This window comes from Dromiciops gliroides, chromosome 2 (genome assembly GCF_019393635.1).
Source record: "Dromiciops gliroides isolate mDroGli1 chromosome 2, mDroGli1.pri, whole genome shotgun sequence".
NCBI classification, from domain to species: Eukaryota; Metazoa; Chordata; class Mammalia; order Microbiotheria; family Microbiotheriidae; genus Dromiciops; species Dromiciops gliroides.
In genome coordinates, this window is record NC_057862.1 from 689,639,047 (window position 1) to 689,763,061 (window position 124,015).

Consider the following 124,015-nt stretch of genomic DNA (forward strand, 5'->3'; position numbering starts at 1 on the left):
AGCACAACAGAATCTCAAAGAAAACTTTTTTTTGAAAAAAGAAAACTTTTACAAATGTTCCCCTCTTTTTTTTTTAATATGCTTATCAAAAATAATACTTCTAGAATCAATTTACACTTGCCATGGCAACCAATTTGCCAGGGAAATGCTTTAAAGAGTTTGATCAAATAATCAGTTGAGAGAAAATAACAAAAACAAACAACTCAGAATATGGGAGCACAATACTCCTAGAATTAACATTGCATTATGAAATCAAAACCATCTTGCAATGTTTCAAAATTAGATAGACAAATGAATATAAGAAAATACACATGGAACAATAAAAGACAATGAAATTCAAACTAAGGAAGTCTAAATGAATGTGAACTTAATATTAATAAGAGTATTATAAAATATAAACTTGATCACATGACCATAAAAAGTTTCTACAAATGTTCTCCTTGTTTTAAAAACTAAGTATAAAACACAATCTCAAAAGCATGAAAATCTCTATGAAAATAAACCCATACCATTAATTTCAAAATGTAGATGTAATAGCATAGAAATCCTATGTAACCTCTGAACTGACATTAATACTCTGAGTGAATTCAGAACACTTTTGATTCCGATATCTAAAATCCCCAATACTCATATCAATACCTTGCTGCTTACTTCTACATTTCTGTACAATATATACCCTTCCATGGCAAAAGAAGCAGAGTCTTGAACTATGGTGATGATTGTCATTCTTATTCAGCTTAAGTTTTTCTTCTTTAACCCCTCTATATTGTCTGTCAGTCTTTTCACCATACAAATGCTTTATAAGATTACTAATTAAAGACAAAAGCAGGTTAGCAAAATTATGAACAAATCGAGCATATCTGGAATTTAAAGGGTTTTCTAAGGTTGTCTCAGAAGCACAGCCAGGCTGGGGAAGAGCTGAGCCTGAAGCTGCAAATGTAGAGAAAGTTGCACATGAGCATTAGATCTCTGGACTTCCCAGGCAGGGGAAGCAATGGGCTTGGCCATGGGAGGAGTAGAGGGTGGGGTCTGGAGAGGAGGGGAGGGACCAGCACAATTTGAATCAGACTTGATTTTGAACTCAGGCCTGGATTCCTCTTCCCCCACTTTGCCTCCAGGTGCTAGGGGATTAAAAGCTTCTAGAGGGTGGGTCATTGCCTCCAGGCATGCAAAATTAGAGCAACAATTAGTGTTAGAACTGGGAAAAGCTGCAGGAATCTCTTCAGGTTTCTCTGAAAAAGCATGGTTGGGAGAGGGAGAGATATTTCCTTGTGTGAGTAAGTTGCTGGCTCTTTTAACAAAAATAAAAAGAAAAATAGAAAATCCACAAAAACAAAGTATTAACATGATCTTATCTCCCATTTGTCTGGTTTAACAGACTAAAATCAAAAATTGGGTAATTAGGGAGTTTAAAAGGTCCACTTGAAAAAACTTAAAGGGAAAACCCAGCCAGTAAGCCAGTACTTAGCAGTTAAAGGGAGAGGGTAGGGGAAATGTCTTACCCAACCAGAAGATCAGAAGACTGAGGTTTAGCTTTCCTCTTCGTGGTCAGCCATCTGTTAAGGCTAAAATTCTAGCTAGTCTGTCTAAAATATCTAATGAGTGGTCACCAATAAATTATAAGCTTTAGCAAGAGTTAGACTTTTAAGCATTTATTAAGGAGAATAAGAATTTGGTAAAGAGAGAGAGAAAGGCCTAGATTCCTATCTATTAAAGGGAGAGCACATTTCTAGCTCCCTTCTCCACCAAAGTCCAGAGGAAAGAGCCAGACCGAGCGCCATTCTCTTCCTTCCTCCTCCCACTAGCCCATGTCACTTCCTGACACCAAAGAAAAGACTCCTGGTCTTGCCCTCAAAGACCTTTGCTTCATGGGCGGAACTCTTCTACAGTAAGTCTCCAGCAGGTGGCATCATTCCAATCATTACATATACATTATGTATGCATATATATATATTTCATTGGATTGTGAATTTCTGCTGTTTCCAGGTATCTGATCAAGGCCTTTGATACTATCAGTCCTGAAGGCTTATGGAAAATTATGTCAAAATTTGTTGCCCAGAGAAGTACATCAGTATTGTATGTCAATTTCACGATGGCATGTTTGCCTGGATTCTGAATAATGGACAATGCTCTTGCACTTTCCCAGTCACCAGTGAAGTGAAACAAGACTGTGTACTTTGTAACGATTGGAATGACGCCACCTGCTGGATACTTACTGTAGAAGAGTTCTGCCCATGAAGCGAAGGTCTTTGAGGGCAAGACCAGGAGTCTTTTCTTTGGCGGGGAGGAAGTGATGCAGACTAGTGGGAGGAGGAAGGAAGAGAATGGCGCTCGGTCTGGCTCTTTCCTCTGGACTTTGGTGGAGAAGGGAGCTAGAAATGTGCTCTCCCTTTAATAGATAGGAATCTAGGCCTTTCTCTCTCTCTTTACCAAATTCTTCTTTTCCTTAATAAATGCTTAAAAGTCTAACTCTTGCTAAAGCTTATAATTTATTGGCGACCACTCATTAGATATTTTAGACAGACTAGCTAGAATTTTAGCCCTTAACAGATGGCTGACCACGAAGAGGAAAGCTAAACCTCAGTCTTCTTCTGATCTTCTGGTTGGGTAAGAAATTTCCCCTCCCTCTCCCTTTAACTGCTAAGTACTGGTGTACTGGCTGTATTTTCCTTTAAATTTTTTCGAATGGACCTTTTAAACTCCCTAATTATCCTATTTTTTATTTTAGTCTGTTTACCCAGGCAAATGGGAGATAAGATCATGTTAATGCTTTGTTTTTGTGGATTTTCTATTTTTCTTTTTATTTTTGTTAAAAGAGCCAGCAACTTACTCACACAAGGAAATATCTCTCCCTCTCCCAACCATGCTTTTTCAGAGAAACCTGAAGAGATTCCTGCAGCTTTTCCCAGTTCTAACACTAATTGTTGCTCTAATTTTGCATGCCTGGAGGCAATGACCCACCCTCTAGAAGCTTTTAATCCCCTAGCACCTGGAGGCAAAGTGGGGGAAGAGGAATCCAGGCCTGAGTTCAAAATCAAGTCTGATTCAAATTGTGCTGGTCCCTCCCCTCCTCTCCAGACCCCACCCTCTACTCCTCCTATGGCCAAGCCCATAGCTTCCCCTGCCTGGGAAGTCCAGAGATCTGATGCGCATGCTCAACTTTTTCTACCTGCATTTGCAGCTTCAGGCTCAGCTCTTCCCCGGCCTGGCTGTGCTTTTGAGACAATCTTAGAAAACTCTTTAAATTCCAGATATGCTCGTTTTGTTCATAATTTTGCTAACCTGCTTTTGTCTTTAATTAGTAATCTTATAAAGCATTTGTATGGTGAAAAGCCCGACAGACAATATAGAGGGGTTAAAGAAGAAAAACTTAAGCTGAATAAGAATGACAATCAACATAGTTCAAGACTCTGCTTCTTTTGCCATGGAAGGGTATATATTTTACAGAAATGTAGAAGTAAGCAGCAAGGTATTGATATGAGTATTGGGGATTTTAGATATCGGAATCAAGAGTGTTCTGAATTCACTCAGATTATTAATGTCAGTTCAGAGGTTACATAGGATTTCTATGTTATTACATATACATTTTGAAATTAATGGTATGGGTTTATTTTCATAGAGATTTTCATGCTTTTGAGATTGTGTTTTATACTTAGTTTTTAAAACAAGGAGAATATTTGTAAAAGCTTTTTATAGTCATGTGATCAAGTTTATATTTTATAAGACTCTTATTAATATTAAATTCATATTCATTTAGATTTCCTTAGTTTGAATTTCACTGTCTTTTATTGTTCCATGTGTATTTTCTTCTATTCATTTATCTAATTTTAAAAAATTGGTTTTGATTTCATAATACAATGTTAATTCTAGTAGTATTGTGCTCCCATATTCTGAGTTGTTTGTTTTTGTTTTTCTCAACTGATTATTTGATCAAACTCTTTAAAGCATTTCCTTGGCAAATTGGTTGCCATGGCAAGTGTAAATTGATTCTAGAAGTATTATTTTTGATAAGCATATTAAAAAAAAAAAGAGGAACATTTGTAAAAGTTGTCTTTGAGATTGTGTTGTGCTTTAACTTGTATTCAAATATGTTCTGATTTTTCACAAAAGTAATTGTATACTAAGTAAAAAAAAGGGGTATTATTTGAAATTGTTGCATAATTATATATTGTGTTCTGAGTCAAGATGTATTCACATTTTTTGCAATCATTTATTATCCTCAATTTTTAAATCCATATGAGACTTGGATTATGGGAACTTATCATTTAAGACATTAATTGCCTTTATTCTGAGTTATCAGATGCCAGTTGGCCAAGGTGCCATCCAATCACAAGAGGAATACATGCAAGAGCAGACACTGAACTGTCACATGAGGGGAGCCATGCATGAAGTCAAGGTATGACCGAGGGAACGGCTTTTGACAAATGTTGAGGTTGGATTCTCTTGGTTTAATATTTTCTTTTCTTTTTCCTCACAATACTGTACAGATGGCTGGAAGTATTCATCCCACCCATCTCACTTCTACACCTGGCTTCTATGCTCCCTCCTATATGCCTGATGCCATGGACACCTCAATCCCATGCATCTGATTAAGTCTGACTCAGTTTCCTCCAATATGTTCGGTAGCATGGACATGTATTCCATCCACCTATTTTAAGCCTGGCATACTGCATGGACAGAATATATTGCTCAAGTGTGGGAATGCTCATATCCCATCATTTCTCTGTTCTTTTATGGTAACCCCCATAATTATCTCAGGTGTCATGATAAATACAGTGTTGAATTTGGCCTTGACACCTGTTACCAATTATATTAGATTTTTTAATTTCTCATAATGGCATGAGGATAATTAGGCAGATGATGCAAAAAGTGATAAAACAAAGATAAAAATTATTTTTATTAATTAATATTGCAGCAATTGTCTTCTCAATTACCCTCCATAAGGGGGGACTATAGTAATATTATAATTTTAAAGAATGTTTCAATTTTTGTTTTATTATATGTTTCATGTGTAACAACTAAGATTCTGAATTCCCTTAGACATGTTTTTGAGAACTTTCATTGTTTGATTTGATTATTGACAAAGCTATTTTAAAGTTGTGTTAAGCTCAATTTTGTAGGAAATTTTCCTGGCTGATTACCAGCATCCACACATCAACCCCTGAAAAGACTACATTCCACGACTACACCTAGAGGACATCTAAGAAAAGACTTTCAGAGACTTTAAATGAACAGTTTTGATTTGTTGTTTTTGGTTTTTTTTTTCTCTTTCTGTTATAATATACACCATCTGTAATATGTATTCTCTGCAGAGGCCCTCCCTTTGCAAGACTAATGTCAAAGCGTCGGTTCATGAGGACAAAAAAAAAAATCGCCCCTCTGGACAAAACTTTCCTCTCTTCCTTTTCTATATTGTTGTTCACATATTATTAGTTAGCAATAGTTATTATATTGTTTTTACTGTTCCGTCAAGGAAACATTTTGTTTCTTGAGGAACAACAGGGGGGACTGTAACGATTGGAATGATGCCACCTGCTGGATACTTACTGTAGAAGAGTTCTGCCCATGAAGCGAAGGTCTTTGAGGGCAAGACCAGGAGTCTTTTCTTTGGCGGGGAGGAAGTGATGCAGACTAGTGGGAGGAGGAAGGAAGAGACTGGCACTGACTCTGGGTCTCTTTCCTTTGGACTCTGGTGGAGAGCGGAGCTAGAAATGTGCTCTCCCTTTAATAGATAGGAATCTAGGCCTTTCTCTCTCTCTTTACCAAATTCTTCTTTTCCTTAATAAATGCTTAAAAGTCTAACTCTTGCTAAAGCTTATAATTTATTGGCGACCACTCATTAGATATTTTAGACAGACTAGCTAGAATTTTAGCCCTTAACAACTTGCTCCCATGCTTTTTAGCATGATGTTTTCAGCAATGCTGTCAGGCACTTTCAATGAGGACAAACATGGCATCAAGGTGAGCTATTGCACTAACTGTAAATTATTTATCTTGAAAAGGCTACAAGTCAGACTAAAGTGGAGGAAGAGTTGATGCATGATTTTTTTGTTTACAAATGATTGTGCATGCAATTCAGCCTCTGAAGCTGTGATGCGACAAAATATGGATCAATTCTTTGCTGTTTGTGCTCATTTTGGCTTGACAATTAACACCAAGAAAACATAGGTGTTCCATCTGCCAGCACCACACCATCCACAAGTGAACCATCAGTTACCACAAATGGAGAAGTTTTGATTACTGTGGATAAGTTTACTTACCTTGGCAGTATATTTTCCAGGGATGTGCACATTGAAAAGGAAGTTGGCACACCCATTGCCACCCATTGTGTTTGGGAGTCTACAAAGGAAAATGTGGGAGAAGAAAGTTATTAGACTGTCTTACACACTGAAGGTTGACAGAGCTGTTGCACTGACCTCATTGTTTTATGCCTGTGAAACCTAGACAGCACACTAGTGCCATGCCAGGAAACTGAATGACTTCCATTTGAATTGTCTTAGGGAGATTCCTAAGATCACCTAGTAGGATAAAGTACCAGACACTGAGGTCCTTTCTCAAGCTGAACTGCCAAGCATTCAAACTCTACTGCAGAGAGCACAACTCCGATGGACTGGCCATGTTGTTCAAATGCCAATTGTACGCTTGCTTAAAAGACTATTTTATGGGGAACTAACCTAAGGTAAGTACTTGCGTGGCAGCCAGAAGAAGCAATACAAGGACACCGAAGGTCTCTATGAAGAACTTTGGAATTGATTGTGTGACATAGGAATCATGGCACATACCACCCAGCACAGCATGGCTACAGCAAAGACACTGTGTTGTATGAGTAAAGCAGAACTGAAGTAGCTCAAAAGAAACACAGGATGTGCAAATTTAGAGAATACACTTTAAATGTTCACATGGCCTATTTGTGCCCGACCTGTGGTAGAGCATTCCAAGTTCATATTGGTCTGATCAGCCATAGTCAAACACATTGTAACTTGAATATAACATAATGATGTCATTTTGTTCCTCTTTGAGAACAACGGACAACAACCGTGAGTGAGAGTGTGTGTGTGTGTGTGTGTGTGTGTGTGTGTGTTTTTCAGTGGACTGTGAATTTCTGCTGCTTCCACGTAGGCTGTAATTTCATCTAACAGTCTTCCATAAGGTAAGGAAGTGAAGGGTCCTTAGAGTGAACTTCAATATCAGCTAAGATAGCCTTATTGAGATTTTCCTAAGTTTCTTCCAGATGTTTAGAATCAAACCTACAGGAATAATTTCTCTTACGGACAATCTGTTCCCTCAAAACCTGCATCTGTCCAACCTTCATGACAGCCTTAAGATATGGTGTCTGAATCTTCTGAGTTTTGGAAAGGGCCTTGCAAAAAAAAAAAAAAAGCACAAGAAGAGAGAAAGATCTAGGGAAAACATGCTGTCAGAAACTGAAGGAACAAACTGGCTGGGGGCTTTGAGCTAAATGAAAAAAAGAATCTTATTGATTTATATTCTATAACTTTTGGAAATAGGGTAAACATGTGGAACTGGTTTTTCATCCTAAACAAAAGCCTGAGTAACAAGAAAAAAGTTTGATGTGTTAGAAGGAAATTAATGGCAAATTTGCCACCCTTTATTGCTCTCCTCTGCACATGCTCATGGGCCCTGCCCACCTCCCACACACATACCCTACTTCTTGAGTGCTTAGACAGATGATTAGAGAGAAATCATGCCCAGGAGGATAAAAGTAACAGCTGGAGGAAAAAGGCTTTGCTCACACAGGGGTAGGAGCATCCAAGAGCATCTGTCCTCTTTAGCTAAATACTGTTAATACAACCACCATTAGACACAAGAATCCCTAGGTAATTAAAGTAGGAGTCAGAATCCCTTTCATGCTATTCTAGAGTAGGGCTTCTTAAACTCTTTCCACTCATGACTCCTTTTTGCCCAAAAAATTTTTATATGACCCCAAGTATATAGGTATCCAAAATAGGTGTACATAACCTTTTGCTGTTGCCAAATTTTTAGTTAGGCAACCCCATATGGGGTTTCGACTTATAGTTTAAAAAGCTTTGTTCTAGAGTATTAGCATAAGACTAAGTATAAATAAACTCTGAATTGATTCAATTAATCAACAAGCATTCCTTAAGCTGTAACAATTGTAGTGATGCCACCTGCTGGAGTTACTGTAGGAAAGCTCTGCTGTGAGGAGAAGGTGTCTGAGGGCAAGCCATGTGGCTTTTCCTTGGCATCAGGAAGTGACGTTTGCTCGTGGGTGCTATGAAAGCTACCAGCCAATTAGCTTGGAGCTGTGTGTGCATGTGGACGGGATGTTCCCAGTTTCACAGGAGACTTGTGGGATGAAGAAGGGGCGAGGCAGACTCTCTCACTCTCTTTTCGCTAGGACCTCAGAGGGGAGCAGAGCAGGAGACGCGGACTCTCCAAGATAGATAGCTGAATCTAGGTCTCTTTCTCTCTCCCTTCACCAAATTCTTATTCTCCTTAATAAATGCTTAAAAGTCTAAACTCTTGCTAAAGCTTATAATTTATTGGCAACCACTCATTAGATAATTTTAGACAGTATAGCTAGAATTTCAGACACTTTACAAAGCTATTACTTTGTGCCAGGCACTGGGCTAAATTCTGGAAATTGCAAAGAAAAAATATAAATAGTCCTTGTCAGAGATTTTCTCCCTACAAGAAAAGCTCCTGCCACAGAAAGTGAAATTTGAGCTGTCTTAAAGAAAACCCAAGATTCTCTAAGAGGTAGATTTGAGGAGGAAGAAAATTCCAGAAATGGGAGACAGTCAGTGAAAAGACTTAGAAGATAGAAGAAGGAGGAGTAGCAAGGACGTCATTATGTGTAAAAGGTTGAGTACATGAGAATAACATATAAGAAGATAAAAAGTAGGAAGAAGACAAGTTGACAAGATATCTAAATGCCAAACAAGGTTTATATTTCAATGTGAGAAAATTGGTCCACTAATGCATTGTTGGTGGAGTTGTGAACTGATCCAACCATTTTGGAGAACAATTTGGAACTATGCTCAAAGAGTAATCAAACTGTGCATACTCTAATCCAGCAATACCACTACTAGGTCTATATCCCAAAGAGATCATAAAAAAGGGGAAAGGATCTACATGTACACAAGTATTTATAGCAGCTCTTTTTATAGTGGCAAAGAATTCAAAATTGAGGGAATGTCAATCAATTGGAGAAATGGATGAACAAGTTGTGGTATATGAATGTAATGTAAGACTATTGTGCTGTAAGAAATGATGAGCAGGTGGATTTCGAAAAAACCTGGAAAGACTTACATGAACTGATGGTGTTTGAAGTGAGCAAAACCAAGAAAACATTGTACACAGTAACAGCAACATTATGAAATGATCAACTGTGATAGACTTAGCTTTTCAGCAATACAATGATCTAAGACAATTCCAAAAGACTCATGATAGAAAATGCTATCCATATCCAGAGAAAGATCTATGGAATCTGAATGTAGATTGAAGCATATTATTTTCATTTTTGTGGTTCTTTTTTTTTTTTGTGGTTTTTTTCCCCTATTGTACTGTTTCTTCTTTCACAACACAACTAATGTAGAAATATGTTTAACATGATTGTACATGTATAATCTATATCAGATTGTTTGCCATTTTGAGGAGGGAGAAGGGGAGTGAGAGAAAAAAATTTGGAATTAAAAATCTTATAAAAATGATTTTTGAAAACTATCTTTACAGGTAATAGGAAAAAATTAAATACTATTTACCATATAAATAAATAAAATTTAAAAGTTTATATTTTGGGGGCAGCTAGGTGGTGCAGTGGATAGAACACTGGCCCTGGAGTCAGGAGGACCTGAGTTCAAATCTGACCTCAGACACTTGACACTAGCTGTGTGACCCTGGGCAAGTCACTTAAGCCTCATTGCTCGGCAAAAAAAAAAAAAAAAAAAAAATATATATATATATATATATTTTATCCTAGCAGTAATAGGGAACAACTCAAATGTAGCCAGTGAGGTGTATGGAATAAGACATGGTCAGACCAACACTTTAGGAAATTATTTTGGCAAATGTGTGGATTGGGAATAGACTCGAAGCAGAAAACCATTTAGAAGCCCATTGTAATGAAAGTGCCTTAACCAAAATCTGAAGCAGTCACTGGGAGAAGCCATGAGGTCAGTATCAAATAAATACAGAATTTCAGAGAGGTTTTCTTTATCTAGAAGTTCCATACACTAATGACATCCCCATTCCTATGTACGGCCTATAAAAACGTTCCAATAGAGTTCTGCACACCTCCCTTCCAGGATTGCTGTAAGGATAAAATAAGATAATTGTAAAGCACTTTGCTCACTGTAATATACAATAAACGCTAGCTATAAATGAATAGCTTTCTCTCTGTCTGTGTGTCTCTGTCTCCGTCTCTGTCTCTCGGCTTGGTCCCGAATTCTTTCTCTAGCCATAGATGGGACAGGTCATTTCTTCCTTGCTCCTCTGTGGGTCTGACATCTTGGTAATGGATCCCTAGCTTTCTCCTTTTGCTGAGAGCAAGGGCACAGTCCCTGCACAGGCAGCGAGGCTCCACCAGAGAGCGCTGTAGGCTTTTCCGGATTCCCGGCCACCCCGGGCAGGAACGGACGGCGGGGTGGTGACGTCATTCCGTCGGCGGCCACGGGGACAACACGCCAATGACGTCGGCCGCGCAGGCGCGTGCTGGTGGCCGCGCAGGCGCAGTGCGGCAGGGCCGAGGCCGGAGGCGCGGAGGGCTGGGTGGGCGCGGGTCCCGGAGCTGAGGTGGCGGCGTGGGGCGGGCTGCGGGCGGCGGCGCGGGGCGTCATGAGCCGGCGGCAGCAGGCGCGGGGCAGCTGGGGGGCCCCCAGCACCGCGGGGAGGGGCGGAGGCGGCGGCCGGGGAAAGGGTGCGAACCACCTCCCGGACAGGTGAGAGCCAGAGCGGGCCGGGCCCGAAGCCTGGAGGGCTGCCGGGAGGAGGCGCGGCGGGCGGCGGGACCGCGGGGTGGGGGCGGGGAGGGAGCGAGGGAGGGAGCGGCGCCCTCCCGCCCTGCCCAGCCTCAGTTTCCCCGCTCGCCCCGCCCAGCGCCCAGCCTGTGGACCTTTGAGTCTGTGGGCGGGGGACCCGAGGGCAGAAGGGAGCCTGGGGTGCGCCCCTCCAAGTCCGCCCCTTCGCCGCCGTCTGCCTCAGTTTCTCCACCTGTTTAAGGGGGATCCTAACAGCTCCCGCCTCTCAGGGTGGCCGTTGAGCATCGAGTGACGTAATGTGTTTGTGGGATAGCTGTCATTGTCGTTAGATGCCTCCTCTTCCGCGAAGCCTTCCTGGGTTTCTGTCCCTAGCTCCCCCAGACTGCCTTCTCCCTCAGCTAAACACGACCTCTGTACTCGGGCTTTCCTTGGCACCTCGTCCTTCTCTTACCCCCCTGGCACATCGTGTTTTGTTGAAATGATGGGTGTCTGTGTTCCCTTTCTCGCTGTGGTACAACGGAGGGTCTGGGTTCAGATCCTACCACTTGGTAGCTGTGGGATCTGGGCAGGTCACCGAACCATGCCTAGCATCACTTGCTTCCTCAGTGGAGTCGAACCAGATGATCGATAAGATTACTTCTAACGCCATCTGATGAACTTGCGGTGGGAACTGGTTGGTTGGTTGGTTTTTTCAGGGCCGTGGATATAGTAGGTAGGTCCTCAAAGTAAGTGCTTAGTTGGTGTTAATTAATGGATCGGAATGAGGGATTGCAAGGGAGGAATACCCCAGTGTGCCCGATATCATAATAGGACTTGGCTAGTTTGCTTGGAGATGTCCTGCATCTGGGTTTAAATTCCAGACCTCAGCCACTGGGGAGCTTCAATTTTGTCATCTGTACAAGTGTACTAATGGTAGCCCCCTTATTGGGTTATTTTGAAGATCAAATGTGATGGAGGCCACCGAGCTGCTATTAATTCCTCAGTGAGAGTCCCGCCCTGATCCCTGACTGTGGCCTGAGCTGGACCTTGGGCCTCAAAGGGTCCAAGCAAGCCACCATCATCAGTCATTGGAAAGTTAAGAAAATGGCCACAGTGTATTTGATGGTGAGGCTTGGAGCTCTGGGAGAGCAGGGGCTGTTTCTCCAAGCCTGTGTTCGGGTCGTTGGAGCACAAGCAGCAGGAGTCTGAAGGCATCTTTCCAAGGGCTTCTCCTTGGGGAGTGTTCATAGATACATAGTTTTACTCTGAATTTTATCTCAGGGTAATATAGAATCAGAAAAGATAACACTGTATCGGACATATATGGAGCAACAAACACCGAAGTGTTCAGGGCTGGAAGGAGACTTAAAGGGTTATCATCTAATCCGTTTCCCTGTTTTACAGATATTAAATTAAGGCCCAGGAAGTGGTAAGTGACAGCCAGGTTGAAAACCCATGGCCCGTATTCTGAACACTTGAGCATACTGCCTTCCTTATAAGGAATTAGGAGTATTTTGCTTTGGGGAGACTTAGGGGGAATGGGATCATCTACACCTTTTGTAAGGGTTCTGAAGCCCTCAAACTAGATGTGTTCTCCTTGGCTCTGGAGAATGGAGCTCGAAACAGCAGGTGGGAGTTTGTGGTGATCCAGAAAGTCTCTGAGCGTTGGAAACAGGCTGGTGCTATTCCAGATCCTTCCTCTCCTGCCTCTGCAGCTAGGCTTTGATTACTCATGCCCAGCCTTCCCCTCCTTCCCTGCCTATAACATCAGAAATGGGAAACCAACTCAGCCTCTTAGGTGAGAAGCTGGCACCTCTGAAGATCCCTGCACCAAGGCCCAGGGACAGCCCAAGATCTGGTCTTACCCCAAGCCTGGATGTTAAGCCTTGGGCATCTTCATCATGATAATGTCCTGTTGCTTTACTGGTGACTGCTCTCAGAGCTGGAGAATCAATTGCTGGTTATATTGGAGGGGCTCTTCTTGCCTGTATGAAAAAATGACTTTGGGCCAGAAGTAGCCATTACTGTCATGAAGATCTGGACTAACTGACTGCAAAAGTCCCTTCCAAACTCACTGCTGATTCTGGGAGGCACCTATGGTCTCCATCTTTGAATAATTTTAAAGTTTCCTCAAGAAGATGCTAGACTACTCTGTTAAGCCTCAGAGGAGAGAACCAAGAGTGGAAATTAGAGGGAAACATACTTTGGCCCCTGTTGCTTTGCCTTCCAGCTCCAAGTACAATGAGAACCGTCGCGAAGTGGAACAGAATTATTGGTGCAGTAATGAGTTCCCAGTCATGAAAGGTATCCAAGAGAAGGTTGGCTGCTGGTTACCAACCTGAGGTGTTGCTAATAGGATCCATACTTCAAGAAGGGATTGCCCTGGATTACCTGAGAGATCTCTGCCAGCTTTACTCTAGTATGTTTAGATCAGTTGTGGTTGTGCATTGTCTGTGGCCATTCCTGTCTGTCATAGTTCCAACAGCTTTATTTAGCGAGTGGAGGTTGAGTCAGATTTGTGTATGTGGCTGTTAGCTCTGGTGAGCGATATTCCGTCTCATTTCCAGCAAGCTTTTTTTTCCTTTCCAACAAACCTCAGGCACCCAACTAGTAAATGTGATGTTAATGAATGATACAGAAGGCAGGAAGTAAAGCATTGCTCTTTTTTTGACAGTGTCCAAAGCAGAGCAGGGAAGAGTGGTCAGTCTATAAAATGGAGCTTTCCAGAGCTCATTCCAGAAAGCCTCATGTGCAAATATTTATCTTCTAGGTGGAAAGATTACCTCCCAGTTGGACAGCGGATGCCTGGGACACGTTTCATTGCTTTTAAAGTTCCTTTAAAAAAGGTTAGTAAAATATGGAAATGTTTTGTATGACTACACATGGATACCTATATCAAATTGCTTGCTTTCTCAAAGTTTGGGGGGAGGGGGAATGAAGGAAGAGACTTTGGAACTTATGGTTTTTACATATAATTGGGGAAAAAATACCAAATAAAGAAAAAAAAAAAAACAAAAAAAGGTTAGTAAAAAGCCAGTGAGATTTCTTTTCAGTAATAAAAATAGAGAACCTAGCGATAAAAAATATGTTTTGGGTTAGTAAAGCCACATTCTCAACATGGAATCTCTGAAAAATATGTTGTTTTTGTTTGAACTTATTAGGAGGATGGATGGAGAAAGAATGTGAGAAGGAAGATACATGAGATGTAGGAGATGAGAAATAATTTCAATAAATTAAATTTAATGATTTTGTTTTTGGTTTTTTGGTGAAGCAGTTGGGGTTAAGTGACTTGCCCAGTGTCACACAGCTAGTAAGTGTTAAGTGTCTGAGGCCAGATTTAAACTCAAGTCCTCCTGACTCCAGGGCTGGTGCTCTAATTTCCATAATATTCTCTAGGCCTCCCTAGTGGTATGAGGAACACTGGTGTTCCTCATACTGGTATTTAAGTGAGTATGGGACACTTGATAGAAGTTTAAATACAATTGTGCCTCTGTTATTTCTACATCTCATCTCAGGAATTCTCTTCAAGTTAAGACTTTATTTATATTCATGTGAATGATCTTACCTATCCCAAGACTAGATGCGGCACATTTTCTTATAGCCATTGTGGGAAAGAATTCCTCAAATGGAAGATTATTACTAATATTTCAGTGATTGCTACTTTTATCCATGCAAGAGAGTATGATTTTGGTTAAAAACAGAAAATTAGTCTAACAGTGGACAACATATATACAAGTCTGATGTTTTTGTCATTTATTTAACAGTTTGGCATAGGTACTTGAGATTTCTAAACTTGGGTGTCAAGAGGGAGAATGAACCTATGATTTTGTCAGTTTGAGGAACTGCAAGTATGAAAACTGCTTCCCGCAGTGCTGATAGGAAGGTCCCACCTGTACCATAATATTCAGAGAATTCCTTTTTTTATGATATCAGGGGAATGTCTGAAAACCCTGTGAGATATCAATGTAGGAAACATAAGAAATTGCACCTTAAGAAACAGTAAACATAAAGAATTTGGAGAAACATCAGACTTGGATGAAGTGAAGCCGTTCATGTTCTTGGAGACGTTTGGCTGGAGTTACCAGTGACCTCTGAGTTACAGATCTGGTGGCCTTTTCTCCATCCTCATTCTCCTTGGTGTCTCTGCAGCCTTCGAGCCGCTTGGATCACTTCCTGGATGCTTTCTCCTCCCTAGATTTTCATGACGTTTCTCTCACTATCTGATGGACTCATTACTTTTCTATGCTCTTCTGTCCTTCACGTCATGTCCACTAACCATGGATGTTGCCCAAGGCTCTGTCCTAGGCCTTCTTTTCTCCCGCTACCATCTCCCTTAGAGATCTCATCAGCTTCCTTCCATGGCTTTCATTATTATCTTTGTGCAGATAACATTCACCACCATCTTCCTGGTCAGCCAGGCTAACAACTTGACAGTTATCCTGTTCCTCACTTTGACTCCACATAGGCACCTGTATTGCTTTGATCACAGTAGAGAATTAGTGCCCTGCCCCTGGGGCATGGCAGACATGGCAGACACTGGCACCATCCTAACCAGTGGCTTATGGATCTAAGGAGTAGAATGTGGGGAGTTCCCTATGGCTGAGGTCTATGGTTCAGGCTCTACCCCTTGCTCTATTCATTTTGGTCAGGAAATCCTGCCTGCTCCAAGGTAGTTGCCAGGGTCCCTGGACACAGACTTCATGGAATGAAAAGCATTCCCTATCAATGTGGCACAAGAATGAGACCCTCAGTCTTTGCATTCGTCTGGAACCACAGCACCTTGCTCATCAGGATATCAGGATTGCTACCAAGAGTCCTAATCCCATTTAGGAAGAGTGACCCGGCCCATATTCTTTCTGGAGAGCACGTGGGGTAGGAGTAGACAGTGTGTGGCAAAGAGACTTCTGGTCTCACCTTGTCTGAGGAGGTGTGGCTGCCAGGAAACCTAATCTCAGCTTTGGTCACTGGCTCATGAGCTCCAGAGACATAGTCTTGTCCTGGGCTTGGCTTGTGGCCCATCCAGCTAGTTTGGTTGGATTCTCACAGGAAAGGACAACCCCAAGAGTTATGGTGAGAAGCTTTATTAGTGGATCAATGACACTTACCAATACTGGTAGGTAAGTTGTGGTGGCCCAGAGGCAGATAGCACAGCAGCCTTGAAACCTAAATGGAAATGGGGGAAGGGAGAAGACACTGGACAGGAGAGGAGTTGTCTGAGAATGGGAGACAGGCAGGCAGGAACTATCGGTGATTGCCCCACCAACTAGGGATTTGAGTGGGGTTTTTTTCAGGTGGTTCCCATCTGACCATCTTTACTGACATAGGGTGTTCCAGTGGAGCATTTGAGCAGTGCTAAGTCTTGTCTCTACCTGCATCATAGATGAAGGCCCACCCAGTGTTCTGCCAAAGAACAGAGTAAGGGATGGTTGAGTAGCAGAATATGTAGTGAGGGCCAATGCATGGAGGCATCAGCAAGCCAGCAAGTAAGTTTTGCGGCAAATTAAAACTGCATCCCGGGGACAGCTAGGTGGTGCAGTGGATAAATCACTGGCCCTGGATTCAGGAGGACCTGAGTTCAAATCTGGCCTCAGACACTTGACGCTTACTAGCTGTGTGACCCTGGGCAAGTCACTTAACCCCCATAGCCAGCAAAAAAGAAAAAAAATGCATCCCAAGTCAGATTCTGATATGGGCCCTAAATTAAAAAAAAAAAAATTAAGAAGTATCATAAGATAACATAATAAACCTATTTCTAGGGGCAGCTAGATGGTACAGGGGATAGAGCACCAGCCCTGGAGTCAGGAGGACCTGAGTTCAAATCCACCCTCAGACACTTGACACTTACTAGCTCTGTGACCCTGGGCAAGTCACTTAACCCCCATAGCCTGCCAAAAAGAATTACACTCTTGCACACAGTCCAATTAGAATAAAATATTCTTTTAAAATAAAATAAACCTATTTCTGCCATACCAGTCCATTCCCAATTCTTGTCCTGTCTCCACATCTTTCCTATACATACCCTTCTCTCCACTTACCCAGCCACTGTCCTAGCTCAGATCTTCATTAATTCTCCCCTGGATTATTACAGAGCCTTCAATCAGGCCCCTATGCTAGTCCATCCTTCACTCAGCTGTCAGGGGTCTGTCCATGTCACCCTCCCCTCGGTAAATGAGGGGCTCTGTTTTTGTCTCCAGGATCAACTATAAAATTATTTGGTATGTAAAGCTCGTGGGAGCCTTGTTCCTTTCTCCTGTTGCAGGCTTCTTACATTTTACTGCCCTCCGCCCACTTGGGTGCAGCTACACGCGCTCACTTGGGGCTCCACAGACAGTTCTCCTGTCTTTGCTGTGGCTGCGTCCCCTGTTTGCCTTGCTTTCCCTCTTCCTTTCCGTCTCTTAGTGTCCCTGGGTCCCTGGAGGGGAAGCCTTCAAGCTCAAAGGTCTCCAATTCCTGGGAGCCTTGTTTTTGCCTCTCTTCTTTAAAGGCATCATGCCTGACCCATAGAAGATGCTGAGAAGTGCTTGTTGGCTGATTGGCATAGAACAATTTCAGGTGAAAATGATCCAGGTCTGCCAACACCTGTGGAGAGAAATGAAGGGTAAAAAGTAGTCAAAGGGGGCAGCTAGGTGGCGCAGTGGATAAAGCACCGGCCCTGGAGTCAGGAGGACCTGAGTTCAAATCCGGCCTCAGACACTTGACACTTACTAGCTGTGTGACCCTGGGCAAGTCACTTAACCCCAATTGCCTCACCAAAAAAAAAAAAACACAACAACAACAAAAGTAGTCAAAGGCTTTGAGAGGATGGAGGACCTGTGAGGACAGAACAGTAGTTCATGGGGTGGAAGAGAATGGAGTGAGGGCGACAGAATGAGGTGCTAAAGTTATTGAAGAAGGTGTGAAGATCTCCCACTGAAGAGGATTGGAAGGACTAGATAACAGTCACTGTAATTATGTCTGACACTTAGTGTTTTAAGGTTTTTGTTGGAGCAGAGTTAATAGAAATAGAATGGAGGTTCCGAAGAACATAAGAAAGAGCCAGTGGAGGGAGATGCAGATAGAATTGGCCTGGGGAACAGGAGAGCTCAGCTAAGCCAATAGTGATGAGAAGGGTCTTGTGCCTAGGACAGCAGTTCAAGCCACGAAGGATTTAGGGGAGCAGAACATTGAGAGGTGAACTAGAGAGAGAGAGAGACTCAATACATGTTGTTCGGTTGTATCCAATTCTTCATGACCCCATTTGGGGTTTTCTTGGCAAGGATACTGGAGTGGTTCACCATTTCCTTCTCCTGTGAATTTTACAGATGAGGAAACTGAGGCAAACAGGGTGACGTGACTTGCCCAGGGTCACCCAGCTAGTGTTTGAGGCCTGATGTGAACTCGGATCTTCCTGACTGCAGGCCTTACACTTTATCCACTGTGCCACCAAGCTGTCCTAGACAGAATACATAGGATGGGCTAAAAGAAGTAAAAATGTGGGGCAGCTAGGTGGCGCAGTGAATAAAGCACTGGCCCTGGATTCAGGAGTATCTGAGTTCAGGTCCGGCCTCAGACACTTAACACTTACTAGCTGTGTGACCCTGGGCAAGTCACTTAACCCCCATTGTCCCGCAAAAAAAAAAAAGTAGTAAAAACGTCATGAAGACAGACCTTTGGTTTGATGAGAAGTGCTTTTAATGAGGTGATGGGTAAAACAGTCACTTTTGCTCTGTGCAGTGCACTGTCATATAGAAAGAAGGGTAAGCTATGGTTCCTCCCCTCCAGGTACCTACAGTCTTAATGCAAGAGACAAGATTTAACCCTAGATGTGACAGTAAAGAGACTGGATTTTGTGTGTGGCTTGATGGAATTTGGTCTCTATTTCATTGTCACCTTGTAAATATAAAAATAGAATGAACAATATGATGTGTAGGACATGATGAGTGTCAAATGAGTAGTGCAGACAGTGTTGTAGGAATTCAGAAGAAAGAAATCATGCAGGCTCTAGCGGGCAGAGAAGGCAGTAGGGAAGGGCATCATGGCGGGCTGGGAAGAACTGGGAGTATGAAGAGCTGGGTTTAAGTCCTTGCTCTGTCTCTTTCGTGTCCTGGCCTTAGGGAGGAGAGTTCCCCTGGCTGATGCTCTGTCTCATATATCAATGGGGACAGTAATGCCTTCCCTTCTACCTCAAAAGGTTGTTGGTGAAAGTCAGGGAAATTTTAAAATGCTTAAGCAATAGAAGGTTACTTACATTCTTGGTTTTTATTCTTGCTCCCCTCGACAGAGTTTTGAAGAAAAACTTGCTCCAGAAGAACGCTTTTCCCCATTGGATCTTGTTAACAAAATAAGAGAACAGAATGAAGAGCTTGGTTTGATCATCGATTTAACATATACACAGCGCTATTATAAACCAGAAGTGAGTGAGACCTTTGCATTGATGGGCCTGGTCTTCTTGCTGAATAGAGCACAGGAGTCTGACAGTTGGCTGGGTGTTACTCCTGGTAGTTAATCCTGAGCCAACAGAATTCTTACTGTCAGGCCTGACTAGATGATGTCATTATCCTCGAAGCACGGTCATCTTTCGTGACATTCATCCCAGTGGAAACGAGGAGGTGGCCCTTATTCTTCTTCTCCAATCTTGCGGCTTCAGCACTTGGGCAAAGATTAAAACAAAAACTTTTTTGCCCATTTGAGCTCCATTGTTCTGTTGGTGCTTGACTGTCCCAGTTCAGTCTGTTGGGGTCCTTACAGCTTTCTCTCTGTGGATTTAAAAAAAAAGAAAAAAGAAAGAAAAGCTTCTCTTAGCCGAACCACGAAGGCTCAGAGGAAATTGAAGAAACCCTTTTTGTGTGTGCTGGTGCCATTGGGGGCAGTTGGGTAGTGGGGTTTTTGTTCTCTCAGCCTCCTGTTTTCTGACCCTCGCCTGGGCCCTAGAATGACCATGGTAGAGACCAAGACAGGGGAGCGTCATTTGGCTTTAGGGAGGGCAGCCTCTTGTGGTGTGGGTGCTCCTGTTGTGTTCTTTGGTGGAATTAAATGTCCATGGACAGGGAGGGGAGACTGGTGACCCCCAAAACGATGGGGGTAGGTCAGACCATGTTTATTCAGGAGAAATTCAACGAGTACTTAGTAAGCTTCTGTGCCATGCACTGTACTAGGGATCCAAAAACAAAACCGAAGCTGTCACTGCCCTCGAGCTCACATTCTGTCAGTGTGAAACGGGCAAGAAAATGGCTCTGGAGTCCAAGGCTCAGGGCTCCAAGCCCACTTCTGATAACTTCAGTGATCTTGGATGAATCACTTCATCTGCCTCAGCCTCAGTTTTCTCGCTGATAAAATGAGGAAGTTAGAGATGAAAGCTCCCTTCCATCTCTCAGCCCTTTTCATGTGCTGCTTATAGAAGAACTATTGAAAAGTAGCCACTACTCTTCCACTCCATTGTGGCTTAAGCATGTTTCTTTTCTTGATTAAGGTGGGACCGCTTGGGAGGGGGCCATTGCCGACTCCAGTCTGTGCTGGGACATTAGCGGGACAGAATCAAAGCCAGGAGGCCCAGGGCATTGAAATCAGATCATTACATCTGCAGAGCTGTTCACGTGTTCCATTCAGAGGCAGATTAAGGCTTAGTCAGAGCTGTAGAGCCTTCAAAATATTCAGAGAAAGGTAAAACATCAGTGGGTGACCAGTTATCAAAATGACCAAATCAGGGAAGCCTAAGCCTTCAATTGTTCTCCCAGGAGGCAGCAAGGTTTCCTTTGGCTCCCTCCATTGCCTAACTGCTAATCAAACCCTAGACTTCAGAAGAAATGGCACATTTCTCTTGATTGTACAGTATCTGCAAGACGGATACAGAGACATTTAAGATAATTTTTGATGCTGAAGACACTAGCAGCAGAGGGAGATGAGGAAAAGCCTCATGTAGACAAGGTAACACTTAAGCCAAGCTTTGAAGGAAAGAGATTGTAGAGGCAGAGGTAAGGAGGGTGAGAGAGGCTGGTTAGGTGGGACGGGCTTGCCTAGCATATTGTTATAGCCTCTTGATTCCCAACTCTGCTTGTGTCGCTCACTTGTGGAAAGAAATGGAAAGATTAATGTGATTACCCCTTCCCCCTTCCCTTCCTGTCCCAACTTTCATTTGCAGGAGTTGCCAGAGGCTCTTCCTTACTTAAAGATTTTTACTGTTGGACACCAGGTGCCTGATGATGACACAATTTTTAAATTCAAATGTGCCGTGAACAAATTCTTGAAAGAAAACCAAGATAATGGTGAGTTTATCTATTTCCTGGGCTCTGATTTTCCCAGGCTTGCTTTGCATGTTAAATACAAAGATGCTTTAAATGAATTACTACCTGGATTTGTCGTTATTTTAATTATCATTAGAAGAATTCATGGGATCCCCATGAAAGTCAAAGTGCAAAGTGGGTCTAATGGAGAAGAACCCATAGAAATTGTGTGAGTCAACTTTAGGGTGGGTTAGGGATCCTTTTACTGCACTGGGCTGTTTTAACTTAAGAATAGATAATATAAAACAATTTCTTCCATAAAAGTAGGGAGGGTACGATAAAGAAACCAGATGTGGGAGAGAGAAAAAGCACCTTGTCAATCAAAACGAAAATACAAGGAAAACATTTTTTAGAGAACAATGTCCCCCTCTTTTGGCCTTCTCAGCTAATACAAATAAAAGCTTCAGGACCCTGTTGCATTTTCACAACTATAGGTGTGAAAGGATATGCTATAAATGTCCCTGCCCCGAATGTGGGATGAAATTAAGCCGAGGGCTAGCGGCTTCTGTCATGCTTTGGATCTGCATTCCTCCACTGAATACAAAGTAGAGGTTCTCCTACAAATAATTTTTTTAGATTGAAATATGATAAGTATGAAACTTTATTCTGTAAACAAGCACATGTTCAAAACATACGTATGCAAACTTGAATTTCATTTTTTGATAAGCTAGGTAAGCGTGAGGGAGGAGACGAGAGAAAATATCCTTAGGGTAAGGGGGAGCCATAGAGATTGTAGGAAGGAACAGTAGACCTTATCCATGAGCTTGGTAAGTAGAAAGAAAGGAATGGGGGCAGCTAGGTGGCGCAGTAGATAAAGCACCAGCCTTGGATTCAGGAGTACCTGAGTTCAAATCCAGCCTCAGACACTTGACACTTACTAGCTGTGTGACCCTGGGCAAGTCACTTAACCCCCACTGCCCCGCAAAAAAACAAAAAACAGAAAGAAAGGAATGGCTGAGAGAAAGCTTCTTATTTAAAGGATGGGGAAAGCTCCAGAAAGGCTCAGTGGTTCCTGAATTCACTTAAACCTGGAGCTGGCTCGATCAGTGTCCTCTGAAAGCTTTGGTCCCCTCTTTGTACTTCTTGACCCATTCTTACACCTTATACATTCAGGGACTCTGCTCTGAATGGGCTAACTGGGGTATCCCATTGGATAGGTAGATGATGATCTACGTTTCAGCAGCATCAGCCATTTTCCCTTCTAGGGTCAGGTAACAAGACTAACTTTACACAGATCCATGGTTTTGCTTGCATACTTTGTATCTCAACGATGGTACTTTTAGGCAAGTTATATCCAAGGACACACAAAGGTTTCTCCTCAGAAACCAATCCTAATATAGTTATTGGATACCTGTGATTAAAATATGTATTGATTACTTCAGGAAAATTTAAGTTTAAAGCTAAATATGCCAGATAACCTCTATCAAAGGGAACATAGTTGTAATAAGTTCTCAACAGAGAAAAAACAAACACAAAGTAAAGCAAAGATGGGGGCAGCTAGGTGGCGCAGTGGATAAATCACTGGATTCAGGAGGACCTGAGTTCAAATCTGGCCTTAGACACTTGATACTTACTAGCTGTGTGACCCTGGGCAAATCACTTAACCACCATGGCCCCGCCCCCCCCCCCCATTTTTTTTTTTAATTTAAAAAGGAAAGGAAAGACATGGATGGCTCCACGCCTTTTCCAGGTCCCACTTCTGGGGATTTCGGCATTTAGAAATGCTAGATCAGGCGAAAGGAAGCAGGGAAGAGAGCAAAAGGTCTGGAAAGGAACTAACCCCTCTGCTCTCCGTTGTTAGATTTTCTTCATTCCTTCTTCTCAAAATGAGAGGTCCCTGGGAACACTTCTAGACCAGAGACTTCAGCTCTCAGGCCATTAATGGATTGGCTGAAATGACAGTCAGCCCCTTTGTCTTGTAATGACGCCTCAAGAGAACAGGCTCTCACCTCCTTTGGGGGTTAGGGGACTAGTAGACATGAGGTGCTGCTCAGCCCCCATCCTTAGGAGGGAACTAGGAGAGGAGGATTTTTCTAATTTCTCTGCTTGTTGTGCCATTGCATTTCTGTGATGGCCTTTGGCTTTCTTCCTTGTTTCCTGCTGCTTTCCAGTCTCTCCTGGTGGAAGCTGGCCTTATACATCTTTCTTCCAAGCTCAGGGGGCTTCACAGCGAGGCTTAGGCTCAGCCAGGGGAGGCACTTTTAGGGCTCCCTCCTCCAAGCCCCTTCACTGTTCCCGAATTCTCATGTGCATCTTCATTCTGTCTTCAGTCCTTCTCCCATGTGTCCTGTGCGTTAGGAAACAGTACACAGTGGGTCCTGCCAGCCTCCTCTAGGTAGGACTGCTGGTACTGTCCCCAGAAGTCTTATTAATGGCCTCTTTGCTCCTGAAAGCTGCTCTTTAAACTCCCCTTCATCCATTCTAAACCTGCCCTCTGGGACTGCTTTTTTCTGTGCCTTATCACAGGGGTAGATATTCTGACACATGGCACCCCCAGTCTGGAGGAGGTACCTGCTGAGCCAACTTCCTGTGAGGCCCTCAGCTCGTGGAGGCTCCTTCTAGTCTGTGCCCTCTTTTTGTAAAGGTAGCTAGGATCACGTTGTATATGATTTATGGATGGCATGACTTAGTGCTGAGGGCCCGCGTGGCATGGGGAAGGAGAGGAGCACAGGAGGGGCTTTAAGAGGAAGTCCTGCTTCTGACACCTGGCTATGGCCTTTCAGGTCCCTTCTCAAGGCAGCTACGGTTTCAGTACCAGAAAAGTCTCCTTCTGTAGGAATTCCCACTTCCTACTCACGTCCCCATCAGTAACCTAGTCATCCCCTCTTCTTAAGTAGCAGACTGGAATGAGTTGTGTTCACTCGCCCATAGTCATTTGATTTCTAGTTTGTGTTATAGGTCCCCTTCACGTTCACTTTGTCTTCATCTATAACCGATTAATTCTCTACCCCCCCTTAGAGAAGAATTCCTTTTCAAGCTCATGAGAGTCACTAGTGCATGTTGTTCAGAAGTGCAGTATATCAGTTCATCGAGCAAACATTTATATTGAATACCTGCTGTAGTACTATGTTCCAGACCCTGTCCTAGTTGCTGAAAGTACAAAAATGCCCCAGTCTCTACCCTCAAAGGCCTTGCATTCTACTAGGGAGATGTGGTGTGAACACAGATGCATAAATAGGAGATATATAGATATTTTCAAAGTGCTTTGCAGAGGGAAGATGTACCGACAACTGGGAGAGATGGAGGGAGGCTTCTTGGGGGAGGTGGCACCTGAGCTGAGCCTCGGAGGAAGAGAACTGTGCTGTTTGTCTTGTTCCTAGTGTGTAAGCATCATTCCCTTAATTGTAAATTTCCCATTTTATAGACAAACTTATTGGAGTCCACTGTACACATGGTTTAAACAGAACAGGATATCTTGTTTGCCGGTGAGTTCTTAAGCCCAGGGGCAGGCTGGGTGGGCTATGTTATAAATATAAGTCAGCTTTTTAATGCAAGCTTACAAACAACCCAGAAACCACCTGTTTGTCCTACTTAGCCTTCCTTTCTTCCGTCATTAGTCTCTGACTTGAATTATGTTGTTCTGTTCAGGTATTTGATTGATGTTGAAGGCATGAAACCAAATGATGCAATAGAGTGTGAGTATGGAAATTTGCATTTCTGTGTTCTTTGTGATGGATTGCTTGAGTAGTGTGTTCAGAAGCCTGGGTGCATGGGGGGAGCGAGCGAGCGAGCGAGCACATGTGTGTGCGAGCACTTTGGCTAAAGTCTAGAAAGCGGGCCCTTCTGGAGTTCAGGGAGGAAAATTGGCATTCTGAGAGAATCAGCTGCGCGAAAATGGCTTCGTTTTTTCTCAGTTCATTTATGATTTACTAGTATTTCTTCTGCTCCTTAGTGTTCAATAGATGTCGAGGACATGCTATAGAAAGGCAAAATTACATTGATGACCTCCGGCATGGACCAATCAGAAAGTGAGTCCTGTATCTCATTTGTGTAAGACTTGAGGGGTTTTTGTTTGTTTTAACATACCTAAAATTGTTAACAAAAATAACAAAACCTACTTAACTAGTTTGGGCACCAGTAATATGAAATGTGAAATGTTTGTCTTTAAGGAATGATGGTACTTTAAGGTCAGAACATTTTGAAGAATCATTTATTAAGAGGAGAAACTTTTACAACACCCATGAAACTGATTATCACGGACCTAGACGGACCTTCCATTGGTCCCGAGACTTCCGCTCCCAGCCCCAAGACGACTTCCATTACCAGGCTCAGGAGTTCCATTCTCAACCCAGAGACTTTAGATCCCATCGTCGAGAGTTCCACTCACAGCCCCGAGATTTCTACCAGTCATCCAGGTATATGTTCTCCCCTTTTTTGTAGCATAAAGGTGAAACCCAAACTTAGAATAAGCATAATGCTAAAAGGCCAACTTCCACACATTTTGTACAAGCGTACAACTCTCTGGAAATAATGATATAAAATTGTCTTTTATTAATTGCCTGTCATTTTATTTATGATTCACTCTTGGTAAAGAAATGATGTCACTACCTGTAACTATGAAGTACATATCTCTTTCTTTACCAGTTAAGGTTTTGTTTTATTGTGGCCTGAAAGCATTTTGTTCCTGAATCATAAACGTTGAAGCCAACCTTTAAAAGAAAGAAATGATAAGGAATAGTATAGTCTGTCCAGTATTGACATATCTCAGCAATGAACCTTACAGGAGAACAGCAGACGGCTCACCTCAGAGTAGAGAGATACATTTAGTCACCACTATTCATTGGAGGGGGAGGGGTGGAGAATGCAAGGGAGGGAGAGCATTCTGAATCAATTTATCTGAAGAGTGTGTTATCAGGCCTCTTCTTTGTTATACCAGTAAACTTGATAAAGCTCCACCTTAAAAGTGAATTCATTGACATGGAAAAGAAAAGCATTTCAGATTTGCAGAGCACCTCCTCTGGGGCTTAAGTGTTTTACAAATCCTGTTGCCCCTTTCCAGAATAAAGTGTTCAGATGATTATTAAATGAACACACTTAGGATTTCTAATCTTAGCTCTTTAAAATTCTGTAGCAATGGTTTGGTAAAGTTGGGTTTGCTCTTGCTCTGTAAGTACATATTTGGTCTTTTAAGGCCATGAAAGTTTCTTCATGATTGTGGAAGACACTTTACCCATTCATGATTTTCGTTGCTCACTCTAAGCAGAATTCATTCAGCAACCATTCCTCCTGTGCCCTGGTCCCTCCTCTTTCTCTGAGTTTCCTAGGCTGAATGCTTCTTTCATACTGATGTGTCACATGACTTCTTGAAGTCTTCAGTTGAGTCAGGAAACCCATCCAAAGGTGGTTGTCAGCAGCTTCCTCAATTCACATTTCCCCTCACTGTCATCATCGAACTATGTCACTTACACATTTCTTCCTTCAGAACAGATTATTACTCAGAGTTTAAACAGAACTCAAAAGCTAGTTTTGATAGAAAGAGATCTATGACTTGCTGAGGTTGCCTAAAGGTAGCACATACTCTACACCACTTTCCTCATACTCACATTACTAATCTGTGCTGGGACAAAAAACTTTGTTCTGTGAAGATCTTGGAGTAGTGCCTCTCATCGTATTACCCTTGTAAACAAATGAGCTTTTGCTACAATTCCAGGGTAATTTTTCTAGCACATGAAGGGTTTAGAACAGTATGTTATCCCCATTTGAATTTTCAAGCTAAGGGCTACTGCCTAACTTCTTTTATAAGATCTTCCCCTCACTTCCATGTGACATGGTGAAAGTATGTCCAGTGGAGATGGCTGAATGTTGTCTTTCTTGGGTTTCTTTCTCAATCGATGACCTTAGGAAGTCATGTGGCACATTCTTCTGTTAAAGGACCTCTGCAAAGAAAACACTGATTGAATGGAAGGGAAAAAAATATTCAATCAAGAAAATCACTTCACTACCAACATTGAACAATTGGGCACGAGCCCCCTCTTTGTCTGGAACTTGACTAGGCATCTGGAAGAAATAGCTTGTCTTAACTAGATGTTAACAATTCTTGAGTCTCATTGCATTAACTTCTGTGGCATATCTATTAATAGTTTGTCCTTGCCTTTTCTTTCTAGGAAAAACCAATACAGACGGAATTATTCTTGCCAAAATGTGGGAAGCCATCCCCCTTTGCCTCCTCCAGGCCCACCTAGAGAGGACTATTCTCAGAGCAGATATACTTGGAATCTAAAACCCAACTATAACCTCCCTCCTTGGAACAAAAGACAGAAACTTAACAGTTATAATGGACCATATTTTTCAGACCAGTGGGGAACAGATAGACAACCACAGATATGTAGAAATCAAATGGGAGAAAATAGTTGGCATGACGTTTAGTCAGGCCAAATCCAGGGAGGGTTGCCATCTATTTCATTGCTTTCCCAGGCAAGCATAGGGAGAAATTGTATTTTTGACCACTTTGCTGATCGGGTTGAAGTGTGTTTGATGGTGAGTTTTTTAAAATCCCAAGTCATACCTGAAATTTTTAAAACAAGATGGTATTTTAGATTTTGGCCAGTGAGCAAAGAGCCTCCACTGCAGATTACCAAAAATTAACATGCATATCTAGATTTGCCAGTTAAACTGTTTTTGTTGCTTTATTATTTTGTTGACATTTTTAAGTGGCCTTCATTATGTTAGTTATTGGCCTATTGTTGCTAACACCATTTTTCTTATTATGTTTAGAATTAAGATTACAACCTGCCTAGGAGACAGTCTCTTTAGATTTAGGCCTGTGGTGGGTGTTCTTACAGGGCCTTCTAGAGTGGGTGCTCTGAGTTGGTGGTGCCCAAGGGCTAGGGCTAGGGCCTAGGCAGACAACTCCGGGAATGTGATGTGATTTTTTTACCTAAAGAAATTCAGGTTCTCATGCCTGGGTTTGTGCTAACCACACCTGTTAGTAAGAGCAAAATGAACTAAATTGCCAGTTTATAGGAGAAAATAGACCTCCTAACATAACTGACATCTGCCATTGGCATGGGACAGCAGCAGTGTGGTGCACTGGTCTTGTCAAGAAGACCTGAGTTCAAATCCAGGTCAAGTACTTGATGGTTTTTTGACCCTTGACAATCACCTAAGTTCCTTGGGCCTCTGTTTCCTTATCTTTAAAATGAGAGGTTGGGAATCAGTGACTTCCACAGACCCTTCTAGCTCTGAACTTGTGGTCCTAGTGGGTCAACTTACACACGTAACAATTATAAACCATAAGATTCTTTGTCAAAGAGGAAAAAGAAATCAGAAAGGGAAATGAGAGACCCAAAAGGATACTTCTATCACTTAGTCTAATCTAGCCTCATGCTCTTCTCTACTCCAGGAAGCATCCTGGTGGCAACTTCTTTTCTCTGGGGCTCTCTCCTCTTTACCTGTTCTTAGTCAGTCACCCAGCACTGCCAAGCTTGGGGCCAGGCTTTCATTCTGAATTGGTGGCTTCGGGATGACATTTAAGGAGGGCTCCGGCCTCATCAGTAGCTCATCGATTGCTTCTATGGAGTCTGAGGCCCAGTACTGGTCCATCCACTTGAGCTTGTGTGACCTTGGGCGAGTCGTGGGCTGTTAGACGGATAGATGGAAGGGTCCTTGCAAGCCACTTTGGCCAAGGACACATGGAGAGTAATCATCAAAGGGGGTTTTTGAACCCAGGTCCTCGAAGTCTGCAGCCAGTGCTTGCTTATTCCACTGGGCCAAGCTGCCTCCCACTCCTCTAACTTCCAGACCCCTTTGCCCTTTGCAAAACTGAGCTAAGGACACCTGCCCTCCCTCTCCGGTGTGTTGTGAGGCCTGATAGCAATCTCCTGTCCCATTTGCTTTGTAAGTCGTTAAAGGCTCTACAGAATGGCCACTACTGGTGTGTCCTGGCCACCCTCTTGTGGCTTCTGCATCGGGTTTACCCTTGAGAAAGCACTTCCATTGCAACTGCCTGTTGAAGCATTATGCCCACTTTATAAGATAAGCAAACTGATAGTCATTGTAAAAAATGACCTCGGACCTTCCTACCATCACCTCAGCCAAGAAGGAGTTTCTGTTGGGCTGCCAGTCTTGCTAGTGCTGTTGCCTCCAAAAGAAAAGCAAGTTCTGTCTTTCAGTTCCTTGCTCCATGCCCAGTTTATTTCCTTTCTCCCTGGCCTACATCTGGAAGAGCTCAGATCTTTCAGCAATCACCTCTGCTAATGTGCATGGAAGTGAGCATGCGTTCAGTCTCGCACTTGTGCTCAAGAAATCACCTGCATAAGCCCAGGAGAGAGGGCAGAGCCACTGTGTTTTCACATGTGGAGTCAGCTCTTCACTAAGCAGCATCCAACAGGCCTCTGCTCCAGTATGTGTAAGTGAGCCACAGTGCCAGCCAGGCAGCACTGAAGAACCCGGCCTGGTCAAAGCTGGGCTGCTGTGAGCTTTTTGTAGTGATGGCTACAGAAAAGGGACCTTACCCAGAAGTCCTGCTATCCATGCCCCTCCAGCTGTACCAAGAAAACTTGGGAGGCAAATGAGAGCAACAAGAAAAGAGCTGAGACTCTCATGCAGGCTCTTCAGGGAGCCCACCAATGGCAGCCTACAAGAAGAAGAAAAGCAACATTGCTTTTGTTGCTTTGTGATGAGCATACATAAAAGTGAAAGAACTGGAAGGAAGAAACCCCAGAAGGACAAAGTGAATGTTCAGAAAACTGAAAGTAATTGGTGCTTTCATTTGAGTTCTTAAAAGACCCCTGTAGAAGCCTTTTAATTAAAGAATCACATTGCCAAGCTTAACAAGTTGGTCTCTTGGGTCTTCCCACCCCCACATTTACACACACACACACACCATCACACCCTTTCTCACCTTCTCATTGGTTTTCCTAAAACTGAGCTGGAAAAGAGCTGGTTGGCTGTAGGATTGGGATTGATTTGAGTCGGGCTTTGGGTAAGCAGAAGTGTAATTCCACACGTTTTTGCAATGCTCTAGGGTTACAAAGTAGTTCACAACTCTAAAGTCATTGGTAACCGCATTTTCTGAATGAGGAACTGAGAGATTGAGTGATTTGCCCAGGGTCCCACGCTTCTCATTAGTTCTGAATTAAATCCAGATTTCCTGGCGCTCAAGTCCAGGACAGTCTCCACTGTACATGTCACCGTCTCTGGGAAAAAGGGTACTGGAGTCAAGGTCACTCAGCTCTTCTGCAGGGACCTGGGCTGTTTTGTCAATCTGGAGTGTTTGATTGGGGGGGGGGGGTGCTTTTGTAACATCACTTGAGGAATTCCAGGCTCCATTGGAGAGCTCAGCAAACAGTGGTATGGCCCCTTATCCTTGAGTTGTTTCCAACTTTGCCTATACTAGTGCTTGTCGACTTTCAACAATGACTGCTTTTTTAATGTAAAAAAAAAAAAAACCTTTGCAATAGTTATTGTACTGTAAGTATCCTTTGATTAAGAAAACATAAAAAAATTAAAAAGAAAAAATATCATGACCTAAAGGTGCTATGAATTCACTGAAACTTAAATAAATTGGCATTTTATTAATCACAGCAGCCTGTACACACATTTGGAAAATAGCAATTCAGCAAGCATTTATTAAGGGCCTGCTAATGTGCCACCACACCTACACTGGGGATAGGAAGAAGGGCAAAAACAGCTCTCCAGGACCTCACTGTCTGATGGGAGAGATGACAAACAACTGCATGCAGATATGATGTAAATAAAATCAGCAGAGCAAAAGCACTTATTCAAGTGCAATAAGCATTCTTCAGTCGGAATCTATTTATTTAGGATTTTCCCCCACCTTACAAAGAAAAACAAATTGTATCGTCGATTTTTAAAACTTTTGTGTTCCAAATTCTCTTCCTATCTCCCCCTTAAGAACCCCTTAAGCATTTCAATATAAGTTATATATGTGCAGTCATGCAAAAACAGAAAAATTCAGAAAAGGGAAACAACAAAATCTACTTCCATCCGTATTCAGATACCATCAGTTCTTTCTCTGTAGGTGGAATGCATTTTTCATATGTCCTTCAGAGTTGTCTTGGATCACTGCATTGCTGAAAATAAGTCATTCACAGCAGATCATCTTACACTATTGCTGTTACTTTGTATGTAGTCCATTTCACTTTGCATTAGCTCATGTAAGTCCAGGCTTTTCTGATAGCATCCTGCTCATTTTTTTTAATAATAGTAAACTATATTTATATAGTACTTTAAAGGGAGATTTCTTTACAAAACATACAAAACACCCATGAGGTTGATTATTGCAATAATAGCTAACATTTATATAGTACTTTATACCTGACAAAGAATTTCCTTCATAATAGCCCAGCAAAGTCCCATCCTCCTCATCTTACATTGCTCTTGCCTCGTGAAATAAACATTCTTAAGGGAGATCAGGAAAGTCTATTTGTAGAAGGTGGGAATCCAGCCTGAAGCTGCATGGTTTGAGGAAATGGTGTGAAGAGGAGGAAGGTGTAAGCAGGCTGGACATGGGGGGTGGGGAGGGGGCCAGGTTAAGCAGGGCTTTAAAAACAGCAGGGTTTTGATCCTGAAAATGATCCAGAGCCTCTGGAGCTTACTGAAGCAGGGATAGGTGACTTGGCCAGACCCACCCTTGAGGAAGATCACTGACATCTAAATGAAGGACAGACTGAAATGGGAGGTTGAGTGAGACTTGGCAAGGAGTCCCTGTCCCCCACAGCCCTTCTTTTACTTTCCTGATTATTATGGAGGACACCACCCACCATCCTCCCGGGCAGGCAGGCTCTAAACTTGGGGGTCGTCCTTTACTCCTTACTCCCTTCCCTTCCCCCACCTCCAGTCTGCTGCCACATCCTTTCTATTCTACCTGTACAACATGGCCCATACAGGCCCCGACTTTCCTCTTGGCACTGCCCGCACCCTGGTGCAGGTCCTGCTCACCTCATTCCCAGACAAGTGCAATAGCCTGCTGGTGGGGCTCCTTGTTCATGGACCAGGCAAGTTTCTGGCACTGTGTTAAGCACTGGGGGTACAAAGAAAGGCACAAATAAGTCCTGCCCTCCAGGAGCTTCCATTCGAATGAAGGTAGGAGATCATGTGTGAGTCATTGGATGCAGAGTGAGGAGGTGGAAGGTGACGGGAGGGGCAGCCCTCCGTTGGGAGGACCCTCCTTGGCATGCACAATTCTGTATTTGCTTTAAACTTGATCAACAGATAACAAAAAAAAAAAATGGTTTTTAAAGTCTCAGGCTCATGAACTTGGAGTCATTTGGTAAAGATGCTGATCAACTGGACTTTGGTTTTTCCCTTGAAATCAATTCAGAAAGACCATCTCTTTTTATGGATAAGGAAAGTGAGACCCCAAGCTGTGAAATGATCTGGGAAAGGTCCCACAAGTTAGTGGTAGGGCCAGAATACAAACACAAATTGGGGAGCAGCTAGGTGGCGCACTGGATAGAGCATTGGCCCTGGATTCAGGAGGACCTGAGTTCAAATCCAGCCTCAGACACTTGACACTTACTGGCTGTGTGACCCTGGCCAAGTCACTTAACCCTCAAATGCCTGGCAAAGGGGAAAAAAAACACCCAAATCTCCTGATTCTGGGGTTGAAAGGAAACAAGGATTTTAATTAAGTACCTACTGTGTGCCAAGAGCTTTACAGGTATCTCATTTGATCCTCACAAAAACCCTCAGAGCTAAGTGCTATTATTATCCCCGTTTGACAGTTGAGGAAACTGAGGTAGAGGTCATGTGACTTGCCCAGGATCAAATAGCTAGTCAGTATGTGAGGCTGGATTTGAACTCAGGTCTTCCTAAATCTAGGCCCAGTGTTCTGTGCTCTGTGTCATTCTACTAGATCACAAACTCATTTCCTCCTTACATTCTTCTCTTTTCTCATGTCTCATGCTAAACGCCACATATGCTATAATGAGAAAAACACTGGCCTTGGAGTCAGATCTTGGTTCACATCCCTGCTCTGCCATTTACTGCCAAGTCACCCCAGAGCCTCAGTTTTCTCCTCCATAAAGTGAAGATAATAATTGCTCTACCCACATCACCACATTTTGAGAAAAAGTACTTTGAAAACTTAAAGTTTGCATGTAAAGGTGGATGTTATTAAGTGAGCAAAGTTCTGGAACTTCTCCAAAGACTTTCTCTTTTTTAAACAATCTGATCTTTATCTGACCCAGGAAACAGACACAGCCTTTGTTGTCTCTTTTGTTCACTTCCTTAAGTAGCCAAGAGAGGTTGGGGATTGAGTTCAATTAAGGGAGAATTAATTCTTTTGGGAGGGAAAAGGTGGTTCCTTTTGTAAATAAGCTAACACTAGGATCCCATTGCTGCCCCCATTGAATTAAATTTTATTTTTTTTTTTTGTGAGGCAATTGGGGTTAAGTGACTTGCCCAGGGTCACACAGCTAGTAAGTGTCAAGCGTCTGAGGCTGGATTTGAACTCAGGTCCTCCTGAATCCAGGGCCAATGCTCTATCCAGTGTGCCACCTAGCTGCTCCCTTAAATTTTATTTTTACATCACCTTCTTTTCCCAGTATAGAACTCTCATCTCTCCCACATGGAGTTACCCCTTATAACAAAGAATACAAAAGGGAAAAAAAGTTCATCCATGTTAACCAGCGTATTGGTCAAAGCTCTCCAAGAAGGCCAGAAATGTCACCGATTCCATCAAACAAGAGACCCTTGTCAGCTCCTCATTTAGGCCAGTAGGTGGGGCTAAGTTACAACAGTTACCTTACATGTTGACAAGTGCCGTGATCTTCTAAAGATCACAATTCTACAAACCCTTGTGCAGGGCAGAGGCCTTCTTGTGTTTTTAACAGCTCGCCCCAAGGGTAAGCTTCCTGAGGACAAGGATTGGGTGTTTGACTTCATTTTTGGATCCCTGGCCTGTAGCACAGCATCCTCCTCAGTGCTGGATGATGTAGGATGGATACAACCATTCTGGAAATCCATTGAGCTCCATGCTAAGAAAGTAACCAAACAGCCATAGCCTTGGACCCAGAGGATCCCACAGCTATGCCTACATCCCAAGGAGTCCAATGACAAAAAGGCCCCGTTTACACCAAAACATTTACACTAGTCCTTTTTGTGATAGTAAAGATTGAAAACAAAGCTGATGTCCAGCCACAAGGAAACACAAAACCAAGTTAGTTACATGACTGCATGTGGGATATGACCATAAGAAGCAATGAGTCTGAAGGCTTCAAAATGTCTATTATCACTGTTACACATGGGAAGACTCTGCAGCGTTGCAGAGTCTAGGGCCAAGAAAGCAATGCACACAGTGACTGCAAAACTGAATGCCGAGTCATTATTATGACCAAGCCAAAACATGAGAATGCACTTTCTTAGTGATAATAGCGAGCTTGGAGGTTTGCAGAGTGCTTTGCAAAAATTATCTCATTTGATCCTCACAAAACCCCTCAGAGGCAGGTGCTATTATTATCCCCATCTCTTACACATGAGGAAACTGAGGCAGGCAGGTAAAGTGACTTGGCCAGGGTTACACAGTGGGGGGAGGCTGTATTTGAACTAATGTCTTTCTCGTTCTAGGCCTAGTTGCTACCTTTGTACAACTAAGAGCTACAGACAATGAATATTGTTTAATTCTCAGATTTGACCAATATGTTGGTTAACGTGGCTGAACTTTTTTTCCCTTTTGTATTCTTTGTTATAAGGGGTAACTCCATGTGGGAGAGATGAGAGTTCTATACTGGGAAAAGAAGGTGATGTAAAAATAAAATTTAATTCAATAGGGGCAGCTAGGTGGTGCAGTAGATAGAGTACCGGCCCTGGAGTCAGGAGTACCAGAGTTCAAATTCAGCCTCAGACACTTGACACTTACTAGCCGTGTGACCTTGGGCAAGTCACTTAACCCCAACTGCCTCCCCCCCCAAGAAAAAGTTAATTCAATAATAAAACGTTTATCGAATTGAACAAATGGTAAGCACCTACAGTGCTGCCAATACAAAGATACCCACAAGAACTTCCATTTTACTATGTGAGTATGTGGCTGCACCAGCTCCACAAGTATTCTATGAGCAAGAATGTGATACAGGCAAAGGAAAACTCCAAAATCCTAAAGGAACAGAGCAGGGCCTTACCAAGACCCGCTTAAGTGTCACCTTCCGATTCCTTTTGGCCCCACATTGGTGGTGCCCCCCCCCCCAAAGATCTTGTACTCCTTTTGTATACAGGCTGTCTTCCCAACAGAACTTAAGTTCCTTGAGAGCAGGGAATGTCTCACTTTTGTCTTTGTGGTGTCAGCACTTAGGACAGAGCCTTCTGACACAACCTAGCCCAGAGGAGGCACCTGATAAGTCCTTGATGATTGATTGGTTGAACACTTTTATTAGAGAAGGCTCCATGGAGGGGCAGCTGGATAGCCAAGTGGATAGAGTGCCTGACCCAAAGTCAGGCAGACTCATCTTCCTGAGTTCAAATCTGTCCTCAGCCACTCACTAGCTATGTGACCCTGGGCAAGTCACTTCCCCCGTTTGTCTGTTTCCTCATCTGTAAAATGAGCTGGAGAAGGAAATGGCCAACCACTCCAGTGTCTCTGCCAAGAAAACCCCAACTGGGGTCATGAAGAGTCAGACACGACTGAAATGACTGAAGAACAACAGAACAACCATGGAGAATGGGGGGAGGGGGAACCATGGCTGGGCTTTGAAGGAAAATAAGGGTTTCTAATGGCAGAAATGAAACAGGGCAACCCAGGTGTGGCAGACAAGCTATGCTAGCAATGGCATTTCAAATGCAAGGCCGCCTATGGCTAATGTGCCAAATTGGCTGGAACACAAAGTACATGTAAAACAAGACTGAGAAAGTACCCTGCAGAGAGATTGCCGAGAGCTTTAATCACCAGGCTGAGAAGTGTGTATGTTATCCTAGGGGTGCCAGGGAACCACTGAAGATTCTTGACCAGGGGAGCACCATGCCCATGCCTTACAGAACTATTTTGGCAGCTGGGTAGAGAATGTATTAGAGAAAGGAGAGACTGAAAACAGAGACAGAAGTCAATTACAATAGGCCAGGTAGGAGGTGATAAAGGCCTGGAGGAAGGCAAAGACATAGCCTCAAGAGAGAAAAAAGGAGGGAACAGATGTGAGAAATCCTGTAGAGGTAGGAGGGACATATTGATATAAGGGGAACCCCAAAGTTAGGAACCCGCATGACTCATTTACTCCTCACAACAACCCTGGGAGAGAGGCGGTGGTGCTGTTTAATCTTGCTTTACAGATGGGGAGCCTGAGGCTGAGAGAGGTCAAGGGACTTGTCCAGGATCCTGGGGCAGGATTTGAATTCAGGTCTTCTTGCCTCCAGCCCAGCACTCCATCCACTCGCCTAACCAACACTTGAAACAAAGAAAAAGAAGAGGATTCCCTCTCGAGTACACCCAAGGGATCATCCGACTTTTCACAGCATCCCAGGACCAGAATGAGAGGGAGCTCAGGAGCCTTCTAGTCCAGCCTGTACCGGAAGAATTTCCTCTATGTCAAACTCCAAAAATAGTTCACCTGCCTCTGACACAATCAAGGACTGAGAAAACTTGGAGAGAACAAAGATGGCAGAGCCTTGGGAATGGCCACGCCGAGGAGCGGGAAGAAGGATGGTGACTAGTCCAGAAGGCTGATTGAGTAGGCGGATAGGTGGTGAGGGAACCAGGAGACACGAACGGTCTGCATTCCAGGCAGGGGAGAGGATCCAGGAAGGAGGGAGTCCCAAGGTCTTCCTTCTCCAAAGCCTTCTGAGGGGCTCCAGAAGCAGCAGAGGACAAGACACGGTGAATCTCCTGAACTTCGCTGCCCTGCTGTCACTGACGAGCCGCCAGCTGGAGCAGTTTCTGTCAGTCAGTCAGTTGATAAACGCTTAGTAAGGGCAGGTAGATATCCAAGTGGATAAGAGGCTCAGGCCTGGAGTGAGGAAGATTCATGTTCCTTCCAATCTGGCCTCAGGCTCTTCCTAGCCGGGTGACCCTGGTCTGAGCACCAACAGGCACTGAGCATGCAGAAACCAAGAACGGACTGATCGACAGTCTGGCCCACAGAGGGATTGGGGCATCCAACCCCATGTACATCTCATGCACGTTTCAATCTTCATCTCGTTTCTTGTATTTATTTCCTGCTATTCTCCAAGAAATTCTTCCTCATGTTGACATGGAAGGGCAAGAGCTAGGAGAAAAGCCAGGCCCCAAGAGGGTCGTGTCACAGCAGCAGGAGCCCGGAGGAGGCAGCCCAGACAAGTTACATGGGACAAAACCCTTTTCACAGATCTCCTTGTTGCTCTATCAGCTAGAGAAGCTTTGTGCCTGGCATCTGCTTGCCAGCCTGGTACATGCAAGGAAGCTCATCTACTGGGGGAGGGGAGGCACCTAAAGAATGTGTTGGCCATGGAAATGTTGGAAGAACACCTTACTCAGTCAGAGGGAGCTTGGGATCATCAGTGAGGGGATGAGGCGCACCAGCATAGCACTAAGCCCCCTAGATTTGGAGACGGATGATTTGGGTTCAAATCCAGGCTCTGATGCTTTCTACCTATGTTACCTTAGTAATAATAACTACCATTTGTACTACCCTGACCATGTGCAAGGCACTGTGCTAAGCACTTTACAATCATTATCTCATTTGATTCTCACCAGAACCCTGGGAGGGAGGCGCGATTATTATCCCCATTTCAGAGATGAGGAAACTGAAGCAAACAGAGGTTAAGTAAGTGACTTGCCCAAGGTCACACTGCTAGTAAGTATCTGAGGGAGGACTGAGTTCAGGTCTTCCTGATTGGAGTCCAGCACTTTATCCACTATGATGCCACTTGGCTGCTCCTTAACCCCTTAATCCCTCTGAGATGGCAGTTTCCTCCACTATAAAATTAGGGGATTAGACTGTGTGGTATGTAAGGTCCCTTCCAATTTAACTTCCAAGTCTATAATGTGCCAGCTTGTGCCAATGAAGTCACGGGTCCTTAAAGCACGTTGTTCCCCATTTTAGCTTTGGGACAGACATTCCATTCATTCATTCCTTGACAAATATTTATTAAGCCCTTTCTCCATGATAATTACCATCCCTCCTGATATCTTTTCAGAGTGTTCTAGAGCAGGGCAGCTTGGAACTCAGAGTTCCTTCCTCTTTCTCAGGGCTTCTAGATTCCCCAGCCCGGCATTTGCCTTCCTGACCTTTGGGTCACTATTAAATCTCCCTTCAAAAGGGTGTCTTTATAAAGTGCTTTAGCCCTTGGTGATAAAAGGCTTGGCAGTCTCTTAATAAGTAAGGAGAAAGGGGCAGCTAGATGGCGCAGTGGTTAAGCGCCGGCCCTGGATTCAGGAGTACCTGAGTTCAAATCCGGCCTCAGACACTTGACACTTACTAGCTGTGTGACCCTGGGCAAGTCACTTTACCCCCGTTGCCTGCAAAAAAAAGATAAAATAAGTAAGGAGAAAAATGTTAATGAATTGCTCTTTGTGGTAAAGTTGGTGAAACAGTTTTATTTTGGCCTTTTTAGTCTTAATTACAGCTCATACTTCAAGGGCACTTTCAAAACCACTTTCTTCAAAGAGGAAGAAGGGAAGGAGTAAACATGGTATTAGCTCCGTTTCACAGAGGAGAAAACTGAGGCTCAGAGGGGTTGAACCCTCTTGCCCCATACTCGCTTAGATGGAAAAGATCAGGGCCAAGTATGGGGGGAGGGAGGCGGTCCTTAGCAAGTCACCAGGTCAGTCAGCATTTATTAAGTGCCTGCTGTGTGCCGAGCACTGTGCTATGCCCTATGGCTACAAAGAAAGACAAAACAAAAAATACATGGTCTATACACGAAGAAGTGGCGATGATCAGGCTTGGAGGAAGCCTGAGGCGAGGACAGCCAGAGTTCTACCAGGGGAACTGCCAAAGGGGATGCCCCGCGTTATAGGGAGGCAGAGTGACTTAGGTGAAAAGCAGCAGAGAGACCGGGGCCCAGGATGGACTCTGGTGAGTTACGAGGTGTGAGGTGGCCGGACCCACATGGGGGGGGGGGGGCTTGAAGGCCCGGCAGATTTGGAGGATTAGAGTTAAAATGGGGATGGGGTGGAGCAGACTACCTGCTCAATCAGACAGGCCCTCGCATCAGCTCTAAAGCGGAAACACCCCCACCCCGATCTCCAGGACTCCCCCACAGCTTCCCGATGCAGGAAGCCTCCTCAACCCGTGGGTGGGGAGGAGACTCGCTCTGTGCACTTGTTTGCACGTGGGCTCCCCCTCTGGACTGGGGGCTCCCTGAGGGCAGGCACTATTTTGGTGCCTTTCTTTGTTTCCCGGCCTTTAGCACGGTGCCTGGCTCATAGTAGGTGCTTCATAAATGAGTTAACGCAGGACTTTTTTTTTTTTTAGTAAGACAATTGGGGTTAAGTGACTTGCCCAGGGTCACACAGCTAGTAAGTGTTAAGTGTCTGAGGCCGGATTTGAACTCAGGTACTCCTGAATCCAGGGCCGGTGCTCTATCCACTGCGCCATCTAGCTGCCCCAACACAGGACTTCTTAAACTTTTTCACTCGGGACCCTTTTTGCACAATCAGTTTTTAAGCAACCCCGGGTATATCGGTATATAAAATAGGTATACCGAACCTTTGACTGTTGTCACATTTTTTGGGACCCCCACAATCAGCTATGCTCCCCACATGGGGCTGTGAGCCACAGTTCAAGAAGCGGTTGGGGCAGCCAGGTGGCGCGGTGGATACAGCGCTGGCCCTGGAGTCAGGAGGACCAGAGTTCAAGGCTCACCTCAGACACTTACTACTTGTGTGACCCTGGCCAAGTCACTTAACCCTGCTTTCCATCTTCAGTCGTCCTGTATGTATCTCACCAACAGAGCCAGATGGCTCCGGAGGAGGGAGTAAGGCTGGTGACCCTGCACACCGTCCCTCCCTTAAATCCGATTCAGGCGAGCCGTGACGTCACCCCGATGTCCGGCTCCTCTTGGAGGAAGAAGCGCAAACAACAGTTAACACACGGAAAGCACTTCGCAAGCCTTAAAGCGCTGGCAGATATTTGCTACCCTTTCATTATATTACAGGCGACTCTCCGAGGCAGCTCCGCCGACCCCTTTAAGAAACTGCTCCTCCCCCTCCTTTCCTGAGCGCCGGCCCGGAAGTCAGAAAGACCTGGATTCCAATTCGACCTGGGGCGCTTCCTAGCTGCGTGACCCGGGCAAGTCGCGTCACCCTGTCGGCCTCCATTTCCTCGTCAGTGAAATGAGCCGGAGAAGGAAATGGCAAACTACTGCTGTGTCTTTGCCAACAAAACCCCAAATGGGGTCGCGGAGAGCGGACAGGACTGGAAAGATTCTACGCTTCCTTGGCCTTCCTTTACCAAGATGGCTTCCGCCCCGCGATTCCCCATTGGCCCCGGCCGCGCAGCGAAGGCGGGCCCACGAGTCCCTACTCTCCCGGAGGGGTGAGGCGTAGCGGAGGCCCCTCCCCCCGAGGTCGACGCCGGACGTGACGTTATCCTACGCGTCTCCGCCGGCGACGGGGGCGGGGCCCGGAGCGAACTAGAACGAGGCTGGGGGAGGCCCGGACCGCGGAAGCGGAGAGGCCGGTGAGTGGGCGCGACCGGGAGGGGGGAGGGGGGAGGGGGGAGGAAGGGGGCGGGGGCGGGGGACGCGGCTCCGTCTGGTGGCCTGCGGCTGCCCTGCGCCTGGTGTCTGTCCTCTCTGAACTTGTCTCTGGCGTCTCTGTCCCCGCCTCTGCCTCCCCCCCATAACAAAACTCCCGTGGCTCCCCATTACCCCCGGGATCCAATATAAAACGTCTCAGTTGATTTCGTAGCAGCTGGGCGGCTCAGTCCGTAGAGCCCTGAGTTCAAATCCAGTCTCCCTGGGAAGATCACGACTCCCTGGGTGCCTCAGTTTCCTCATCTGTAAAACGATCTGGGCAAGGGAGAATCTCTGCCAAGAAAGCCCGCGTGGGGTCCCGGGGACTGGGACACCAATGAAACGACTGGACAGCACTTTGGCTTTTCGGGCTCTGGCCCCCGCCCCCCCCCCCCCCCGCACGCGGGGCGCTGAGCCTTGAACAAGACCTTCCATCGCCCAGGCTCGGGCGTTGTTCCTCGCCGACCCCCTGGCTGGCGCCCCCTCCTCACCTCCGTCTCCCGAGCCCTCTGGGATGCTCGCCTGTCATTTGCACGCGCTTGTTTCACTTCGTCTCCCCGAGGACCGTGAACAACTCGAGGGCAAAGACCGTCTTTGTCTCTCTCTGTCTCGCCTGGCACGTAGGTTCTTAATGAAGACTGGCCGGCTGATGTTCTCATTCAGCGACCGCCTCTTGTCCTAGTCCGGACAATAGGCATTTTTCATCTATCTCCTTTTTCTCCGATGCACCGTGGAGTCGGGCTCCCGAGTGGTCTTTGACGAAGCCCTGTCCGAGTGCTGTGGGACTCCATACGGTCACGCAGTGTCATCCTCAAACAGCACGAATCATTCCCACCAAGATCTTTATAAAATAACCTAACGATACCTTTTGTTTTTACCTCACGGTCATCTCTGGATAAAGTCTGCTTTTTCTCCTCCCCCAGCATTAAATAAACTCTCCCTTGTTTACTAGAACCAAACCAGTTGATGATGCATGAGACCTTCTCTACCCATCATCCCCTGCTCTGCCCCCCCCCACCTCTCTGCCATGAGGAGGGAGGTCTTTCATAAATTTTGTCTAGAGATGACAGAGTAGTTGGGCCAGTGGTTGCTGATGCTTTGTTTTAGGGGGTAACACCATCCGTGATTTTCTTTTTGTTTAGTCCTGAGTTCCCCTTGGAGATAGCTAGCTTTCAAACTCATCCCTGAGTGCTTTCAGAATGATGTCGGTCCATACTCAGGTCTAACCACATTTTGTTACTTTTCTCCTCTGTCCTTGCTTGGGTCTAACCACTTTTTGTCACTTCATCTTCAGTCCCATTTCTCCTTTTTCTTATGCTGCACAGGAGACTGAACTGAGGTGCAGAGTAGAACATGATGGTTCCGCTCTTATAAATGGGGAGGTTTCAGAGATGATATCACAAGCCTGTCCCAGTTGTTCTGTTTTCCATCTTTTGGATATTCTCCTTCCCTAGGATCACAGACTTACCACTAGGTGGACCTTGAGAGATCTCTTAGTTTATCTTATTTTGCAGACCCAGAGGTTAAGTGACTTGCCCAGAAGGACACACGTTAATAAGAAAGTACCAGGCTAGATTTGAACCCAGGTCCTCTGATTCTAGTCTTTACAGTATGTATATGGCACTGCCCAAGTTTCATCTGTAGGTGACCTTAGTTGGGTGCCCCCCAAACTCTCTGCAGCCATATTTATTTCTAAGCACTTTTACAAATCCCAAATGATTTGTTTCATTGAAAAAGACATTTGAAATTAGTGTGACTTTGACGCTGAATCATAGCATTAAGACTTGAAGGGGCCCTCAAAGACATCTAGTCCAATACCCTCCTTTTACAGAGTGAAAACTGAGGCTCAAGCAATGACTTGTCCAAAGTCCACAGGGACAAGGCTGTGGTGTCTATGAACTGTCAGTTACCAGCTGCATGACCTCTGCCAAGTGCCTTTTGCTCTTATGCCCAGTTTCCTCATTGGTAGAAGGAAGGACATTGTTTAAGGGATATCTGAGGCCCCTCCCTACTCCCAACCAATGCTCCCACAGCTGGACTAGTGAACCTTCCAGCAGGACTTGTGAACAGGGTATTGGGGAAAGTGTGGTGTTTGGCTTGGAAAAGAGAAAGCCTTCCGGTGGGGTCCAGCATCAGTCAGTGTATGAGAGGAAAAGGAGCTGAGGATGAGTAGGATGGAGAGGGCATCTCGTTTGGGGAGAAGCGGAAACAAGGCTAAAGTGGTAAGGCAAGGCCAGTCAATAGAAGACAATGAATGGAGCACCGGCCCTGGAGTCAGGAGGACCTGAGTTCAAATCCAGCCTCAGACACTTGACATTTACTACCTGTGTGACCCTCGGCAAGTCACTTAACCCCAATTGCCTCACCAAAAAAAAGAAAGGGAAAAAAGAAGACATTGAATGCCAGGGTGAGACCTTATAACATTATAGATCTTTAACAGAGCAAGCTGGTAGGTCGAGTAGTTTAACTCACTGGCATTTCCGTCTAGTTTGAAGAGCTAGCCCACCTTCAAAAGGGAATTTCAAAAATAATCCCAAAGGTGTTTTCAGTCCTGAATGCTGTCTGGGTATCATAATCTTGGCAGTAATATCTTCTCTGTTAAACCTACTTGGGGCCTGAGGCAGAAGACAGTGTGTTACATTCCAAGGTAATTACCTGTCCTTTTGCTCTTCAGAGATTACTTAGCAGAGACCAGCTTGATTGGAATCAGGCTTTTAAGACTAAAATTCCTTCCTGTGCTAAGATGGGTGATGTTGATTCAATGGATAGGCAGAGGAGTAACAAGCCATGGGGTCAGAGCTGGTTCTTCTGCTTACCCCTGTGCCCAAATTTACAAAATCAGCCACAGAGAAGTCCGGCTCCCAGAAGACTCAATAAAATGATTAAGCTTCCATACCCTGACAGCTCACAGTGAGGAGAGACTGAAGAAACTGGACACTGTTCCTGCCCTTGATATCAGGGAAGGGTGTGAGCCCTGTGCTGGTGAAGGAGGGGAAAGGGGAAGCGAGGCTTCTCTGTTATGCCCTTCTTAGTTCTGCCGCTTGAGAGGGAGATTTGAAATGCCAGCGTTCCTCCTTTTCTGATCCCAGAATCTCAGGGCAGAGACCATCCAAGACAGCACCGTCTGAACACTGCTATAGCACACTTCCGGAATGTTGGAAGGGACATCCCTGCCTGAAGCCTAAATTGCCCTTTCTGAAATTCTGACCCATCAACCTCAGCTTCTCGGCTTCCCTCGGGCCAAGAAGAACAAGCCAGACCCTCCTCCACAAGACAGGACCCTGACTAGCTGAAGGCGACTGTCATGCCCACATCCTTCCTAATAGTGATGATTGGTTCTTCAAGTTCTGATGTCTGCTCATGGACAAGAAGATGGGAATGACTGATACTTGTCAGCTAATGCCGCCAAACATTTCTCAGGCAACTAGAGAAGGCTAGCCGAATGTTGGTTCTGAAAAAGATCTGAGGGTTTTAGTGGACTGCCAGTTCAGCAGGAGTCATCAGTGCTACAGGAGCCATCAGAGGCAAGGCCATCCCAGGCCGAATCAATAGGAATACTGTGTAGGGTGAGGAGCTGACAACTGTGAGTCCTCCTTGTACCCTCGCCTGACCACACTGGGGGTGATCCTGTGACAAAGGGCAGGGCTTTCAGAGGAGGGCAGCCTGCTGGGAGAGGGCCACAGAGAGACTGGGAGAACTGACCGAGTGGGGAAGTGTCTAATAAAGAGCCCGTGTGTGGAGGGCTTAGCCTCGTTCTGCCTGACTCCACGAAGATCAGCTGGGGAGAGTTGCAGGGGGACGTTTGGCACAGCAACCCTTTCTTCCTCAGGTGAGTCCCATGAGATAATCACTGGAAGGCACCTACCCCAGTGGGGGCGAGGAAAGACTTCTGGCCACTGGGTCTGTTCAAAATGGTGATGGCCTTCCTTGAGAGCTTCCCAAGAGGGGTTCAGGTCCAGGCTGGACTACTGACCCTTCTGGGGAGTCTGTGATTGTGAGGGGGAGTCCGGTGGACAGTCTCTGAGCACCATTTGCTTTCTCTTTTCCCCTCCAGGACATCCTGGACCTGATGCCTGACCACGGGGATGTGAGCCTCCCCCCCGACGAGCGGGTCAGAGCCCTCATTCAGGTGGGCAGTGCAGTGGAAGTCAACGAAGATGTTCCGCCCCGCCGGTACTTCCGTTCGGGAGTGGAGATCATCCGCATGGCGTCCATTTACTCTGAGGAGGGCAACATCGAGCACGCCTTCATCCTCTACAACAAATACATCACGTAAGAGCACCTGTCCCTCACCTCCCCTGGGAGCCAAGCTCCTACCTCAGTGCTGTGCCTTCCTCTTGCTCACTGTCACGGGAGAACCAATTTTGCAGCATGAATGCATCCTCTTCCTTTCTAGTCGATCTTCCTGTGGGAGGTCATATTTCCATTGAACTTCATATATCAATAGCATCCATTGCTCAATTAACAAACATTTATTAAGCACTCACTGTATGCCAGGTACTCTCCGGGGGGCTGGGGCTGCCAAGACACAAACAGTTCCTGCCCTGAAGCCCTCCAGAAGCCTTCAAGGGGAGGGAGAGTATTTATCATGTGTGAAAAAATAGCAAGAATGGCAGAGTAATTGCAGCGTAGAGGTCAGAGGGCACTAACAAAGGGAGGCTGGGGCTCTGTGGCCAAAGAGCCTGAAATGCCAAACCCAAGCTGGTGCCTCATCCAGGAGGTGAGAAGGAAGCCCCGCAGCTTACTGTGTCCTGGAGTGTGGCAGAGATTGGGAGAGCCCTTAGGACCCGGCTGTGGCCGGGGCAGCGCCATGGCCCAGCACTAGGCTGGGCAGGCTGCTGGATTGTTGGCTGGCAAGGGCTTTGGACGTGGCCATTCTGGGGTCGTGGTCTTCAGGAGCCCCCGTTCTCCTGGCTTTGAGACTAAGTGGATTTGATGGGCTGGTCTCCTCTTAGCGGCTTGTTGGGAAGAGTCCGAATGTAGAACTAGAAGGGTTTTTAGATACCTTGTCATCCGCCCCTTCATTGACAGATGAAGCTGGGCTGAGGGCTAAGATGTCTGGGTAGGAAGTTGGGATGGGATCCGGCTCCTGGTCCCTTCCCTCGCCTTCTCTTGGCCTCCCAGTCAAGCTCTAGCTGTCCCCCAGAATCCTGCTTTTAAATAATGGAAGGAAAGGTTCGCTTCTAGGTAAAGGTCCAAGTTCACAGACCCCCTGAAATCTCTCCATGGGCCTCAAGTGAAGAAAGACTTCCCCCTTTTTCTGGCAGATAACCTACTGTGTCCTTTCTCTCAATCACCCCATTTATGGAACACCACTTACTATGAACAAGGTGCATGGCATATCCTGAAGCCAGCCCTGACACTTAAGGAACGAGACAGTGTCCTAGAGGAAGTTCAGTATTATTCATGAAAAAATGAATAACGTGGAAGAGCAGGAAGTGTGGTGTAATGGAGAGCCCTGGACGGAATCAGGAGAGATTAGCGTGTGAATGCTGCTCTCCACACTCACCAGCTGTCTGAGTCTGCTTCCTTTTCTATAATAACCCGTGGCACCTCCCTTACAGGTTTTTTCCACAAGGAACAAAGGAGATATTTGCTGCAGGGCGTCTGTCAGAATTCGGAGTGCTCTGTAATTCCGACTTATTAAAGATATGAGCCTTCCAAATCAGGAAAGAAGTCGGGGCCTCACTCCCCTGCTCCCCTCTCATTTGTCTTTTCCCTTTGGTCCTTTTCAGTGGGCACCTACCCATTGGCATGAGGCAGTGCACATGGCACATACAGCACACACAATACAGTGCGCATGCACACAGCACACCCAACAGAGCACACATAGAGCATGCACACACAACACATACAGTACACACACACCCATCAGTCTCTCTCACCTTGTCTTTACTGTATTTTGATCACATTTCAGTAGAATTGTTTTTCTTTGTAACCCTATGTATTTTATTTTAAGCATTTAGAAACATGCTTAGAAACAGATCCATCTCGCCAAACAACCTAGAAACCTCTGCTGTGGGTACAGATTGTTCCCAGGAAGGCCACCAGACAGACCCTCCTTCAGAGACACTTTTCCTTCCCAAGTCAGGATCATTTGCATGGGCCGCTGCGTAAGAGCCGGAGCTGGGGGAATCAGAGCAGCTTCATGGACAGAGCCTGGAGCGGGTCACTTGGCAGAGTCCATGGCTTCCCCATGCTCTGCAGGGAGTAGCGTTTCATCTCCTCAGGGCTCCTCTGAGAGCCTGCAGGTGTCCGTGCTAGAGGAAGGTGGATCTGTGTTTTCTGGGCAGTCTGAATAGAAGGGGTGACAGAGCACCAGAGTGGTTCCCCCTCCTGCAAGTGGGGCTCCTGCCCAAGAATCAGGCGGGTGGGCATCAGCAACATCACCTCGACTTTTACTTCAATGTAGAAATTCTGAATATTTCTGAATATGATCATTCACATTCCTCTGGTGCTTTGGGGTTTACAAAGCACACTGCTCGCAGCAGCTTGGTGAGGTAGGAATCAATTCTGTAAACATTTATTAAGCACCTACTATGTACCAGACACTGTGCTAAGCATTTGAGGCTACAAAAAAGAAAGACAGTCCCTGTCCTCAAGGAGTTTACAGTCTACTGGGGGAAGACAACATGCAAAAGGAAGCTGGAAAGGGGTTTGGGGCATCAGGGTCCATGAGGCCAAACCAAGCAGAACTGTAGATGGGAAGGGGGGAGAGAGCTGAGGAGTACAGATCCCGGCCCTCTCTCGAGGAAGGAGGACAGAAATCAACCAAGTGATGACCAGGCATTTATTAAGCACTCACTGTGTGCCAGGCTCTCTGGCTTAGTCTGAGGATACCTGTGGAGTAGATGGGAGACCATCTCACAGGTACTCACAGGTGGGGAGACGGTGGGATTAAAACCAAGCTCGAAGGAAGCTAGGGAAGAGGTAAGGGAATTGGGGGTTGGCTGACTTGTCTTTTGGCCAAGTTCTCACAGATAGCGAAGAGCATTTATCAAGCACCTGCTGTGTGCCGGTCACTGGGAGAGGTTCTGGGAATGAGACCCTCCCTGCTCCAAAGGGGCGTAAACGCTACTGGCAGCCTTTCCCCCCACCCTCCCCCCACTTTAGAATCAGAGAACTTATCATTGTACCCCCAGGCCCAGAGAGTCTCAGTGGCGGGTCTTGGTCAGGGGGTCCTCAAGGATATGGGGCCTCATCTACAAATCCAGTGCTCTTTCTCCTGCCCCACCCTTAAGGAGATCTGACTTGGAGCTGCTGGGAATGCCCCCCACTTTCCTTGTAGCTCCTGCCAGGACCCTGACTCCAACTGCAGCTAGGTTCCAAAGCCAGAGCTCTTCACCTGGGGTCCAGAGTCCGTGGGCAGATTTCAGAGAGTCCGTGAACTTGGATGAGAAAAAACAAACCACGCCCTGACCTCTGTTTGGGTTTCCTTGGTAATCCTCAGCATTTTATTTTATGCATTTTAGACCTGATGGTGACAGCAGCCCATGGCCTGGTCAGCCTGACTGCCCAATGGGGCCAGGACCCAAAGGAGGCTTGGTCTGAGCGCCAGAGACTTTAAGGAAGGCAAGCCGAGCCTCCCCCGAGGGGAGTCTGTGGTTTCCCAGGAGACCCCCTCCCCCCTGCCCCCGCCCTCTTCCTCCAGGAATGTACTGCCTTGTGTAGACCCGAGTCGGAGGAAGGATCCTCAGCAGGATAAATTCAGTGCATTTTTCCCTGATTAACACGAGCAGGAGCTGCTTCTGCCATGGACACTTTCAAAGCTTTTTATGGGCATTGGGGGAACTTACAGGGAAGGGAATTGGAAGGAGTGAGGCAGTTCCTCTCCGGGCTCTGAGGGCCTCTTACAACCAAATGCTCTTCGTCACAACGTGCCGCTCGCCTTCCGCAGCCCCGCGGCCTCTGGCCCGGAGGTGCCTTTGCGCCGCTCTGGATCTTTTCTCTTTTTTTTCTCTTTTCTCTCTGACAAGTTTGTCCTCCCTGGGCCCCGGTCAGACATGACCCCACTGCGCTGTACACATCTGTTTGCGGTGGGGGCCGGTGGGAGGCCCTGGCCAGTGAAGAAAGCTCCAGCGATGGCCTAGCAGGCAGAACCCTGGACAAGGCATCAGGAAATGGGAGCACAGAGCGACCTCGGTGACCTTGTGGTCCAACAGCTGTGGAAGAAGAATCCCAACTGTGACTTCTGCTTGGAGATGTCTGCGAAGGGGAGGCTGCACCTCCCTCTGCTGGCCTCAGCTTTGCCCTCAATCAGTTACATGACTTCCCCTCCCTGAGCCTCAGTTTCCTGGGTCTGTGGGATGAAGAGGATGCTACAGGTGATCTCTGATGCTCCTCCCACCTGTTGTTCAGTCATGTCCAACTCTGTGGCCCCGTGGACCACGTGGCAAAGATACTGGAGTGGTTTGCCATTTCCTTCTCCAGCTTTGGGCAGGGGTTAAGTGACTTGCCCAGGGTCACACACCCAGTATTATTTGTCTGAGGTCAGATTTGAATTCAGGTCTTTCTGGTTGCAGGCCAAGTGCTCTGTCCACTGTGCCACCTACGTGTCCCTAAGACTTGTGGGTACTATTTTCCCATTAAGAACTTTTCTCAGGGGGCAGCTAGGTAGCACAGTGGATAAAGCACTGGCCCTGGATTCAGGAGAACCTGAGTTCAAATCCGACCTCAGACACTTGACACTTAATAGCTGTGTGAGCCTGGGCAAGTCACTTAACCCTCATTGCCTCACCCCCATGCCCCCCAAAAAAGAGCTTTTCTCCCAGTGACTTTGGGCAAGTCACTCCCTTGCTATGACCTCATTGTAACTTTACTGTTCCCCCTTTTTCAAGCTTTTTCATCAGAGTGTAAGTGCTTCAAGAGAAGGAAACAAAAAAAAAATTAAAAAAAAAAAAAGAGTAGGAACCAGATTGTCTTAGGGTTTTGTTCCTTCAGGGCTCAGCACACAGGACATGAAGGATTTATAAGTGATCTCTGCTGTGTGCAGTGGGGGCAGCAAGAGGCCAAAGACACAGTCACTCCCCCTCAAGGAGTACAGCTGCAGGGCAGGCCTCTTACAGCCTCAGCTGCTTAAAGGCAGCTTCCTAGGGGAAGCCACTAAGGCTCTTGCAGCAGAGGTTCTGGCCGTAAGACTTGGAGGTCTGGGCCACGCCATAGATGGGCTGCATGGCTTTGGGCCAGAGATCACCTTTGCTAAATGCAAGTCCCTCAACTCTGGGTCAGCTTCGAGATGGCCACATTTTCAGCCACAGCAATTCTCTCTCTCTTTTTTTTTCTTTTTCAGGGCAATTAGGATTAATTGACTTGCCCAGAGTCACACAGCTAGTAAGTGTTAAGTGTCTGAGGCTGGATTTGAACTCAGGTCCTCCTGACTCCAGGGCTGGTGCTTTATCCACTGCATCACTGAGCTGCCCCCGGGACCTCTTGTTTTATAGATGAGGGAGCTGAGGCATGGGATGGAAGACAGGGAGCGAGTGTCTCATACAGGCTTCGAACTGGTGACTGGACCGCTTTGCATATAGTAGTCACTCTATAGATGGTGAGCAAGCGACAAACAGGCTCTAAAGAACTGCCGTAAAGTCTGTCAGAAATCCTGAATGTGAGGTCTTACAGGAGTCCTGTCTGCCTTTGTTTGGGCCTCTCTGCATCCCTGTCCAAGGGACTGTTTCAAGTGGAATTGGAATCGCCGCTAAACTTGTTCAGAGGGTGATTAAGCAGTCCCCTGCAGCAGGGACCGATCCTGGGCTGGGCAAGTTTGCAGCCCTTCAGCTGCTCCTTGTTGGGTGCCTGTGCCAGATCTCAGAGTGGCTCGGGGGCCCTCGGTCCACTTCCTCTGCCTGCAGCCCCCTAACATTTCCCAGCGATCCCCTGGGGCAGCCCCAAGTCCTTCCATTGTCCCTCCACTTTCAGTCAGTGTTTGCCCCCACAAGAGCCCCACTGCCACCTGGTTCATCGAGGTCCTTATCTCCCGCCCTTAACAGCCTTCTCTTCTTCCCCTCGGGTTCATCCTTCTGCTGCCACACTGTTCTCCACAAATGCTTTCAGGACGGCACCTTTGCTGACTAGACTAAGCCTGGCATTCAAGGCCCTTCACCCTCTGACTCTAGCCTGCCTTCGTAGTCCTGTTTCACATTTCCTTCCTTTACCTGTGCCGCTCTAGAGTGAAACTGGATTGTTTTCTGTTCTCTGAACATGCCCTGCACTTTCTCACCTCCAAACCTTTTTCTTTTGTGTGTGTGCGTGTGGGGAGATGATGAGGTTTAAGTGACTTGCCCAAGGTCACACAGCTAGTAAGCGTCAAGTGTCTGAGGCCAGATTTGAACTCAGGTCCTCCTGACTCCAGGGCGGGTGCTTTATCTACTGTGCCCCCTAGCTGCCCCCATCACCTCCACACCTTTGCTTACGCCGTTCCCTACTCCAAGACTTCCCTCCTTCCATTTTGGCTTCTCAATATCCTCATTGTCCTCTAAGGCTCAGACCAAAATCCCTATTAGTTCTAAGAAGCCTTCCCTGCCCCCCCAGCTTGAAAGGATCGATTTCTTTCTTGTCTGACCTTTCCCGAGCTTTCTAGTCTCCTTTGTGCCCTATGTGTCTGCCCTGGCTAGATGTTGCTCCTTGAACACAGATGTTGACATGTTATCTTTGTGTCTGTCCCAGTGGACAGCAGGGAGTAAGTGCCTTATGGATGCCTGGGGAGTGAGGGCAGATGAATGTACACTCTTACGGTCAAGGGGCGTCTGCCCGAGGTTCTTGGCACCCTCTAGACAGTCACTGCTACAGTCAGGGCTTCCTGGAGGTGGTGGCATCAAAGGAGAATGAGGATTTTGATGAAGAAGCATGAGCCAAGAGGAGAAAGTGAGCGTTGGGGAATCCAGGAGGATGGTTCAGCTTACCTGGAGGATGTGCTTCTCCCTCGGCTGGGCATTGTGCACTCCCTGGCCTCGTGTGGGCAGCAGGTGCCTGAGCCCCAAGCTGTGGTGCACGTTGGAGTCCCCGAGGCAGTGGGGTGCTCCCCACTGCCCCCCACACACCCCTGCACGGGCACGTGACCTGGGGCCTGTCACTCCTCTGGAGGCCTCAGCAGGTGTTTTATCAGTGGCGTGTGTGAACCATTCTGTTAAGGTCACTAGGAGAAAATGAAAAGGCCAGACAGACCTCAGACACATGAAGACGTCCCTTCTCTCAGGGGCTCCCGCCCAGTGGGAGAGAACCCCTAAAACGGGGTGGGGGGGCACATACCCGCTGTCCAGTAAGAAATGATGAAGCCCATCTTAACTCAAGGGTTTGGGAGGAGCTCTCTGAGGTCCACCCTCCCATAAGAGGAAGGGACATGGGAGTTTCAGAGCTGATTTGATCTCGTGGGATGCTGAGTTTCTAGAGAGAGAGGAGCAGCTAAGTGGGAAGTGATGAGCTGTCTGTCTGGGCCTACTCTTAGTGGTCTGCCTTGGTGTAGTGGTTAGAGTTCCAGGCCTAGAGTCAGGAAGACCTGAATTCAAATCTAGCTGTATGACCCTGAGTGAGTTACTTAACCTCTGTTTGCATCAGTTTCCTCGTCCGTAAAATGTGGATAATAATTAGACCTACCTTCCAGGGTTCTTGTAAGGACCAAGTAAGATCATTGTAAAAGGCACTTTATAAATGATGGCTGTCATCATCATTAAATAGAGCTTGTGGAAGGAGCTCTCTGATGTCAGCCCTTCCGGTCAGAGGCAAGGAGAGGTCTGAAGGGCAGGGAGTAATGGGGCAGTGCCCCTCACCTCCACTCCAGCCCCATTATTGTCCCCATTTTACAGATGAAGAAACTGAGGCAGGTGGTGACACAGAGTGTCTGAGACTACAATTGATCTCGGGTCTTTCTGACTCCGGTCTATCTTTCTCTCCTTGGCACTGCCTGAATGCCTAGAGTGTCTCCCATTTCCTACGTAGGTATCTTGTGTGCACACAGCTGTTTGTCTCCGGATTGGATTGGGAGCCCCTGGAGGGTAGGGAGCAGGTTTTTGCCCTTCTTGGAGAGGCAGCAATTGCCCCAGTCAGGGGAGAGGACTCAGGCCGGTGGGCAGGGGCACCCGGGCTGGCCCGTTTTGGGCTGTGCTCTGCTCCCAAGGTGACAGGCAGGAGCCTTTGCTTCTTGCCTGCTCTGCTGGCCCCGGGCCAAGGCTTCGATCTCCTGCCCCGGCTCCTGAGGGTGGAGCGAAGCCCAGCCCAGCCTGCCCGGCTCGGGGATTCCAGGGCCATTGGCAGTTCATGCTCCAGCTGTTTGTTTTGGCCTCTGCTTCTGTTTATTTGGATTCTGTCCTGTTCGAAGCAATCCCCGTGAGGTTCTCCAGCATGGCCGCTAACTGCTGGAGGCCGATTTCCTTGTGGAGCCAAATGGAGACCCTTATTGGGCATTTCGGAGGAAGGCTGTCGTGATCGCTTCCTTATGCCTGGAGTCAATAGATCTCCCAAAGGCTGGCATTCGATTGTGGCTGAGGAGGTCCGTCCCTGCCCTCTCTTCATTTGGAGGAGAGCCGAAAGCAGGCAGGAGTTAACCTCTCCTTCTCCGGCCCCTTGTTTCTCAACAAAGAGAAACTTGCTTTGCAGAGCACACGGCCTGCTTAGGCATAGTCCCCATCCTGTACATCTCTGATGCCGCTGAAGGAGAACAAAGCCCACGTAAGGTAAGGCCCCTATTGCGGCAGAGCCCAGGGCCGGCCAGAATCCAGTCGGCACCGTGGTCACGGAACCACATCCTGAAAAATCCCTTTTGCCAATTACTTCTCCCTTTCAGAAACACATCTCGTTGCATAATCCAAGAACCTTTGGCTTGGAGCAAATGTACTGCCACTGGGACAGGCTCGACTCAGACTCCTTCGTGACTGGTGTTGGCTTGTTTGTGTGGGCCACCGGCCTGACCAGGGCCCTTTGGGAGGAAGGCATTGCTTGCGTGTCCTGCTCTTGCCCACCAGTGCCAATGCTGACCGCTCATCTTCTTCCAGAAGGCGTGATCAGTGCACTCTGTTCTTTCTTAGGCTTTTTATTGAGAAACTACCGAAACACCGAGACTATAAGACAGCAGTCATCCCTGAAAAGAAAGACACGGTGAAGGTAAGCTTGCTCACCCACATGGCGCCCCCAGCGCTGCCCTCCCAGGAAAGGCTTCCCCCCCTGGCATTGGCTCAGCCAGTGTGTCGCGCCACAGCAAGCCAGCACCAAGCTACTCTTTTGTTTGTTTTGATCCGTCACTCTTCCTCCCCCTCCTCAAGAGCCAGCCTTCATAGTAAAGAGGTTTAAAAAAGAAAAAAAAAAAGGAGGAAGGGGGTGGGGGGAGCAGAACTGATCAAAATCATGACAAGGTCAGAGATCCACCTTCCGATGGGCTTCTCAGCTCTGCAGAGGAGCCAGGGAAAGGCCTTTTGGAGGGCTTTTGGGGAATCTTAGTAATTTTCTGAATACCTTCCTTAATTTGTTGTTGATGCTGTGCCCCTTAATGTCCTGTCTCTTTGTTGTGTCCCAGAAACTAAAAGAGATCGCCTTTCCCAAAGCGGAAGAGTTGAAGAAGGAGCTGTTAAAGAGATATACCAAAGAATACGTGGAATACAATGGGAGGAAGGTCAGCACGTCCTAAGACCAAAGGAAGCCCCTGGGATTAGCGAGACCTGACCCAGTGAGAGCAGTCATGGTAGCTCACATGTGTCTGTAGCATCTTTTATCTGTCATCTCATTGGAGCATCACAAAAACCCTGACGGGCAGGTGCTGAAGAAAATGAGGCAGGAAGGGATAAGTGATTTGCCCAGGGTCATGCAAAGCAGTAGCTCTCCGAGGCTGGAATTGAACCCAGGACTTGCTGATTCCAAGCCTGGTGCTATCTGCACTCCCCCCACTCTGTCATGGAAAAGATACTGGAGTCTTGGAGTTAGAAAACTTGTGGTGATAGCCCAATGACCGTTTGCTCCTGGGGGCCAGTCACCTCTCTGAGCCTGCTTCCCTTTTGTAAATAAGGAATACATGGCCACAGTAAATGCAATAGGAATTAAGGGAAATAGGGATGGAGTCCTCAAAAACGTTGGGCGAACCTTGGATTGGCAGAGAGGAGGGGTGCTCAGGAGAACTAACAGCGTGATGGGCCCGTGAAACCTAAGCAGGGGAGGGGGCAGTTGTCAGTAGTGTGCCCAACACTGTGCTAAGTGCTGGCATCACAAAGAAATGCACAAGTGGTCCCTCCCCCCAAGGAGAGAACATGCCAGTCATTAGTAGGTACATGGAAGATACACACAGAGTGAAGAGAAGGTAGCTTTTTGTTTTGTTTTGGGGGGTTTGGGTTTTTTGGTTTTTTGCAGGGTAGTGAGAGTTAAGTGACTTGCCCAGGGTCACACAGCTAGTAAGTGTCAAGTATCTGAGGCCAAATTTAAACTTGGGTCCTCCTGAATCCAGGGCCGGTACTTCATCCACTGCTCCACTTTACTGCCTCCAAGAAGGTAGCTTTAAAGAGAAAGCCTCTCACAGTGGCCAGGGGCAGGGGCAGGGGCAGGGGAGGAAGGCAGGCCTCTTGCCCATCATGGGCTTGGAACTGAGTCTTGAAGGAGACCAGGGATTCTAAGAGGCTGGGATGTAAAGGAGGACTCCCAGCACTAAGGCAAAGGGGCAGAGATGAGAGATGGATTGTAGTGGGCAGGGGACAACGAGTCTGCCAGGGTGGCCAAATCATCGAGTAAATGGGAGGGCAGAGAAGGTAAAAACATTGGGAGGGCTGGAGCTTTGTGGAGATTGTAAAGAGCTTCAAATGCCCCCAAAAAGAACTTTATAGTTGACGCTAGAGGTAATAGGGAGCCACAGAAACTCAGTGAGAAGGGGGTGACATGGTCAGAGACATGCCCGTTGGCAGCTGAGTGTAGTGGGAAGAACCTTGGGGCAGGGAGACCCCTTAGAAGGCTGTTGGGTTAGCTCAGTCGAGAGTCTATGAGGACCAGCTCTAGGAAGAAGGGGGTCTACAAGAGAGGTGCATGGGTGGTGGGGATGGGGTGGAGACACAATGAGGAGCCCAGTCTAGCTGGAGTTGAGCTTCCTGCCTCTGTTGTGCTGAGGGTTGGGGTCACTGGAGAGTGAGCCCCAACCACTTTCTTTGCAGAAGAAGGAAACAGAGGAGTTTGCTCGGAACTTGGCCATCCAGCAGCAGCTGGAAGAGGAGCGACACAGGGTAGCCCAGCAGAAGCGGCAGCAAGCAGAGCAGGAACAGTTCCGCGCCTTTGAAGAAATGATCCGCCAGCAGGAGCTGGAGAAGGAGCGGCTCCGGGTACTGCAGGAGTTTGGGAAGCCAGATGCGGGTCTCGAGACTCCAGGTGGCCCCCTGGTGCCTGGCGTAGAGAGGCCCCCAACAGATGTGTTTCCTGCAGCACCTGGCCTCCCCAGCCCTGGAGCTGCACCAGCCAAGCCCCCCACGGTGGACAGGTCCTTGAAGCCCGGAGCTCTGAGCAGCCCAGAAAATAGTGAGCCTCCTTGTTGGTTCTTTCTCTGATCTCCATGAGAGAACTGGGTGGGCGTCATCAGAGGAGCCTCCAAAAGAGGGGCTAGGTTAAAAATGGCCCTGATCCCCCTGGTTAAGAAGATTGGTTGGGAGGCAGCCAGGTGGCACAGTGGATAGAGCACCAGCCCTGGGGTCAGGAGGACCTGAGTTCAAATCCGGCCTCAGACACTTACTAGCTGTGTGACCTTAGGCAAGTCACTTAACCCCGTTTGCCTCACTAAAAAAAAAGAAGATTGGCTGCAGGGGGCAGCCAGATGGTGCAGTGGATAAAGCACCAGCCTTGGATTCAGGAGGACCCGAGTTCAAATTCGGCCTCAGACACTTGACACAGGGTCAGCTGTGTGACCCTGGGCAAGTCACTTAACCCTCATTGCCCCACAAAACAAAACACACAAAAAAAGAAGATTGGTTGCAGAAACCTACTTGAAAAATCCCAGCCCCTTGTTGCTACCTCTCTTGTGCTGCACATTAGTCTTTGTAGCTATGAAGGCACTGGAAAATGTGGCCTTTGGGGCAGCCAGGTGGCGCAGTGGATAGAGCACCGGCCCTGAATTCAGGAGGACCTGAGTTCAAATCCGGCCTCAGATATTTAACAATCAAGCTGTGTGACCCTGGGCAAGTCACTTAACCCTAATTGCCTCACCAAAAAAAAAGAAAAGAAAGAAAGGAAAATGTGGTCTTTGCTCTCAGCTACATGGCTAGTGGGGAACCCAGTTGCTTTTCCTACAAACTAGAGAAGGGCTTGTCTCAGCATCCTTGGCGTGAGAGCCAGCACTGTTGGGGAAGAACCAGGGGATTATGGAGGGAGTCTAGTTTTTCTCACTCCATCCATCGTCCTTTCAAAGGGGATTCTGCACTTCTGAGGCTCCATCCTGCCCCCTAACTGGTTTGATTTTTTTTTTTTTGGTAAGGCTGAGGAATTGTTTTGCCCTGAAAGCCCTTTTGATCCCTCAAGGGCCTCAGCCAAAATAAACATTCTGGACAATTAGGTCAGGAAAACAGCTCCCGGCCTTCTTCCCTTTCTTTGCCCTACAGTTCTGGCCTCACTGGTTCCCTTGTTGAATGGGGCTTACAGGAAGAGCTACCTGAGATGGTGCAGAAAACAACAGGGACAGAAAGCAGGGGCGTGCCGTTGGCCCGGAAGCCCCTGTCCCTGCTATCATTTAAGGAAAATCCAGTGAGATTCAGGCTGTCAGGTGTCCTGGAGCCCCAGTTAAGGAAGCATTACATAACGAATTACAGAAAGATGCTTAGGAAAAGGGAGCCTGGAAGAACTGTTCTGCAGATCCCCAGACTGTCCATCATTTGGGCTGCATTGGTGAGCTTCTATTCATTTGAATTTTATGGAGAAAATGCCAGATCACCCTTGGCTTCTCCTCCTGTTTTGTTACTTTCTCAGGCTAATGACCAGCTGGCCCTGAGTTGAGTCTTGTAGGGCTCTTCCTGACTTAGGGTAAGAGTGATAACGGCTGCAGGGGACAGTTGCTTTACAGAGTATGAGATGTTTTTCACCCTTCAGTGCTGTGAAGTACTCACCATAGATAATATTTTCTCCATTTTTCAGATGAGAAAGCTATGGTTCAGAGACCAGAAGTTATGTTCCCAGGGTCACACAGCAGGCTAGAGGCTGGGAGGCGAGAGTGGACTAAGCATGAGCATTTATCTAGAACTTCATTGGGTGCAGAACTCCTGACACACATCATCTCTGATGCTAATGATAGCCCTGGGGGGAGGGGCTGGTCATTACCCCCCCCTTGATAGATGAGGAGTTAAGTGACTCACCCAGAGTCACCCAGACAATAAGTATCTGAGGCAGGATTCACACTCAGGTCTTCCTGACACCCCAGTCCAATGTTCTTTCCACTGTAGCACTTCCTCTACACATACTTGTCAGGTGCTTTCTGGGCACAAGGCTGAGGGCCGGGTGCTGGAGAGACAAAGAGGAAGAAGGTGGACAGTGTCCCGTTCCCCCCCACCCCCCACCCCGGGAGCTTGCAGTCTAGTCCCCGAGATAGAACTTGTAGGGAACGAGAGGCAGCGAGTGCTGGAGGATGGTCAGGGCAGGTCTGGGGTGAAGGGTTTGCAGACAGGCCTATGGAGGACATGGCCAAGGGAGCCGAGCAGGAAAGAAGAGGAGGAGCCGCTGCAGGCCGCATCTCGGCCCAGGGCCCCTCATTGTGGGATTTGTGAGGGCTGGGGCATCTCTTGTTCTCCAGGGATACACAAGAGAAGCAGGCCGACTTAGAGCACGGACCGCCTTCTGAGCATCTGCACATCAGAATGGGCAGGGTAATTACCCGCGTGAAAGCCAGTCTCATTGGAGACATACCCTCAAAGGGCCGTCCTTGCCCACCGCACCCCCAGCAGTACTGCCCCGAGTCCCCCTGGAATGGGCTCCTCTGGGGAATTCGCTTCAGAGCCTAAGACTTGAGCAGTCTTGGAATCTTGGGTTTAGGTTAAGCCCCAGCCTTTTATCTGAATGGTTCTAACCTTCGATGATCAGCCTGGGCCCCTCTGTGTTCTAACTTGCTTGGAGCTGCCAGAAATAAGTAAATGGGGAGATAGGTGTCCCCCAAAGTCACCCCCTCCTGTCTTTTTTTGGGGAGGGGGCAATGAGAGTTAAGTGACTTACCCAGGGTCACACAGCTAGTAAGTGTCAAGTGTCTGAGGCCAGATTTGAACTCAGATCTTCCTAAATCCAGGGCTGGCACTTTATCCACTGCACCACCTAAGCTGCCCCTCCCCCTTCCTGTCAAGGGGCATGCTGGGGGGACAACAGTCCCTTTCACTGGTTTTTAAGTCTCAACAATAACAGAAAAGAAAAGTCTATAAAAACATGGCCATTCAGTGAAATGGGACCATCTCGATTTGGGTTGAGGGATTCTGGGCAGCTGGACTCTTTCGGCATTCATACAAGCAGCTGAACCCTTTGTGGGTGTCAGCGGCGCTAGAACAGACCTCTGGTTTCAGCCTCCGTTCTGTTGGAGAAATGTACCCTGGGTGCATAAGGCCAAGGAGAGGAAAGAGGAGGTGTCAGGGCCTGGCCTCCCCTTTGAGTGACCTTGGCTTTGGTAGGGCTTTGGTAAGCTCGATGAGCTCCTGCAGCCCAGATGGCCCATCCCTCAGAGCATCTTGCTTTGTAGCCTCTAACCTTTCCCCTCTCACCCTTTGCAGTGCCTACAATAGATGGACTTCGCCATGTGGTGGTACCCCAGATGCTCTGCCCACAGTTTCTCCAGTTGGCTGATGCCAACACTGTCCGTGGTGTGGAGACGTGCGGGATCCTCTGTGGGAAGCTGGTAAAGCAGACCCCTCCCAGACCTCCCCTCAGCAGCGGCCCTTTGCCAGAGGTCCCAGAATGATGGAAAGGGACCGCAGAGGTCACCTAATCCAACCCATGCCTGACCCCAGACCTACTGGTTGTGGGGGCTCCCAGCCTCGGCTTACAGACCTCCAGCCACAGGGGAGCTTCCCCCCTCCCAAGGCCGCCCATTGCTGTTTGGAGAGGCCTCCACGATCCAGGCCTGCCCTTCATGCTGGTCCCCCTCAGGATTACTGGAAATCAGAAATGTTAGAAATGGGGCCCCCTGAATGTGGCCATTGGACACATTTCGTGACTTAAAACAGACTCCTCACATGGGCTCAGAATCCTTCACCCTCCAGTTCTTTCCTAAGTTCCAAGTCATTGGCATCGTCAGCAGAGATTTAGCAGATGCCCGTGGTGATGTACATAAAGGATGCCCAGAGAGTGGGCTTCTGTGTTGCTGCTTTGGTGACTGTGCAAGGGTGCGGCCTTACACCTGGCGTGGAACCCAAGTGTGAAGCTGGAGGCACAAGGGGTGGGCCACACTCTGTGCAAGACGGCTGTCCTCAGGAACATAGCTTTTCTGTCTGGGAACCAGGGGGTTCAGGGATTAGACCAGGAGCTCAAAACCTGGGGTCCAGGCACTTGTTTTTAAAAAATATTTTGACAGTTGCATTTCAGTATATTTGGCTGCTTTTGTACTCCAGTGGATTCTGTTGTACATTTAAAAATGTTTCTGAGAAGGAATCAGAGAGGTCCGCCACACAAAAGCCTGTCACGAGCCCCCAGGCCAGATGATCTCCTAGTTCTCATTCAGCTTTAGCGCTCTAGGGCTTGGCCCATTTGCCTGGACCTCAGGTTCTGTGCTGGGGCATCGTGGGAGGTGAAGCAGGGATCAGGACCCCCGGAGCAGGCTCCGCTCACCTCTGCCGAGCCTCAGGTGCTGCCGCCCTTGCCCGTCTGATGATTGCAACTGTTTCTTCCTCCATCTCCTCTGACAGATGAAGAATGAGTTCACCATCACCCACGTGCTCATCCCCAAGCAGAGTTCCGGACCCGATTACTGCAACACGGAGAATGAGGAGGAGTTGTTCCTCATCCAGGATCAGCAGGGTCTCATCACCCTGGGCTGGATACACGTAAGTGCCACCTACAGCCCTGCCACCCTCCCCACATTCTGCCACTGTGGGTCTGTCTGATCGGGGGGCTGGCGCTAGCCAGAGTATCAGTCAGTCTCTCCCTGGGAGCGCAGCATCAAAGAGCCACGCTCAGAAACCAGGAGTTAAGAGGAGGGCCATCGAGGCCAGGCCGAGGGCTGCCTCAGGGAGCGGAACCTCGCCAGATGTCACGGGTGGGCCCCAGGCCCTGTGCCCACACAAAGGAGGTGGTGTTTGGGGGTACCGCCTCCCCATGGTTTAAGTGAGCCCCACACGTGGCCTCCTTTCTCCATTCCAGTTGTTTGTTCCCACTGCCGGGAGTACAGATTCTTCCTCTTGCTCCCCGCTCAGTGTGGCGCATGGGATCATAGAAGGGACACTGGAATTGGAGGCTGGAGAGACCTGGGTTCAAATCTTACCCAGCAGGCACTTATCAAGCACCTACTCTGGGCCAGGCACTGGGGAAGAAAGATGGAAGAGAACAGCTGGGGGATGGTTTTTGAACTGGGTTTTTAAAGAAACCAGTGGTTCTCCATCTGTGGCTGAGGTGAGGAGGTGCCCCAGGCACGAGGGACAGGCTGCACAGTCGGGGAGGCTGAGATGGAAGGGCCTGTCTGAGGAGGGGCAGGAGGATGTGGGCCGAGGGGCTCCGTGTAGCCAGACTAGGACAGGCTCTAAACGTCAGACAGAGGAGTTTGGAGATGATCCTCCAGGCCCAGGGGGCCCTTCGTGAAGGCGACCACGCGGCAGACCTGTGCTTTCCTCACCTCTCGGCCCCTCTAAGCCTCAGTTCATCTGTAGAATGGGGATAATAACACCAGCACCTCCTGCTTCACAGAGTTGTTGAGAAAAACCCCAGGTCCGGGAAGTGGAGGTAGAGGGTGACCACACCCTGACCGGCTCCAAACCAGCCCCGCCTCTCCCTGACCTGGAGCCCTGCGGGGGATGCAGCTCCGTCCCTCCCCTGTGAGGGCTCCCTGGGGCCCTGCCCTTGGCCGTCTTCCCACTGTGATGCCACCGATTTCCGGGTTTGAATTGTCCGTCCTGGCTGGGGATGCTTAGATTCTGGCCTCTGTCCTTGGTTTCTCTCCCTGTGTCCTCCTGGCTCCCCTGGCCTCCCCCTGCCCTATTTCTCTGAACAGCCGCTGTTCTTCCAGCCAGCCAGACTTGGCGTCTTTCCTTCTCCCATGCTCGTGACTCTTCACCTCAGTGTGTCTTTCCAGGCCCACAGACCAGCCTTTTCTCACTTCATACCCAGGCCACTGCGAGAACCTCTCACCTGTGTTTTCTGCCTTTGGTCTCTCCCACCTCTAGTCATGTGGCCACTGCTAACAAATGAGCCTTAAGAGTATTACAAGGCTGGCCGTGCGCTCAGATCCCTGGGTCACCAGCCTCCTCTCTTCTTATGCCCACCATGAACCCTGTCATCCAGCCTGCTTGGCTTCCAGGCACTCTCTTCAATACACTCGAGGTGGGCAGGTGGGAGCTGGGTCCGGCCGAGCGTCGGGATGCCAGGACGTCTTTGGAGACGTAGCCAGCTGCGCAGTGGGCTCAACACGGGCTGGCCCAGACCCCGAAAGAGGCCCCGCAGGGAGGCTTCTTCTGTGGCCAGCATCCTCCCCCAGGGCTCAGGCTTCTGCCCTCCATCTGGCTCTCTTGTTTCTGCCCTTTCTCCAGTCCCAGCTGCCTCTCAACAGCTTACCTGGGACCCTCCCTCCCTAGCTTCTGTCTCTGATGTCCTCATGTCCATCCGGCTTTCTGCTGTGCGTCTGTGCTGACCCACCTCAAGATGCTTTCTGTGTTTGAATTCTGGCTGCCCTCCCATTTGGGCCTATGACCTAACCCGGCAGAGATAAGAATGGCCTTTTGTAGCCAGAGGTCCTCATGTCCACCCTCCCAGCTCACTGAGACTTTATGAGGATCTGCTGACCTGTCCCTCCCCTTGGTGTGTGCTAGCCCTCTCTGGCAAGTCGAGCCTGCCTAGGAATATTTGGGTGCCCCATACCCCATGAGGTTATCTCTTCATTTGAAATCCGGGGGGCACAGAGCTAGATGGCGCAATGGATAAAGCACCAGCCCTGGATTCCTGTGTATGCAGGACCTTGGAAGCTTAGCCAAGGAAAGCCTAGAAAAGGGGTTTGAAGTGCTATCAGAAGATAAGATATGGAGCAGCTAGGTGGCGCAGTGGATAGAGCACCGGCCCTGGAATCAGGAGGACCTGAGTTCAAATCCGGCCTCAGACACTTAACACTTACTAGCTGTGTGACCCTGGGCAAGTCACTTAACCCCAATTGCCTCACCAAAAAAACAAAAAACAAAAAAACAGAAGATAAGATGAGGCCCACCAGGGCAGACTGGGGCCTACATTTGCCTTCATCCCCACTGACTGTCTGTACAACTGCAGATTCTGCTTTGAGAAAAGTCTGTGATGACACTGAGAGTATTCCCTTTTTTCCTTTCTAAAAACTTGTGTATTGAACCTTTATTGGGCTTCTAGGCAGCACCAGGCCTGGGGTCTGGAAGACTTGAGTTCAAATCCGACCTCAAATACTCACTAGCTGCATTACCCTGGGCAGTTCACTGAACCTCTGTGTGCCTCAGTTTTCTCATCTGTAAAATGGAAATATGAACAGCACCCACCTCCCAGGGTGGTTGTAACAATCAAAGGAGATAATAATGGCACAGTCCTTGGCACATAATAAACACTCTGATGACTAATTTCCGAATCTATGCTTGCCCCTGCACATGGAGCCTTCTCTTGTAAACAAGAAGAAAGGGAGGAAGGGAGGACCACTCTTGACATGGTCTTGATACCTCAGCCTTTTCTCTTCCCTCCTTTCCTGATCTCATTCACCGGCATCCTTAGGGTTAGCTGAGGTGACTTCTGCCCCTTCCCACCTTCTCCTCAGGAGATCTCTTTCTCTGTCCATTTGTGTATGTCTCTCTCCCTCCCCTTCTATTTTTCTCCCTCCCCCCTCTCTTTCTCTGTCTCTCTGTATCTCTTTGTCTCTATTTCCCTCCCCTTCTCTCTTTTTCTGTCTCTATCTTCCTCCCCCTTTCTTTCCATTTCTGTCTCTCCCTCCCCCCTCTTTCCCTTCCCCTCCCCTCTCTCTCCCCCTCTTCTCTCTCTCTCTCTCTCTGCCCCATCACTCTCTTTCCCCCTCTTTTTCTCTCTTTCTCTGTCCATGTGTGTCTCTGTCTCTCTGTGTCTGTCTCCCTCCCTCTCCCTCTATTTTTCTCCCCCCTCCCTCTCTCTCTCTCGGTATCTCTGTCTTTGTCTCTCTTTCCCTCCCCTTCTCTCTTTTTCTGTCTCTGTCTTTCCCCCTCCCCTTCCCTCTTTCTTTCCATTTCTGTCTCTCCCTCCCCTCTCTTTCCCTTCCCCTTCCCCCTCTACTCTCTCTCTCCCTCCCTCTCCTTCTCTTCCCCCCCTACACACACACACCCCCATCACTAGGGCAGTGATACACTTTCAGAACCAAGCAAAAGAAATGGCAGAAAACCCTCTTTTTCACCACAGACTTGAGTGAGACCCTGCTTGTGGAAACCTTCCTCCTTGGCATCCTTCTGCCTCGGACTCATGGAACAACCTCTGGGCATCTTTCCCCAGAAAGGACATGGACCCTCTGTCCAGACCAGCTTTGGCTTCCTCCCACTCTCTGGTGTTCTGGGTCTTTGCATCTGCCCTCAGGCAGTGCTGAGACAGCACCTCCCAGCCCCAGCTCATCTGAGCAGGTGCCACATCTTCATTTGCTGCAGAGCCCAGGCCAGGGAGCTCGGGAGGTTCCGTGGGCACCTCGGCTCTAAATGAAGTTTCTTTGCGGTTTGGTGCTTGTTCTCCTCTCTTCACACGGCTTATAACCTACGAGAGAAGGTGTTCCCTTTCTCAAGGGCCTATTTATCAGAGTATGAGTATCGAAGTGATTGGCCGAGCTGCGTTGGGCTCTTGCTCCACTGCTGACCTCAGTGACTGAGGAGCCTACCTTCAGGAGCCCCGGCCCACCAGACTTTCTCTGCCTCTGTCTCTCTGCTCACAGACTCACCCCACGCAGACAGCTTTCCTCTCCAGTGTGGACCTGCACACCCACTGCTCGTACCAGATGATGCTGCCCGAGTCCATTGCCATCGTCTGCTCCCCCAAGTTTCAGGAGTGAGTAGATGAAATTGGTCTGGGGGGGGCAGCTAGGTGGCGCAGTGGATAAAGCACTGGCCCTGGATTCAAGAGGACCTGAGTTCAAATCTGGCCTCAGACACTTGACACTTACTACCTGTGTGACCCTGGGCAAGTCACTTAGCCCTCATTGCCCTGCAAAAAGAAAAAAAAAAAGAAATTGGGCTCTGGGTATTGGTCCACTGCGTGGAAGGGCTCTACACGGGCCCACTGTCCCTCGAGACTGCCAGCAGATTCCGTCCTGCCGCACATCTGTTGGCTTTGTCCATGAATGTGTGGGTACCACAATGAAAGTCCCTTTGGGGAGGCTTAGCCAAAGGAAAGCTGGAAAAAGGATGGGAAGAGTGTGCCGGGAACCACGGCATCCCTTCTCCCCACAGCATTTGTCCTTGGCTCTCCTCCCCTGCGGAGGGGCCGCCTGGGTGGGCAGGGAGGGCTCTGTGGCTCTTGCTTTGCCCCAGTTTGCCAGCAGGGACCCGAGTGGGAGAGTGAGGAGATGGGTGTCCAGGCACGCGGGGTTCCCCAGTGACGCTCTCGGCTCATTTCAGAACAGGATTCTTTAGGTTGACGGAGCACGGGCTGGAGGAGATATCTTCCTGTCACCAGAAAGGATTTCATCCGCACTGCAAAGACCCCCCTCTGTTCTGTGTAAGTGTGGGGGTGAGCAAAGGGGGGATAGGTCCATGAGCCGCTTCCACAGTGTCCTCTCCCGGCTAGCCCCTGAATCATGCCGGGCTCCACCAGACTAGCTCGGGCCGGCCTGCCTTTGTGTGGGCTCAAGCCCATCTGGGACAGAAGGCTCCTCTGCTCTGCCACTGTGTCTCGTCGCTATAAAAGCTGCCATCCACGGGGCGGCCCAGGAGGGCTGGCAAAGGCCATCCTCCACTCTCCTCCCTCCCGCCGGGCCTGACCGCCTAGGACCCCGGAGAAGCTCAGGGCCCAAGAGGGCCCGGCGGAGCTTCTGCACCACTGCCCAGGCCGCGGGCTGCCCCTCCCCCCATGTGCCCACAGCTGATGACCGGACCTGGTGCTTTTAAAGAGAAAGAAGTGGGCAGCGCTTTGAGGCTTGTGCTTTCTCCCCTTACAGACCTGCAGTCACGTGACCGTTGTGGACCGAGCCGTCACCATCACTGACCTTCGATGAAATTTTGGCCTTAACACCTTCCGGTTACTGTAAAAGATCTCTCCGTGGACTGTAGCCCCTTCTCTTTGTTCTCCAGAAGTGCTTGGGAGCTTCAGGGGGAGGTTTGCCTTTAGATGGAGGGGTTTTCTAACCAAAAAAGGTGTCAGACATCAGCGGAGGGAGAGCTGGTTATTCTGGACACGATTCTGGGGTGGGGATTTACTGATCACACTAATCTAACTTCTCCGTCCGTCTCTAACTTAGCTCTCCCTCCTTTCTTTTTCTTTGCTCACTGGTTGATTTGTCTCCAGTTGAACAGACTGAGGGCATCTGTATGGGCAGAACGGGCGTCTTTTCTGCCACACTCCTGTAATTTATGAAGGGGTTAAACGTGCGGACACTTTAAGAACATGATGCCGCGTCTTCTTGCAGGGACTCACTTCCTTTAAGGAGGTTGCTGACTCTGATCCCGGGGTGGAACAGAGCCAGGGGAGGGCAGAGGAATCTGACCAGGTGGATCAAGAGAAGACGCAGTAGCCACCAAAAGCTTTTGTGCAGCTGGCCAGAGATATTTTTGTTGTTGTTTAACAAATCTTTCCAGGGAGGTTTTTTTCCCTAAAATAAAGTGAATTAAATAAATGCATCCATTAGCTTATGCTCTGGAGTAACTGGCTAGAGCAGGAGTGCATGTGTACTGTTAGAAACAAAGGCTCGGGCCTCAGGCCTGGGAGAGAACTGGGGCAGCCTCACAGCGGACATTTGGCCGCTGTCACTTCTCCCCGTCCCATCATGCCTTTTCTTCTGTTTCCTCCCAAGCCAGAAAATCTTTTGCAAGGTGTAAGAGAGGTGCCCCTTCCCAGGGATGTGAAGACTTTATTGGACCTCAAGGAAACCTGTTCGATTTAGCCTTTTGTCTAGACTGCCATCTTGTATCATCTCATGCCTCAGCCACTCTCTTTGGTCATATGTCCTTGGCCTATATTGTCTCCCAAGTAAGGGTAGTTTGGAGCTGCTGTTGACTTTGTGTCCTTTTTGTTTAAAAAAAAGTTTTATTGATGCCTTTTGTCTTTACATCACAGTTATTTCTGGGAGTCCTGCTCCCCCAGCTCCACTTCCTCCAGAATTGAGCCTTCCCTTATATCAAAGAAAGAGCCCATACAGTGAACTCAGCTGACAACATCTACAACTCTCTGCCCTGGTGGTTGCCCACCTCTCCTAAGAGGAGGGAGGCTCAATACCATGACTGGTCTTTGGTCTTGTTTGTTTGGGTGTGGGGGGTTTTGGGGGGTTGTTTTCAGAATTTTTCTTCCTTTTATCAATATTTTATTTACATTGTTGTTAGTCATTGTATATCTTATTGTTTTGGTTCTGTTCCTTTCTGCATCAGTTCATACAGTGTTTCCACTTTCTCTGAAGTTCTCGTATTTGTAATTTCTTAGAGTCCAGTAGCATTCTAGTATATCCATATGCCAGTGTGTTCCCCCCATTAGTGGGCACCCTGTTTGCTTACAGTTCCTTGTGACCACAGAAAGCACCGCCAGTGATATTCGGGCACATGGAGAGCTCTTCTCTTCGTCTTTGACTTCCTTGGGATGTCTGTGCCCTGTAGTAGGGTGGTCTCGTTGAAGAGCAATGTCGTGGTGTTTTGGCATAAGTCTGCTTGGTGGAGCGAGGTAGCTGTGCCAGTGCACGCCCACAGGCACTGGGTGTTTGTGTGCCTGTCTTCTTACAGTCCCTCCAACATCGACTATTCCCATCGCTGTCATTTTTGCCCGTGTTCATTGTGAGTCCACAGTTGTGCCTTGTCTGAACTGTCACAACCTCCTGACCGGACTGCCCAGCTCACCTGCCCTCAGTGGTTCCTTATTGCCACAGGGTCAAATCTCAGCACCTTTCCCTGGCCTCTCTTCAAGGCCTCCCTTGCATTTCCAGCCTCACCTCCTCTGATCCAGCACAGACACTGGGAACCCTGTGCCTCAGCCAGACACACCCTGGCCTTTCCCCTCCCAGGCCTTTGCTTCTGCCAGGCTCAGCCCCAGCATAGCCTTGCCTTCTGTCTTTGCAGTATTAGAGCCGCCCTTCAAGGCCTTGCTCCAAAGCCAACTCCTCCGAGAAGCCTCCCCTGAAGAGGTCCCTTCCAACATACACAAGGTCCAGGTGGGACCTCGCCTCTCCCATGTCTCACAGCGCTTTGTGCTGCTCAGGACAGCGACGTTCTAGCTGGGCTCTTCCTGTGCTGAGATGGAAGGGCCCGAGGCCAGGGAATCCATTTTGGGGTCCCTCCAGGTGTAGTGCATCCCGGCTTCTGGACAGAGACAGAGAGGTTTGTTGAATGAATTAATGAATGACAGTGGGGGAAGGGCAGGTCTGAATGGATTCTTCCTCCTCCTTCTCGTCCTCCAGTTGAGTCAGCCCCTCATGGGTAGGAATCCTTCCATATGATACAGAGAGATGCTCGGCTTTTTCCAAGGAATAGTCACAACTCTGCCTGCTTCTCATTGTGCTCCATCCCCACACGTTTTCATTCCACATGCACTTGTATCCCCTGTGCCAGGGGAATGGGGGTGAAACAGCCTGTTCACACACTGGGGCAATCAGGGAAGGCCTCATGTCGGGGGTGGCCCCTGGGGCTTCTAGGGGGCAGAAGCAAGGCAGAAGAGTATTTCAGGCATGGGGGACCACCAGTGCAAAGTCATGCGATGTCATGGACAGACCTGTGTTTTAGGTGTGTCAGCTGGGCAGCGAGCCAGCGGAGGGTCCCCCAAGAAGGGAAGCTGGATCCAGGGACCTGAGTTAGGGGGTCATTGCGGTAGTCCAGGTGAAAGGTGATGAGGGTGTGTTCTGTGGTGGCTGTCGGTGAAGGGGAGGGGACCCCTGGGAGGACCGTCAAACAGGACTGGGCCCCCGAGTGCATCCAGGTGAGTGAGGGGCATGACCTGAGGCTGTGAATAGGAGTCACTGGGCCAGAGAATCCGAAGTTATGGGGGGGAAGATTGGGGACTGTTTTTGAGTTGGAGACGCCCGTGGCACGTCCTGGGGGAGGTGTCCAAATAGTTGGGAGCTCAGGAGAAGAGAGGAGAAGGTCTTGTATTCATGGGAGCATTTGCCCAGTGAATCCACGGGAGCTGATGACACAACCCAGAGTGAAAGGAACAGAGCCCTGGAGGAAGTCCGCGGGTGGGCCGGGCACAGAGGGGAGCAGTGTCATGAAAACCCAGGAAGGGTCGGCCTGGGGTCAGGAAGCGCAGGGGTCACAAGGGAGGTGGTCTGAGAAAACTGGTGGGTTTGGTAACGTTGGAGAAAGCAGCAGATGGGAGGTAGAAGCAGCCTTTTCTGAGGGTCAGATGTCGGGTTTCTTAAAAACGGAGAGAACTGAATGGGGTTGGCAGAGAGCCCGGCCCTGGCCAGGAAGGAGCTGGACACTGGGGGAAAGGAGTGAAGAACGAGGTTTGCCCCCTGCAGGCCTGCCTGGAGGAGGCGACGTGAAGGATACCAGCCCTCCAAGGGCCTTTGCAAGTGGAGCCCAGTCTAGCCTGGTCCCCCCAAGGACAAATCATCTGGTTCCACATCTCCCGAAAGCCTTTCTGAAAGCAGAAGGCCTGAGGCTTGGAGATGGGCTCACCCTTCCTCCTTTATCCCTCCCCGCCCCCAGATGCCACAGTCATTCTTCTCTTCTGACATCCCTGGGACCTGGAGGCAGCTCGCCCCTGAGTCGTGGTCTGGATTTCATCCCCTAGTGCTGGGGGAAGCCCGCCCCCGTGCCATTGGCCAGGCTCCTGCCCGTGTGATTGGCCAGACCCCGGCAATGTTGCCTTATTTGGCCGCTGAACAGCCCTGTCGGGGTCTCTTTTGTTAGACTCCAAGGCTGTGCCCATCCGCATACTGGGTGGTTTGTTCAGTGCATTGTTTCCCCATAAGTTGATGAAACATATCATAGGACAGGCAAAGAAGGTAAAGAGACGAGGCTCCACAAAACCCAGAGATGAGAAATCCGGGCGAGGTCAGCCTCCAGGGCCAAAAACTAAGGAGGTCTGAGAAAAAGCCAGTGCATTTAGTGAGAAATTACCGGTCACCTTGGGAAAAACCCATTTCTGTCAGGTGGGGAGAAGAGCATCCAAATGGGTGGGGAGGACAGAAAAGGAGCGGGGTGCCTGGGACTGCAGGAATACAAAGGTCGCTGTTAGGGAACTTGCAGAAGGCTCGTATGGGAATGAGCACCAAGACACCAGTGTTGTAATCATTGGTCTATAGCAATGGGCTCTGCAGCAGCAGATTCAGTTCCCTTGTATAGCTGTGCAGCAGGGGCTGGGAGCTTCTGAATAGAGTCCTATCCCTGGGCTGAGCTGAAGAGGAATCGTCCCCATTCTAACTTCCCGCCCCGCCCCCCCAAGTTCCAACTCAGAGGTCCAAAGACAGCAGAACATGGCATCCTGAAGATGGAAGAGGCCTCAGAGCATCTGGTGGCCCAGGCCTGAACAACCCCCCCACCGCACCCCCGACCCCCTCCTCGACGAGGCATCACTCAACTTTTAGGACAGAGAACTCCCTATTCCCCCTAGGCTGCCCATCCTATTGTGGGTCAGTTCGAATTGTTAAGAAGTTCTTTCTATTGGGCTGAAATCTGACTCCCTATGACTTCCAGCCCTTAATTGGTCCTAGATTATCTCTTCTGGGGAAAAACCAGAATGTCTCATCCCTCTCCCCAAAGGTGGCCTTTTAAATATTGGAAGTTAGCAATCCCATCTTCCCAAAGACTTCTCTTTTCCAGGGTAAATATCTCCTGTTCCTTCCAGTCCACATATGGTGTGGCTTTGAGAGTCCCCCTCACCAGCCTATTAAGGGAGCAGAGTCCTGAAACGCATCAGTATCCAGGACTGGCTTCTGCTAGGTGTGAGTTTCTAATATTTGGTCAGAAATCTGGGTAGGAATTGTCTGTGTCAAGTATTTAAAACAATTCCGCCTCTGTCTCTTCCCCCTTGCCCTCCCTTATAAGAAAAAAGAAGAGCTGCTTCCTCACGCTCGATCTGAAACACCCTGGGGAATGGAGATGAGCTGTGTGCGCATGGGCTCTTCTCATCCTCTCCATGAGCATCTATTCAGCTTGTGATCATCATTTTTCGGAGGAGGAGGAGGGACACTTCCTGACAATTGGTGCTGACCCCAAGTGGGATGAGCAGCAGAGGCGAGGAAGCAAAGGGTGGGTGACCGCCCCACCCCTGGGGATTCCACAGGAGGGAATCTCTGCTATTGCTTGGACTAGCTGGCCAGCTCCATCCCTTGCTACCCATGTAACATAGGATGCTTTCTTAGGTTTCGTTCCTCATCTGTAAAGGGGAGTAATGAGCTCTGTCCTGCCCGCCTCAAAGGCTGGTCCGGTATCTAATTCAAGAGCTCTGATCTCATAGTGTGGGTGGGTGCAGAGCTGATGCCCCTGTGTCTGTGGCACTTCTACCCATGCCTCTTTGTTATTTAAAAACCCTCCCACTCCCACTCTCTCCCACACTGAGGAAAAAGGCAATACAACAAATAGGCAAGCTACAGTGACTACATTGGCCATGTCCAAACATATGTCCATCCTGCAAATCCTGCAGAGGGGACCTCCCCAATACACCAGAGGCCGGCCCCTGGTTCTTGTAAGATCTCCCAGATTTCATAGAACAAATGGGAGAACTTACCTAAAACTGCCTTGAAAATCGGAAGGCTTGGGGGCAGTGAGGTGGCGCAGTGGATAGAGCACCGGCCCTGGATTCAGGAGGACCTGAGTTTAAATCCAGCCTCAGACACTTGATACTTACTAGCTGTGTGACCCTGGACAAGTCACTTAACCCCAATTGCCTCACTTAAAAAAAAAAAGACTTAAGAGTTCTGGGGGGGGGGGGGAGGCACAGCTAGGTGGTTCAGTGGATAAAGCACTGGCCCTGGAGTCAGGAGGACCTGAGTTCAAATCTGACCTCAGACACTTGACACTTACTAGCTGTGTGATCCTGGGCAAGTCATTTAACCCTCAGTGCCTGCCAAAAGAAAAAAGAAAAAGAAAATGTAAAGGCTTAATGCAAAGATGAGGAGGCATGGCATTATTATTGGCCTCTGAAGAGTACATGAGACACCACCCTATGGGCCTCCCTGCTCAGCCTTCACCACCTGAAGTACCCTTCCCTGACCTCTCCAAATCCCTCCCCCTCCTCAGGCCCCAGTTCAAGGGTGTCTTCTATTAAGCATTCCCAATGGCTCCAACCAACAGGGGACCTATGTCAGCCCCTCACCGCCTCCCACGTTAGGATCTGATCACATCCTGGATTTTGTCTTTGATGAATCTTGCCTCTTGGGAGGGCAGAACCAATTTCCCCCACATCCCTGGGGATTTACAAAGCCAGTCGGGGCCTGTACTGGGCCACATCCGGAGAAGACAAGTGCCCAAACCAGGGAGACAGATTTCTTTGCTACCCCAATGCAGCTGGCCCGAGGTAACTCCATTTTACTTTAGGCTGGGTCAGAGTTCAAAGACCTGGTAGCCATGGGGATAAAGTCAGCATGGACCCTAAATCACAGAATCTTAGAATCACAAAGGACCTTTGAGGCTGTCCAGGCCAACCTTGACCCAGACCAGAATCTCTTCTCTAGCCTCTTCAATGATAGGTCACTTGGGTGGGGCAGCTAAGTGGTACAATGGACAGAGCACTGGCCCTGAAGTTGGGAAGACCTAAGTTCAAATCTAACCTCAGACACTTACTACCTGTGTGACTTAACCCCAATTGCCTCAAACATCCAGGGCCATCTCCAGTTGCCCTGATGTATATCTTGACACTGGACCCAAATGTCTCTGGAGGAAAGAATGAGGCTGGTGACCCTGTACAATCCTCCCTCACTTAAATCCTTCCCTTCTTTTTTTTTTTTTTTTTTGCAGGGCAATGAGGGTTAAGTGACCAAGCTGCCCCCTCCCTCACTTTGATATCATGGTCCTCTTCAACAATGAAAGACAAGGGGCAGCGAGGTGGTGCAGTGGCTAGAGCACCGGCCCTGGATTCAGGAGGACCTGAGTTCAAATCCAACCTCAGCCACTTGACACTTACTAGCTATGTGACCGTGGGCAAGTCACTTAATCCTTATTTCCCACCCACCCCCCCACCAAAGAATGAAGGACAAACAATGACAGGTCACTTGGGTGAAGGGAAATTCAAGTCAGCCTGTGCCCTTGTTGGACTGCTCTGATGGTCAGGAAGTTTTTCATTTTATTGAGCCCAAATCTGCTCTCCTTGTAACTCCTACCATTGGGTCCTAGTGCCCCCTGGGGCCAGGCAGAATTAATCAGATCCTCTCTCTTCCTTCAGGTACTTCTAAGTCCTCTGCTTTGCAGGCTCCATAACCCAAAGTGCTGGTGCTCATAGAGCACTAAATAGCACTTCAATGAATAGACCCTCCTACAATAGGTGTCTCAGTCAGGAACAGTGACCTAAACTGGCCGCAGTCTTGGAATGACTCAACCTCATTCTTTTTTAAATACTTTGTTGTTGTTGTTTTTATGTCACCCTTCCCTGCTCCCCTTGTAACAAAGAATAAAAGAGGGAAAAAAGGCTTTTCAGCAAAACTAATATATCAGCCCCCCCAAAAAAACCTAATAGATCAGACAGTATATGAAGTGTTCTGCATCCTCAGTCCCCCATCTTTGCAAAGAAGAGAGAGAGGTGTTTTTTCAAGTATTCTTTTTTTTAGTGAGGCAATTGGGGTTAAGTGACTTGCCCAGGGTTACACAGCTAGTAAGTGTTAAGTGTCTGAGGCTGGATTTGAACTCAGGTCCTCCTGACTCCAGGGCCGGTGCTCTATCCACTGTGCCACCTAGCTGCCCCTCAAGTATTCTTAGGGAGCCAAAATCAGTCATTATCATAACACAGCATTCACTTTGACTTGGGTTTTTTGTCTTTTCCAGTGACATTATTATAGACAAGGTGCGTGTTACCTTCCTGGTTCTGCTTTCTTCATCTCATCAGTTCATCTGATAGTCTTCCCATGGGTCTCTGTATTCTTTAGATGCATTATATAGCACTTTATATAGAGCATCTTATTTGTCCCCCACATAGACCCAATGAGAAAGTCAGTCAGTCAGCAAACATTTTTAAGCTCCTACTAAGTGCTTGGGATACAAAAAAGGGCAAAAGATAGTCCCTGCCCTTAAGAACCTTACAATCTAAGGCAGGTGCTGTTGCTACCCCCACTCTAAAGATGAAGAGATTGAGGCTGAGAGAGGTCCAGTGACTTTGCTAAGGTTCTCACAGCTCCAAAGTGTCTGAAGGAAGCTGTAAATTTGTCTTCCTGATGCCGAGTCCAGCTTTCTATCCGCTCTGCCACCTAGACCCCAGGATAATGAGGATTCTCTTACCAAGATCCATGTACCAAATGGGTTTTCCCATTCCTTAACTGACAGACTCTACTTTGTTGCTGTTCTTCACCTGAGGCGGCTTGGTGGCACATCACAGTCATCAGGAAGACGGGACTTCAAATCCAGCCTCACTCACTAGCTGTGGGATTCTGGACAGGTCACTTCCCTCTCCCTCAGTTTCCCCATCAGTAAAATGAGCACAATAATGGCACCTACCTCCCGAGGCTGTGGTGAAATAATATTTGCAGAGCACCTGCCCCATAGTAAATGCTTCATAAAGGTTTGGTGGTTGCTCTTGTTCTCATTATTACTGCTACCTCGAATATTTGGGTGTAGGTGGGGTCTTTCTATCTTTGACCTCCTTGGGGTATATCTTCAGCAGTCGGACATCTGGACCAAACCAAAAGGTTTGCATATTTGTGTCACCTTCTTAACACAATTCCAAATTACTTTCCAGCATGGTTCGAGTAATTCCCAACTCTAGCAAGGGTGTGTTGCTGTTCCTGTCTTTGCCCAGCACCTCCAACATTGACTACCTAGTGACATCTTTATCATTCAGCACCCAGTATGACCCAGATGCTATAGGACGACCCCACACAAATGATGATGGTGCCCAATTCTACTGTCCTTTATAACGTGCTAATAACTAGGGAGGTAGATCAAAGAAGGTCTGAGACACACGCACCTACTATGTGCCACATGCTATTTGAGACAGACAAAACCAAAGCACTGCCTGATCTCAAGGAGTTTCTATTCTGTCAGGAAAAACAACATAAAGGGTAATTAAACACACCATATTTCCAAAGTAAATACAAGGTGATTAGGGGTTGGGAAGGCATGAGGAAAAAAGTTGTACACTAATGAATCACTGGTGGAGTAGTGAACTGATTCAGCCATTCTGGAGAACAACCTGGAGCTAGGGGCAAAGGGCATGCCCGATATGGGCATGAGGAGGGATGGGCGGGCAACGAATGGGAAAACTCCCTCATGGTTCCTCTTGGGTTGAGCACCTTGCCTAGCTGCCAGGGTGTCCTTTTTCCTGCTAATGAAGAGAAGGAGGAGGAAGAATGATTATAACTCATTCCCATAGAGCTTGGGGGTTTACCAAGTACTTTCCTCAAAACCACAGGGTGAAGTAGCTGGTGCTAGTCTTGATCCCCACCTTACAGATGAAGAAACTGAGGCCTAGTGGCAAACTGACTTGTCTAAAGTCACACAGTCAGCCTCAGAACTGGAAAGGAAAGAAGGGCTGATGGAGCCAAGAGACGGGCAGCAGCTGCCAAGGACAGCAGAAGTCAACAGGAGCTGGGGTTTGCTGCAATGTGACACCAGAAGAATTAAGGGGTAGAGAGAGAGCAGGAATAGGTAGAGAATTGTGCCCAAAGGGAAAGCTAGGGACCGCCAAGCCAAGCTCAGAGATGAGCAGCCAGGACCCAGAGGTGGCAGGAGACACAAAGGGAGGGGAGTCCAAGCGTGATGCTTTGCCTCTGTGTATGCGGGTGATCTCAGCCAAGTGACCGAGTCTGTGGGCCTTGGTTTTATCTGCAAAATGAGATGAAACTTGGTCACTTCTAAATCCGAGTTTATGGCTCTGAACTTAAGGAAGAAGAGTGGAATGGAACAGATTGGAATATGCCCAGCTTTGTCCCAAACTCATCTGAATAAGACAGGGAAAGCGAGAAGGGAATAAACATTTCTATAGCACCTACTAGGTGCCAGGTCCTACACTAAGTCCTATAGTGACCTCTTATTTGACCCTCAAAACAACCCAGGAAGCCAGGTGCTGTTATTTCCATTTTACAGTTGGAAAAACTGAGGCAAACAGATATTAAAGAACTTACCTGAGGTCACACAACTAGTAAGCATATGAGGCTGGATTTTAAAAAAATAATAATATAAAAATGTATTTATTGGGGCAGCTAGGTGGTGCGGTGGATAAAACGCTGACCTTGGATTCAGGAGGATCTGAGTTCAAATCCAGCCTCAGACACTTGGCACTTAACTAGCTGTGTGACCCTGGGCAAGTCACTTAACCCTCATTGCCCTGCAAAAACAAACAAAAATTATTTATTGACTTTTAACATTTTTTTTCAATTTTGAGTTTCAGATTCTCTCCCTCCCACACCTCCCCAACCCATTGAGAGGCAAGAAATATATCAATTATACCTGTGAAATCAACACAAACATTTCTGTATTAGCCATATCCCCCCTCCAAAGCAAGAAAAATAAAGTAAGAAGATTATACTCTAATTTGCACTAATAGTCCATCAGTTCTCTCTCTGGAGGTGAATAGCATTTTTTCATCATGAATTCTTTGATATTGTCTTGGATCTTTGTATGGATCAGAGTAGTCAAATCTTTCCCAGGTGATCATCATTGCAATATCACTGTTACCGTGCACAATGATCTCCCAGTTTTTCTCATTACACTTTGCATTGCTTCATATAGATCTTGCCATGTTTTTTTTTCTTCCTGAAATCAACCCTCTCCACCCATCATTTCCCACAGCACAATAGTATTCCACCACAGTCATATACCAGAACTTGTTCAGCCATTCCCCAATTGATGGGCATCCCCTCCATTTCCAATTCTTTGATGCCACAAAGAGAGCTGCTATCAATACTTTGGTACAGATAGGTCCTTCTTTTTTATCTCTTCTGAACTCTTTTCTTTGACCTAGCAGTGGCATTGCTGAGTGAAAAGGTATGCACAATTTTATAACCCTTTGCCCCTAGCTCCAGGTTGTTCTCCAGAATGGCTGGACCAGTTCACTACTCCACCAGTGATTCATTAGTGTACCTATGTTCCCTCATCTCCTCCAGCATTTGTCATTTCTGATAGGTGTGAGGTGGTCCTGAGGTTGGATTTTAACCCAGGTCTTCCTGAGCTCAGGCCTGGTACTCTATCCACCACTACCTGTTGGTTTTGGAGACTGTTCTGATTCATCTAAGATCATAGAATTAGGGATGGAACCTGGCCCTGGCACTGGTATGGGGAACTCCCAGGTGAGGGCACTCTCTCCACCCATGCCAGTTGGCACTCCTTCCAGCTTTCAGGAAGCTTTCACTTTACATTGTGCAGACCTTTCCTTAAAGGAATTTTTGTGTAATTTGAATTTGCCCAAAGACATGAGTTAGGGCTGGAGGGAGGCAGGAAGTGGGCAGTGGAAGGGGTGGGCAGATGGTTCAAGGACATGTGGGGACCAGGGACAGAGAAGGGAGAACAGGAAGAGGAGCATGTGGGCTGGGGCTAGCCATGTGGGGGCCTGGCCAAAACTGAGGGGAAGAGGAGGGGACAGACATAGACAGGAGAGAACCCATGACATGGGCCGGGGCCAGATTCGAGGCACCCAAGCGCTGTCAGGAGACGGTCATGTATGCTGGGGAAGGGGGGGGGCCACCACTGCCTCCAATCTCTAGTGCGGTGTTGTTGTTTTTTTGTTTTGTTTTTGGAGGGGGCAGGGGGAGGGCAGAGTACCTAACTGAGAGGCAGGAACAGAGAGTGAGCACTCTACCCACTAGGCCACATTGCCTCTCACGTATGGGAAAAGAGCCTTCCCCCTGTTGTGCACCAGGACTGAGTCTGTTCCCTCCGGCATAAAATGGGAATGATCATGCATGTACCTCCACCACCCCCACGGAGTCACTCAGAATAAATATTTGGTGACTTGCATCATGACACTCAGGTGAGCTAGGCTAAACCTTACAACGCCAGGTATCATTTTTCAGAGGAAGGAAGGGGGGGGGGCAGGGGGGGGAGGGGGGGCCTCCAGAGGTTAACTGAGGCAGCGCATTACCTCCCAGGCTTGAGGCGGAGGGGAGAGGACAGGATGAATGGAAGTACCGAGTCCAGCGGGCAGAGCTCTGTAAGGGGAGCCATTGAAAGGAAGAGGAGTCTCTCCAGGGCCCAGAATAATAGGGTCCTTGTTCCCTGTTCCCTGGGGCTCTGAATTGGGGACATCCCTAGTCCGTCCTCCGGCCCGCCCTGGCCTCCCACGCCCAGCCTTCCACCAATGCCCCCAGAACTTCATACCGCCGCATCACATCCTTTAAAAGGCAAGGAAGTTGGGGCAGCTAGATGGCACAGTGGATAGAGCACCGGCCCTGGAGTCAGGAGTACCTGAGTTCAAATCCGGCCTCAGACACTTAACACTTACTAGCTGTGTGACCCTGGGCAAGTCACTTAACCCCAATTGCCTCACTAAAAAAAAAAAAAAAAAAAGGCAAAGAAGCTCTTCTGCCCAAAGTCACAATGCATACATAGCCCAAGAATTCAGTTTGATTCAATAAACATTTATTAATCGCCTGCTGTGTGCCAGGGCTTATGCTCAACAAGGGGGATTCCATCAGTTCTTGCCCTCCCGGAGCTTCATTCCTCCCAAGGGGATGGGAGGAGGGGAGAGGGGAGAGACATACAAGGTATGCACAGGGAAATAGCCTCCCAAATAGTGCTTTAAAGGCGTATAGGGATTATAAGAGTCGGAGGAAATCAATTCTAGACCTGAGGGATCATCTCTGCAAAGGCCTGGAGGTGGGAATGTCAGATACCGGGAGCAGGGAGTGGGCCAGTTTGACTGAGATGAAGAGAGTGCACGTATGGGAATAATAGGAAGGAAGATCTGTCCAGTAACTTGCCGTCCCCAGTGTGTGCCAGACACAGTGCAATCCACAGGCACGGGATAGAAAAGGAGGAAGAAGACAATACCTGCCCTCAGGGAGTTCATCCTCTAATGAGGAATACACCAAGCAAACAATTATATACCAGCTCCAGAGAGGCTAGATCAGGGGTGTTTGGCTGAGGAAGGTTCTAGACTTCACAGGAACAGGGAAAGGTTTCCTGTAGGTGAGATTTTAGCTGGAACTTGAAGGAAGTCAAGGGAAACTGGGAGGTAGGGAGGATGATGGAGAGCCTTCCAGGCCGAGGCCCAGCCAGAGAAAATGCCTGTCTGGAGCTGAGAGACAGAGCATCTTTATTCTTTCTTTCTTTCTTTTAAAATAGCATTTTGCTTTATTTTTTCCCTAATTACTTGTAAAGATAGTTTTCAGCATTCATTTTTTTTGCAGGCAATGGGGGTTAAGTGACTTGCCCAGGGTCACACAGCGAGTTAAGTGTCAAGTGTCTGAGGCTGGATTTGAACTCAGGTCCTCCTGAATCCAGGGCCAGTGCTTTAACCACTGTGCCATCTAGCTGCCCCTCAGCATTCGTTTGTTTTTGTTTTTTGTTTTATTTTATTTATTTATTTTTGCAGGGCAATGAGGGTTAAGTGACTTGCCCAGGGTCACACAGCTAGTTAAGTGTCAAGTGTCTGAGGCTGGATTTGAACTCAGGTCCTCCTGAATCCAGGGCCAGTGCTTTATCCACTGTGCCACCTAGCTGCCCCCAGCATTCATTTTTGTAAGATTTTGAGTTCCAGATTTTTCTCCCTCCCTCTCTCCCTTCCCCTCCCCAAAATGGCAAGCAATCTGATGTGTGTTATACATGTGCAATCATGTTAAGCATATTATAGAGGGTCTTTGTCTAGGGTGAGTGCAAGGCAAGAATTCTGGAGAGGTAAGAGGGGACCAGGCTGTGAAGGGCTTTGAATGCCAAACAGAGCATTTTGTCTTTGTTCCTGGAGGCCACAGGGAGCTACTGAAGTTTATTGAGTAGGGGAGGGACAAATGAAACCTGTACTTTAGGAAAATCACTCTGGTAAATGAATGAAGATAAACTGGATAAGGGGGAGATGAGGCAGGCAACCCCACCAGCAGCTATTGCCTTAATCCAGGTAAGAGGAGATGAGAGCCTGCATCAGGGTGGGGACAGTGTCAGGAGAGAAGGGAGTGTATTCACAAGATGCTGCAGAGGTAAAATCATGGAGCTTGGCAGCAGCTTGGCTAGAGGAGGTGAACTGCAGAGAGGAATTCAGGATGACTCCTAGTTTGGGAGCCCCAGGGATGGGACAATGGCACTGTCCCTCTGCAATAACAGGAAATGTGGGAGGCAAAGATAATGAGTTCAGTTTGGAACATGTTGAGTCTAAAATGTCAACTGGACACCCAGCTTGAGACTTTTGAAAGGCAGTTGGAGATTAGAGGCTGGAGGTCAGCAGATAGGTTGGGACAGGAGAGGTAGATTTGAGAAGCATCAGTGTAGAGATGGCCAGTAAAGCCATGGGACATCATAAGGTCATCAAGTGAAGTAGGATGGAGGAAGAAGAGATTGAGCCCATTCACAATTAACAGGCATGACCTGGAGATCCAGGGAAGGAGATTGTGGAGTTTGTATTTATGATACAGGCAATAGGGAGCTACTGAAGATCTTTGAGTAGGAGAGTGACATGCTTAGATTCATGTTTTAGTTCTATTGTTAAAGTTGGATGGGACATTAGGCAGTCCTCACAGCATGATGTGGTGGAAAGAGTACAAGACACATAGTCAGAAGGATAATAACAATAACCAACATTTATATAGCCCTTACAATGTGCCAAGTGCTCTACAAATGTTATCCCATTTGATCCTCACGAAAACACTGGAGGTAAGTGCTCCTATTATCCCCATTTTACAGTTGAGGAAACTGAGGCTATCAGAGGTTAAATGACTTGCCCAGGGTCACAGAGCTAGAAAGTGTCTATAACAAGAGTGGAACTCAGGTCTTCCTGACTCTGGGCCCAGCTCTCTCTCCACTGAGCAACTAGCTGCCTCAGAAGGACTGAGTTCCAGTTCTATCTCTGCCATTTTCTAGTAGAATAACCATTTGTCTCTTCACCAATTTCAGCCTTAGTTTTATGGTATTTAGGGTGGGGATGGGCGGATGGGACATCACTGACCAACCCATCAGAGGGGTTGTGAGAAAAGCACTTTGTTAGCAGGGGAAAGTGCTACAGGAAAGCCTAGGTGGGGAGGAAGGAGAGACAGAGACAGAGACAGACAGAGAGAGAAAGAGAGACAGAGAGAGACAGAGACAGAGAGAAAATCAAGAACTCCTTCATGGACAGAGCCTTGCTTTACAGGGAGAGAAAGACTTAGGCGACTAGAGAATGGACTTACTCAAGATCAAATCTTTTACAAGGAGTGAACTGTTGCACAAGCAGGACAGCATTTCCAAAGCAGGCCAGATGAATTCTCCGAATGCCAGCCTTGTTACAGAGAGTTTTCCAGGGACTCAGGCCATTTCCTCTTGCTACTCTGCTCCTTCCCTATCTGCCCTTTCCACTGGGGATGTGCAGTTTGCCTCAATCCCCAAGCCACCAGGACAGTCCTAAATATCTAACTGGGAAAATGTCAGAATATGTCAGAAAAAGAAGCAGCCCCATTTCTGGCTAATCACTTGTCCATTATCCCATTATCACGTAGGACCTGACAATATCTTGATTTGTGGAATCTTAGGGTTTTGTTCTTGATAGGATCATTCTTCCAGATGGGGAAACTGAGGATCAGCTAGATAAGTGACTTGCCTGAGGTCATTCAGATGCTCTGATTCCAAATACAAGGCCCTTTCTGTACCACCACCATAACCCTCTCCTAGAGATAGCGTTCCCTTCTTGGACTGTAACCTGGGAAACCAGGAGGTCCTTTCCTACCATGGTCCCAGACCCTTCCCAAATTCCATGAAATCATAGCCAATTCGAGGGAACACATATATTAAGCACCTACTATGTACCAGGCACTGGGCTAGGGCATGGAGAGACAGAGACAAAAATGAAACAGCTCCTGCACTCAAATTTGTGTGATCTTCCCCCATTAGATTGGAAGCTCTTTGAGGGCAGGGACCAGCTTTCTTTTTAGTATTTGTGTCCCCAGTGATTAGCACAATAGCTAGCACATAGTAGGCCCTTAATAAATACATGTTTGTTAACTGAAGAACTTACAAAATATTGTGGTATACCACTTATACACAGAGAAGTACAAAAACAAGATCATTGAAAGGCTGGAATGGAATGGAAGGAGACTTGAGGTTGGGGGACCAAGCAGTGGTCTATTTACTGCAATAATCCAGGGTAAGGTGATGAGGGCCTATACCAGGATGGTTACAGTGGCAGAGGACAGTGCCCTATATTTAAGATGGTATAGAGGAAAAATAGACAGGGCTAGGAAACAGATTGGACATGGATGGTGAGAATGAGGAATTTAGGGTGACTCCTAGGTTGGGAGCCCAGGTGACTGGGAGGATGGTGGTATCCTCAACAGTAATAGGGAAATTTAGAAGGGGAGAGAGTTTTGAAGGAAAGATAATTAGCTCAGTTTGGGGAATGTTGAATTTAAGATATCTACAGAATATTAATTTGAGATGTCCAATGGTCTACAGATGCATGACTGGAGGTTAGGACTGGACAAGTAGATCTAAGAGTCAAATGCATAGATATTAACATTGAAATATTTAAGCTCATAACAAAAAGAACACTCAAAAAAAGAAAATTGTTATGGAAATAAAAGGCATCTAGGTGGTTGGGGGATAGAGTGTTGGGCCTGGAGGCAGGAAGACCTGAATTCAAATCTGACCTCAGATACTGACTAGCTATGTGACCCTGGGCAAGCCACTGCCTTAATCCACTGGAGAAGGAAATGGCAAACCAGTCTAGTATCTTTGCCAAGAAAATCCCACGGATATTATGGTCCATGGGGTCATGAAGAGTTGGACGTTACTGAACAACTGAACAACAATGGAAATGAAAGATTTTATGGCAAATAGCAACTTGGGGTCATTGAAAGAGCTGCCCAAGCTCTCTGAGGCAACTGAGCCCAATTTCCTCCCCCTCTTCACTTCTTGGGCCTACTTATTGTCTCTCCAAATTACTTATTTCAGATATGTATTGATGGAGTAACTCAGGAGGTGGCCCTTCCTACTTCATGTCATCATCTGAGCAAATGGCATTCTTTATCCACTTGGGTTTTCCCATGTAGATAGTTAGGGTGAACTCATTTAAGCCTTACAGATAGCATTGCAGAGGTTCATAGTATTCTGGGCCCTATTACAATTGGTACAACAATAGCTACAAACAGGAGCATCTAGAGAATCTACTCACCCAAAGGGAATCCATCATCCATTAGTATTCTGAATAGGACATAGCATCCTACTCTCAAGCAGCATCTTAGAAGTTATTCTTAGGGGGGAAACAGAACGAGTCTAGTCCCGCCCCCATGTGACAGCCCTTCAGATACTTAAGACACCTATCATATCCCTCCTACATTGAATGTGCCCATTTCCTCCAACTGATCTTCATCTGACATGAACACAAGATCCTTCACCAGCCTGTTGCCTTCTCACTGCAGCCCAAGATTGTATTCTCTTTATTGATGGCCACATCCCACTGCTGACTTATGGTGAGCTTGAAGTCTACTAAAACCCCCATATTATTTTCAGAATGCCTGCTGCCCCCAAAATTAATTAATTAATTAATTTTTAAAAATTTTAAATGGAGGCAGCTAGGTGGCAAAATGGATAGAACACCGGCCCTGGAGTCAGGAGTACCTGAGTTCAAATCCAGTCTTAGACACTTGACACTTACTAGCTGTATGACCTTGGGCAAGTCACTTAACTCCAATTGCCTCACCAAAAACACAAAAAAAACCCCAGAATACCTGCTGCCTAAGCCAGCTTCCCTTATCTTGATCCTGTGAATTGAACAGATTTGTTCACTGAAAAAAAAAAGGAACACATTTATTAACTTATTGAAATCAATAAATTTATTCTTTCAAAACTAGAAATAAAAATGAAAGTTCATCAAGTCCAATCCCATCCTTTTACAGATGAAGAAACAGACTCAGGGAGATTGTGATTTGGAAATGTCACACAAGTGTCAAGTGAAGTTGACCATCATAGTATATGGATAAGCACGACTAGCTAAGGAGATGAGTGAAGGCTTCATGTAGGAGGTGGCCCTTTGGCTGAGCTCTGGAAGGAAATTAGCACTTCTAAGAATGCAGAGCCACAACTGGGATAGTGCGTGTGTGTATGTGTGTGTGTGTGTGAGTGAGTGTGTGTGTGAGTGTGTGTGTCTGTGTGTGTGTGTGTGTGTGTGTGTGTGTGTCTGGGACAAGGTAGTTCCTCAGATTTTTGTTGGCATGTTTCTTCACCTAAGAAGAAGCACTGACCTCCCTGCCTAAGTTACAAAGCTAGACACAGATGCTACTCTCAAAGACTTTACAATGTAATATGATAATGCAGATTCCTCTTGTACAGGTATGACTGGATGGTCACTGAAGTCCCTTTAAACCAAGTCTACAGTTCTGTGATTCTGTATTAGAGCAAAAGACAAGTCCACAAATAACTTTAATGCAATGGTAAGAGACAGAGACTTTGAATCTGGGCTGTGTTGCTTGCTGTTGGTGTGACCTCAGACAAGTCACTTCCTTTCTCTGAGCCTCCACCACCAAATGATGGGGTTGGGCTAGACAACCCTTTCCTTGATCCTATGAACAAAGGGTACAGGAAAGTTCAGCATGGGACACTCAGTGACTCATGTTTGCTGCTTATATGTCCTTGAGCAAGCCTCAGTTTCCTCTTCTGTACCTCTTCCTCTTCTGGGTCTGGCCCCAGAGCTCCCATCCAGCACTCCATCTGTGATCCTGTGGTCCCTTGTCTTGGTGCCCACTACCATTTACTTACACTGATGACTGACTGAAGGTCTGTACGGGTGAAGACTCTAGGACTATCTCTCCCAGGGCTCCCCAGCACAGCCCAGAGGCTGATCTCCTCTTCCCCCTCCCCTCTGCTTGTAACTGGGGATGGTGGCAATGGAGGCCAGCATTCCTTTCTCCCTTCTGCTGCCCTTTGGGGAAGCCTCTTCTCCTCCCCCAGCCCCCAGCCCCCAGCCCCCAGCTCCAGGCTTCCACTGGGGCAGGCCCAGATTGGAAGGGGGAGGGGGCTGCAGGTACCAAGTCCCAAGGGCTGTGGAAAGGAGGCTCCTGCAGACTGCCATTCTTGGTAGCTTTCTCTTCCAGTAACTTGAAGATGCCTCTGGGTCCTTGCAGAAGGCAACTTATAAGGACTTGTGCACTGCTTGTTTATGAAAGTGGAGCTGGAAAGGAAGGAAGCTAGTAGCACCCAAGGGCTTGCCGCCCCCTCCCCCAGCCCGTTTGCATACATTTTTAAAGGAATAATTCACTCGACTCCCCTGCATCCCCTCCCCAGGTCGATATATTGAAATAAAACACCTTATATGGCAATCCTGCCAACACACCCTAAGTTCTCCCTTTTAGGGGATCTGCTTGGAGAAGGTCCGCCTCTCAAGTTTTATATTGCTCTGGTATTTATACCAAAGACACACTAGACCCAGGGCCCTGAAGCCAGGAACTCCTGCAACCTCGGTGAGTAGCCCTCTCTGCTTCAGCCTGTCCTGGGGGCCTCTGGGGCTGAGGGTGGGAGAGAAAGAGGGAGGAGGATTGTGGGACTTGATTGGCTTGTTTGAGTTGGCCGCACTAGACCTTTGATGACAGGATCGGGGTTCCGGAGCTGGACCTCTGAGGGCAAGTTAGTCCAACCCCTTTGTTTAACTGAGGCCCAAAGGGGAGGTGACTTGTCCAAGGTCCTGCAGCTAGTAACCAAGATTTGAATCCAGGTCCTAGGGCCTCAAACCCAGCCATTTTCCCCACCCCATTATGAATTTAGAGTGGAGGAGGGGAAGAGAAACCTTAGAGGTCTTTTGTTCAGTCCCCTCACTTTATACATGAGGACACCGAGTCCCCAAGAAGTGAAGTATTCTTCCCAAGGGACAGAGGTGAAATTTGAACCCGGACCATTCTTTCCCCAGCACCAGGCCCTCCTCGTTGGCTTGAGGTCAGTCATGAGATTAAAAATAATCATTTGTTAAGTGCCTGCTATGGCGGAACCGCTAAGAGTGCTGTGGACAGCTACCTTTGGAAAGCTTTAATCCCTTCTGTAACTCCTGAGGTCTCAGTCCTGGCCCCCTGGAGAGCAGCATCCAGATAGAAACCTGCCGTTGGGAAGAGTGTTAGATGAGTGAGAGAGAGCAGGGCCATCTCAGAGGACTTGGGGGCCAATCCTGGCTCTGCCACCCTCACCAGTCACTTCTCTGTGTCCGTAGCATGAGGGCTGGAACTATTCTGAGGTTACTTTGGGGAGATGCTGGGTTCCCCCTCACTAGGCCTCATGAACTGAAGGCATGATGCTCCTTGCTGAATGTGTTGTACAAGGAACTCCCCATCAATTCACCACCAAGCCTGAGGCCGTGTGATTCTGTGATGCTGTCAGGTCTGGCTTTAAATCCCATCATTCTCAAGGAAAACAATGTTAGGGACTAGGGACAGGAAGAAGGCTTGGTCCATTTGGAAGATGCTGACGTCTTTTTCTGTGGAGAGAACACTGAATTTAGTCATGGGACTTGGGTTCAAATCCTGGCTCTGAAATTGATGTCTCTCTGAACCTCAGTTTCTTCATCAATAGAATGAGAGGGTGGGACTAGTTGAGGCACCTTGGTATAGTAGAACATCGAATAGAACTCTGCTTTAGGAGTCATTAGGACCTGGATTTGAATCTTATCTTGGATACTTATTAGTTGAATAATCCCAGACCAGTGGCCTCCCCTCCCTGGGCCTCAGTGTCTTTATCTGTAAAATGAAGAGGCTGTGATCCACAACCTCTGGAGTCCCTTCCAGCCCTGATCCCAAGAGCTATTTTGTACTGGATCTGTGACTCCCCCTGTCAGTCCAGAGTGACAGCTTTTTGTCTTGGAGAGTTGCCTGGGGGTACTGAGGGGTCAAGTGACTTGCTCAGGGTCATAAAGACAACTATGTCAGGTCAGAGGTGAGCTGGGAGCCCAGCTGAGCTGCGCCAGCTCTCTCTTCACTACACACTGCTGCCTCTGACAGGGATGATAATGAGGGGCTAGAACAAGAATGCCAACTGACATTTATGGAGCATTTAAGGGCTGGCAGGAGCTGTGTACATACATGGTCTCCCTCGAACCTCCCAATGATCCTGTGAGATAGGGGATACGGTAGTCTCCATTTTGGAGATAAGAAAACTGAGGCTTAGATGTTAAGGCTCAGGGTCAGACAGCTAGCAAGCATCAGAGTTAGGATGCAAACTTAGCTCTGTCTGACTGATCACATGTAGCAGAAGACTTTCAGCTTTAAACCCACCATTCTTGTGAGTGGGGGGCAGTGGAGACAGTGCAGGCTGGGAGGCAAGGAGTCCTGAGTTCAAATCTGGCCTTAGACACCTCCTAGCAGTGTGACCCTGAGCAAGTCACTTCCCTTGTCTTGGCTCTCTGAGCCTCAGCTTCCTCTTCTGGAAAATGAGGTCAAACTAGAATCAGAAGTTCTTAATCTGAGGTCTGTGAACTTTTTTTTTTTCAATCTTAATAGTATTTTTTCCAGTTACGTGTAAAGATAGTTTTCAACATTTGTTTTTAAAAGATTTTGAGTTCCAAATGTTTCTCCCTCCCTTCCTTCCCTCCCCCCTCCCCAAGATGGTAAGCAAGCAATCTGATATGGGTTATATATGTATGAGGACTGGGAACTTTACAAAAAAATATTTTGACAAATGGATTTCCACATAATTTATTTCCTTTTGTAATCCCATACATTTTATCTTGGGCATTTTAAAACATTCTTCTGAGCAGGGGTTCAATCATTTCAATAGACTGTTGGTGTCAATAAATCCCATAGTTCATTTCTATGTATGTCTGACATGCAAATTGTTCTGAATGTGTTCACAGCTAGTGGGTGTGGGATTTCAGAGGAAATGTCTGGACTCTCTTGTAAGAATAAGATTTCCATGTTTGGGAAAGACTGGGCTTCTGTCCCCTCACAGAAACTGGCTTTCTGTTTGCCTCAGGCCTGACTGTTGGACTCACAGACCCTCTGTCCTCACATTTCCTCTTGGCTGAGGGTGAATAAATGAATACAACTGGTCCCCAAACATCTGAGGACCAGCAAGGGGGCAGGGCAAGAGGAAAAAAGGCTGGATCCTTTCCTTTCACTGTAGTATTTTAGAACCAGGAGAGGCAATAGAGTAGAAAGGACTGACTAAAGCTAGGTCTGTCCTGAAAGGAAGGAAGACCTGGCTGGGTTCGAGTCCCACCCCTGGCATATACTGACTATGTGACTCTGGTCAGGCTATTTCCCCTCTTGGTAATCTAGACAACTTTCTACAATGACATTTTGCAGAGAGAATGCCAATCTGCTTTGGAGGGAGTTTCCTTGCCTGGAAATTCCCTATACCAATGAAGTTACAAATCCAGTCTCCCCACCCAACCTGTACTTCACCTCCTAGACCTGCAGGGTCCCCCTCGGGTTTACAAAATTGGCAAGGTGCTCAGACTGGAAAGAACCTTGAGATAATGACAACAACAACTGACATTGCTAGGGTAGCAATGAAGCTTAGAAAGCTCTTCCCATTCATTATATCACCTGATGTTCACAAATTACCCTGGGAGAGAGGGATTATGGGGAGGGAGACATCCCTCTCCTTTATACTTGAGAAAGCTAAGAATCAGAGGGGTTGGTAAACAGCAGCAACTGGATTTTTTTTTTTTTTTGGTGAGGCAATTGGGGTTAAGTGACTTGCCCAGGGTCACACAGCTAGTAAGTGTCAAGTGTCTGAGGCCGGATTTGAACTCAGGTCCTCCTGAATCCAGAGCTGGTGCTCTATCCACTGAGCCACCTAGCTGCCCCCAGCAACTGGATTTAAACCCAGGTTTCCTGGGCTCTGAACCCGGGGCTCTTTCCACTAAAATATCATCAGGGCACTCAGGGTAGCTAAGTAGGGCAGTGAACAGAGCACTGGCCCTGAAGTTGGGAGGACCTGAGTTCAAATCACACCTCAGACACTTACTAGTGTGACACTGGGCAAGTCACTTAACCCCAATTGCTTTAAACATCTGGGGCCATCTCTGGTTTTCCTGATATATATCTGCCACTGGACCCAGATGGCTCTTGAGGAGAGAGTGAGGTTGGTGACTTTGCACAGCCCTCCCTCACTTCAATCCAAATCACTGCAAGTTATGACATCACCCTGATGTCATGGTCCTCTCCATGAATGAAGGACAAACAACAACAACATGAGGACACTCCCTCTAAAGGGGAGTTTGAAAGGCTTCTGTAGATGAGGTAATGAAAAGCCTTCTAGGATCACCAGCTCTAGAGCTGGGCGGGGCCACAGAGACCACTTGTTCCAGCTTCTGCTGTTTATAGATGAAGAACTTGAGACCCAAAGGGAGGGAGTGACTGGGCTGTTGTGCAATCAGATGGTCAGAGGTCAGAGGTCAGAATACTTGGCTCCTCATCACAGAAGAGCTGGAAGGAACCTTAGCAGCCAGGATCTAATGCGATCCACGCCTTTTACAAAGAGAATTCATACAAAGCCAGCCAGTTCAGCCTTGTTCTGAAGACTTCCACGTGAGGATGAGCTCCTACTGGCAGAGATAACCCATGCCACTTTTCAACAGCTCCTACAAGCTAAGAAATTTTTCCATACCCTGATCCTCCATCAGCCTCTCCACAACTTCCCTCCCTTGATCCTGGTTTTGCTCTCTGGAGCCAATCAAAACAAGGCTATTCCATCTTCTTCACGACAGCCTAGCATGACCCTGGACAAGTCCTTTCCCTCAACTTTCTGACCCATGAGAAGGGGGAGAGGGTGGATCTAGCTGATCCCAAAGGTCCCTTCTAGATCCAGAGCTAGGAGCCCAGGACAGTCATTCCTTCTGCAAAGTAATCATAGGGTCTGAGAGCTACAAGGGGCATAGACTATCTCAAGGTGACTGTGAAGAAAGTGCTTTGTGGACCTACGGTATGGTAAATAAAAGGTAAGTAGAGATTGAGCCACTCTTAGATAGGTTCCAATCCTCCATCTAGCTATGTGATATTAGGCAAGTCACTTAAGCTCTGTCTGCCTCAGTTTCCTCATATGTAAAATGGCTATGAGTAGTCCCTATCTCCCATAACTGCTCACAAGGAAAAGGCAATTATTATTGCTGTCATTATTGTAGCCCTGGTTAACCCTACCTGTCTATCTACCTCTGAAAAGACCCAAGAAATGATTCATAGAAGAGGGCTTGGGGGAACAAATTCTGGGTATCTTTCCCTTCCCCTCACCTGGACCCAACATTGAGGCCATGGAGCACCCCCTCCTGTTGCTAAGGGATCATTTGGACCCCAAAAGAAGCAAGGAACAATTCCCACCCCCACCCCCTGTGATGGAGGAGAGGAAAAGAGGAGAAAGACTCCCCAGAATTCACTTCACTAAGCCCTCTGTTATTAATCATTTCCTGGACCCTTAAGATATGCATAAATGTAGTTACACAGACAAGGTTCTCCAGGTGGCCATATCTCTAATTCTTTGTGGGCCATGCATTCTGCTTTTTGCTACCTCCACTTAATTCAATAAACTCATATCTTCATCTATAAAATGAGAAGGTTAGTCTAAATGACCTCTGAGCTTCCTCCTAGCAGTGACTTTTCCTAGTGTTGGGCCCTTTCCAGCTCTATCATTCCATGTTCTACATTGTTCCAGTTCTGACATTTGATGTTCTCTATTCTAAGGGCCTCCCAGTTCTGATGTTCTATGTTCTTTGTTCCAAAGTCCTCCCACTTCTAACATTCCATGTCCTAGGATCTGCTCCACCCACAAACTCTGAGGTCTCTGCTCTTAAGGAAGGAAAGTCAGGAAGGAAATTAACTGTAAGACCAAGCAGAATAGGATTCATTTCTCCAACTAAAAATGTCTTTACCCTGCTCACTTCTTTTTTTTTTTTTTTGGTGAGGCAATTGGGGTTAAGTGACTTGCCCAGGGTCACACAGCTAGTAAGTGTTGAGTGTCTGAGGCCGGATTTGAACTCAGGTCCTCCTGACTCCAGGGCCGGTTCTCTAACCACTGCGCCACCTGGCTGCCCCTATCCTGCTCACTTCTTAAACTTATTTAGTCAGGTTTCTCCTTTTACCCTTTACATTTTAACTTAGTTCATAGGATTTAGAGCAGGAAGGGATCTTAGACACATTGTATAGCCCCTTCATTTTACAGAGGAAGAAAATGAGTCTTAGGAAAACTAAGTGATTTTCCCCAGGTCACAATCAAATAGCCACAATGACCACAGTCAAACCCAGATCCTCTGACTTTAGGTTAAACAGTTCAATTAAGGGGGCAGCTAGGTGGCACAGTAGAAGGAGCACCGGCCCTGGATTCAGGAGGACCCAAGTTCAGACCTGGCCTCAGACACTTGACACTTGCTGGCTGTGTGACCCTGGGCAAGTCACTTAACCCCAATGGCCTCACCAAAAAAAAAAAGTATAAAGAGATGAAAAAGGAACTTATATAACACTTACTTACCATTGATAATGAAAAAATATGAACGTTGAACTTTTAAACATTCAGAAATATAGCAACTAAATTTATGAAGTCAAATAATTTGCCAAAAAAATATAAAACCAATGAGAGTAGGAGATTTCAATAACCTACTAACAGTATGATAAATCAAATGAAAAGATTAACCACAGAAAAGTTAGTTGCTTTGCTCTTTTCTTTGCACTGTCCTGCCTCTAATCTGTGCCCCTCCTATTTGTGCCCTCACTTCCCTACTAGACCCTACGCTTCTTGAGGGCCTCTAAAAGAATGACTTGTGCAAAGTAGATGTTTAGTAAATGTTAGAGTTGAAGTGCTGCAGGAGAAACATCTACTTCTCCCAGAGTAGGGAAGAGGAAGAATTTCCTTCCAACCTCATGTTTAAGGGAGGCTTCCTGGGATGAGCAACATTTGAATTGGATAGGATGGGGTTTAAATGGATAGCAATAAAGAAGAACATTCCAAGGGGAGGGAACAGTAGGAGCAAATTCAGGAAGACTCTGGGTGTACTCGTGGGGGACGGTGACTTGGGTGTGTAAAAAAAAGGATGCTGCTAATGAAAGATAAGACTGGAAGGATTCACCAACATTCATCACCGTTGTTGTTGTTTGTCCTTCTCGAAGAGGACCATGACATTGAAGTGATGTCATGACTTGCACTGAATTGGATTTAAGTGAGGGCAACTGGAGATGGCCCTGGATGTTTTAAGGCAATTGGAATTAAGTAAGGGTCATACAACTAGTAAGTGTCTGAGGTGAGATTTGAACTCAGTTCCTCTTGACTTCAAGTTCAGTGCTTTATCCACTATGCTACCTAGCTGAATTAGAAGGGACCCTAGAGATTAAGTCTAACCCCCTTGTTTTACAAATACAGGAACCAAGGGGAGGGAGTTAAGATTCTTTACTTGAGGTTATATAGCAGGTCAATGATGAAGCCAGAATTTAAACCCAAGTGCTCTGAGTCTCAGAGAGCAATTAGTAAATATTTTTTCAGAAGCTATCATCTAGAAATCCCAAGGGTCTTCCCCTTCTAGATTGATTTTTTTTTTTAGTGAGGCAATTGGGGTTAAGTGACTTGCCCAGGGTCACATAGCTAGTAAGTGTTAAGTGTCTGAGGCTGGATTTGAACTTAGGTACTCCCGACTCCAGGGCCAGTGCTTTATCCACTTCCCCACCTAGCTGCCCCCCCCCCCATTGATTTTTTAAATTTCTTTTCTTTTCGAGTAAGCAAAAGAGGTCGTCTTTTGCCTCTTTCTTACCTAGCCTTAATCACTGAATGGGTATTCCTTCAGACAAACTGAGACCTAGGAAAAGCCTTAGCTTAAAAAGACCAAGGTCTTCCACCATATCCAGGGACATCTCCAGTCATCTTGATCTGTGCCTTGACACTGGACCCAGATGGCACAGGAGAGGAGAGTAAGACTACTGACTTGGCACAGCCCTGCCTCACTTAAATCCAATTGACTTGCAAGTCAAGACATCATCTTTCTGAAGTCATTGGTCCTCTTTGAGAAGGAAAGACAGACAGCAACAATCCAAACCAAATGATCCTTAGGCATCTGATCCAATAACAGTGACAGATACAATTTCGTATTAACCACACAGCTTTTTCCAAAGGAGGAAACAATGTTCTTCAACCTGCACAAAACAGCTTTGTGCAGTAGCAAGTACCAGTTTATCCATTTTATAGATAAGGAAACTGAGGCCCAGAGAGATGATAGAATTTGTCCTTCTAGCTAGTAAGTATCTAAAGACAGATTTTGAATGTAGGTCTTCCTGACTCCAGTCCGGTGCACTATCTACTATTGCTACAATGCTTTTCTAAAAATGTCAGTCCTGATTCTCAAAAACAGGCCTCTTACCTCTCACATGGTCTGTAAAATCCATTCTAGCTTGAGACCCATGATGCCATGATCTCATCCAACCATGTTACAGATTCGGGGGTGGCTAGGTGGCACAGTGGATAAAGCGCCAGCCCTGGATTCAGGAGTACCTGAGTTCAAATCCGGCATCAGACACTTGACACTTGACACTTACTAGCTGTGTGACCCTGGGCAAGTCACTTAACCCCCATTGCCCTGCAAAAAAAAGACCCTTCAATGACAGTTCCATCTCCCACTGCCATGCCTTGGCATAAGGTGGACCCATGCTTGGAATTCTCTTTCTCCTTACCTCTGCCTCTTGAAACCCCAACCTACCTTCAAGGCTCAACTCAAGAGACACTCTTTTTCCTTATCTGATTCCACTGATTAGTGGAGCCCCAGCTCGAGCCCCAGTCACCGTGTATTTCTTTTGTGTATGTATTTATTTGTGAATATATTATTGCTTCCCAGGAAAATGCAAGCAACTGCCTAGCTTAGTCCCAGAAACATAGTAGGTGCTTACTACCTGCCTCCTGAAGTAAATGGACTTCACCAGTCCAGCTCCATTCAGAGAGCTCCCTACTATCTCCAGGTGGTCTCCAGGGTGATGATAATTACCCAAGCCAGCAGCCCAGTGATGGAGGGAGGGGGATGCGACTTTCATTAGCCACAGAGACCACTGGGATCAATCCCACTGAACAACTACTCATGACACACCTGCCCTGTATAAGGCAGTACGTATGGTGGCAGATATGAAGCTGTAAATGACAGGCCATGTCCTCAAGGGGCTTATAATCTTCTGAGGGTGGCCTTTGTTTGGGGAATGCCTGGGGGACTATTGATGAGCAGGAATGGGCTGGGAGGAGGTGATTAAAATAGCAAGAAGCTTGGAGATTTTGCCATATGAATTTGGTCAGGATGTCCTCTTTCCTCCCCACCTCCCTTCCCTCTCTCTTTCTCTCCTGTATCCCATAATGGCCAGGATCCTGTTTTCAATGGGCACCTTCAATATGGAGGCACTGTGCTGGACACTGGAGATCCAAACCAAACAAAATATGCCATATAGAGAGCACTTTAATATCTGCCAAGCTCTTCACCTTACTCGAGGCTCTAAACCCTTCCAGAGAAGTGTTATTATATCCCCCATTTTATAGATCAAGAAACTGAGGCCAGGAGAAGTTAAATCATTTGTCCAGAGAGGCACAACTGGTAAGTGTCTGAGGCGGGATTTGAACTCAGATCTTCCTGAGTCCAAGTCCGGCTCTCTATCAACTAGCCACCTAGCTGTCTCAAAAAAGAAAGAAAGAAAGAAGGAAGGAAGGAAGGAAGGAAGGAAGGAAGGAAGGAAGGAAGGAAGGAAGGAAGGAAGGAAGGAAGGAAGAAAAGAGAGAAAGAGAGAGAGAGAGAGAGAGAGAGAGAGAGAAAGAAAGAAAGAAAGAAAGAAAGAAAGAAAGAAAGAAAGAAAGAAAGAAAGAAAGAAAGAAAGACCTCAAAGAGCTTATGTTCTGTTGGGAGGTAAGGTGGAACAGGTGTAATCTTTGTACCTTAATATGTTTTTTTGTGGAATAGAAATGTTGAATGTCCTGGGTTCTCAGAGGTCTGACTCTGGGCATGTTCTCCCCTGGTCTGGCCCCCTGTCTCTGAACACTGGACAGAGTTCCCTGACTGCAGGGAACCCAATCTGGAGGGTAGGTGAGAACAAGAGACCAAGACTTCCTGTACTGTTGAGATCCTCAGGTTTGCAGCTATTTCTGAGCAGGGACCTCTCTGGTGCTCTCCTAGGTGCTCCTGTCCTCTAAACTGCCCAACCAGCACCACCATGTGTGAAGAGGAGACCACTGCGCTCGTGTGTGACAATGGCTCTGGCCTCTGCAAGGCTGGCTTTGCTGGTGATGATGCACCACGGGCAGTCTTCCCTTCCATCGTGGGTCGCCCAAGACATCAGGTCAGTGTCCAAATATTTGTCTGCTACTGCCTTGGATTGACTGCAAAGTAAATGGTGTCTGATCTGCACAAGGTGGAGGGGTGAGGGGAGGATCTTGTTACTTCCCCCTTCCATTAACTATTACTAGAGAGCCAGCCAGGAGTCAGAAAAACTTGGGTTCAAATCCTGCCACTGCTCTATACAGGCTGTGTGACCCTGGGCAAGTCACTTAACTCTTCAGCGCTATGTAGTCCAACTATTTTATTTTACTCAGGATGAGACTGAGACTCAGAGATAATTTACTTGGAGGCCTGGTTTCTGATTCTTGGTTAACAATATGGGGTCATACCTCTATTATCTGATATCATCAGATGTGGGAAGACTGAATTAAACAACATAAAAAGCTGCAGAAACATTGGGTTCTATTATTATGATTATGACATCTATGGCATATGAGATGGTAAGGGAGGAGGAGGGGGGATCCAGGTCATTGGAGTTATATTGGATTATAGGCTTTGAAATTTTTAAAATGTGATAGTTTGAAAGGCAATAAAGAATAGCTAATACTTTGTTTTTTGGTGGGGCAATGAGGGTTAAGTGAGTTGCCAAGGGTCACACAGCTAGCAAGTGTCAAGTGTCTAAGGCAGGATTTGAACTCAGATCCTCCTGAATCCAGGGCCAGTGCTTTATCCAGTGCACCACCTACCTAGCTGCCTCTCCTTTAAAAAAAAAAAAGTTGTATTGATGTCATTTATTCTCATATCACAGTCATTGTTCCTTCCTCTCCATTCCTCCTTGTATTGGCCAATGAGCTGCCAAGTTCCTTCAACTCAGAGATCTGGGATTCAGGGACTGCAGATACTTTCCTAGCCCTAAGGAATTAATAGTCCTGTTAGTTAGATTAGAATAAAGCAAATGACCAATTAGAGAAGGTGTGTAGCATTAAAGGGCTTAGTCTTAACATCTCAACAAAGTGCTATAGATTCAGTTTGGCCACAGCCCACTGACTTGATGAGGAAGGGCTCTTTTTGTAACTTTACCTAACTCTCTCTTCTTTGGGTTACAGGGTGTGATGGTAGGAATGGGCCAAAAAGACAGCTACGTGGGGGATGAGGCCCAAAGCAAGAGGGGTATCCTGACCCTCAAATACCCCATTGAGCATGGCATCATCACCAACTGGGACGACATGGAGAAGGTGCTGGGGCCCCTCCCTGAATGCAATGTTTTTCATGATAATATGTTGTCTTGACCTTGTGCCTGCTTCTGAGGAGCTCAGAGCCCTCCCGCCTCAGATCTCATCATTATGCTTATTCTTCCCATTTTGCAGAAGAGGAAACTAGTACACAAGAAAGAGAGAAGATTGAATTCAAGCCAAGGACATATATTTAGCTGCAAGAATAGACCTCAGGAATCTTGGTCCCTTGTCATAAAATCATAGATTTTTAAAATGTCAGAACCGGAAGGCACTTTAGAACCTAGGATACCAGAGCTGAGGAAACCTTAGTCAGAGAACATAAAATGTCAGAGCTGGGAAGAATCTTAGAACACAGAATATCAGACCATGGAGGCACCTTAGAACATCCAATATAAAGTGTAAGAGCTGGATGGGACCTTAGAACATAGATCAAGAGATGGGAGGAAACTAAGAACACAAAATATGGCAACAACAATAATGACAACAGTAACAGTAATCGTGTCTAAGATTTACACAGTGCTTACTATGTGCCAGACATTGTGCTAAGGGCTTCATAATTATTATTTCATTTGATTCTCACAACTACCCTCAAAAATAGGTGCTGTTAACCCCCCACTTTACAGATGAGGAAACTGAGGCAAACAAAGGCAAAGTGACTTGTCTAGGGTCACTTAGCTAGTAAGTGTCTGAAGGCAAATTTAAACTCAGGTTTTCCTGACTCCAGGTCCAGCACTCTATTGATTGTGCCACCTGGATGAAAAGCTAGAAGAGAACCTAGAATATAGAATGTGAAAGCTGGAAGAATCTTAGAATGTAGATTATCACTGAAATGTATCTTAGATCATGGAACACAATGGCAGAACTGACAGAAACCTTAGAACCTAGAACAGAGATATCAGGGCTAGAAGAGACCTTTAAGACATAGAATATAAAATGTCAGAGGTGGTAGTGACCTTAGGACTTAGAACACAGAAATTCAGAGTGAATAGAGACCTTAGGACTTAGAACACAGAATAGCAGAGCTCACAATGACCACAGAACCAAGAATGTCAGAGAAGGGTCCTAGAACATAGAATGGTAAAGGTCAGAACTGGAACCATCTTGCCCACCCCTTTGCTTTACAAAGGGGGAAGCAGGTCCCGGACTCTCAGCTCTGTTCCAAGGTTCATTTTGGGTGAATCACAGCATGGTCATTGCATTTCTGCCCTGGATCCTCTGGCTTCTTTGGAGCCTGCTTGCTTGTTGAAAGTGACTTCTATCTCTCCTAGATCTGGCACCACTCTTTCTACAATGAGCTGCGGGTAGCACCAGAAGAACATCCTACCCTGCTGACAGAGGCCCCTCTAAACCCTAAAGCAAACCGGGAGAAGATGACCCAAGTAAGAGAGGGAGGAAGAGCAATCATGGGGAATGCTTAGGTGTCATCATGAATGCCCATCTACGTCATCTCTCTCTGCTTCTCTGTCTGTCTCTCTGTCTCTGTCTCTGTCTGTCTCTCTGTCTCTGTCTCTGTCTGTCTCTCTGTCTCTGTCTCTGTCTTTCTGTCTCTGTCTCTGTCTGTTTCTCTGTCTCTGTCTCTCTGTCTCTGTCTCTCTCTGTCTCTGTCTCTGTCTCTGTCTGTCTCTCTGTCTCTCTCCTCTTTTCTCTCTCTCTCAGACACCCACATTCATTCCCCCCCAAAGGCTTTATTAGTGGAGGATAAGGCATGGCAGGTCCTATTAAGGTGGGAATGGGTCAGGTCAGAGCCTGGTGATACTGGGTATAGCCTAGCTAAATTTGGGAAAACTCATCACCAGAGAGTTGGCCATCAAGCAATGGCCAAAGCAACCCGTGAAACTACCTGCTAAGGTGTTAAATGGTTTTGATCTTCATTGGCCATTGGAGAACCAACCCACATGGATGGAATCACCCAGGCTTAAAGTTGTGAAGGAATCCTTCATCTTTATGCAAATGACATTCAGATCTAGACACTTAGCTCTAATCTCTCTTTCTAGCTGCCAACATGCATCATGAAATGGCTATTCAATATCTGCTCCTGGGTGTCCCACAGACATTTCAAACTCAGTATGACCCAAACAGAACTCATCTTCTTCCCCCTTATACCTGCCCCTCTTCCAACTTTCCTACTTCTTTTGTGGGTACTCCCATCCTCTGTCACCCAGATTCTCAACTTCAGGATCGTCCTCCATCTTCCCTTTCCCTCACTTCTCATAGTCAATCATTTAGTTCTTGTCAGTTCTAACTCCACATACCTCTTGCATCTGTCCCCTTTTCTCCACTTTTATAACCATCACCCTACATAAGGCTTTCATTTCCTCTTACCTAGATGGTGGTAACAGACTCCTAATTTATCTTCCTTCTTCCACTTCACCCTTCTCCAATCCCACTCAATCCTTCACACAACAGCCAAAATAACCTTCTTGAGGCATAAATATGACCATATCCTTACCATTCTCAAAAAACATTTAGTGATGAATAGGACAAAAAATAACCTCCTGAGTTGTCATTTAAGGCTCTCCATTGTCTAGCTTCTACTTGCTTTATTTGATAGTACCTTCGCACACTCTCCATTCTGTCCAAACTGGTTAATTAGCTATTCTCCACAAGCACTGTTCCATCTCCAACCTCCATGCATTTGTTCAAGCTTTTCCCCAGACCTGGAATGCCTTTCCTCTTCTGAGTCCTTGCCTTCTTTCAAAGCTCAGCTCAGGTGCAACATCTTAAATGAAGGCTCTCTTGGCCCATTCTGTTATTATTGCTCCTCTCCCCCTCCTTCTCCTCTTCCTCTTCATCCTCCTAGGCCCACTTCTCTTCCTCTTCTCTTTACTTTTTCTCTCTTCTCTTCTCCTTCCCCTACTCTTTTTCCTCTTCTCCTCTTCCTTCTGCATTATCCTTATTTTCTATTTCCATTTTGTATCCCCACCTCTACCCTCACCCCCAGAACAATGTAAGTTCTGAGAGATCAGAAGCACTTTGGGATTTTGTCTTTACATTCCAAGAATAGCACCAGACACACAGTAGGGGCTTACCAAATATATGTTGAATTGAGTTGACTTTCTGCCTTCTGTCCACATTTCAGATCATGTTTGAAACCTTCAACGTCCCTGCCATGTATGTCGCTATCCAAGCTGTTCTGTCTCTCTATGCCTCTGGACGCACCACTGGTGAGTTGTGTCGACTTCTCAGTCCTTGTGGAGCTACAGAGTTAGCAGATAAGGGCAGAAGGGAAGGGGAAAGAAAAGACAACAGATGAGGGGGTGGGGTGTGAATCTGAGCTCCTGGAGAGATTTTCCTTACTTAGCATGGAATATTAGACTTAACAACTATACTCATGTTGGCCTCTGTGACCTCTGAGGTGGCTTTTTGCCCTTGATCTATGATCTAGAAACTGGTTTACGCTCTAGTAGGAGAGCCAGATGCTTCCGATGGTGTTTCAGCCAACTCTGCATTGATGAGGGTTGGAGAAGATGTGTGAGCCATTTAAGGACACAGATAATCCCAATGCTCCAAGTCTGACCAATGTTTTCAGCTCTTCCCCTCCCCTCCTCTTGCCTTTCAATGAATAACTGACATGGGTCAATCCTTGGGCCTCAGTTTCCTCTTCCATCATATGCTTGTTAAGTTCCCTTCTAGCTCACTGATTCTCTGAATTCTTAAGTGATACGTTTGTTCTCCTCTCTTCGCCTTCCCTTAGCCTAGCTCACCCTCTGGTGGACATCCTAATGAGCAGGAGAGTAGACAGTAGAGGAAGCATGGAAGGGGGGTTGAGAGCCAAGTACCTGTTATATGCCTTACAGAGGTGAATGAGAGATGGCTGCAGGACTCCAGGAGCTGACCCACTTGACCAGCCAAATAGGAAAACTCAAATGGGTACTGCCTTCCTCCCAGGCAGGCAGTGCTGAGGAGAGCCCTTTGGGAACTTTGGAGCATAGTAGAAATGCCATATCATTGGAGCAATTGAGACTCCTGCTGCTATGCTTAATGCAGAGTAAAGCAACCGCTACAATGTGTCAATGGAGTTGTGCTTTGCAGACATTTACTCCGTCATGGCAGATGGCAACCCGTCTATTGGTCTCTCAGCCTTCCTGATCCTCCTCTAAGTTCTTCCTAAAACCTTTCCCAGCACATCAAGCTAATATGCTGGAGGCCTTTTCCCATTTGAATCTTTTTGCATTAGCATGGAACACAAAAGGAGTCCATCTGTTACAGTAGCTAAGTGTAACAATGGATAGAGCCCTGGATTTGGTATCTAAAATGTTGCCTCGGGCAATTAACCATCTGCGTGACCTTTGGCATGTCATTGAAAGGTTTCTCACCTGGAAAATGGCTATAATAATATCCCCTACCTCATAAGGTAGTTGCACAGATCAAGTGAGTTAATATGGGAAAAGCCCTACACAGACTTTAAAGTTCCACATGTTCACTATTATTATTGCCCCTCCGGCTTATGACACAAACCAAGTCATGTCTCCTTCTGATCATTCGTTGTCCTCTACAGCACAGCAGGTGTAAGACAAGCAATAATTAAAGTTGTAGTTGTGCTAGGAAATGAGTGTGTGTACATGTATGTGTGCATATATGCATGCATGCATGTGTATCCATATGCTAATGTGAACTCATGAAGATTGGCTTGTAAAAATATTTTAACTAACTGGGGCCTAATCTGTGGACTTTGGGCTGGCTCTCTGACTGCTATTAATTGCCCAAGCCAGTTTGTTAGGGCTGTTTAAAATTCCCACAACTGCTTCTCCCAAATTGATAAGCAAACAGCCTCTTTCCATTTAACAGCAAAGGATTTATTTAGGTGAATAAACTTAGGGATAAAGGCAACAAAAGAAGTAGGATAACAAAATTAAAATTCGACCTATGAATTTCTGCCAACGAACTCTCCACTTTCTCTTTTAACTCTCTCTCCTCCTGCTGCTTGTGCTTACTCTTTGCCTAGCCGGCAACTTTCTTAGCGTGTCCTCTGCTCTCTGTCCCGTCTCTCAGTCTCCTTCTCTCTACTTTCTAACTGAAATGCCCTTTCTCCGTATCATTGCACACCCCCAGTGTCTCTAGCGTCTCTGTACCAACTGACCTTCTTCTAGCATCCCCCTCACCGAAAAGCCCCTTTCTCATCTCCCTACGTCTCTTTTTATTAACCTCCTCTCTCAGGTGAAACTCAGGCTGGCCCCAAGCTGTGGTAGAGTCCCCATGCTGCGCACACCAGGAGCTGGGGGCTGGGCAAAGCAAGGTCTGGTGTCCCTCCGGTTTTTTGTGCGCATCTCCACTGTATCCAGGGGTCACACTGTGCCACTCCCGCCAGGGGTTTTTTGTCTACACACAGCTTAGCCTGGCTCAGAGGCCCCCCCCCCCAAGCTGAAATGAAGGGGGAGGGGCAGCTCCACTGGGGAGCCTGAGGCTAATTTTAATGTCTACAGGCTACTGGTCACAGAGGGGAGGGGGCATCAAGGTTGATGGAAGGAGAACCCATATCAGCTGAATCCCAGGTGTGAGAAGTATTCATGTGGACCACAGGTCAGAGCTTTAGAGCTGGGATCACCTCATGCAACCCCTTTATTGTATACATGAGGGAACTGGAGACCACGATGAGAGTCAGGAAAAATTCAGTGACCGGTCTCAGGGAAGTAATTAGGGAAAAGTAATAAAGAGACTTTGACGGATCCCATTTCCCTTGTTCACAGGCATTGTCCTGGACTCAGGGGATGGAGTCACCCACAACGTGCCCATCTATGAAGGCTATGCCCTGCCTCATGCCATCATGCGTCTGGATCTGGCTGGCAGGGATCTCACCGACTACCTCATGAAGATCCTCACAGAAAGAGGCTACTCCTTTGTGACCACAGGTATGGGGGACAGGGAGAAAATGTAGAATCAGGGAAGGCTTAGAAGGGTGGGAGATAAGCAGGACTGCTTCATTGTTTAGTTTATTTTTACATTGCTGTCATTTTCTCTACCCCAACCACAAATTGACCCCTCACTTATAACAAAAAAGGCAAATAGGAAAAAACCAACAACTGATAGTGTTGTTATATGATATTGTGGGCAACATCATTCCAACCCCCCCCACCACCTCTTGGCTGGAAAGAGAGATATATGTTTCATTAGCTGATCTCCTGAACTATGATTATTCACTGAAATTACTCAGACTCGAGGCAGCTAGGTAGCACAGTGGATAAAGCACCGGCCCTGGATTCAGGAGGACCTGAGTTCAAATCTGGCCTCAGACACTTGACATGTACTAGCTGTGTGACCCTGGGCAAGTCACTTAACCCTCATTTCCCTGCAAAAAAAAAAAAGTTAATGGCAGATACAAGATCTGAACTCAAATCCTATAAGTCCAAGTTAGCCACTCTTTCCATTGTAACGTGTTACCAGATCTAAATATCCGGGGCTGTCTCCAGTCATTCTGATCTGTATCTTGACCCTGGACCCAGATGGCTCTGGAGGAGAGAGTGAGGTTGGTGACCTTGCACAGCCCTCCCTCACTCAAATCCAATTCAGTGCAAGTCATGACATCACCCTGATGTCATGGTCCTCTTTGAGAATGAAGGACAAACAACAACAACAACAGCAATTAGGCATAAAAAACAACTTTATACTGTTAAGCTAGAGGAGACATAGACAGACAGTAGTTGTTCTGAAAAGATCTAGGAGTCTTAGGGGATGACAAGCTCAATGTGACTTAGCAGTGGAATGTTGCCACTACTAAAGCTAATCCAATCATGGGTTTCAGTAGGAGAGGCTGAGCTTCCAGGAATAGGGAGATGATCACCCCCAATGCCATCTGCTCTCATCAGACCTCCTCTGAAGTACTGTATTCATTTTTGAGCATCAGGATTTAAGAAAGGCATTGATAAGCAACAAGGCATCCTGAGGAGGACAACCAAACTGCAGAAAGACCTTGAATTCATGCCATGTGAGAAATGGTTAGAGGAAGTGGGCAGTGTTAACCTAGAGAAAAGAAGTCTCAGGGTAGGAATAAAACAGTCACATTCAAGAGGACAAAACCAAGAGTAAATGTGGGGGAGCTCTAAAGGTACAGACTTTGTTTTGATGTCAGACAAAACTCCTTAATGATCAGGGATGTCCAAAGTAGACCGGGTTGCTTTCAGTGAGAATTTGCTTCCCATCCTTAAAGCCTTTCAAATAGAGAATGATCAACCACTTGTTGGCTGTGTTATAGTAGGGATTAATTCCTGACTGGATAAACCTAGATATATGGTCACAAAGGTTCCTTCCACCTCTCAAATTCTATAATTCTCTAATGTCTAACCATGTTCTCTAAAAATCTTCTTTTTCATCATTTCTTTCTGAAAAACAACATTCATATGTCACAATTGGTTCACCATTCCCTACCTGATGGATGTTCCCTTTGTTTCCAGTAAAGAGAAGGATTTTCACAGCTGCAGATGGGATATACTCTAGGTCCTGGGAGACATTACTGACCACCTGAGTCCTGTGACCTTTGAGGATCCACCAAACGGGGAAAGGGGAGGAGATTCATGGAAAGGAAGAAAACATTTGGCTCTTGAGAGATCAAATTGAAGTAGGCGAAGTTCATGATCATCCCCCCTGCTCCTCCTCTTCTCCAGTTGCCTTGTTCCCTCATTTTGCCTTCCAGCTGCTCTCAGTGGGCAATGTCTCATGATCTGGGTCACCTCCTTTCTTTGTCCCCACTATCCAAGCTTGTTCCTGTGCCTCCAGTTGGAGGAAATCTGATAAACCAACTCACCCCAAGATATTAATACCAGATAAAGGCTTGAAGAGACTCTCTTGAGAAGGCAGGGAGCCATAGTTTAGAAGTCAAAAAGATGGTGTTTCAGATATCAATGCTAGAGATGTTTTCCTACCTCCAAGAATGTTCTTTTTCATTATTACAAACTTCACAAACATCAACAAATATGAACTATCCTAATACAAAGGACAGGAAAAGTGGGTCATTTGTGATACTGGGAATCTCTATAATGTACAGATTCATTTTTTTAAAAGTATATGTGACATTTCCCTTGGTTCCTGTCCCAGTGATGCACTACTTCTGTGTGTTCCCTTGTGATCTGCCTTCTGCTCTTCTGTAGATTTTTAGAGTTTCATTGGTGCTGTTTTTTCTCTCCTTTTTTTTTTTTTGGTTGTCCCTATCATTACTCCTGCCATTCCCCTTAATAAAAGCCCTCCTTTGACAGAGATCAACGTAGCAAAACAAAAACAGTTCAGCACATTGGCCACAACTAAAATGTAGGATTCATTTTATCCATCATGAAATGGTATTGACAAATAATAATGATTTTGATATCTGGAAGGATTTGTACAATTTCATTACTACTCTAATATTGAGTCATAAACTGAGTCATAACTGAACTGAGAGTAAGTGACCCACAGATCCCAGAATGAACTTAAAGACTAGAAAAAGTGACCTCTCTTTTCCCTCTCATTTTGATTCTCCCACCAGCTGAACGTGAAATTGTAAGGGACATCAAGGAGAAACTGTGCTATGTGGCACTGGACTTTGAGAATGAGATGGCCACAGCTGCCACCTCTTCCTCCCTGGAGAAGAGCTATGAGCTACCTGATGGTCAGGTCATCACCATCGGCAATGAACGCTTCCGCTGCCCAGAAACCCTCTTCCAACCCTCCTTCATCGGTGAGACCTTACAAGATGGAGAAGTGTTGAGGGCACCATGCAGTGGGTAGATTACAAAGAGGTAGACTGAGTTATTCTCATATGAAAAGGAAATCCAATCCTACAGCCTAGACAACTTCTACTTTTACAATTATAGGATTTAGAGCTAGAAAGGACCTTATAGGTCCTCTCATCCAACACTCTCATATTTTACCCATGAAGAAATTGAGAACCAGAGAGGGGGAGAACTATGCGACCCAAAGAGGTCATGTGGTTTAGTAATGGAAGAAAGTGATTGTAGAAGCAAGCTTTTCAATTCTTAGACCAATGCTCCTTCAACTATGCCACACTAACTGTGTGGAAAAACAGATAGCAAGCCAAAGAGGAAGAACTAACTAACTTTGGAGAAACCTTTCTAATGTGGATGAGCCCTAATAATCTTAGAATACTGAAACAATCTCCCAAAGAGTTATGAGGATAATTTAGAATGCCAGCCCCAGGAGTAGGAAATTAATATCCAGGAATTGTCAGTTGTAAAAAAAAAAAAAAGGAAAGTACTCAAAAATCCATCTTTAGGGCTAGAGGCTCCTCTGGGCTGATCAATTAATCAGTCAACAGACATTAGTTGAGCACCTCCAGGTTAAAACGGTGGACATGTAAAAAAATAAGATAAAGTCCCTTCCTTCCTAAAGCTTACAATCCTAGGTAGGGAGATAAGATATAACTTTGCTAAGAATTAACTAACAAAATTTGATTCAATGCCTCAGGCATTTATTAGGCAAACTGCTCTCTGCAGGGCATTGTGATAGAGCAGGAGATATCAAAACAAATGGAGAAAGGGTCCCTACTTTCCAAGAACTTACATTCATTGTGTGGGGTAGAGAAAGAGGGAACACATACACAGATAAACAAATACAAAATAATTTTAAGTGGGAGAGAACACTAACAACAAAGTGTCAGGGAAGGCTTCAGGAGAATCTGGGCTTAGCATTGAAGGCAACTCCAGATTCTAAAATGGAAGGTGAGGAGTCAGTCCATTCTAGGCATACTGGCATGGGGTGGGGGAGAGTGCTGGGGAAGGACACAAGACATCAGCATGTGCAAAAGCACAGAGATGGAAGAGAGAAAGTGTAGAATTTGTAGAATAGCAAGCAGGTCAGTTTGGCTAAATCATAGAGTGCATAAAGTCAATCACTCAGTCAATAAACATTTACTTAGTGCCTACCATGTGGCAGGCACTGTGCTAAGGGCTGAAGAAGCAAAAAAAGGAAAAACATAGTCCCTGCTCTTGAGGGGCTAACAGTCTAGTAATAAATAATCAAAAAAATAAAATACCTCATACATTAAAAAGAAAAATAAATAAATAATCAAGGGAAATTATGTATAATAAACCTGCAAAAACAGGCTGAAATAAGATTAGAAGGACCTTGAATATTAAACAAAGGATCTTGTATTTTACCCTGGAAGTGTCATGGATAGATTTGAACTTTAAGATGATTTTGGTGCTTTGTGGAGGCTGCATTGGAGAGAAGGAAAGACTGGAGACAGGGTGACTGACTAGGAGGTTGTTATAGTCATCAAGAAGGGAAATGACATAACTCAGAACTGAACTAGGGAGGTAACCATGTGAGTGGAGAGAAAAAGAGAAATGTGAGAGATTTTCTAGGGAATACATATGGGAATTGTGGTAAGGGGGAGTAAAGAGTCAAGAATGAGTCTCAGGTGTCAAAACTAGGTGACTGAAAAGATGGTGCTACCCTTAATAGAAACAGAAAAGTCTTGATGAATGATCTTATCAAAAGTGCTAACCAAAGACCGTCATGTACCATAGGTATGGAGTCTGCAGGCATTCATGAAACAACTTACAATTCCATCATGAAATGTGACATTGACATCCGGAAGGACTTATATGCCAACAATGTCCTCTCTGGTGGGACCACCATGTACCCTGGGATTGCAGACAGGATGCAGAAGGAGATCACAGCCCTGGCCCCCAGCACCATGAAGATCAAGGTGGGTCTTTACCTAGCTCCCTTGATTGTAATTTCTGAATAAAAATACTCACTGTATTTTCATCCCTGGACATCCCTTCCTGTCTCTCCTTTCTCTCCCCAGCTCTGATCCAAATCAATGCTTCAAGAGTAAAGGGTCTTCTCAGTTACTATGCCTCCCTCCATCAATATTTGGCCAATGCCTAGTGAGAGTGGGGAGGTGGGGTTTAGATCTAAACTAGGGTTGAGGGAAGGGGATTGGTTTGTATGAGGAAAAAGACTGTCTGACTTTCACATTTGTAGCCCCAGCACATGTGAGGCACTGCATAAATTGCCTGGGACTGACTGAAACAGTCAGTTGGGTTTCTGTTGTAGGCACGGCCATCGGCATTCTACTAGAACATTTCTAAGGCCATTGTGAGGTGTTGGGGGGTTTTAAGTTTTGGATCTTTTTGTAACAGGCAATGGATGATCTTCCCAAAAAACCGATTTTGTGAATAGTGTGAATGTGTGTGTGTGTGTATGAGAGATAGAGAGACAGACAGACAGACAGAGACAGAAAGATGAACCACTGCATCATGGTATCATGGCATGGTGGATGGGGTACTGGGTTTGGAATCAAGAAGGCATAGATGAAATGGTAAAGAGAGTTGCCCAGAAGGTGAGGTTGGCATGGCCTAAGCTCAGAAACTAAAGAAGCTGGGCCTTGGATGAGCCAGCAGCTATCTTCAAACACCAGAAGGCAGCTTCTCCCAAGGTCAGAGCTGCCTACCTGGAACAGGCAGTGAGCTGTTCTGGAAAGAACATTGTATTTGGAGCCAGAGAACCTGTTTACAAAGCCTGACTCTGACACTCACTTACTATGTGACCAGAGGCAAGTGACTTTGTTGCCTGGATGCCAGTTCCCTCTTCTGTAAAATGATGGGGGTCTGATTAGATGGCCTGTAAGACACCTCCCAACTCTCAGGAGAGGGCATTCTATGATTCCTCTAAGGTGCAGTCTTGATTGTGTTAGGTGAGATATCAAGCCTTAGCAAGGGTTCTGGGAGGACCAATGAGACGTCAGCATATCCTTTCTCACTTCTTTGGGCTCTGACCGCCACATGTCCCTTTTGTTCTTTACAGATCATTGCTCCCCCTGAGCGCAAGTATTCGGTTTGGATTGGGGGTTCCATCCTGGCTTCTCTCTCCACCTTCCAGCAGATGTGGATCAGCAAACCAGAGTATGATGAGGCTGGGCCTTCCATTGTCCACAGGAAATGTTTCTAAGGATGGGGTCCATTGGGCCTCCTTGGCGCTGCTCTTCCTCCTGCACCCTCTGCTCTGTTGCTGATCCCAATGCATTAAAGTTGGCAAGCCTTATCTCTCTGTATGGACCTCTTCTTTCCCTATATGTAATGCCTTTAGCTTGAATGTCAGTGGAGGTGAAGGCAGGTTACTCTGCAGGACATAGAATCATTGGACTTAGAGCTGGAAGGGGTCTCAGAGAGCATCTGGTAAAACTCAAAATGGTCCCCTCACTTTAGTGAGTCCCAGAGAGGAGAAGAGACATACCTAAGAACACACAGCTAGTCAGCCACAAAGCCAAGATTAAAAGGCAGGTCTCCTACCTCACAGTTGAAGCTAGTGTATTAATTCAAGAGATATTCATTCAATTTGATTTGTTAGTTCTTGGGGGCACCCCCCACCACTGGCCAAAGAAGTAACGATGCAAGAGAGATGTACAGATCGGGGATTATGCTTGGATCAGTTGGGAAATGGAACCTCACTCAGACTTAGGGCCACAAATTCCTGATGGCTCCCTACTTAATGTTTGTTTGCCAAACTCTACCTAGTCAATTAGCAGTTTTTTTCATTCAATTTTATTTTTATTTTTAGTTCCAAATTCTCTGCCCCTCCAGTCTTTCCCCTTACCCACTGAGAAGGCAAGAATTACAATACCTACTATATATGTGTGTATATATGCATGCATGTATTATGTATATGCATTTAGCTTTATGAAGTCATGCAAAATATATTTCCATATTAGTCATGTTCTAGAAGGGAAAAAAATATGCTTCAATCTGTACTCTAAGTCTATCAGTTCTCTATCTGAAGGTGGATAGTATTTTTTATCATGAGTCCTTGGCAATTGTGGATTGTATGGATCAGTGTTACTAAGTCTGTGAAAAGTTAATTGCCTTTACAATATTGCTGTTTCTTTGTAAGTTTTTCAGTTTACTTTGCTTTGCATCCATTCATACAAAATTTCCCAGGTTTTTCTGAAACCATTCCCTTCATCATTTCTTTTTATTGTTCTTTTTTTGTTTTTTTTTTTTGTTTGTTTGTTTTTTGTTTTTTGGTTTTGGAGTTTTTTTTGGTGAGGCAATTGGGGTTAAATGACTTGCCCAGGGTCACACAACTAGTAAGTGTCAAATGTCTAAAGCCAGATTTGAACTCAGGTCCTCCTGAATCCAGGGCCAGTGCTCTATCCACTCCACCACCTAGCTGTCCCATTCCCTTCAGTATTTCTTACAGCAAAATATTTTTCCATTATGTTCACATATCTCAACTTGGATATTCCCCATGCCACCACAAAAAAGCTGCTATAAATAGTTTTCTACAAATAGATCCTTCCCCCTTTTCTTTACTCTCTTTGGGATACAGCCTAGTAGTGATATTGCTGGGTCAAAGTTTTAAAGCTTTTGGGGCATAGTTCCAAATCATGCTCCAGAAGATTAGACTAGTTCTTAGCTTTGCCAACAGTGCATTAGTGTACCTACTTTACCACGACCCCTCTAGTAGTTGTCATTTTCCTTTTCTGCCATCTTAGCCCATCTGATGGGTATGAGATGATACTTCAGGCTTGTTTTAATTTGTATTTCTCTAATTATTAGTAGTTTAGAGAATTTAATATGACTATTGATAGCTCTGATTTATTCTTCTGAAAGCTGACTATTCATATCCCTTGATGATTCATCAACTGTAGAATGACTCTAATTTTTATAAATTTGCCTCGGTACTTTATGCTATATATTTGAGAAATGTAACCTTTGCAGAGAAATTTACTGCAAAATTTTCTCCCTGTTTTCTGCTTTTCTTCTAATTTTAGCTAACTTGGTCTTATTTGCATAAACCCTTTTTAATTCCATATAAACAAAATGACCCATTTTAGATCAAAGTCATCCATTTTATCTCCCATGAACCTCTCTATCTCTTATTTGGTTATAAACTCATTCCCTATCTATAGATATGACAGGTAATTTCTTCCATGCTCCCCTAGTTGACTTTTGATATCAACTTTTATGTACAAATTCACATGCGCTCTTCAAGTTCCAGGCCTGTGATTGGCAACATGGCTAAACACACCAAGGAGGTCGGAATTGTTGGTAAATATGAAACACGTTATGGTGCATCCCTCAGAAAAATGGTGAAGAAAATTGAAATGAGCCAGCATGCCAAGTATACCTGCTCCTTCTGTGGCAAGACCAAAATGAAGAGACGGGCTGTGGGTATCTGGCATTGTGGATCCTGTGTGAAAACAGTTGCTGGTGGTGCATGGACTTACAATACCACCTCTGCAGTTACAGAGAAATCTGCCATCAGAAGACTGAAGGAATTGAAAGACCAGTAAAATCTCCCCATCAAATATCTGTAGACCATAGTCCAACAATAAATGGATTAATTTATGGAATAAAAAAAAATCACTTTGGTTTTAAAAAAAAAGAACAAAAACAAATTCACATGCCCATTTCGACCTTATCTTTGTATGTGGTGTAAGATATTGGTCTATTCCTAGTTTCTGCCAGGTGACTTTCCAGTTTTCCTAGTAGTTTTTGTCAAATAATAAGTTTTTGCCCCAGTAGCTGGGATCTTTGGGTACATAAAAACTGTTATTGTGCTCATTTGCTTCTTTATATTTTGTACCTAATCTATTCCATTGATCAGTCACTCTATTTCTTATCTAGTACCAAGTTGTTTTAATGATTACACCTTTGTAGTATAGTTTGAGATCTAGTATTACTAAACCTCCTTCTTTCACATTTTTTTCATTAATTCACTTGATTCCTGATCTTTCGTTCTCTAGATGAAATTTATTATTACTTTTTCTAGCTCTGTAAAGTAATTCTTTGGCAGTTTGGTTAGCATGACACTGAATAAGTAAATTAATTTAGGTAGTGTTGTTATTTTACTATATTGGCTCAGCTTACCAATAAGCAATTACTATTTCTCTAATATTTAGATTTTACTTTTTATGAAGAGTGTTTTGTATTTGTGTGCATATAGCTCTTGTGAGTGTGTCAGAAGGTAAATTTTCAAGTATTTTATATCGTCTGTTGTTATTTTAAATGGTACGTCTCTTTCTTTTTCTTCCAGTTGGAATTATTTTTTTGGCAATTATATAAAAATACTGATCATTTCTGTGCATTTGTTTTCTATCCTAAAACTTTGCTAAGTTAGCCATTGTTTTGATAAATTTTTTACTTGACTTTCTGGAGTTCCCTAAGTATACTCTCATATCATCTGCACAAAGTGATGATTTTGTTTCTTCATTGCCTACGTTTATTCTTCCATTTCTTTTTCTTATCTTATTGTTAGAGCTGGCATTTCTAGTATGCTATCGAATAATTATGGTTTAAATATTGAATATAATGGGTATAGCCTTGCTTTACCCCTCATCTTATTGGAAAGACTTCTATTTTATCCCTTTATAGATAATGCTTGCTCTTGGTTTTAAATAGATATTACTTCATTTATTCTTATGATTTCAGATATTTTTGCCAGGAATGGGTGTTCATTTTGTCAAAAGCTTTTTCTCTTTTGAAATAATCATATGCTTTTTGATGTTTTTGTTATTGATTTAGTAAATTTTCCTAATATTGAACCAGCCCTGAATTTCTAATATAAATCCAGCCTGGTCATAGTGTATAATTTTTATGATATATTGTTGTAATCTCCTTGTTAGTATTTTATTTGAAATGTATGCATCAATATTCATTAGGGAAACTGGTCTGTAGTTTTCTTTTTTTTCTGTTTTTTGGTTTTTGCTCTCCTTGGCTTCAGTATCAAAGCCATATTTGTGTCATAGTAGGAATTTGTTAGGACTCCTTTACCTATTTTTTCCAACAACTTATATAGTATTAGAATTAAATGTCTATCAAATCTTTGATTAGAATTTGTTTGTAAATTCATATTGTCTTGTGTTGTTGTGGTTGTTGTTGTTGTTTTTCCTTAGGGAGCTCATTTATGGTTTGTTCAATTTCTTTTTTCTAAGATTGAGTTATTTAAGCATTCTATTTCCTTTTATGTTAATCAGGACAATGTATTTTTTACAAAAATTCATCCATTTCATTTAGATTTTCAGTTTTATTGTCATAGAGTTGGTCACAATAGCTCATAATAATTGCTTTTACTTCATCTTCATTGGTTCTACATTTACCTTTTCATTTTTTATACTTGTAACTTGGTTTTCCTTTTTAAAAAACCAAATTAGCCAATGATTTATCTATCTTGTTCTTGTTGTTGCTACATAAAACCAGCTCCTAGTTTTATTTATTAATTCAAAGATTTTTTTTTACATTCAATTTTATGCATCTGTTCTTTGATTTTCAGAATTGCTATTTTGGTGTGTAATTGGGGGGAGTTAATTTCTTGTTTTTCTAGTATTTTTTTCTTTAGTTGCATGTCCAATTAGTTAATCTACTCTTTCTCTCCTTTATTGATGTAGGCATTTAGAGATATAAATTTTCTCCTAAGGACTGCTTTGGCTGCATCCCACAAATTTTGATATGCTGTCTCATTGTTGTGGTTCTCTTTAATGAAATTATTGATTGTTTCTATGATTTGTTCTTTTACTCAATCATTCTTTTAGGCCCTTTATTGAATGCAATTTTTATTGCACTATGGTCAGAAAAGTATGTATTTAATATTTCTGCTGTTCTGCGATTGTCTATATGGTTTCTACACCTTAATATATGGTCACTTTGTGAAGATGCCATGATAAATAGGCATACTTCCTTCTAATCACATTCAATATTTTCCAGAAGCCTATGACATCTAAATTTTTAAAAATTCTATTCATCTCTTGAACTTTAAAAAAAATTATTTCTTTCTATTTTATGATTAGATTTATCGAGGTCCAGGTGGAGTAAATTGAGGTCCCCCACTAGTATATTTTTACTATTTCCTACAACTCCTTTAATTTTACCTTCAAGAATTTAGATGCTCTGCAATTTGGTACCTGAGTTCAAATTCAGCCTCAGACACTTGACACATACTAGCTGTGTGACCCTGGGCAAGTCACTTAACCCCCATAGCCCTGAAAAAAAAAAAAAAAAGGAATGTTTGAAAGTCCTCTATTTCATTAAATATCCATTCTCTGCTTCCCCCCCACACACACCCACACACCAAGTTTTATACTAAGTTTTTCTGTGTAGTTTGCTCTTGGTTGTAATTCTAGCTCCTTTACCTTTTGGAAAATCATATTCCAAGCCTTCTGCTCCTTTATAGTGGCAGCTGCTAAATTTTGTGTGATCCTGACTGTAGCTACATACTGGTTTGTTTTTTGTTTGTTTTTTGTTTGTTTTTTTGTTTGTTTTTTGTTTTTTTTTTTTAGTGAGGCAATTGGGGTTAAGTGACTTGCCCAGGGTCACACAGCTAGTAAGTGTTAAGTGTCTGAGGCCGGATTTGAACTCAGGTCCTCCTGACTCCAGGGCTGGTGCTCTATCTACTGCGCCACCTAGCTGCCCCTACATACTGTTTTAATTTCTTCTTTCTGGCTGTTTGCCAGAAAGTCTGGGAAGTCTGAATTTGAGCAATTATAGTTCAGGAAATGTTTATTTTTATATTTTTTTCAGGAGATGACCATTGGATTCTTTCAAGTTCTTCTTTTCCTCTCTGGCTTTAAGATATCTAGGAAGTCTTCCTTTGTAATTTCTTGAAATATGATGTCCAAGCTGTTTTTTATTATGGTTTTCAGCCAGTTCAATAATTCTTAAGTTCTCTCTCCTTAATCTATTTTCCAGGTCAGTTATTTTTCTGATGAGATATTTCACATTTTCATCTTTTTTTAGTCTTTTAATTTTATTTCTTTTTTAATGATAATAAATGTCTTTATTTAGAGGGGTTTTTTTTCTTTTAGTGAGGCAATTGGGGTTAAGTGACTTGCCCAGGGTCACACAGCTAGTAAGTGTTAAGTGTCTGAGGCCGGATTTGAACTCAGGTACTCCTGAATCCAGGGCCGGTGCTCTATCCACTGCGCCACCTAGCTGCCCCTTTATTTAGAGTTTTGAGTTCCAAATTCTATCCCTCCTTCCCTCCCTCCCCTCCCACCTCTCTGAGGCAATAAGCAATGAGATATAGACTACACATGTGCAATTATGTAAAACATGACCATGTTAGTCATTTTGTATAAGAAAACTTGAATAAAAGGAAAAAATGAAAGGTGAAAAATAGCCTGCTTCAGCCTATGTTTGATCAATATCAGTTCTTTCTTTGGAGTTGAATAGTGTGCTTCATCATTAGTCCTTTGGGATTGTCTTCAATCATCATATTGTGGAGAATAGTTGCCATTCACAGTTCTTCATCAAACAATATTGCTATCGCTGCATAATGTTCTTCTGGTTCTGCTCACTTCACTATGCATCAGTTCATATAAGTCTTTTCAGACCTTGCTGAAATTGTCCTGTTTGTCATTTCTTATAGCACAATAATATTGTATCACAATCATAAAACACAGCTTATGGGGCGGCTAGGTGGTGCAGTGGATAGAGTACCGGCCCTGGAGTCAGGAGTACCTGGGTTCAAATCAGGCCTCATACACTTAACACTTACTAGCTGTGTGACCCTGGGCAAGTCACTTAACCCCAATTGCCTCACTAAAAAAAACAAAAACAAAAACAAAATAAAACACAGCTTATTTAGCCATTCCCCATTGATGGACATTCCTTTAATGTCCAATTCTTAGCCACCACAAAAAGAGCTGATATAAATTTTTTTGACAAATACATCTTTTTCTCTTTTGGGGGATATCTTTGGGATAAAAACCTAGCAGTGGTATTGCTGGGTCAGAGGGTATGCACAGTTTGATAGCCCTTTGGGCATAGTTCCAAATTGCTCTACAGAATGGTTGGATCCATTCAGAACTCCACCAATAGTGGATTAGCAACCCAGTTTTCTGACATCCCCTCCAAAATCCAGTATTTCCCTTATTTGGTTATATTTCCCACTCTGATAGGTGTGAGGTGATTTCTTAGAGTTGTTACAATTAGCATTTCTCTGATCAACAGCATTTTAAAGCATGTTTTCATATGACTATAGATAGCTTTGATTTCTTTGTCTGAAAACTGCTTAACTATTTATTAATTGGGGGAAATTGTTTCATGATGTCCCATGGAGTCATTAATTTCCATTTGACTAATTCTGCTTTTTAAGGAGTATTTTCTTCAATGAACTCTTTTTCTGTTTGGCCAGTTTTGCTTTTCAAGGAGTTGTTTTCTTCAGTATTTTTGTGCCACTTTTACCTAGCTGTTTATTCTCTTTTCATAATTATCTTGTAGTATTCTCATTTATTTTCACAATTTCCCCTCTACCAGTCTAATTTGATTTTCTAAATAATTTTTCCTCTTTTTAAAATCTCTTTCTTTAGTTCTTCTAGGAATTTCTGTTGGGCTTTTATTCAATCCACATTCTTCTTTGAGACTTTGTTTGTAGATGTTTTCATGTTCCTCTGAGTTTCGTATTGAGCTTCCTGTCACTCTAGTAGCTTTTTATGGTCAGGTTCTTTGTTGTTGTTGTAGGCTCATTTTCTCAGCCTATTTATTGCCTTTGGACTTTATGTTAGAGTTGGGCTCTGCTCATTTTGCAGGGTGTGAGGCAGGGAAGAGTATCTTTTGGTCTGTTTTCTGTCTTTTACATCTTTCTGCTGCTTTCACAGCTTGGTCAGGGGGTGGGGGTGGGAGACTGTAAGTTTTTGATGTTATGATCCATGTAGGGTCCCTTTTCCCTCATGACTGTAACCACCCCTCTCTATCTTGGAATTATGACTGAAAACTGGCTAATAAGCAACAGAGCTGTTAAATAGCACCTGTTCTAGCTTCCAGTGCTAGTATAGAGGTTCCTAGGATCGCTTTCTGAGCAGGTTCTCAGTCGCCTTATCATCCCTGGAGGCTGTACTGCTCCAAATAGCTGCAGCCACTATCAGGACCCATTACTGCTAACACAACTGGTATAACTCCTGCCATGCTGTATTCTGGCAACCCACCACCCTAATGTCTGTAGACCTTCCTTTCTGTTTTCTTAAACTACCCTGGTCTCCAAAAATGTCTTACTATTATCTTTTTTCTTGGTTTTCCTGCAAAAAGTTCTGTTTGGCATTGCCTTTTAAGCTGTTGTAAACAGGGTATATTAGGAGAATTGGCAAAAATGGTGGCTTTACTTCACTATTTTAACTCTTCAAACTCTCGCATGAATTTAGAAGCAAACCTTTCCAGTGGGAAAGTTTATTGTCTTCCTCATCCCTAGCCTCATTTGAACCTTTATGATTTACAACAAATTATTTTGTAGAAACATTTATTAAGTGCCTACTGTGTGCAAGGCATTGTACTCCCCTTGGAGACCCAAAAGTCCATAACTAAACAATCTTAACCCTCAAAGAGTTTACATTCTCCTTAATCTTCTAGTCACTAACACACAGAGAAATCTTAAGAAATGGTTCCTGACCTTGAGAAGTGTACTCTCCAAAAGGAGAGGTTGGACAGGTACATAAATAACTATAGTACAAGGTGACATAATTGTCTTTTTTTTTTATTTTAATTTTTTTTTAAGTGAGGCAATCGGGGTTAAGTGACTTGCTCAGGGTCACACAGCTAGTAAGTGTCAAGGGTCTGAGGTCAGATTTGAACTCAGGTCCTTCTGACTCCAGGGTCAATGCTTTATCCACTGTACCACCTAGCTGCCCCCTCTAACATATTTCCAAACTGCATAATCCTGGGCAAGTTATTTCTCTGGACCTCACTTTCCTCATCTCTAAAACGAGGGGCCAAACTTGATGACTTCTGAGGTCACCTCTGACTCTGTGACCCAGCAAAGTGACCTCTGTTAAGTGACTTATCCAGGGTCACACAGCTAGTGTCTGAGACCAGATTTGAACTCAAGTCTTCCTGATAACAAGCCTAGTGGTTTATCCACTGTAACACCTAGCTGCCCAAGAATAAAAACCAAAAATTTAAGAGGGGAAAGGAAGAGAATCAGCCAATAAACATGTATCAAGTACCTAATATGTGCCATGCATTGTCCTTCCCCAATAAGGGAACTTTCCACAGTCAGATGATCACCCCCATCAGTCCTCTATAAAAGTATCTGCCTGTCTTCTGCTCTAGGAGATAGGTATCTCAGAGCCACACCTCTGTGCCATGCCTTCTCCCCATGAGAAGTTCAAGGATTTCTCTCTTAGTTTCCTTTCCCTAGCATCTAAATAAACTATTATTTTATTCTAATTGGATTTGTGTGCGAGAGGTTGTCATTCTTTAAAGAGGAATTCCTAAGAACCCCTACCCCAAACCCCAACCCTATTTCCCTATAACAGGAATGATATGGCATTGTGGTATAGGCCGGACAAAATGGCCTTCAGGGTCCTTCCTGACCCAGTGATTCTGTACCTCTAAATTCACTTTTCTCCAGAGGCCAGGGTGAGGGGCCAACCATTTTCTCAAGCATTTCCATCCTTATTGTCTTGGGATCTGGGAGTACCTGGATGACTTGCTATTCTTTTCCCATAGTTCCCTGGGCCCCTGGTGTAATGGATGTAAAATCAATAACCCAGGGTCACATCTCTGTGGGAAGGAGCCAGCCCTTTATTCTCCAGGCCTGGATCTGAAGAGTTATTCAGAGAGCAGGAGGGAGAAAGGTGAGTGACCAATTCAGATAATACAGTCAAGGGGAAATAGTTGTATACAGACCCCACTGCTTTGTGGCTTCACCCCCAGGATCCCAGCAGGGGAAGAACCTGGTTTAGCATCACAAAGGTGCCTTTTGGAAATCTTTTCCCCAGGCCTATTCAGGCTGCTGGGGAGGTCTCCTTTCAGAAAGGAGTCAATTTCCATATTAAAAATTAGGGGACTGACAGTCCTGGGAACAGGGTTTAGAGGCAGGTAATGAAGAGCAAATCAGAATCTAGCTTGCCTAGGAGGCTCAGAAAGTATTTCGTTTTAGTGCCAGGTCCATCCTATATTAATTGGATGACTGGAAAGGCAATGGGGTCATGTTGCAAAAAGCACTGCATCAGGAGGGTCTGGAGACCTAAATCAAAGCCCCACCTCTACCCCAGAGCAACCTTTCTGAGTCTAAGTCTTATCCTGGGATTGTAGACTGAGAAATAACCTAGTCCAACCACTTTATTTACACAGAGGAGTTGGACCAAATTTACTGAAAACTGACTAATCCCCACCTACTCTCCATTCCCAGGCCAATAAATTGCTTGGGACTAACCAATCTTTGTCAATTCCAGATTCTTCATTGATTTATGGATCTCCCCCAAGAAAACTATCCCCACCTTACTCCCTGGACTTTATATTATTATGTAAAAGGATCCACCTACATTAAGTAGTTTCTATTTAGAGTTAAGTAGTGTCTACACTTAACTCAGGAGCAGCTCTATAGTTTTTGTTTTTTTTTTTGATGAGGCAATTGGGGTTAAGTGACTTGCCCAGGGTCACACAGCTAGTAAGTGTGAAGTGTCTGAGGTCAGATTTGAACTCAGGTACTCCTGAATCCAGGGCCAGTGCTCTATCCACTGCACCATCTAGCTGCCCCCAGCTCTATAGCTTTTGTAAAAGGTTCATTTACATTAAGTAGTTGTACATGACTCTGGAGCAGTCATTTGGTTCCCTTTTGTTCTGTTACACTATAAAAACCCTGTCCCTGGTTCTGGTCTTTGGGTATTCATAGCTTCTTGCTTTGTGATACCATGATGGATGAGATGTAGTGGACTTGAGTCAGTTTACACTCTGAGGCTGCAGTTTGGAAAGTACCCAGCTCCCAGTCCCTGTTATTGTTAGACAATTCTGTCCATATTCCAACCCGTTGCTTGCTAAAACACACCTCTTCCCCCTTTGTTCTGTTGCTAAGCAGGAGAGCTGCCTCCTGTTAGCACAGACCCACCCTGATACTACCTCTCCCTTCTCGCATTCCTAAGCCCGAGCTCCTGGTACCATCTCTCCCTTCTTCCCCTCTGCCCCCTCCTTACAGGGGTAGAGTGGTTTCACCCCTTCTCCCTCCCCTTCCCCCCAGCTTTCAAACCTAGCCAAGCATGCCTCCATACCCTGATCACAAGCTAATCACTCGAATTTGGATGAGACAGAATTGGATGTTAGAGTGTTAGCTCGCCCTGTGCATGAGGGGACTGCCTGTGAGGAAATGGGTAGTTGTCTTCTCTCAATGTGGATATAACAGTCAGTCATACTCCTCCTGACCTCTTTATAGGACAAAGGTCTCGGATCCCCTCCTCCCCCTCAGGTTAACAAAATCACAGGTTCAAGGAGGCCTGGTCTCAATAAGGTCCACTCCTGAGTTATGCCCATACAAGGAAGGGAGGGTGGGAATACTGTGTTCTGATTAGCTAGTTTTTGCATGTAGATTGTAACCCTTGAGTAATCGGACCAGTGATGAAAAAGGGGAGGGTCCATTCGCGTTAGGGACTAGGGTATAAAACAGGGCCTGAGAGCCCCCTTTCTTTGTACCCACTAGCTGCACGCTAGGGTGTCTCCTCATGAGAAGGAAATAAAGAGTCTTTGTCACATCCCTGTTGAGTTCCTGAGAATTATTGAGAAAAGGATGGTTTTTTTCCCTCACACTGCCCCCTCAGACTTCCATAAAAACCCAACTCATGAGCTCATCAGCACACTCCTCATCCCTTGCACAGGGTTGCCCATTCTCATGGGAATGAAATAAGTCTGTCTCTGCTTGACTTGGTGGTCTTCTCAGACTATTTGGGTAAACTGAGGCAATTGTCCCATACCACAAACTATAGTCCCTCTGCCCCAATTGAAGACCTTATTTTCTCCTATATTGATTGTTTCCTTCATTTACAGGTTAACGGGCCATATTCAGTTCAATCCAAATCAATAAACAGTGATTACATTGCTGCTATGTGCCCAGCACTGGAGATACAAAGACAGGAAAAAGTCCCTGCCTTCAAGGAGTTTGTGTTCTACTAGGGAGATACAGCACCTGTACAGATAAGTAGATAGAAAGTAATTTCAAAAACTGAATAAAGGGGAGAGAGACAGACAGAGACAGAGAGAATTAACTGGGGAGATCAGACAAAGCCTTGCAAAGGAGTTGGCACCTAAGCTATGCTTTAAAGGAAGCCAAGGATTCTAAAAGGTGGAGATGAGGAGAGTATGAATTTCAGACAAGGAAGATGGCCTATGGTAAGGCACAGAGACAAGAGATGGATTTCCACCCAGTGTACAGTTAACCAATTCATTAGAATGGAGGGGGCATGAAGGAAAGTAATGTGAAATAAGGCAAGAAGTGTATGTGGGAGACAGATTGTGGAAGGTTTTGTTACAGGGTTAAGACTATTAAAGTTTAACCTGGCCAGCTCCTTGAGACACACCTTGAAGCAAGAGAGATAAGCCCATTAGGCTGCTGCCTTAGTGGTGTGAGGGAGACAGAGATTGGAGCTGCCTCTCAGCCACCACCAGTGGGGGATGGTCCTCCCTCAGGTGGTCACCCCAATAAAGGAACTTTCCACAGTCAGATGATCACCCATTGGGTCCCTCCACCATCGGTCCTCTATAAAAGTATTTGCCTGTCTCCTGCTCGAGGAGATAGGTATCTCAGAGAACCACACCTCTGTGCCATGCCTTCTTCCCATGAGAAATTCAAGGACTTCTCTCTTGGTTTCCTTTCCCTAGCACCCAAATAAAATATTATTTTATTCTAATTGGATTTATGTGCAAGAGGATGTAATTCTTTAAAGAGGAATTCCCAAGAAACCCCAACCCCAACCCCCCTACCAATTTCCACCATAACAGTTTCAAGTGATTGAAGAATTTGTATTTTATCCCAGAGGCAGAATGACAGAGTTTGAGACTTAAAAGGAAATTCAATAACCATCTAATAGAATCCATATGTCCATAATAACATATCAGACAAGTGGTCATGTAGTCTTTTATTGAAGAACTCCAACAAGGGAAATAGGGAGCCAGTGAAGTTTTCTGACAAGGGGAGTGACATGATCAGATTTGTGTTTTAGGATTATAATTTTGGCCATTGAGGTTGAATTGGAGCTGAGGGCTACTGGAAAAAAGGAGGCCAATTAAGACATTATTGCTATAGCCTAGGTAAGAGGTGATTAACTTACAAGCTCAGACCATCTTCATTTTTTTGTCTGTCTCCTCAGCACTTAGCACTGACAGAAAATTGTTATTACCAAAGGTAACATTAACTCTCAATCATCCTAGTAATGTCAGAATTTCAGTAATGTCTTTACATTCCTACTCTCAAGATATTTCATGTTGATTAGATTGAGTTTAACTATATACCCTAAATTGGGGGCAGCCAGGTGGCGTAGTGGATAGAACACCAGCCCTGGATTCAGGACCTGAGTTCAAATCCAGCCTCAGACCCTTGACACTTACTAGTTGTGTGACCCTGGGCAAGTCACTTAACCCTCATTGCAATGCCAAAAAAAAATGTAGGTAACTATATACCCTAAATCCACCCCATCCCCACCCAGAGATTTTATCTTGTAAAGGAAATTTGCTTAAATTTTATCTCAGCTTCTAAAGTCCTGGCCCCCTTCCATTGGGATTCATGGCATGAAGGTCAAAACAACCAGAATGAAGTGGTTTTCCTTGGCCAGATTGGCAAGGGCCACTGGGATTTCGTGACTAGGTCTTGCTACTTCATACTATCTCTGCACCCTCTCTTCCTAAAGGTATAAGAAGCTTTCACATGGGTCTTGGAGTTGGAAAATCCATTGTGCTCTGCACTCGTGGGACACCTCCCAGGGTGGAAGGTTTGCTACTCTGTTATCTCAGTTAAAAACACTTTATTCCTCAACTCATGGCTTTGATTTATTTCATTCAGGACTGGCCAGCTCATAGTATGACAAATTGTAAGGGTTTAATAACTAAGTGATTGGTTGGTTGATTCAACCAGTATGGAGGCTGTATGAGTGGAGAGAAGGGGGCAGACCTGACAAATATGGAGGTAGAACAGATAAGATTTGACAATTGAATACATATGAAAGGTGAAGGAGGAAGACTCAAGAATGCTTCCAAGTTATGAATCTGGTGAGTTGAAGAGCCTTCAAAGGAAATAGGGATGTTTTCAGGAGGAATGTTTGGGGAAATCTGTATTCTATTCTATTGAACTTAATTCAACAAATGCTACTTTTGCAAGATGCCATTATCTGTGGTGAGATGAGAGAAAAAGATCTTTCTCTCCCTACCCTCGTTGGAATCTGGAAGAGTCCCAAAGGGGAATGTGAAGAGCCTACTTAAGAGCTGAGTTCTCCATAGTTGGCTCTCCTCTCAAATGATGCAGAGAGATTCTGGAACAAAACTAGCTTACCCATTTTGTATAAGCCATAATGGGCATGACATCCTCCCAACCAATCACTTCGAGTTTGTCAACCATTAATTGCTTTCATTCAATGGCCGATTCCCCATAATTCCATCTGTCTGTTTGAAGTTCTTCCCACTTTGTTATAAAGTTATTTGGATAATTCATTTTACTCTATCATGGGCTGCTCAGGATAATTTCTAAACACCCCCCTTTAGAATTCCTTTATGCAAGCTGACCTTCACATAGCATTTTCATAAGCATCACCAGAGGGATCTGGTGATGAACTCCACTGTACTTGTCTAGCCTGATCCTCCCTAAAGAGAAATACAATCCATCACCAACTTCTTAATCAAAGAGATTCCAGCTTAGTATATGTGGGTACAATTGTAACTTGCTCCTAATGTAGCAGAAATTTTCCAATCCTAGTTAAAGACAAGTATTCCATCTTTTAAAAATGCTAACAGATTTCAGTGCCTTTGAGATGCCATGTCACCCCTTCTTGATTTCGCCTAATTTATCCAATCCCCTCCCACTTTCTTCCTATTCTCTGTGGTCTTTAAGGTCACCAGAGTTACCAGTAGACTTTGCACTCAGAGGGCTTTTGAGAACAGTGACTTTCATACTATTGATGTGGGTGGAATTTGGGGTCAAAAGAATGACAAGACTCAGTGACTCAGTTTCCCAAGTTTTATTGCAATACTGTGAGTGACCACAGGGAGAGAACCAGAATAGTGGAAAGGTATCTCTCGAATAGGGAAAGAAAAGACAGTTATATTTATAGTATGGATAAATTGGTTATCAGTCTCATTATAATAATCTCCACCTTTGGGAGGTATAGGGGAGGGCTTATCCTAATTTGGAGTTCCTAGGGTCCTAAGCCAACCCCGAGGCAGGTAGCTTTTTCTGTGGAGGTGTGTTTTGGGGTTTTACTCGTCATAAGGTGAATCTGGGGACAAATTTGGCCTTTTCTGCACATGTCTCTTTCTGGTTCCCATAGCTAGTTTCAAAACACCTTCATTTGTTCATTTATTTCTTCTCTAAGTTTCTATAGCCTGTCATTTTATCATTGTTACATCCTTAGGCCTTCACCGCCTAGCTCCCTCTGTTGGGTTATGGGTACTGATTACTGTGGGTACAAGAACCTAGC

General features: G+C 45.9%; 4 protein-coding genes across 6 annotated transcripts; all 4 read left to right on the top strand.

Annotated features, from left to right (window-relative positions):
* The first annotated feature begins 10,818 nt into the window (after positions 1 to 10,818).
* On the top strand, positions 10,819 to 29,971 carry DUSP11 (dual specificity phosphatase 11). Its single transcript, XM_043989419.1, has 9 exons — positions 10,819 to 10,922; positions 13,711 to 13,786; positions 19,201 to 19,332; positions 21,058 to 21,181; positions 24,564 to 24,624; positions 24,788 to 24,834; positions 25,092 to 25,167; positions 25,309 to 25,554; positions 27,304 to 29,971. The coding sequence occupies exons 1-9, from the start codon at positions 10,819 to 10,821 to the stop codon at positions 27,563 to 27,565; spliced, it is 1,128 nt and encodes a 375-aa protein (XP_043845354.1). The 3' UTR covers positions 27,566 to 29,971.
* A 10,630-nt stretch (positions 29,972 to 40,601) lies between these two features.
* On the top strand, positions 40,602 to 67,471 carry LOC122744081 (STAM binding protein). 3 transcript variants are annotated; one of them, XR_006355046.1, is made up of 11 exons: positions 40,602 to 40,746; positions 44,856 to 45,073; positions 53,818 to 53,893; positions 54,303 to 54,398; positions 55,915 to 56,272; positions 59,485 to 59,609; positions 60,616 to 60,753; positions 64,806 to 64,918; positions 65,488 to 65,587; positions 66,027 to 67,054; positions 67,142 to 67,471. XR_006355046.1 is itself a non-coding variant. In XM_043989417.1 (10 exons), exons 2-10 carry the CDS (start codon positions 44,871 to 44,873, stop codon positions 66,081 to 66,083), a joined length of 1,266 nt encoding a protein of 421 aa, XP_043845352.1. In that variant the 5' UTR covers positions 40,602 to 40,746; positions 44,856 to 44,870; the 3' UTR covers positions 66,084 to 67,471. The 3 variants fall into 3 exon arrangements, 2 of the variants coding, with proteins under 2 accessions (XP_043845352.1, XP_043845353.1); XM_043989417.1 differs by having other exon boundaries at positions 66,027 to 67,471; XM_043989418.1 differs by lacking the exons at positions 40,602 to 40,746; positions 44,856 to 45,073 and adding an exon at positions 53,140 to 53,466 and having other exon boundaries at positions 66,027 to 67,471.
* Positions 67,472 to 85,691: 18,220 nt separating this feature from the next.
* Positions 85,692 to 108,642, top strand: ACTG2 (actin gamma 2, smooth muscle). The gene is made up of 9 exons (XM_043983122.1): positions 85,692 to 85,724; positions 95,363 to 95,525; positions 96,571 to 96,699; positions 97,968 to 98,078; positions 99,779 to 99,863; positions 102,387 to 102,548; positions 105,152 to 105,343; positions 107,154 to 107,335; positions 108,439 to 108,642. Exons 2-9 carry the CDS (start codon positions 95,400 to 95,402, stop codon positions 108,580 to 108,582), a joined length of 1,131 nt encoding a protein of 376 aa, XP_043839057.1. The 5' UTR covers positions 85,692 to 85,724; positions 95,363 to 95,399; the 3' UTR covers positions 108,583 to 108,642.
* A 2,005-nt stretch (positions 108,643 to 110,647) lies between these two features.
* Positions 110,648 to 110,944, top strand: LOC122743776 (60S ribosomal protein L37a-like). Its single transcript, XM_043988917.1, has one exon. The coding sequence runs from the start codon at positions 110,648 to 110,650 to the stop codon at positions 110,924 to 110,926; it is 279 nt and encodes a 92-aa protein (XP_043844852.1). The 3' UTR covers positions 110,927 to 110,944.
* Positions 110,945 to 124,015: the final 13,071 nt, after the last annotated feature.

Excerpts from the sequence above, each read along its gene's own strand:
- LOC122743776 (XM_043988917.1), top strand. The coding sequence starts at position 110,648 with ATGGCTAAACACACCAAGGAGGTCGGAATTGTTGGTAAATATGAAACA.
- LOC122744081 (XM_043989417.1), top strand. The coding sequence starts at position 44,871 with ATGCCTGACCACGGGGATGTGAGCCTCCCCCCCGACGAGCGGGTCAGA. Across the intron at positions 54,399-55,914 it reads TGGAATACAATGGGAGGAAG|AAGAAGGAAACAGAGGAGTT; the intron begins GTCAGCACGTCC and ends CTTTCTTTGCAG. Across the intron at positions 64,919-65,487 it reads TGCTCCCCCAAGTTTCAGGA|AACAGGATTCTTTAGGTTGA; the intron begins GTGAGTAGATGA and ends GGCTCATTTCAG.
- ACTG2 (XM_043983122.1), top strand. The coding sequence starts at position 95,400 with ATGTGTGAAGAGGAGACCACTGCGCTCGTGTGTGACAATGGCTCTGGC. Across the intron at positions 95,526-96,570 it reads TGGGTCGCCCAAGACATCAG|GGTGTGATGGTAGGAATGGG; the intron begins GTCAGTGTCCAA and ends TTTGGGTTACAG. Across the intron at positions 98,079-99,778 it reads ACCGGGAGAAGATGACCCAA|ATCATGTTTGAAACCTTCAA; the intron begins GTAAGAGAGGGA and ends TCCACATTTCAG.
- DUSP11 (XM_043989419.1), top strand. The coding sequence starts at position 10,819 with ATGAGCCGGCGGCAGCAGGCGCGGGGCAGCTGGGGGGCCCCCAGCACC. Across the intron at positions 19,333-21,057 it reads AGCGCTATTATAAACCAGAA|GAGTTGCCAGAGGCTCTTCC; the intron begins GTGAGTGAGACC and ends TTTCATTTGCAG. Across the intron at positions 21,182-24,563 it reads GAAAGAAAACCAAGATAATG|ACAAACTTATTGGAGTCCAC; the intron begins GTGAGTTTATCT and ends CCCATTTTATAG.